The sequence below is a fragment of the Drosophila pseudoobscura genome, chromosome X (assembly GCF_009870125.1).
Source record: "Drosophila pseudoobscura strain MV-25-SWS-2005 chromosome X, UCI_Dpse_MV25, whole genome shotgun sequence".
Classification (NCBI taxonomy): Eukaryota; Metazoa; Arthropoda; class Insecta; order Diptera; family Drosophilidae; genus Drosophila; species Drosophila pseudoobscura.
The window spans coordinates 64,237,268-64,367,927 of NC_046683.1; the positions used below are offsets into that span (position 1 = coordinate 64,237,268).

The following is a 130,660-nucleotide window of genomic DNA, read 5'->3' on the forward strand; positions in this document are numbered from 1 at the left end:
ATGCGGATTGTACTTTACTATCCGAGCTCCCACACATCGCCTCAGTCAACAGATATGGAATCAAGGGGTCCTCTGACTTGCAAACATATCCATACACCTACTGAAATAATTTTATTCCCAGCTTTAAAAAAAAATTGAGTGGTCTACGATTTTCAACTCCTGTTGAAGACTTGTTTTAAAATTACTTCCTTTCGAGTGACAAAATATGCTAAATAGGCCAGAAACTTAACTACCAGCCTACGTACATATATAGAGGACTATGTTCTCATAAGATATAATTATTTACATCATTTACAACTGCATTATTTGAGCGGAATCGAAAGGTTTATCACCGATTAATACAAAAAACAACACATTTAAAAATCGAATTTAATTAAAATTCTTTTAAAAAAACTGAAAGTTGCCAGATATATCGCTGTGATTCATATCCTATCCTATCGCTCCGGATATCAATTATAGTCGTATATATCACTGCCGAGAGTCAGCTTCTAATTTGATAATTCAATTCTGCATGGCAATTCCCCTGACAACCAATCAAGAAATCAAATCAAAATGGATTGATTTTGGTCACATTGGGCCAAGCCCCGAATCGGAGCAAAGAGTAGAGCCCAGAGCCCGAGCCAGAGGCCGAAAAAAATGCTTTAATTGCTGCCAAGGCAATAAACTTCAACGGCAATTGACGCTTGACACTTTGAACGCTTGAGAACGCTCGAGAGAGATCAGTGGCTCAATGCTCCGGAGTCCGGAGTCCGGACAGACAGCAGGCCGGTGGATCGGTGGATCGGTGGTTCGGTATGGAAAGGCATACGTATACGTATACGTATACGAGTATGGATTGCATTGGATTGCGCTCTCAAAAGAGTGGACTGGCAGCGAAAGTATGACGACGATGCTTGGATATTCCCAGCGCGCGTCATGAAGCTGCGGCGTCTGCGCCTTTTTTGGACGTTTGGCAATGCTGCCACAGATGCGATGAGATGAGAAGAGGATCGTATTGGATGGGATGAGATGGTTGGGCTGATCGCATAGTGCACCGATGCGCTGCGATGCGATGCGTGTGCTGGCGCTCAGATTCAGCATCGTGGGGCAAAAGTATCCATGGTGCTCGTACTCGTACTCGTACGCCTACCAAGAGTTATGACAGGCCACAGAGCTGCTGCGATCCTTAAATGGCAAAACGAAGCATCCGATCCGTTTATGGACTGACGACAAAGACAACGAAGACGAAGACGACGGCGTGTTGACAATGATGTGGATGATTGGTGTTTTGTGCCCGTTTCGTAAGAAAGAAAGCCAAGGGTTCCCGTTTTCCCGTGAATCGCAACCAGAGACCAGAGAAGAACCCGCTCTACCCTCAGTCCATATGGCATCGCATTGCGTGGCGTTGCGTTGCGTCGAATCCAGTGGAGTCTCCACTCGAGTGGAGTCTCTCATTGCGTCGCCGTTGCCTTATACGATGCGTCTAGACAGGCTGGAAAAAATCACAGCAGAATCATTCAGGCAATTCCAAGTTTGGCGAGGAGGCCTTCCTTCAATGATTGCCCCCATGAATGAATGAATCCAGAGAGCCCCAAGTCGAAGGCAAAGTCGAAGTCGAAGTCGAAGTCGAAGTCAAGAGCAATTAGTATGCGCAGATTGTGATCACTCGGAAGTAATGCTAATTTTGTTGTCTACCCGGTTACCCAAATGGAGAGCAAGGGTACGGCAGGGGGCAGCTTGTAGATGCTGTAGATGCTGTCCACCTGTGCTTAGGGTATATGTGTTTTTTGGATTGTGTTTGGGGATCGTTTTGTTCTACAGGGATCTGGAAGGCTCTCTAAAGACTCCGGCACCAAGAAGATCGTTTCACAGACATTTCAGGAGTTTCCCACTGCAGCTGCCCACTATTTGAGCTCAAGATAGGGTAGCTATAGGTCTATTGTCGAGTGTTCCTTCTACTGAAGCTTCCTCCTGGTATCCTTTCACTTCAGCTAGCCGTTGAGCTAGTTTTTCTAAGGTCCCCACCAGGCCTTACCCAAAATGGTCTGATGCATTGGCCCAGGAGATGTCATTAACATTAGACAGGGAGGAAGACCCCAGAGCTCCAGAGCAGGTGAATGAATGCAGCTGACAGATGGAGACAGTTCCACGTGGAGATGCGGATGCGGATGGGGATGCGGGTGGGGATGGGTATGGGTATGGGGATGGCGATGGCGATGGAGGAGAACTCCATTATGCAGGCAGCTTGCTTGTCTGTGCCATTAAGAGCGTTAACAGGAGGACATTAGTATCCTGTAGGCAACACCTGACGCAGTCGTCAGAGACGACACCGTCGACGAGGTCAACTTCAGACAAAGGCATGCAAATAGGATTTACCAGAGAGCCAGAGGAGGAACAGGGTGGAACAGGGAGGACTCAGGGAGGACCAACTTGGGTCGCCTTGGAAAATAAGAAAACAACTTTTTGCGCTAAGCAGATGAAAAGGCATTTGCATATACTACGCCCAGTCCGGGACAGGGAAGCGAAATCAAAAGCTTTTTAAAGGATATTTTATATAATTTCACGCTTAAAAGGCGCACAGTCCGAAAGCAGGACTGGGACCAGGATTCAGGATTCAGGATCCAGGACATGGTCCCTCACTCTGTTTGCTTAGCGGCCTGAGGAAATTGAAAAAAGACGGTGCTCGTACTCCCCTCTGGTTCCTGGTTCCTGGTGGAAACAGCCGTTGGTTTACCCACGTGCCAAGCGGCTTAAAAAACGAACCAGGAAGGAATCGGGCAAAGGAAAGACAGGCCACGCCACGCCAGGCCTCGTCCTGCGGTGGAGGTGGAGACATTTGCATGCGACTTTTAAATCAATTATTGTTAAATATTTATTTCTTGACAGTCCATTTCGGCGAAGGGGAGTTTGGGGTGTCTGGTTGTGTCTGTCGGCTGTGCCTTTGCTGTTGCTTTTGGTTGGCCATATTATCCTAACATAAATTACATGATTGATTTCATTCGAAGGGGCAACAATACGAGTGCTCGGAGAACAGATCGGCACAGAATGGAACACACTTTGGCGCTGGGAAAACAATGGAGAGAATGGAGAGAAGAAAGCAAACAAAATGCAAATTCGCTCGGGTTTTTTTTTGGCTTGATTAAAAAGCTTAGAAATTAGCATATCATTTGTGCAGCTATTTGTTGGATACTCGTACATTATAAATATATTGATTGCCTGCAAGGGGGATAGCAGGAGGCTAGGAGGAGCTGCTAGAAAGGAGGCTCTTCATCTGCGGAGCCTTTAACCAACTATGCGCTACCTTGGGATGTGGATGTGGATGTGGATGTGGATATGGACAACATCTTTGCTTTCATATATTTTTCATTTTTTCGGTTGGCATTTTTATTTGTATTTTTTACGCTCCAGAGCCAGGAGCCTCAGCCGCAGCTTCAGCTTCAGCTTCGGCCTCTGCATCGTCGTGTGTTTTGCTCAGTGGCGCGTTGACATCGCCATCAAAATGCTTTGACGTGGTTTTTGATTGACAGGAAACTCATAAATAATTCATGTCATTAAATCATGTTACATTTTTTTCTCTTCTCCTCTCATCTGGGGCTCCTCCTCTTCCTTCCTTCTTTCTTTCTTTCTTTCATGCAGCAGTGGCAGTGGCAGTGGCAACATCTTCAGGTCCAGCTTCATTGAAACAAGTTTCTCCAAGTGGAGTGACGGACATTTGGGCAGCACAGCAGCTCTCCTCCATGGTCCTCCATGGTCCTCCGTGGTCCCCCGCTTCGCCTGTGCTCCTGTGCACTTCTCTAGCAATTAAATGTCAAAAACTGTTTCTCTTCTCGCCTTCTCCTTTCAATGTAACTCAATTCCACTCTCAGATTTCTGAGATTTCTTTTCCCTCTGATTCCTCCTTGGCCATATTCTTTTTTTTAATATTTTTCCGCTGTGGAAAACTTGAAGAAAATAAGTTTTCAATGAATATAATTATGCAAAACAGCCGCCCAGTCGCACTCCACTTGGCTGGACCTTAAGAGGCTCTGGAAAAGGGACATTAAAATTATATGAAAGCTGCTTGGCGCAATTTAAATATTTCCACGCCTGCTTTTCGTTCATTTCCACGCTGTCATAATATTTTATTATTGCTTGTTTTAATTCCTTGTTTCATGATTTCACAATCTCTGCAGCTTTGGCTTTCCCTTTGGTTTTCCTTTATTTTCTTTCCTTTCTTTCGTTCTGTCATCTTTTTTCTGTCAATTGTCCTTCAGCGAAAAGTTTTTAATTTTCATCAAAAGATTTCTCTGGCTGCTGTTTTTAATGAAATTTTGTCCGCTTTCCCGTAAAGGATTGCTTCTGGTCGCGGGCCGTGGCAATGGGCGGGGCTCCGCCACAATTTGCATAATTTTTTATCAGCCATTTTTAATTTGCGATTTCGCGCAGTCGAGTGCGTGTCCTTAAGGAACTTTTCTCCGAAACTTCGCTCCTGCATGGGAGCCTCTTTTTAATTCAAGTAATTTATGATCTTTTTGGGCTTTAAATGATATACGACCATTTGCTGGGGGTCTCAGAGGGGCAGAATCAAAACTCTTCAATTCACATTGGGCCATACAGCCGATATTTTGGCATAAATTCGAAGGAGAGACTTGAATTTGAGTACAGTTGGTGGTAATGTGCATAAGGACTGGGAAAAATTTCTTCCTTATCCGACCACGCCCACTGCTACTGCCCATATTAGGTTCAGCTTTAACTAGTTGGTGAGTTTTGTTGAATAATCCATTAGTATTGACGAGATTCTTTGATTCTTGTAGAAAATAACCATTAAAAATGCATCTCCTTAAGTTGTTCGCTGCCGCATAAGATGATTATTATATACTTATTTCATTGTTTTGCTCCGTGCTTGAGCTAAAAATATATACATATCTCTTCAGTTGCTTAAATATCAAGCTCGAAACAGTGAGAGCATTTCTATAATTATCAATCCAATATTGAGCAGCGCTTGTAGAAAAATTCATAGATGCATTTCTTGTGATTTAATGCCTGCAGAAAAGCAGTTTAATAGCCTGAGAGTCAGACATTCATTATATGACCGGTCATCGCTTCCATTAGATATAATTAAATGTACCATAGATTAGTCGCTCTCAGCCCTCCGTCACACCGGTATTATCGCTATTCGGCCAGCTCATAGGAGGATATTCTATCTTCTATCTGTCTGGGAATCTGGCAAATCATTTTAATTGCTTTGCCACTCTCGAGCCCTGACTCCTGCCTCCTGCAACACCCAATCCCTGGCCAACACCCGGGCCTTAGTCTTTGTTGTTGTCGATTGTGTGCGGCGATAATAATTACACGTCACGCTGCCACGCAATCAAAACATTATTTGTGCAAAATCACGGAACTGAACTGAAGCGGAAGTGATGAAGGACTTATTGGCTGCACGCGTCCGTTGGCGTTGGGTTTGGCGACGGCGACGGCGACGGCGTACTCGTCGTTGTCCTTCGCAAAAAAAAAAGTTAAAAAAATATTTTGTAGCACCGTCCTCGGTCCCGCACCCCATTTGCATTGCACCCAAGACTCATCCTGTACTCGTAGTCGTTTGGTCCTTTGGTCCTTCCGTCCCGTGTTAAATTCAACGCAACGCGTGCGGTCACGTGGCTGGGGGACACGCCCACTTTCATGATAGTCACAATCGGCAGCCGAGATTTAAACAAAACGTTGCCACCGCATCAAACGTCATTCATGGCTGATGGACTCCTTTTGCCAGCGCCAATCACTCAGCGGCAGCGGGAAGGAGAAACATCAGGCAGCAGGAAGGAGCAACGGAAAATCGTTGAAAATTATGTAAATTGTTTTTCGGGCGAAAAGGAAAGGAGTGCGAAAATTTGCCTAAATGCTTTATAGGCCTCCCCCAGCAGCGACAATGGGAAATGGGAACAGGTTCATCGGATGCTGCCCCAAATCGTTGCAGCAGGCGAAAAAAAGCCAAACAATGTGACAGAAACATATGTTGCCATCATCAACAGTTAAACGAGGGGACAATCCTTTGACAGGAGTCTCATAATTCGCAATGGATCACAGATTGTGGGAGCATTTGAGGTGGGTCTGGGAGGTGGCTTATGCTGTATACTTCGCATATATTTTGGAATAGGTACGTATATTCTCAAGCTACTAGTATGTATATTTCAGCTTCAGAATGGCTTCCCATCCCCCAGCATCCGTTTAGAGACTCTTGCCACCCCATTTTTTGCCACAGTCCAACAGATCAATGGAAAGATATCATTTCGCATTTGTTGTATATTGCTTCCTGTACACTATTGCCATATACATTTCATATTTTTCCCACCATTTCGTGTGACATCCATCCCCATACCCATCCCCATCCCCTGTCCACATGCCCTGTGCCAGCCCCTTTGGACGACACACGTCCGTGGCAATAAAAGCGCAAACGTTTCAATTCCGTTGCGGCTGACAAATGCACGGAAAAAATGCCATCGTTTCTGCCCCAAATATATAGTATATATTATAATGATAAAAAGACAAACGGCAGAATACTGGGAACGGACAAAAGTTTATCTAGATGCTGTCGAGTGTTTTGATTTGTAACGTTTCTCACTTCATTATTATGCAATAAATAATGGCATCTACATGTCTCTCGTATAATATAATTCAGAGGGGCGAGAATGCAGAGGGTTGTTCTTGATGAAGGGTCGTGGTCGTGGTCCTGGTCCTGGTCCTGGTCCTCTAGACAGCGGAAGTAGAGCGGAGCTGAATGGTCAGCATTCAGCATCCGCGTCTGTGGAAATTAATGAGCCCTAACATGACAAAGTGAGTTTTTTTTTCTATCTCTCTGAACAGCGGAGGAAGTGACCAATCTAGCAGGGACCCCATTTTTGAAATGCGGAATTTCTTACATTTTTTGGCGGTATCCATTTAGAACTCCGCCAGGAGTTATCCTGTTAGATGTTTAGTTCGAAAAGCTTCAGCTTGCGCACCAGCTGTAAAGTTCATTGCAATTTTCCAGAGCTTAGCAGAGTTGTGTGGAGTGTAGCACCCCAGTGACATAACCTTTGACCTTTCCGAGAGCTTTGGAATAAGCTTTTGCGAAAGCGTTGCCAACCATTGCAGAAAAGATTAAATAAAAGCACCAAGCTCTCATCCAAGTTAATTTCCAAGGGCTGCTTTAGCTTTAGCAAGCTTTATTCATTCATGCATTCATTCATTTACTCATTCAATCATTCATTCATTTGCACCCCCTAAAAGCGTGCTGCAAGCTTACGCATAATGAACCCTTGTGCAAAAGCTTCGCCCAAAAACCCACCCCTGCATTACAGAGCACAGCAGAGCAGAGCAGAGAGCACAAGAGCACAAGCGTCTATGCTTCTGTGCTTCTGTGCTTCTGTGTGCGTTGGTATGCCGTCAAGCTGCTCTCTCTCGCTCTCTTGTGTGCTGTGTGTGACACAAAGAGGAGTGTCAAGCAGCATAAATTTCAGCATACAAAATTCCACACACAAGCAACGCGTCGAGTAAATTTTCGGCAACTTTTCCGGAGAAAAATCGAGTGTAAATACGCTGAAACAAAATCAAGCTGAAGCTGAAGAAAAATTCAAAGTTCCTAGCTCATAGATCTAAGCAGAAATCGGTGTGAATTAATTCGTTAGCGGTAAATGTTGCAAGTCTCAAACGGTGTGCTGTGTGTTTGTTTTTTTTGTTTTTTTTTTTCGGAGTCCAAATGGGCCCAAGTGGCCGATGGGATAAATCAAACAAGTTTCAACGTATAAAAACGCGGCCCCCAGTGAGGCCCGCAGTGCGAATGGAAATCTTTAAGACATCGTGCAATCATAAATAAAACATAAATTATGTTTTGCTGGCAGCAGAAATAAAACCATCAAAAAGGAATGAAAATGCCGAGCAACAAAAGCGTACGAACCCGAGCGGATATATTTTGATTTTTTTTTATAAATAGAAAAATCAATTTCGCACGCAGCAGCGGCAGCGGCTGTAGCCAGCAAAAAGAGAGAGCACTCTTATGCTCGCTCTCCCAACAACACACACACGCGCGTGCTCCCTCTTTTTTTGTTTGGCGCAAGTGTGGTGCCTGTGTGTGTGTGTGTGCAAGGTATATTTGCTGGAGGGTGTCATGCTTTATCATCTATTTGATATCTATTGTGTGTGGTCTGGCCGAGGGCCTTACTTGCGACAGATCTCACCGCAATCTCATGTATTGTCACAACACAAATAAGAGTGGATACACCTCACCCTGCACAAAATACGCCTTGGGCTTGTCTGTGTGTCTATTATAAGTCCAGTGCGAGAGAACCAGTGGCTGCCACTGGCACTGCCTCTGCCCTGTGCCGTTGTGCCATCGAGAGAATAATTGAATCTACTCGTAGTTCAAGTGTTTTTGTTGCACCATTTGTTGTGCTTAATATTGTTATTATTTGTTTAAATTATCGCCAAAAGAAGCCACAAACTACGCAGGAGGCAAAAACGCGCGCGGACCAGCCTCCTCTTTTATCTTAACAAAAAATACTCTAAAGCAGATTCGCATACCCTGCATTAGCTGGTGCCTGGTCCTTGGCCCTTGGTCCTTGGTCCCTGGTGCCTGGTGCAAAAGTTGATGCCAAACCCTTTCTGATATCCTGTTTACAACAAATTACGAGTTTTGCTGCAAATTGAATTTGTGCCGCACGCAGCAGAAGAAACAAGGAACAAGTGGTTGACAGACAGAGTGCTATCTATAGAGGGGGACGCAGGGCCCAAGTTAATTTCCGTTGCTGTATCACCCACCCACACCCCCACCCCCACCACCATCACCATCAACAAAAAGAATGAAAAAATAAGGAAAATCATTTCTATTTGGTTTGAACTGGATAGAGGTGGTGGAGCAGAGAGGGAGAGGTGCTTGCTGGGGTGGGTGGTTGCCTAAATGGGTGGCTGCTAGGTGTCAGAGTTCCACTAAGAATTCTGGCTGTTGCTGTTGCTGTTGATGTTGCTGTTGATGTTGCTGTTCCTGCTGTTCTTATGGAATCTTTCGAAATTGACAACAGCAGCGGCAACAATCTCAACAACAAATCAAATAAATTAAATTTACACACATAGTTAAATTAGTGAAAATTGAATAAAACAGAAGAATAGACGAGACAGAGACAGAGACGAGACGAGACAAGAAGAGAAGAGGCACTGAAACGTTTTGATAGAAAACGTAAATAAAAGAGTCTCTGCCTGAGAGAGACAGTGCGGTGCGTGAAAGAGAGCAGCACACCGCCAGAAAACGTGCGAGCAAGTGAGGAGACAGACACAGAACGTGCGGATACGGATACCCCAAGAGGAGGCAACGCTAGAGAGAAGACAGCTCCAGAGAACGTGTGGGAGGAAGTTAGCAGACAGTCCCTCATTGGAAGAGGAAGACCAAAGTGAGAATAAATCGCAAGGAGAGAAGACAGCCCCGTGAGGAGGAGAAACCGCCAGAGAGAGAGCACTGCGGATTGGAGAGACAACCGCCCGCTGGCTCTGCGCCACACAAGACCCCACGAGACACGGCACGGCACGGCACGGCGAGGAGAACGTGTCGAGCAACAAATTAATAATAAAATAAAGAAACACACAAATTGAAGAAAACAACAAAAGTCGCAGTAGCAGAGACACACTCACAGGCAGCAGCAGCATCCGAAGCAGCGATAGAAGCAGAAGCAGAAGCAGCCGCGGGAGCAGCAACAACGTTGCCAGAGGCACAGACGGAAGATGGGCTGCGGGCAGAGCAAGATACATTTGTATCCCAGGAAATCGAAGAGTAAAGCTAATGGCAAGAAAGGAGGACATGGTGAGTGTTGGGTGAAAGCGGGTGAAAGAAGGAGGGAGCAACGGTTGGGAGGATATAGAGGTGTCGAGGTCGATCGGGAGGCTACAGAGTTACCTTCCCTTCCCCTCCCTTTAGTTCCAATAACAAAAGCTTACACGCATGACGACATCAATTTGCCTTCAATCTTGCCATACATGTATGTGTGTGTGTGCGTGTGTGTGGCTGTCTCTCTGCGAGTGTGTGCTTGCTTGTATCTGTGTGAGCCACCTGTTTCCACACAATGAGGACATCATTGATTAATATGTCACTAGCAGCAGAACAGAGAAAGAGAAGACCTCTGCTGTTCCCCGAGAGGGGACCCATGCATTCAGCCAAGTAATAAAGGCCTACATTTTTAAAACCCCCATTTAAAAATCCCCATTGTCTATATATATACTATATACACACACCACGTGCATAAGTATGTGTGTGTGTGCGTGTGTGTGCCTGCTCTTAAGTTTATAAAAATGTACAAATCTAACCTACATGGGCCAAACTTTTGACTATGCCCCACTTCCACTGCACGTTCAACGGTGTTCACCTTCCTTCCCTATCACCACTTCGTCTGCTTCCTCCACTCTATTCTCTTTCTCCTTTGTGCTTTCTCTCTCTCTCTCTCTCTCTTTGTGTGAGTGCGTGTGTGTATGTTTGTGTATAATTAACTGCTAAAAAAGCAACTTGTTGTTGCAATGGGCGCTACGATAAGGTGGGTGTGGTCTGCCCCCAAGGGTCCTGCTCTCTCTCTCTCTCTTCCTCTTTTTTCATGTGTGTCTGTGGCTGTGTGTGTGCAAAAGGGTTCAAGCCAAAATGTATAGCATACACAAAGGCGCCATTGTGCCATAAACGACCCAAATTTCTCGTTTCTCGTAGGCGCAAGCTACGCTTACGCTTACGCTTCGTTTCGTACGGGATCCTAGATTAATTATTCATAATAACCTTCGTTTCGTGGCTTTGGATTTCCCTCTTCTCCTTGTTGGATTCGCATTAAAATGCATAACTCCCTTTAATTAAATTTATGGCCATCTTTTAAGAAGAGGCCCAAAGAAATATTAGGTACATAGAAGCAGGTCTTGACCGAAAGTTATGAAAGATGAATGTAACTTTCTCGAATCGGTAGGCCACACCATGTCCTGGGAGAGCGCCAAGTGCTGCTATCAATGTGTGTCACCGGGTCTCGGGTTCTCGAACGAACAGCAGTTGCAAGTTCACTTTATTGCTAAAGTTTTGCCACTTTGTGGCACTCTCGGAATTGCCAACTCATCTTCTATAATGTTCTCTGGTCCTTGGTCTTTTCGCAGCCGATTCAGATGCCGAAACGGATGAGGACGAAGGCCACATCGAGGACGCCGAGAAGGCACAGCAACGCGACCGCGAGAAGCACGAGGAGAGCGAGGAGCAAAGCAATAAGGATATCCAGGACTCTGACGAGGATGTGGCCGTGTCACTGCTGCGTGCCAAGAATCTATCGTTGCTGCAAAGCCAGTAAGCAATTCCTATACGAAAGGATCTCCTCTGAACGCCCCACTAACAATGTTCTCCCCATTTCCAGGGAAATATCCTCAAGCCAACAGAACTTTTTCCGCATGCTGGACAGAAAGATCGATGAGGTGAGTACTGAAGATTATTCCGGCAAAACACTCTAGTAACCTATGACCCCTGCAGGGTCCCGACTACGACTCGGCCAGCGAGACGGAAGTCGCCTTGGAGGAGGCACGTCTGAATGCCCTGCGCCAGCATTGGGAGTCCGCGAGCCTCACCGCCTCCATTTGCTCCTCCGCCAGCCGCTCGCTACAGACTACGCCCATCCGGCAGGTGCAGGTGCCGTTGAAGCAGCCACCGCGAAGCGCAGGGCTCCTACTCCAGCCCTCAGCGGCCTGTGGTACGATGGCCGCGACGGAGTATCTACCTCAGCATGTTTTGGCGGGGCGACAACAGCAGCACCAGCAGCAGGCCGCAGTTCTCTACCAGCAACAACAGCAGCAGCAGCAGCAACAGCAGCTTATCCTCCTGCCCCAGATGGATGCCAACATTGTCCATACGTCCACTGCTGCAGCCGCAGCGCAGCTTGCCCAGCTCCAACAGCAGCAGCAGCTCCAACAGCAGCAACAGATCCATCAGCAGCAGCTCCAACAGCAACAGCAGCAACTGTACCAACAACAGCAGCAGTATATGCTGTCCCTTCCCGCCGGAGTCATGCAGCAGAGCGTCAGTCCCAAGCGACTGATGTATGGAGCGGCGCCCTCGCCGCCGATCAGCTCCTGCCCTGTATCCGCAGCCCCTCCTTCCGTTCAGTATATCACAGCCGGCTCCCAACTCATGCAGCAGCCGGGTGCAGCGGGTTTCCTTAATGGCGCCGGCGCCAGCGGGGTGGGAGTGGGAGTGGGAGTAGGACGAGCGCCTTTGCAGCTGGCCTACTACGGCGCACCGGGCACTCCCCCCCAGGGAGCTGCGACATCGGCTTCCCTGAATGCCCCCGAAACGTACGAAATACAAACCGCTCCACACAGCCAAAGTCAGCAACAGCAAAAGCAGCCGCCACCGCCACCGCCTCCGGGTGGCTACTACGGCGAGATCATGCACGGAGTGCAGGTAGGATCAAAACGAACTTAACTTACAATAGATCCTAATAGATTTGTATGTTCTGTATGTCTTTCCAGCAGGCCGCACCCGCTGCGGAATACAAGTTTCCGGCGGCCATTAGCGTTCAGCGATTGGCGCCGCAAGTGCAGCGGCAGCTGCGCGAGACGCAGGAACTCATAAAAGACTCGTGCCCGCAGCTGTATGCCGCGGGCTATGGCAGCCCAGGACCACCGATACGCAATCCCAGCAGAAATCCAACTAGAACTAGACCCACCCTGGAGACCCAGTTCTCGCAGGAACTATCGTGATATCTATATATGTAACAAACAGCAAGCAAACGCAAACGCAACCGTAGCAAAGGATAAAACCACATTCTGAACAGAATCAGTGTTAGATAAACCGCAGCCAAAGAACAGGAAGAACTAATTAACCAAAACTATAAAAAACTACAAGAAAAAAAATCGCGAAAAGCCAAAAAAAAATCGAAGAAAATCAATTAAGAAATTGTAAAACTGCACTCGATGTTTCAGACCCCTCCCGAACCGGGTAGATTGTGCCCCCCCATATACGACAAAACTATACGCGTATTAATTACTAAAACCACGGTTGCCACTATTAGTCCCAAAACACCAAAACTGGTCCTCTTTTTGATCGCTGGCCCACTTTTCCACCAAATGGTCCCTTTTTTTGCTTCTATTCATAGTTTTAATTCGATATTATTACATAAAGATTTTGTACAATGACAAAAGCTATTATAAAAACGTCGTTTTATAGGTATAATGTCGGTCAATCGATACCAATATTTCCACCGATCACAAGAACGCTCAATACAGCCATAACGACATACAAATGTGAGGTCGACTTTTGCCAAATTTAATGATGATCGTTTGCGAAATTGATGTCCTATTTTCTGATGCCAAAAAGAAGTCAATCGACCCCAAATTCGAGGCTGGTCCCATGGCATTTCTTTGAAATCCTTAACAAGCACATTTTCCAAAGGCAACCAAAAAAATGAGGCATACTTTTGGGGTTCCTCTTTCACTGTTAAGCATAAGTCCTTCAAGAACTTGAGGTCTCATCCGAACCCAAGCAATCAAGTATACTTTTCCGATCACAAGAAGTCGTGGCACGCCCAGAATGGCCTTCTAATAGCTCTAGTAAAGTATGATTGCTACTGATTACAGAAATCATGGCATTCTTTTGGGCGGATCTGTAGTTAAAAAGTAGATGTCCTCCCGGTCACGAAATGACATGCCACGCCCCGATCGGATGCCGTTTGGCAGAGATATAGCGTGAAGAAGAAACCAGTATTTGGTGTGAAAATCAGAATCTTTCGAAGGCTATATCTTAGTCAAATAGGGCCAGATCGGTGAAGGACCAACTTTCCCAGGATAGCGAGGATCCAGCCCGTCGAACGGCATCGAAATCTCGACTAGGAAGACGGGGTCGATTTTTGGCAAATTTAATGATGGTTACATCATGATTTTTTGCGAAAATCGTGAGGACTCGGATGTCCTTTTTTCTGGTGCCAATCGCTTGGCAGGACTCTCCCGGTCTCGAAATGACATGCCACGCCCAGATCGGCCCATAAATAGTCCAAATATAGCGTGCAGAAGAAACCAGTATTTTAATGGTGTGAAAATCAGAATCTTTCGAAGGCTATATCTTAGTCAAATAGGGCCAGATCGGTGAAGGACCAACTTTCCCAGGATAGCAAGGATCCAGCCCGTCGAACGGCATCGAAATCTCGACTAGGAAGACGGGGTCGATTTTTGGCAAATTTAATGATGGTTACATCATGATTTTTTGCGAAAATCGTGAGGACTCGGATGTCCTTTTTTCTGGTGCCAATCGCTTGGCAGGACTCTCCCGGTCACGAAATGACATGCCACGCCCCGATCGGCCCATAAATAGTCCAAATATAGCGTGCAGAAGAAACCAGTATTTTAATGGTGTGAAAATCAGAATCTTTCGAAGGCTATATCTTAGTCAAATAGGGCCAGATCGGTGAAGGACCAACTTTCCCAGGATCGCGAGGATCCAGCCCGTCGAACGGCATCGAAATCTCGACTAGTAAGACGGGGTCGATTTTTGGCAAATTTAATGATGGTTACATCATGATTTTTTGCGAAAATCGTGAGGACTCGGATGTCCTTTTTTCTGGTGCCAATCGCTTGGCAGGACTCTCCCGGTCACGAAATGACATGCCACGCCCCGATCGGCCCATAAATAGTCCAAATATAGCGTGCAGAAGAAACCAGTATTTTAATGGTGTGAAAATCAGAATCTTTCGAAGGCTATATCTTAGTCAAATAGGGCCAGATCGGTGAAGGACCAACTTTCCCAGGATCGCGAGGATCCAGCCCGTCGAACGGCATCGAAATCTCGACTAGGAAGACGGGGTCGATTTTTGGCAAATTTAATGATGGTTACATCATGATTTTTTGCGAAAATCGTGAGGACTCGGATGTCCTTTTTTCTGGTGCCAATCGCTTGGCAGGACTCTCCCGGTCTCGAAATGACATGCCACGCCCAGATCGGCCCATAAATAGTCCAAATATAGCGTGCAGAAGAAACCAGTATTTTAATGGTGTGAAAATCAGAATCTTTCGAAGGCTATATCTTAGTCAAATAGGGCCAGATCGGTGAAGGACCAACTTTCCCAGGATAGCGAGGATCCAGCCCGTCGAACGGCATCGAAATCTCGACTAGGAAGACGGGGTCGATTTTTGGCAAATTTAATGATGGTTACATCATGATTTTTTGCGAAAATCGTGAGGACTCGGATGTCCTTTTTTCTGGTGCCAATCGCTTGGCAGGACTCTCCCGGTCACGAAATGACATGCCACGCCCCGATCGGCCCATAAATAGTCCAAATATAGCGTGCAGAAGAAACCAGTATTTGGTGTGAAAATCAGAATCTTTCGAAGGCTATATCTTAGTCAAATAGGGCCAGATCGGTGAAGGACCAACTTTCCCAGGATAGCAAGGATCCAGCCCGTCGAACGGCATCGAAATCTCGACTAGGAAGACGGGGTCGATTTTTGGCAAATTTAATGATGGTTACATCATGATTTTTTGCGAAAATCGTGAGGACTCGGATGTCCTTTTTTCTGGTGCCAATCGCTTGGCAGGACTCTTCCGGTCACGAAATGACATGCCACGGCCCGATCGGCTCATAAATAGTCGAGATATAGCCAAAGAAAAAATTAAATCTGACGTCAAATGGGCGATACCAGGCGAAAATATGATGATCCTTGATGGAGTCCTTACTAAGGATACTTGACCCAGTACTACAATTATATTTTCTTTTTTCGCTATTTGTGGCCCGATCCAGCCGTTCTATGGTTTCCTGTCACGTGGAGAACATCCTTTCTTTTATAGAGTCCTTGTAAAGGATACATTTTCTTCCCAAGTCAAAGATGTGAACTCTTCTCTGCTATTTGTGTGCCGACTTCGGCTGATTTGGCTTCCTGTAATCGTAAGAATGTCTTTGAAGGATTACTTATCAAGGATCAATAATACTTCCCCTCATACATATTAAGTTTTCTCTACCATTTCCTGGTTTGGAGATCTGGGCGGTCCATGGCTTCCTGAAATCCCAAAAATATCCTTTTCAATGGGGATTGATACTTTCCCAGGATCGTGAAGTCCAGACTAATGTTCGGCAACCGAAATCTTGACGAAGAGAAAGGTATCGTGGCTTTAAAGCGGCTCAAGAAAGGTCAGTTTTTGGTCTCCAAAACCTATTTCAAGTGGCAACTGTGAAAACAACTACTAAACTTATGCGAAGCAACAAATACAACAAGCATTAAAACTAGACAAAAAATAATATTCACGAGGCAGCCAAAGGATTATTAAAGGAGAGGAGAGGGTAGGAGAAAGCGCAAGGGGTTAATAGATATAGGAATCGAGTATAGCGTCATAAAGCGATATACAATATATGCAAATGCCACAAATGAAGGGAGAGGAAGCCCCCGAGAACAAAGCAAACACAAATCATACAAAGTACGAGTAAATAATTATATATTGAAATGAAACAGTCTCATGCAAAAATTTTGTTATTCATAATTGTCATGGTGTAATTTTTTAACGATCAAATATTTTTCTGTCCAATTCTCGAAATGGTGTCAGCGATGGAACGTTCGTTGGAGATGATTAACCATTAGCGTATGAAGCTGTCTTGTCTTGTAATATTTGTATAATTTAGTTCTATTGATTATTATGATAATTTTGGATGTATAATAGTTTTTCTTATATGAATATATATATTGTATGTATATGTATATTTAAATGAAAAATAAAAGAAAATCAATTAAGTTTAAACCTTAAAGAGAATGGAAAGCAGACATACCTTTAATTTTTATGAAGTTTGTAGCCAGTGGGATCGATCGGAGAAAGGAGAAACGCATTCGAATGTCTAATTAATTCCTTTATTCATATCTGTTGTATCAATCAATTCTTGCTCAAAGGCTCACATAAAATGGAATTTCATTCTGTATTATTGGGTGTTAGACTTCATTTTGTGGCTGTTTGTTGTTAGTTGTTTTATTTGATTTTGTTATTTTCTTTGAAGTACGCCGATAGGCAATTAATTAGACTAGTCACATAATATGGTTTAAGATGATATAATACGCGTTTGATTCTAAGAAATTGACATTTTTGTTTGTGTGTCCGTGAGTGTGAAAATTGTTCATGTCTTCGGTTTATACCCAGTTCCTTGTGGGTATAAACCTTTCCGAATTTGTATGTTGATTGTTTTTGGTTGTTTGGAGAGCATTGCAAACATTTGCTTGCATTGAGTGGTGTGTGTGGTGTCGAATGAATGTTACATACAATATTCGAGAATTGTATATTGAAATCAAATACGCCCAGGGCCGTGGAAATATAAATGCCATCAATATTGCTGATCGGCACTCGAATGCCCTACAAATTTGACTAAACCAAAATCTTATCAACTAATTGGGTTAAGGAAAACGATGAGATTTATCAAATTAAAAGCGTGTTTGATTCCAGTTTAAACCATATTATATAGCTAAGACGTGGGCGGAGATCTACACAGAAGAACGTATCAATGTCGTCGCTCTAGACCAGAATCTCTGGATCGCGGATCTCTGGTCAGTGTGCGTCCTCCAAATAGGTGTGGTTTTCTGTGTGTGGGGTATGTGTGGGGTTTTGGTGTTTTTTGTTTGTTTGTAATGTGTGTGTTTGTAAGCTAAATTAAATACAGCAGAGCCGGGTCTACGTTTTGATAGCTTCTTTAGAAATGGCTTTGTCTGTGTGATTTAGTTTTGTACGGGCAACGGGGGCGGAGGGTAGGCGTAGATGTCGCCGCTGTTGGCCATCATGTAGGGTGCCGCCTGTGTGGGCACAGCATACTGGGGGCGGTAGGAGTTGGGCATGCTTGTCGGTCCGCCGTTGAGGGAAACTGTCGCCATGCTGGAGGACATTGAGGAATACTGTCCATACGCCTGAGGAGGCATACCTCCTGCGGCTCCGGCAGCCACCGCTGCCTGTTGTTGCTGATGTGGTTGCTGAGCCTGCTGCTGCGGATGCTGCTGCTGGTTCACTGGTGGCGGCGGCATATTGGAGAAGTTCATGTTGTACGGCGAGAAACGGGAGCGCTTCTGGTCAATGCCGTAGTTGGCAGCCGCTGCCATGGCTGCATGGGCAACTGCGTCGGGCAGCAGCGGCTGTTGCTGCTGTGCATTGAGCTGCTGCTGTTGTGGATTTGCTTGCTGCGGTGCACCTGGGCCGCTCTGCACCTTCGGTTCGAAACAAGCGGCATTGGGGTTGAAGCGCGAGAAGGCAGCTCCGTTCTGCTGCTGTTGCTGATGTTGTTGCTGCTGTCCCTGATATCCCTGGTGGCCCTGGGGACGATAGCCGCCATTGCTGCCCGGATTGGGTGGCGATGTGCGCGGCTTCTGATCGAAGCGTGGGGCGCCACCGCCGCCGTTGAAACCATTGCGATTCATGTTGCCGCCACTGGCGTTGTTGTTGCGGTAGTTATTGCCGCCGTTGTAGCCTCCGCCCATCTGCTGATTGCGACCTTGATAGCCATTGCCGCCGCGGTAACCGCCGCCCATTCCACCTCCGCGCTTGTAGCCTCCGCTCATGGACATGCTCAGCAGCTTTGGATTAATCTCCTGCACAGAGATTGAACGAAAAGTGTGTAAGAAATGGGCAAATGCAACGAGAATGCAACTCCAATGCAGAAGACTCACCTGATTGGCCTCGCGGAGGACTTGGATCAGATCATTGGCCTTGTTGGCATTCGAGTGCGTGAACAAGGTGTATGCTGTGCCCGTGTTATTCGATCTTCCGGTGCGCCCGATGCGGTGCACATAGTCCTCAGAGTTCGAAGGATAATCGTAGTTTATAACGAACTTGACATCGTCAACGTCTGTTTTCATTTCATTTCATTTATATTTTTCATTTCGAATTTGAAAATTGAAGAAGTATGAAAGAAAATGTTAAAAATATCGAATCTTTCCAATATGCGGGGGCGAAAATAGGATTCTTTCTCAATATTTACTCAAAAAACTATTTAACAAAAACGGAAACTTATTCATGTGTGTGTGTGTTATAGTCTATTTCTGTGTGTGTGTGTTTGTTGTGTCCGTTCGAGTGTACATAGTGTGTGTATGTGTGTGTAAGTGTGTTGGTTAATTGAACTTAAAATACATACTTTATCGAATCGGTCAATGGATTTTGTCGTTCTGTATTTCTGTTTTATCTTTCTTTCTTTTTTGTTTGTTTTTTTTTTTAGTTGGTTTTGTACTTTGAACAAAAATTTCGCCATCAATACTATTAGCGTATATTAATAACTATACATCTTTGGCAATTAGATATATGTTTTTTCTATACTGCAGAAATGTGGACCTCGACCTTTGTCTTCTCATCATTCTTAAATATGTTTTTTCTTATGTTCTTTCTTTTCAATACACAAATCGTAATATAAATGTTTTTCTTAAAGCTTAATGCATACAAGAGAGACGGCTTGATTAAAAATTATGATTATAGTTAATATAAGGAACACACATACGGCATACGGCTTGGGTACGGTATGGTTATAAGCTTATGATAGATAGAGGGTGCTCTCTGGATTTGATTAGTTTCACTGGGAATGATTATTCAAGGGGTGCGGGGTGGGGGCTGAATTGGGGTTTTATGGATTCTTGGGGGAGGGGGTGAAGTTTGAAGTTTGAAGGCTGAAGGGTGAAGGGTGACGGTTGAAGGGTGAAGGAAGGGGATCGTATAGCTATGGTTAGGAAGCACTAAATTAGCCTAGTACTTACCCTGACAGCGACCTAGGGTTTAGATTGGGTTAGAGAGATAGATAGGCTTACGCTCAAGTGAGTGTCCCTGTTGATCCTGTCCCTCTGCCTGTGACTCTGCCTGTGCCTGTGCCTGTGCCTGTGGCTATCTCTGTGGCTATCCGTGTCCTGGCTATCTGGACTGGGTCGCCGATCTCCGATCTGCTAGAAACTTAATAACTCAACCCTCAACTTGTATATATGTATAGCTTTTTTCTCATTAACTTTATCTTCTTTGTGTATATGTTTCAACTTTTTCAACTTTAAACTTTTCATTTCTTTCGTTTTGTTTTTAGTTTTTAGTTTTGTTTCTTTTCGTTTTTGTTCATTTTCTTTTTGCCATTTTTAAAAATCGAAGTCCATTTCGTAAAGTGCTGATGATATTTTTGTTCACACACAAATTTCGGTTTTATACATAGAGTAAGGAGCGACGTAATATAAATATAGAATACTTTATGGTACATAAATAAGCTAAGGAAAATTAGCATCAGTCAAAAAACTCGTGGGCCGCAGCAAAATGTTGCAATTACTCAACGTTATTGATTATTTAAATAACTTAAACAACAATAAAAAAAAGTTCAACAAAATAATATGGTATATAGATATTTTTTTTTAAGTTGAGTTTAAAGATTGTTTCCTTGCATTAAGGGATTATTTTGTTCTTTGATTTAAGATTTGAAGGTGCACTGGAATTAGTCACTACAGTTTCGAGTTTCGAGTTTTGTTTGGTTTTAGAGTATTTTGCTGGCCGCTGACTCCTTGACTGACAGTAAATTGCATTACGAGTACATGTTAGGGTTACTCAAAACGTGATTCGACGAGACACAACTAAAGACTATGAGCAAGAGAGAGAGAGAGCAACAAACTAACGAACTAAAAGTAGTAATCAAACATCATATAACCAGCAATGCATGGAGAACAAACACATTCCCCTCATTATTTGAGCCCACACCAGTTCTTCACACACCCTTTGACATTCGCAAAGGGTCTTCTAGGTCTTCTAGGGGATTGAAATCGGATGAGGAATCGGATTTTGAGGTGTATCGCGAATCAGGATGCTAAGCGGCGGCTCGCCTCGGAAGGAACCGTGAAATCGTGAAACCGTGGAACCGTACAACCGTTTAACAAAAAACAAAAATCATCGCAATAACAAATGATCTGATTATCTCGGATCGGTTATTAGATTTTGGTTCCGTCTCAGCCGGAGCTGAAGCTGGAGCCGGAGTACAATATAAACCTGGTCTGGACCAGCTCGCATCCCTGCTAAATAATAATAATCTGGGATTATTGGACTTTGGATGCTTCGGATGCCAACAGAAGCTGGAAGAGAGTCGAATAACTTAACATGCAACATATAAACGTAAAATAACTTAACCTATAAATGCAAAAAGGTCAAGCTCCCTCACTTCGGGACAAGTGAGAGACAAGAGATGGAGTAATAGATTCAGATTCAGATTCAGATTGAGAGCGTGAAGGAAGAGCAAGAGGCTGGGTCGGTGTTGGCCGATTCATCGCTGACGGATGCTCTGGGACGAACCAGGAGACGTCGACGACGAATCACAAAATAATGAAAGAAACCCCACGGGATGCTTGATCGATCCACAGGCAACAATTGCTTGGTTATGGAGAGAGAAACAAGAGGTGGCTCAGTGCCGACCAAAATATGTCTACTCACCCAGTCCGCGAGCAGCCACATCTGTGGCGACCAAGATCGAGTGACGTCCATTACGGAAGCTGGACAAGACAAAGTCGCGCTCCTGCTGCGACTTGTCGCCGTGAATGGCACATGCACGCCATCCCTGACGCGAGATATTGCGAGTGATCTCGTCCACTCGCTTCTTGGTCTCCACGAAGATGATGGTCTTGGTCTCGTTTTCGGCCGAGATGTCCGACAGAAGCTTGATCAGCTTCCCCAGCTTTTCGCTCTCGTCGCAGACATCAACGATTTGCAGTATGTTGTGGTTGGCGCTCAGCGTGAGCGACCCGATGTTGACCTGTATGTAGTTTGTGAGGAACTCCTCGGCTAGCTGGCGCACTTCCTTGGGCCAGGTGGCTGACCACATCAGCACCTGACGATCCGGACGAATCTGCTGCATGATCTTCCTAATCTGAGGCTCGAATCCCATGTCCAGCATGCGATCGGCCTCATCCAGCACCAGGTAGGTGCATCGCTTCAGCGTAGTGGTTCCACGCTCGAGGAAGTCGATCAGCCGTCCCGGTGTGGCAATCACGATCTCCACGCCACGCTCTAGGTCCCTGGCCTGCTGTCCCTTGGGGGCTCCACCGAAGATGCATGTATTGCGCACATGGGTGTTGCTGCCGAACTCAATGGCCACCTGCTGTATCTGTTGGGCCAGCTCGCGAGTGGGAGCCAGAACCAAGGCAATGGGTCCATCACCACGCTCCAGGCGCGGCTGGTTGTTGATGTGCACTACAGCGGGCAGCACGTAGGCCAGGGTCTTGCCTGACCCAGTCTGGGCCACACCCACCAGGTCGCGTCCACTCAAGGCGATTGGCCAACCTTGGGCCTGGATGGCAGTTGGCTTGGCGAAGCCCTGCTTACGGATCTCGTTCATCACGTAGTCTGGGAAGCCGCCCTCCTCGAAGTCAATACTGGGTGTAGGCACCTGGTCCCCCTTGATGGTGATCTCGTTGTTTGTGAGGAAACTCTCGGTTTCCCCCTGTGTCCTGGCTAGAACCGTATCGCACGGCTTGTAGAAGTTCTTGCGGAACGGAGTCAGATTTACCTCGGACCAGATTATCTTCGGCAGATGTGCGCCGTGTGTGGAGGTGCGGTTATTCTGGTTGCCGCCGAAGCCGTGATCCATGCGTGGACCTTGTCCAGTGCCGTTCATGCGACGTGGCCCGCCATTGCTAGGTCCGGCAAAGCCGGGATAAGGGGCAGAGCGGTTGCGCTGGAACATGCCAACGCCAGCAGCTCCGCCGCCGGGGCCGCCCATGCGATTGGGGGGCATGCCGCCTATTGCACCTGCCCCTCCGCCGTAGGCATTAACCTGTCCGTTATACCTGGAACGATCGTGGTTTATCATGAATACAAATTTAGATCCTTACAATTCAAAGATAAATTTTGAAAAGAAATGTAAAGGTTCTTTTTTTATGTAATTTTTTTCATGATTTACTGCCATTTTGAATTTATTGATTTTCGACTGCTTAGCCGAGTGCCGCCGCTTGTCCGAAAAAACGCGTAAAAAAACAAAACTAGCTTAGGAAATACTTGTGCACTTACATGTTCATGGTTTTGTGATGTTTAATGTACAATTCTTCGCGAAATTATAAATTTTTATTGTAATTTTTTTTTCTGCGTTTTCACTTCACGAAATTTTCCAGCCCCGTAAATGAAGTGTGCCCGCAGATTTGTGAATAAAATATACCACCGGACATTCAGATATATATCGAAATATTCCGTGTCATTTTGAGAATATACCTAAAAATACCGATGGGGAAAACGAACATAGCCCACTTAGCCCCCCTCTTTTTAAACAGGTGAACATCTTCAGTAAAAAAAAACGGAAAATGATATGGTATGTAAATTCTCCTTGTATATCCACCCCCTCTCTTTTCTTAAAGCCTAGTACTCAGATCGACGAAATATGCGGTCGACTAAACGTGTGAAAAATTTCATTAGGGGCAGAGTGTGACCAGGTGCACATGCTCTAGGGTTACACTGTTAAAATCGGTTAGAAATTCAAATTTGTATGATATCAAGCAGGAATATATTATGTGCGGGCGCTGTGGAACTGGAGGACTACAATACACATCATGTTCTTATCTCATTATCAATTAATAAAATTAAAATATAATTGGCTTTCATTCGATTCATTCGATTTTTAGCCGGCTGGCACTTGATCGATTGCTTCCTTCCTGCTGTTCGTCGACGAAAGATCGAATATTTTTATATTTGCTCGTTCCACTAACCATACAGTATACAGTATCAGTAAACATTCGGTATACTGTATGGTTAGTGGTGACAGTATCCAGCTCGTTCCCAGAAAATACCATCGGTTGCTTTTCCAGTATTAGTCGTTCGGATATCATACGAATATTATTCCTGATTGGTTCGACAAAGCTTAATAGATTGTTCTTGCTCCGATCAGTCGACTGCTGTCTCAGACGTTGATGAATCATGGACTTTGCAAAGGAATTGCAAAATATTTTGGATGAGTTGCGTATTTCCGACAGTGATCGCACCAACTACACTAAGGATGCTATAGAAATCCAAAATCATGTGATTGAGAAATTAAAGTTGGCAGACGATAATTTCCACAAAGCATTTGATGGACTTAGTCTTGGAGGTAGGTTATGGGGCTAGCGGAAACCTTAGTTTTTCGTCAGCCAAATGAGTAATCATTGCTTTTTTTTCTAGGAAGCTACTTGGATAGGGTGAAATTGAAAACCCCTGATGAATTTGATTTGCATATGAAGCTGAAGTTTCCATTCCCAATAACCCCGGAGAATGACGAGAAGGGATTCGTGCTCTTGTGTGCAAATTACCACAATCATCCTATCGTAGCCGGCAATTACATAAATCGAAAGAATCTTCAAGATTGGTTACGCGACGTATTCGATAGGGCGTTCAAATCAAAAGTAAGTCTTCGATGCAAGACTGGAGAGGAATATGACGTAATCTACACGGCCAAGGGCTACGGATGTGCCCACACCATTGAAGCTGAGGGGGAGACTCGTTCCATATCGTTCGATATCGTGCCAGCATTCGAGTTCGCTTCGGCCCAGTGGCCGTGCGGCAATCCAGGCATTTATAACAGCCGTAAGAAAAATATGCGTAAATTCCCATGGTTCGCTGTACCGCAACACAAGCCGGGCTCAAGGGACGATCAGCGAACCTTTATGGTATGTGCCCCCCATTGGGAACGCCAGGTAACGCAGGATATGGATAACTTCAAAAATGTGTTGCGCCTGATGAAGGGATTGCGCGACGCTCACGCGACCGATTTTCCTCATCTATCAAGCTACATGATGAAAACTGTCTTGCTCCATCAACTGGGAAAAGTTAGCTGGACAATGAATTTGTCGACTCTCTTTATAAAGATGTGGAAGTGTTTGGTAGATTATCTACTAAGTGGCTATATGAATTTTTTTTTGGTAAATGGCCATAACATTTTTGATCGGATGAGTCGTGGAGAAGTCCACACGTGCTACACTACAGCTTCACGCTTACTTGCGGAGCTTCAGTATGTTGAAATTAATAAAAACTACGACGAAATCGGCAAACTTTTTAAAGTTTTTGATTAAAACAACATTTGTATACATTAAACATTTTGTATTTGTGTTCTATTCTTCCAAATAAATTCATATCTTCGCCGGAAATGCTTGCCTTGCAAAATCTCAGCTTATTTTTCCAGCATCGTTTTTTTCTTTTATCAACACGAAAGAATTCTTCACATTGGGGGTCGAAGCGTTTAATACCCTTCCAGATGGATGTTTCATATGGTGGTCCGATCTGACCGATTCAAGAATGATCTGTCTATTAACTAAATAATAATAAGGAACATTTTATGGAAATAGCTTCAATACTGATAAGACTAGGTAGAGAAGACTAGAACGTAGGTTGTACAGTCGTACGTCTACGTTTCTATGCTCATGCGCTTTCGATCTCCCTATGACGAATTTTTGTTCAATTTAAGTATATTCTGGGATGTCCCGAACTATAAATGCGACGTTAGCAATCGATAAACAGGTACTGCGCACCTTTGTCGAGATAATAAGAAGATAATGAAGAAATAATAAGCCTAAAACGTTACGTTAGCGAAGATTAGGTACAATTTCTGGCAATTTTTTCAGTTAATTCAATATGTAAGAGACACATTATGAAAAATCTTTTCTCAATAATCATCTTTCTTGTAGTATAAATTAATCGAGAAAAATACAAAAAATAAAATACCGAAAAGTGAACTTTTGCTTCTTTGAATGACATGGCATAATCCGATGTCATATTCATGCTGATCACAGAAAACATACCATAAATAATTTCTGCTCTGAAACATTAACAAATTCCCTACAGATTCTGCTTGTTGTTCCCACAATACTGCTGACTTAAGCAATCTTCGCTCGGATAAAGCCCAATGGGAGGGAGGAGTGGCAGCATCGATGAGGAGCTGACTCGACTAAAACGATGATTGAGGGTACGGGTCCATTGGCAAGGCTAAACTTTCAAAGAGCTTTGCCGATTCCGATGAATGCCGATGATTGAGGGTACGGGTCCATTGGCAAGGCTAAACTTTCAAAGAGCTTTGCCGATTTCCCCCTTCTTCGAAGGCAGACGGCATCCATGGAACCAATGGAGTGTCGTGAGCATGAAATCCAACATGCCACACAGTACGAGTACCACATTGCATTTGACATTCTAGGTAGGGGGTTTGATTTTATTACTCTTACATATAATTTACATGTTGAGAGGTAATTTAGTTGAAAGAATAATGAGAGCATTTGTTTTTAAATGTGTGTTTTATAGGGTTTACTTAGGAATACTATACTCCTTTAAAATAATCATATTAAAGCTGTCTCTGCTATATGCACACTATACAATTAACGTATAATGACTACAAGTCATACTCGTATGATCTAAGGTTCTAAATTCCTACTTAAGCAAGATCACAGTTGGTACAGGGAGCACCACCCCCTTTCTGAGAGAGAGAGCGAGAGAGAGAGAGCGGTAGAGAGAGTTCCGCTCTAGAATAGACCCGATCCGGCCATGTTCTCGGAGAGGATCATCTTCTGGACATCGCTGAATACCTCGCGGATGCAGCGTGTGTCAGTGGCCACGGTGAAGTGGTAGTAGCACTCCCGCTCGGAGGTGATCAGATCGCTGTTGTTGCGCGAATGACGCTTGAAGGGCTCCTGGGTGATATCCACGAGCTTCTGCTTAATGAACATCTTCGTCCAGTCGCACTCATCAAAGCAATTATCCTGCTGCGGCCGCTTGCAGAACTCCTCGTACTCTGGGAAATAGTCGACGATGTGCTTTCCAGCCCTGATCTTCCGCTCCATGATGTCGTACTTATTGATAAACACAATCAGGCCGGCGGAGGCGAGGAAACGGTTCTGCCAGACGCGCCGGAACAGCTTGAGGGCCTCCTCCAGGCGGTTCTGGTTAGGATCCTCGCGTAGATTCTGATCGAATTCGCTGCACGAGACAAGAAACAGCACTGCCTGTATGCCCTCGAACACCTGGATCCATTTGTTGCGCTGATCTCTCTGTCCCCCCACATCGTACATGCGGAACTCCTGCTCGCCGCCTCCCAAGCTCTTGGGCACGGGCACCCGGAAGGTGATTTGCGAGATGCCAGTGGTGATCTTCCGACTGTGTAAGATGTCCTCAGTGCTGGGTATATACTCGCAATCGCTGATCCTCACAAAGTTGTCGAGAAAGCTGTAGAATGGAGAGAAAATAAGCATTTAGTAAGGCATAATCCTTTAAGATTTGTGGCCCTGAAGATAACTTACTATTTGGCACTGTCCAGCAGGGGGAATTCATTCGAGCGATCGTAGCAGGCACGGATACCGACATCGTTCCACAGAGTCATGACGTGGTCACAGTACTCCTAAAATGCAAATAAACAATTTGCTTTAGTATACATATTTGGTATTAGTCATTGAGTAAAGCATAAAACCATGAATGACTGGCATGTGGCCTCCAACAAACGCCCCACCCACCCACTACCCACTACCCTCAAAAAAGTCTTGTCTTAATCTTATCGTATCGTATCGTATAAGCCATATAATGACCAGAGAATAAAAGATAGATAGACGCTGGCTCTCGCTCTCTTTACAGTGGACTACGACGATGATTCAGCCGGCGGGCGACGATCAAAGGCCATTCATCCGGACAATTGCAGCTGTGCGCCACTATTCACGTAAAATCAAAAGTCGTTTCGAGGAAGTCCGATTTTTCGATCGGACAAACACCAGAAACACTTGCTTGGAAAGTTTTTAGACATTCCAGAACGCAACTTAATGGATCGTAATGGTAATGGTAATCAATCACACCGCCAGATACATGGAGAGAGATAACAGAAAAATCGATTCAGCGAGCTGGAGGAGATTTGACGCAAGTCTAATGCTTGTGGCAACGTCAAAGTCGTTTGCTTGATACCAACTGCGACAAAACATTCTGAAGTGCAGCGAGCAGGGATAAGATACAGCACTAGCACTTTGACAGTCCCCATGTCAAAGCCCCCCACTTGAGGCCACCTAAGACAGACGCCGCCTGCTCACCTCATTCATGTACTCCGGAGCACCTCCGGGCAGCGACAGGATATAGTCGGCACTGCGTTCGCTGGTGCAGCTGCCAAAGTCCAGGCCCAGGAGGCTCATCTGCAGCACTAGCTGGTGGATCGAGTCGTGGATGTTCTGATAGATTTCAGGGATACGATCGCGCCGCTCACTACAGAGAGAGGGAGGAGATCCTTGAGCATTAGGTAGAAGTGAGAATCAAGGGAGAAACTTACTCATCCGTAAAGCCATTGATATGCAGTATTCTCATCTGTTTGAAGATGGTGGTCTTGCCGGACTCGGCAGTACCCAGCAGCAGTATCTTCACGGGGGAGTCGCTGAATCGCTTCTGCATGTCCTTGATCATGTGATTGTGCACCACTTGGAGCTCCTCCTTCTGAGCGGTTGATTGTTTAGCCGACGGCTGGCGCAACCATCGGAGAGGTCTGCAAAAAAAATAAAAAAAACAGAAGGCAAATTTACTTAGCGACTTGTTTTGCGACTTCTAAGGAAAACACGCGACACGGTCAACACGATCAGTGCTAGCTAGCGGGAAAAGAACAGATCTATATATAGGAATGGTAAATGTTTGCATACACCCCGAAAGAGGCACACAGAGACCCAAACGATACGATACCATACCATACCATACCATTCCCCCAACTACGGGCTCTAACGATGCGCTTGGCCCTGATGTATGTTTAATTAAAAGCACACAGAGCCGATACAGAGTAGACACAGATACTGCTGGGTGGTGCGGAGCGGTGCGGTGCGGTGCTACAACCGACGGAGAATACGCAATAGATAAAACCGCAATGGACCCGAATCGTGGTCGTGGGTGCTGCTGCTTAGTGACGGTCTGAAAGCGAATCTGACGCATTGGCGGCGGCTTTTTTTGCCAATACGAGTATTCCCTTCCCCAGAACCGAGAACCAGAACTACAAACTTTAATTAGAAAGAGGGTGCAGATCAGAAGATATAGATACTGAAGCTCGAGTGTTCACGAGCAGCGTTCAGGCATTATTACATATATCGAAAAGGATATTGAACAAAGTCTCTTCTAGAAATCACATGGAATCGATGATGAAATAATAAAAGAATCAAGTTAATTCAGCATCTAGCATACCTCGTGATCAATTGGGACGATTGGGGCTTGAACATGAATGAAGATACTCGTATCAATAGTGCGGTGTTCGCATTCCAGACAGCCAGATTGCCCCGAAAAAAACATGGCCCATATCCACTTTTAATTTGGGGCACTAATTGCAGTAATTGGCAGTGGAGTGGAAACGTTCTGCAAGCCCCAAAAACCAGACGCACTTTGGCACCAGAGCATTATTATACGAGTATCTGGTTTATATAGCGCCATTTGAGTCAGGCTGAAATCGTTCATGCCACAATCGAATCGATTCGATTCATTGGGGGAGGGATGTGGCTGGGGAATGGCTGGGCAGGGCGTTTGCAAACTTTATGAGGGGCAATTCTAATTGGGCGATTGCCAAAACTTACTCAAGACCAATGGCTTTGGCTCTGGCGCTGGATGGATTTCGAGCTTATCAAGGCGCCCGCCACTCCAGAGATACGGGACCCAAAGCGTTATCAAGCCATTCGGCATCGAATGCACCATCCCATCCGACCCACCAGCTCCGCGATGCATGATGAAACCTTCCTTCATTTGTACGTTTTAATTTTTAGGGCATTAACCATAACCTATCCACCAAAAAGGTCGATCTTTCTGATGAATCATAAATATCGGCCCCCACCCACTTTCATTGGAAAGAGGGAAAAATTGGGAATTTCTAGGTGGGCGTTGGTGTGGCTATCTTTACGGTACTCACTGTAATTTCATACTTGATTTTAACGGGGGCCTTCATAAATGTAGCCAATAGCGAATTTATGGCTGTTTACAGAAAAAAGAAAAGACAAACCAGAAAAAGGAAACCCAATCGGTGGTCCGTTGACCTCATACCCATGCGCTTGCCTGGCAACAGAACACTATATCCATCGCCGTGAAGGGAAACAAATAAACACTGGCCGTCGTGACAGGTGTCAAATGGAAACTTGGAAATGTGGAAACGTGGAAGCGTGGAAACGGGGAACCGTGGGCTGCTAATCAAGGCAAATAACCATAAAATGGTATAATTTATTCAGAGATTACACGCCAGCTGTAAGTAATTAAGTTGGGGGAGGCGAGCAATTATGGAATTATGAACACAACAAAGAAGGAATTGCATCAGCAAAAAGACATGAGACGGCCAGAGAAAGGATCGTGGATGGAAGAGCCTTCGCTAGCGAAAGGACTGGCCCCCAGTGTAGTCTCAATAAGCCCTGACCTTTGGCGGGCCATCAAGTCATAAAGATAATATGCCTTTAATAGAATTAAATTCATATGGACATATATTGGACACCAAATTGATTTTGAAAAGGTCAAACGGTGTTGATGGATGGTCGTCTTCCCTCGCCACTTCCCCCTCCATCCAAAAAGATAATTTCCGCTATCTAACTGGCAGAAAGTCAGACTGGCAGACTGGCAGACTGATTGGGGACTTCCTAAAAGCAGAGTGTGATTAATCCAAATATAGAAATTGGGGGGAAATGGGGAATATCCAATATTAACATCGACACGATATCATTAATCACGTACTCCTTTCGCTGATAGCAGTACGAACAGTCAGAAAGCTTTTTTTTTTTTAATGGAAAGAGCTCATTTAGTGGGTTGACTGGGTTCGGTTCTGTCTGGCTAATCATACTGATTGGTGGCCCCACCACTGGGCTTTGGGGCCTGGGGAAACGTCGATTTGCGGCAACTGGCATGGAAAGTCTCCACTGATAGGACAGGATGGGGGAAGAATCGGATTCCCAGAACAGAACAGAACAGAACTTAACTAATACTAACCTTAATTTCATGTTTCTGAGTGTTGTATCAATTGTGCGATTGATTATGTTTCCGCTGACAGTGTCTGCGGTAACGACGACGGTAGTACGATATCTGTGCGATTTCTGTGCGATTTGTTGATTCTCTGCAGCACACACGCACGATACGATTAGCGGTACTATTGGTTTTGTTGTTGTTGTGTTTGTTAAATACTTTGAATTCCTTTGGTTCTTGATTGCAGCTCTTCGGATCTGCAATACTGTTTATCGAGCACTTGAGTTCTTGTCACTGCAAAAATAATATCCATTTGTCACTCTGGGGGGATCTGGGATGCGGTTCCCTTTCTGTTTTCTTTTTTAAAGGTGTTCCGAACACGTCTAACACCGTTTTATGGTTCACACAGCACTGAAAGTCGAATCGAATGGAGCGATTTCTTAAATATCAGTTCGTTGCCGAGAGCGGTACGAGCGATAATACTGACAGAGGGAGAGATAAAGAGAGAGAGAGAGGGCGGTGGGAGATGGGAGGTGGGAGCCGATGGCAGTCCGAATCGTTTGTTAATTGCTTGTACGGGTGTTCAAAGTAAGAATGTACAATATCATTGATAAGATAGCGCCATGAGAACCCTGACACGCACACTCCCTGTCGCACACAAAAAAAAACACACGCGACAAAGAGAGCCAGCTAAGAGAAAACTGGAAGCTCTTACTCGTAAAAGCGAAAGAGTAGAATGCACTGTACATCATATGACCATCAAGTGCATAATTCTCACACACCTCCGTGTCACTGTCAAATGGAATTTAACCCTTTGTTGAGGGCCTCTCACCAGGACAGCCCTTGACAACCCAAACACCACTCCATTTGACAAACAAGTCAAGGATCGGCAGAGCTAAGCAGTGCAACGTAGTAAACGGTTTGCATACTGCTGTGGCAACTGTTTTGCAACCAAGCGACCACGCAACCAGTGGGTACCCCACCCCCCACCGTCCAGCACTTCAAACAAAACACTCGAGAGAACATGTAATTAAAATACAATGCCCCATTCCCAAGCTCCAGCAACTCATCCAAAAACAGCGCCACTACTTAAGCCCATTCGAACTCTTATCAACCTTCGATGATGTTGATGGCTCATAACCACTGGGGATTTGACCCACTCCCCGTGGCTGGGGCTCGTAAATTGTGTTCCAGCTTAAGGGTTTTGTCGATAGATCAGGGCAGCAGGGCACCCGGTGACCAGAGATCTCCAGAGGTTTGTTGCTACGGGAACCCAAAGGCTGCAGCTGTGGCTGCGGCCGGTGCTTGGGATGGGGCCGGTTCAAGGGAGTTCGTGGCCATCTTTGTTCTTGAAACATTGAACCCTACGGTCACTGGGGGGGTGGGTTTCATAAGTCGCCCCCCCCCCCCTTCTGCCAGCCCCAAGGTCGTTAACTGTTCGAGCCACCCACTTATCGGACAGTCGCACGAGTATGATTTCTCTGATTTCTCTGATTTCGCTGATTTCTGTGATTATGATTCTGATTTCTACTTCTCCTTCTCTATAGAGACCCACTTTATAGATTTATTTGTTTGTTTGCACAACCGTCTGGCAGGGAGACACCGCAGGAGTCACCGACTGTGATATTTGGGCATGGCCCTGTCTCATGTCAGCGAAATTGCCAGCGAAAATTTTCCTACAAATTGAGAGTCGTAAAGCGGTTTTATGGATCGAGCCCCCCCACACACACACACACACACACACACACACGATAAACGGATACTCGGATACTCGGGCACTCGGATACACGAACTATACGTAAGCGCCACAGTGAAAGAAGGCATGATACTTTGTACCACAAACATTTCCCAATAACTCGATTAGTTTGCAACAATATGTACTTTCAAGCGATACTGAAGAATTACTTAGGTTGACATTTTTCGGAATGGAATGTTAACCATTTTGTTTACGAGAAATAACCACATGAGAAAGAAAGAGAGAGAGAGAGAGAGAGATGAATGAATTCAAAGAATTCATGCCAATCGAGACTTGATGTACAGATATACAAACCCGAAAAACAAGTGTGCATTCATTTCCCAGTATCAGTCGCGATTTGATATTGATATTGATATTGGATTCTAGATCAGACGGATGTCGTCGGTGGTGTGTTCTGCTGATTTCCGTCTGGAATTTCGACTTCCCCTCACGGCTCCAACGGAAGACTTCGAGGCAAAAACAACACACAAATCTATCGTATCGTTCGAGGCGACAACGACAACTGACTGCCGAATAGAGTCCTCCCCCAACACATGGCAATTTCTTGGGCTTATATAAATCTGATTTCGGGGGGGATCATAAATTGTGATTCGATTGGAACGCATGTGGATCGCGCGGAGCGATCGGTGGCGCTAATCATGTGGAACATTTCATTGCTTTCCAAGTAATCTGCTGTTGATAATACAATACTTGGCGCATACTTCAGAACCCGATATCGGGTATAAATTAGTAGGAGAAGGCGACTGTACCAACTGTACTTTTGGATTCTTAATAATAGGCATGACAGGCCCTCCCCATTTTGGGTTTCAGTTCCAGGATGAAGTAATTCCAACAACCACGTCATCACCCGAATCCCCGGCGTCTTGACTGAAACGTGATCTGGGCAATCCATCACGTACGGCTCTGGCCATGATATCACCATAACACATACAGTACGTACGTATATGTATATGAACAGTGTACACCTGATAGATATAGCTCTATAGCTCCTGCTCTTCACATAGCTGTTGTTTGTCTAATTCAACAACAAAATACGAGCAGATAAACCTGAACGAACTCCCAAGTGGGTGCGAGCTTAATATTGGGGTTGGCTGTTATACTCTCAAAGAGTGCGGGTATTATCGGATTAGTAAAAATGTTTGAACACTCTCTTCCTTCTAGAGATAATCCACACAGAACGAAGGAGTTTTAGGTTTCGTACATCAGATTATAGTTATATTCGATTTTTCATAATCGTTGCTTGATCTCCTCTCAACGATCGCTGCACAAGGGTATCAAAAGTTTCGGCTCGGTCCTCTGAAGGTACCCTGGTTCATTCCTGGTTTTATTTTTTGCACTGCTAAAATGTTGACAAGCATTTGATTAAAGAGTGGCTGCCGATTGGGAGGGTGGTACATGCATGCGGGGTGGGCGCACCAGAGTATAGTTGGAGCACGTCTGTGGTTCATGGGTGGTATGGCGGTATGTACAAGATACTAATGATAGATGAGCAGCGGGTTGAAGTTGAATGATTGCCATGCTCTGGCTGGCTGGCTGGATGGCTGGATGGCAAAACAACAACAGAATCATAGATATCAAAAATATTTTGAGGAGTTGCGAAATTGAGTCCGAAACGAATGATGATGTAATGGCGGATCGTCGTCCTCCTCTTCCGTTGGTGTACGTCCGCAACCTAACAAATTTCTCGATAACTTCGATTTCTGAGACGCAAAAGCAAACGTTTCAAAGGTGACTACTGCTAATCCCTGCTACTGAACCTAAGCCAGCAGTTTCTATAAGTAATGGCATTGCACTCATGATCTCGAGTTGGACAAAAAACAAAATTGTTGAAAAAGTTTTCGAAAAAAAAATGTCTTGTATTAAAATGCGGCATTATAAAGATTTCGAGATAATCAATACTTAATCGCTTTATAATCGCCTCACACACACACAAACACGCCATACACATCGTATAGATGGTGGAGAGCTCTGTATACCGCTCAGGATTACTTATTGTTATATGGCGGCATCGTCTGGTCACGTGTTTATGACGTACTTCTGGGCTTTGTTTGCAAGATTTACTTTACGAGTGCCGTAAATGCGACTGCCAATGATAGATGGCATTACAACATCCCACACAACACAATTTGCAATTTGCATTCAGAGATACTAGTGCTGATAATGATGGCTGGGATCACGGGATCATGCGATACCTTCAGATAAAGCCAAGAAAGAATGCGCCTACTCAAGCGCCCAATGATAAGCATGTAATCAGAGGATATTAGCCTCTTGTCGATCCCAGCCAGAACAGATGCAGATAATCTTTAAGTTATGTTAAACAAATGATGAGTATCAAGAGGGGTTCCCCTTACATGAGAGCATGATTAAAGCCAACGCCTTGTACTACAAGTGATTTATAGCTTTGATAATTCATTGGTTAGTTCTACTTTTAATGGTCTACTATGATACAGCGATTTTTAAGCTAATAACTACGCAGCCCGCAGTCCGCAGCCAGGAGTACTACAACATTTCGATTAGATGAATCCCATTAAAAACATGCACAAGAATCTGTAGTTAAATATATAAATCTGTATTATAGTATCTTTACATCTAGGCGAAAAAAATTTTGGGGGGGGGAACGTATCGAATGTATTGCGACAGACACGATGCGGAAGTGCCGCCTTCGTCTCCGCCTCCCGCGCGCCCCTTTACTTCAGAATGGACCATTTGAGTTGTTCGCGCGCCGATTGCAGTACCTGAAAGATATCACATACACATATAGAATGGCAGATACACAGAGATACAGAGAATGGTCGATCAATTAGCTAATGAAATCAAAAATTCACTTCACAGAGCCAATGAGCAAGAGTTCAAGACATTAAAAACAATATTTATTTGATCATAAGTACAAACGCAAGGGTGGCAAATATCTAGGGACTTTAAGGAATTGCAACAAACGTTGAAACATAAAGAAACTAAAAATATAGTCGAATTCTACCCATACTACTTATAAAAAACGAGCAAATTAGAGTTCTTGGTTGATCGATTACTGCTTGAAGAGCCTACAGACTAATTAATAGAGATACTAAGAGATAGAGGGGGTCTGGGGGCTACCAAAAAAGACCATTTAGTGTGCTAGTTACCTGAGCAACGGTCTGTTCGGCAATGGGAATATCATCGTTGCGCAGATCGACGCGTTTTACAACCGACGAGGGATCCGCATCCAGGATGATTCTAAAATATAGACACATTAGCCATATTTCGCTTAAGAAGAAGCTACTTTTATATGCATTATACTCACCCCCCATCACAGATCTCGTCAAAGGCCAGCATTATGATCTCCAGGTTCTCCAGCACCAGGCGCTTCTCGACATTCTTCTTCAGTATAAGGCTGATGGAGTCGTACAAGCAATTCAGCACCGACAGAAGAATGAGCTCATTCTCGTAGGCGTTGCCCATCACATAAAAGAACAGATCCACGTTGCTCTTGTAGACACAGGTGAGGCCGTCCAGCATAATGATCTCTGTGTTGGAGCGGTGAGTCTTGTTGAACAGATTCTTCTCAAAGGCCTTCTGCTCCTTCAACGTGGACAAAATGTTTTTGTCGTAGTATTTGGCCAGAATGCGGTTGCCATCGTTGTCCATGATGCACATGCCCTTAATAATGTCCTGCAGCACACCGGCATTGTAAGGAATAGTCAATTATTTGCTTTATTTCAACATTTACCATCATAAATCCGTCCATTTTTGCTTGTTTTCGTGTTTTACACGTCACAATTAGAGATGTATAGTTATGTTTATCGATAAAATATACCCTCAGAAATATACCCAAATATACTAAAATATACGGTCTCATTAAAAAATATACCGTAAATATACTGACGAATTCAAGTCATATTTTACATATTCGTTTTTGATATTCCGTCTTAAACCCCCTTTATTAGTTAAACCACTAACCATACAGTATACAGTATACTGTATGGTTAGTGGTTAAACCCCCTAATTAGTTTAATACCTTATATTCTTCCTGTAGATCAGTAGTATTGTTCATCTTAAAAAAAAACAACAAAAATAAAAAGTACAATCCGTATTTGGAGGCTCATTGTCCACAATTCTACAAAAGCTGTTTTTATATCGATTTTCAAATTGTGTGGGTTCCAACCTTCACCTTTTTATTAAACACTAGGTGATCATGGAACATCTTATTAACGGACGTCATACTAATATCCAAGGATGACTCAATCTTGTCATCTTTGAAGTTTTTTTTGGAAGTTCCATTGAAAATCGAGGTTTCACATCTCTGCTTTGGCTTGTGCTGGAAGCTGTAATCTGCTCAGTGAACTGGTTCCGTGCGAACCATTGGGAACTGGCGGCGAGCGTTGTTTGAATTTGAATTTAAATGTGAAATTTGGTTTGCCATGAAAGTTCCGTAAACTTCATTTTAAGGAGAACGTACTTTGTGAACATAGGAAACGACTTGTCGTCGCGTCGCCAACAAAATTGAGAATATTCGTAACACGCCCGAGACACAGAGACATATTTAAGTTTATATATTTTATATAAGTTTTGCGCAATGGACACGCTGCCAGATACGGTGGCCCAGGAGCCACCCGGCAAGCTGCGTCGCCCGCGTGGCCCAACGGACTGCGCCGTGGTGGTCGCCACAACGCCCGTGAAGGCCAAAGTGCCCAAAACGGAAGGATCAAAGAAATTGAAGAAAAAACTAGAACTGTTCGAGAGCGAGAATCAGTCGCTGAACAAGGCTATCAGTGACAAAAACAAGGAGATTACGGCACTGAAGAGATCCGTGGACTCGCTCAACGATGTCCTCAATTCGGTGCCCATTGACGAGCTACGGTGCAACTCCTCGATAGCCGGCACCAAGATACTGGAACTGAGCAAGAAGAATCGACAGATGCGCGCCGAGTTGGAGCAGATGAAGAATCGGGTGGAGAAGAAGGACCAAATGATCGGAAAGTTGGAGCGGGAGCTCAAGGCCAGCGAGGAGAAGATCCATCACCACCAGGAGTTGCTCAAGAAGTGCAGCTCGGCGGAAGAACTGCAGGCGAAGATGAATGGCATTCAGCAGAAGCTTTTCGAGTCGCGCAACAAGAACACAGAGCTGCAGAACCAACTGAAACTCGCCCAGAAGTGTCTTCAGCACGAGATCGGCGAGAGCTGTAACATCAACATTCTGGCCAATAATCTCAATCAGGCCAATTGGCGCGGACGGGCCCAGCAGATTCTCAATCTGCAGCAGAAGGTGCAGGAGTTGCGGGCTCGCGTGGAGTACTACGAGGAACGGGTGTCCGATCGCTCCGAATATGCGCCCATTCCAGTGGGTTTGGAGCTGGATAGTTCCTCTGGCTTTTCGCGGACCCCACGCACGGTCAATGGCAGCGCTAGCGCCAGCAGTTTCAATGTTGATGCCCTCTGCGGTAGTGCTACCTTTGACCGCTTCACGCCTGGGGTACGCAAGAACGAGATCCGGCACCAGGCCAAGGTGGAGGCATTGGAGAAGAACATCATAGAGTTGCAGTCGCAGCTGGAGGAGCAGCGCAGCCGCACCCTGGCCCTCAAGGTGCGCAACAAGACGCTGAACGAGGAGGTGGTCAAGTACAAGATGCGCTCCTCGGAGCTGGAGGAGCAGACCGACTACAATGGCATCAATATCAGCACCATGGGCGAGAAACTCGACCGCCAGCGTTTCCAGTACGAGACGCGTCTAGACGACATGCGCTCAGATCTGACACGCATGACGGAGGAGAGGGACAATGCCCGTCGACAGCTGGAGGAACTGAGTGGCATGCATCTGGAGCTGGAGACGACACTCAAGCAGAAGGACGTGGCTCTGACGAGTCTTCAGGATATGGTAAAGAAGCTGGAGATGGATTTGCGTGCATTATCCGGGGGATTCCTGTTTTCATGTCGCGAGTTTCGCAAGGTAATCCCAGCTCTCACGCTCTGTTACTCTCTCTCTGCTAATTCAATCTAAAATCTGTTTCTTTGATGGTAGGAAGAATTTGTGGGCATTCTGGATGCCCTGGAGGTGGAGAAGAATCAGCTCATGCTCCTCACCAAGAGCCTTAACGAGCGTATCGCAGTGGAGCGTACCAAGAACGAGGGCATCCAGGAGCAGAATGCAAAGCTCAAGGCCCGCATCAGCCGCATGGAGGCGAAGATCCGGGAAATGGAGAAGGAGCTGGACGTCCAGTCCGATAAGAAGAAGCGCACCCAGCGAATGGCCGAGTATGCCAGTTCGCTGAGTCGCTCTTCTCTTAACGGATCCATCGGGTCGTTCTCTTTCGACAACCAATCCCTCTATCAATCGGCTAGCACCTTGAACAGCCTGAACATCTCCGCGGAACCCAAGACCGAGGATCTGAAGAATCAGTATGTGTATCAGTGCATCATCTATCCTCTATATTTCCAATCCTTGCTTCATTTTCGTGCAGATTGGAGCTCGCCCAAGAGAAGATCGCCATGTTGACGGAGAAACTTGATTATATCACCGAGGAAAAGATATCAGATGCCAAATTATTTGAGGAAACCATGCAGAACTCCAAGACCATCATTCTGGAGACCATTATGAGTGCCCATGAGGGTACCATCTCTGGTGGAGACGTTGGAGCACACCAAAATCTGATGGCTGGCTTGTCTGAGTCCTCCACCAGCGATAGCCTCTAAACGAGGAGACCTCCACATGATTTCTTTAGTTTGATTGTTAAAAACTTTAGTTCTGTTTATGGGAAAATGAAAGAAAATGTTGGGAACCAAAAAAAAAAAAAACACAGAGTGTTGCAATTTTCATTCTTTCTTGTTCGGTTATACAGCAGAACCCCTCGGTTGGTTATCGTTAAATGAAGAAGCTGCCGCCTTTTGTCCTGTGGGGCATTTGAAAGGGTATGTATCTACCCAGAAGGCATAGTTTTAAATTATTAATGGCACAAAATATTTAATTATTTGTATAGATTTTTATTTGATTTGTAACACATTCACAAACAATAAAAAGGAAGCCTTTGGCGCTGCTTCTGCTTCTGCTTTCCGCTTTCCATTTCCATTTTGCGATTAGATTAATTCATTTAATTGTTAGGCGATACTTCGACTCTCCCTCTCTCTGTCTCTCTCTCGAAGCATATACGAGTAGTATGTATGAAATTGTTATTAGTTTTAATGGTTGCGTTGCTGTCTATAGCTACTATTCATGTGTGTTGTGGTGTGTTGTTTGTGAGTTTCGTTAATAATACAAATATCTGTATATCAGCATCGTATAAATATGTAGCGTGACTCCAATTGCTGCTCTTCTCAAATCACATGGATAAAGTTGTTGTATTTCGTATACAGAATTCTTGTTTCGCTTCGTTATTGAAAATTCGTATTATCGATGCTATGTAGCATATACATATGTATGTAGATTTATGGTCTGTATAAGCTATGGTATAGTATATATATATATATTTAATTGATTTATTAGTAAATTGGTTTGTATCTAAAAAAAACATCTTTTAGCAAATTAAAGGCACTTCTTCAAATATTCTTCTTCTCATGTGAAACGCAACACTTTTCTAATACTAGAATACAACATATACTCGTAGATCGGAATATACATATAAATATATATATATATATATATAATGTGTAGTATATAGAAACATAAACAATATTTATATACTTAACAAAACATACATTTATCCCATTACTAAAAAAAAAAAAAACACGAAGAAAAACAAGAACAGGTTTATCCGTTGCTTTCCTTTTTCTTTCGGATAAATTGACAAAAATTGTAGGGATAACGATATGCGCAATCTGAACGATCAGGCTATAGCATATAGCAAAAGACGAAGCTTTTAAAAAGCCCCAGGAAAAAACATTTTTATTTGATTATTTTCATTTTTGTTTTTTTGTAAGAGAATTTCTAATTAAATTAGAATTATTAGAAATTTATAGTTCTTATTTTCTTTCTTTACCGAAGCATTATTTTAGCTATCTATATAGTAGATATATCTGGCGATATCTGTTGCATTTGCTGATTGGGCTGGCCATATACCATATCTAATTATCTGATTAATCAGCTGTATATATATCGATCAATAAATATCTGTTGTATCTAATAGATTTCTGATTCCGTTGAAGGGATTCATTTGCTGTAGATAAATGCAAACTGTTGGCTCGTGGCTTGGTCGCTCGCTAGATTTTAGAAATTACAAAAAAAAAAAGCTCCGCATCGTATTGGAATCGGATCAAATGTGTGGAATAGATTTATATCCAGCCTCGCCCGATTCATAGCTGAAACAAAGCTGTGGCTCGCTTTTATTGTTGCATGTCTCTGTCTCTTGTTTTCTCGTGGTTCTGGTCTGATCCGTTTTCCATTTCACTTTTTACACAATCTGCTTTTGGCTATATATATAATCTATATATATTCATATTTTATCGGAATAATTTAATGTGGTACAAATTTTGGATAGGATCAGCGTCCCTCCTATTTCTGTGTCGCATCCTCCTCCTCATCGACGTCGCCGCTTGAATACGTGATTGAAATACGAGTAAATGTCCTGCTCGGGCTGCTGCTGGTTTGGATTGGGCGGTGTCTTCCGTAGCAGCTCCTGCTGCTGCTGCTGCTGTTTGGGATCCATTTGCGGATGATAGTTGTTGTAGTGTGGATAGCCATGCATGTCGTAGGGATTGTGATGTCCTCCCACAGGCGGACCCGCACCCGCACCCACTCCTCCTCCTCCTCCATGCCCTCCGTGTCCATGGTGTCCCGCATTCTTCATCATGAGATGGGTGTGCATATTCCGGTCGGCGAGAAACACATTCACAAAGAACACGAGTACAAGGAGGATGTAGAGCAGGCAGACGAGGATCACCACAAACTGCTGGCGGCAGCAGCAGTAGTAGAACATTCCCTATTATATAACCGCATGCTCCACATAGTTGGCAGGCAGCATGCCGGTCTTTCCCGTCCGCTCCACGCGACCCGTCATCCAACCGGAGTCGATGGACTCCACCTCGTAGATGATGTCGCCCTCGCGGAAGCTCACCTCATCGACGTCCTGCGCCTCATAGTCATAGATGGCCTTATACAGACGCTGCAAAGGAATACAGTTAAGATACATTTCTTTTCGCTTCCTCTAGAAGAGATTCTACTTACAGAATTTGAAGCCGCGCTCTGGCGCGATTGATTCGCCTGCACCGAGTTATCGTACGAGGGCTGCTGGCGCATCTGCTGCTGCTGTATTTGTTGCTGCTGCAGCTGCAACTGCTGCTCCTGTTGCTGCATCTTCTGCACCTGAGCGTAGTACTGCTGATGCTTCTGGGCATGGGCCTGCTCGGCGCCACTCAGGGAACCATAGATCCCGTTTGCAGGATCAATGTCCGTCACAGAGCCAATCCTCTTCGGATACACACTGTTGCCTACAGATAAAGATACACAAATGTTGTGATTTGAAGGGTGTTCTTTGAGAGGAGTCTGTCTGGGACAAGGACACAAATGACTGAGATGATGGGTTCACACATCAAGCGGACTATTGCACTACCAGCTAGCCTTCCGCCGCCTCCGTCGCCGTTTACTTACCGCCTCGCTGCTGCTGCTGCTGCTGTTGCTGCTGCTGCGTATCGGAGCTGTAGACCAGAGTGGTACTGGATCGCCCGGATCCCTGCACCACCCGTGGGCCATCGGTCAGGGGATCATAGTCGGCGATCTTTCCAATGTTGCCGCTGCCTCCAGGGATCATCTTTTGCTGATGATTGGACACATGTCCATTGACCACATTTAGGGCGTTCTCCGAGGGCGTCACCGATTGATAATTGGGCGAGGCATACAGCTGCTGTATGGCTGATCCCGCTCCCCCTGCCGATCCAGTTGCCGGTCCGCTGTGCTTGCTCCTCATCTGCTGCTGTTGCTGTGGCAGCTGCTGTTGGCCTATGTCGTTGTTGGTATTGGTATTGGCGCTGCCATCGTAGACACTAGTGTTGGCCCCCGGTCGACGCATCTGCGGTGGCAGCATCTGCTGGGATCCGTTGTTGTTGCTATTGAAACTATGATAGGTGGTGACACTGCCATTGCTGGGATTATTATTCAGGTGGCTATGATGTGGCACCACAGCAGCCACTGCTGCCACTGGAGTGGGATTGTGCTGCTGCTGCTGCTGCGGCTGGTGCTGCTGCTGGTGCTGCTGCTGGTGCTGCTGCTGCACCTGAGGATGCATTTGTGCCGCCTGATCCGCAGCATTGCCACTGGGATGATGCGAATTCTGGAGTATGGCCGAGCGCATCTCATTGTAGGGATTCACCTGCTGTGGCTGTTGCTGTTGGGGCTGCTGCTGCTGCGATTGTGCTGTGGGATACAGATGTGACGACTGTTTAATGGCTTGCTGTTGCTGTTGCAACTGTTGCTGGTGTTGCTGTTGGCGCAGTGCCTGTGGTTGCTGGTAGTGTGCATAGGGATCGTGTTGTTGTTGTTGTTGCGCCTGTCCGTGGCCCTGTGCTTGTGCCTGTGCCTGTTGTTGCTGCCTCTGATTGTTGCCCTGTTGTTGTTGGTGTTGTTGCAGTTGTTGTTGGTGTTGTTGGTGTTGCTGTTGTTGTTGTAACTGTTGGTATGTGGGCGTTATGGCCGCTGTATTGTATTGCTGATGTTGTATGGGTGGCGGTGGCAGTGTCTGTTGCTGCTGCTGTTGTAGAAAGTGTTGTTGTTGCTGCTGTTGGTGTTGCAGCTGCTGCTGCTGCTGTTGTTGTTGTTGGTGTTGCAGCTGCTGTTGTTGCTGGTAGTGATGTTGCTGCTGCTGTTGCAACTGTTGCTGGTGGTGTTGCACTGTTGCTGCTACTGCTGGCGGTATGGGTGATGTGGCTGTGGGTGCATATTGCGAGAATTGTTCAGCTGCCAATTGCTCAGAGAAATATTCCGATTCATCTATGATTTCGATGGGTTTTTTTGTTTTTGTTTTCGTTTTTTTTTTAGTTGTTTTAGTTTGGTTTTTATGTACGTTCCACACAGAGTTCCACAGTTTGTTGTTTGTTAGTGTTGTATAATGCAGTGTAGTGTTGTGTAGCGTGTGCGTGTGCGTGTGTTGTCGTTGGGTTAACGGTAGTTCAGAAAAGCACACAAATTATGCGACAGTTGTCGGTGGTTGTTCGATGATTGTTGTTGTTGTTGTTGTTGTTGTTGTAGATATGGATGGATGGATAGGAGGTGGGGGGCACAACAAATGATATGCAATAAAGTCCACAACAAAACAAAAAAAAATATATAAAAAATAAAACATAATTATAATTAATATTTATTACAATGTGTGACAGTTGTGATGGAAATGATAGATACATTGCAATGTTGCAAAATGCACATACACATACACATACAGTAGGGATATGCGTGTATGAACAGTGTTGAACAGTGGTGCAATGATGAGGGAACCACAAATTAGAAAGTGAACAAATGAGAAACGCCAGTACAGTGTTGTGGATGGTAACCCAGTGGATGTGCAAAAGTAGTGTTGGAAAGTTGGAAAACGAGTAGGTTTAAGGCATAATTTTAGGCATAATAATCAATTCATTTTTATCGAACACCAGGAATAAGTTTCAATAATTTGGATCATTTTTTAACACTGCAAATAACACTAGTGTTGGAAAACTCATGCACCACGGATCTGTATTATTTCAATACACTTTTCCATCGATTCTCACCGGAACACTGTTCCTTTCTTTTAACACTTTTGAACCACAGTAACGCTCTATTATATTGCTATTTAACCATTAGTTATGTCTCAGTGCAAACTGGCGATTGCTTGTGCATGCAGATGACGTCAATTGACAATTATAAACACATTAAATCAATTGAATTCCAAACATAAATTAATTCCAAGAGAAAAACTTAAGCTAACAAACAATTATTATTGCACACGAGTGAGCGAGCGAGCAGGCACAAAGAATAAAGCATTTAGTAGATAGATACAGATACAGGAACACTGGGAGTGTGTGAATGAGATATACATATGTATGTATGTATATATAGAGATAGATAGATGATGGATGGAAGGAAGGAAAGGAAGGAAGAGAGAGAAGAACGAAACGGTACTTACTGCTGCTATCGGAGACCTCAGCCGAGCCGCGTTGCCGTTCCATCGCAGCCTTCTTCTCCAGATCCCCGTGATATGCCACATTCGATATGTGCTTCGTGTTCTGTTTGATTCTCAGCGTTTCCGGGTCATCGGCCACCTGTCAGAGGTTCATGGGAATGGGAGATGGGAGATTGGGGGAGACAGGGCAACAATTAGTACAGTTAAAACCTCTCATACTCTGGATGTGGGGGCGAGGTACCTGTGTAAATTTGCCTTTGGCCTTCTCAAAGTCCGCATGGTATTTCACATTCGATTGGATCTTCGTATTCTCCGCAATGCGCTTCAGTTCGGGCGTATCAGCGATTGCCGTTGCCTTGGCCTTGGGTATATGCCTGTCGTCCGAAATGGAGAGGGAGAAAGAAGGAGGAGAATGATAAAGTAGGCTGGGATGTGGGCTGGTACTGTGTACTGTTGTGGCATGCCACACAGATAAAATGTGTTCGGAATACTGCCCCCGGGGGAAATCATCCCAATGCGCTGAACAATTTTCTATGCAGCTGGAGATTCACTCGGATTTCAGAGCCATGGCAGTGGGGACCTGCAGTCCGCTGCTCCGGGGCTTGAGACCATCCATCTGGTCTCCGTTCGCTAGTCTCTGATTTCTGTTTTATTCGTGTGAAAACCTCTGACCTCTCGCTGCGCAGAGTCGCTGCTCCCCCCCTGCAGCAGCAGCAGCAGCTGCCACAGCGGAGAAGTTCATTTTTTTTTTTTATCAATTAAAACAGCAACAGCCACAATTTTTGTGTGGCTTGATGCTGAACTTCTTTCACCCGCCGGCGAATAACGGTCCCCATGCCAGAGATTCCCCTGTGGCTAATTGGAATTTATCAAAAAATTCAACAACCAAAACCGCAGAATAGTTTTGAGGTTTTGCTGTAAGCTAAGATCTGCAGAGATATTATGCCTCAGAAGAAGCTTATTCGAAAAGAGGGAGAGGCGGGAGGAGAGCCAGTAAAAAGGGACAAAAAGAGCAGCTGCAAGAGAGCAAGCGAGAGCAAGCAGAAGAGAGGAAAGCGCTACCTGTGAGCTTTTGCTTTTTGATCAGCATAGAGCGAAGAAAAGCTTAAAAGCTAATATTATGCCTCAGAAGAAGCTTGTTCGAATAGAGGGAGAGGCAGGAGGAGTGCCCAATCGAAGAGAGCCAGTAAAAAGGGACACAAAGAGAGAGAGAGAAGATAAGCTTAAAGTAAAAGCATTTGTGGCTCTCTTTTGATCAGCATAGAGCGAGAGATGCGATGGAAGCCGGTGCCTGGCAGAAGAGAAGCTTAAAAGCTAATATTATGCCTCAGAAGAAGCTTATTCGAATAGAGGGAGAGCCAGGAGGAGTCCCCATCAAAGAGAGCCTGTAAAAAGGGACACAAAGAGGGAGAGAAAATAAGCATTTGTGGCTCTCTTTTGATCAGCATAGAACGAGAGAGAGAGAGGCGATGGAAGCGGTGCCTGGCCGAAGAGCCGTCAGGTTTAAAAGCTAAAAAGCCAAGAGAATGAACTCAAGGGCGGCCCAGGGGATAGGGGGAATCGAAAACGCATTAACTTGCACTTTAATTACAACTAAATTATGGACATTCTAGTGTTCCCAAAAGTATGCTACAAAACACAAACAGAGATAGCACCATAATTCATAAACTTTTAGCGCACACTGTGTGTTTACTGTTTACTTACTTTACTGTTATCTTAATCGAAATTGATGAGAGAGAAAAAAAAACGTACAAGCACAAAAGCTGTGATATTTTATGCGTGCCACACACAAACACACACACACGCAGAATACAACAGCATTGGCCCCACAGACTAATACATCAATTTAATTATTGTTATTGTCAGCGGCAGAGTGGCAGAGCGGCAGCAAAGGGCACGGGGGCAGCATTTCGCATGTGTTATACAAAAGTAATCATAATGGACAAACAAACACACACACACATGCACACACGCACGCACCACGCAAGCAGCGACATGCACGAACATGCAGGCAGTGGCCATTCATCCACTCATACGAGACCCGAGCCGAGCCGACCCTTTTTCTTTTTGTTTTTCTTTTTGTTTTGTTCTTTTCGAGGGCCCCACTGTGCGCGCGAATGCAGAGAGTACTTTAACCCATCAGTGGTCTAATCGATCGATGGATCGATCGATTGCTGCAGAGACAAAAAAAGAAAAGTACACAATCAACGGAGCTGATAACTGAACAGAACGATAGCCACACACACACACACACACACAGCCCCAGCCGAGAGGTTGATAAACCTTTATAGAGTGTTTGTTTCTGTGTGAACGCACACCCCCATGCCCCATGCCCCATACCCCATGCCCCCCCGCTAGGCCGCACTGTAAACGTAATTGCATGCAAGTCAATTGGCTTTATATAATATTTATGGCTATTTTACCAAAGTTCTCCGTCTCTCTCTCTCTTCTAATCGCCGCCACAGCTGGCGCCGCTCTAAGCGCCGTCAAGTGCTGCTGATAAGTAGGAGGGGGGGTAGGGGGGTGGAGAAGGCAGGGGCAAGACAATAAGCTGAAATTGCATTGGAATGTAGGCATTACATTGAGACACACACACACACACACACACACATGGCACGCATATGGCACCACAAAAGGTGACCAGTGATAGATAGTGGATTGTAGTACAAGGCCGTTTAATGTGACCAAAGCGTGTGAGCAGAAGCAGCAGCAGCAGGGGGGGGCCACAGAGAGACCAGCCATATAAGACTCGAATAGTCGAAGCTTTGATACCCTGGCACGTACCCACATGGCACAGATACCCCCTGCTCTACCCTCTAATAGTGCCAAGAAGAGCCACAAGGAGAGAAGGAGGGAGAAAAAGAGGTGGTAGGGGATTGGTAAGTGGAGTGGAGTGAGGGGAGTGGTGGGGTGGGGGCTTAAACAAGTACAAAAGCCAAACGCAGTAGCCACCGCAGAGTGCAGCGTCCGCCGCATTGCCGTTGCACATTTGGTCCGGTCACACACCGTTGTTGTTGTTGTTGTTGTTGCTGCTGCTTGTGGCACACATTTCTGCTTCTGTTGGTGGCAACTCTGGTAATGATGACATAACAATGCTTAAGCGCCCGCCGGCGACATTGGCGGACAGCAGCAGCAACAGCAGCAGAGCAGCGGATGTCTCAGCACGTTCCCAATAGATCAACCAGCTGGTTCTGCTGCTGCTGCAACAACGCGGGCACATCGTGGTGCAACATGCATGCATGCCACAGACACAGCAGAGGCGTGTCCATGTGTGTGTTGCAATTGTTTTTGCTGCTCCCTTTTTTTTTTTCTTTTATTATCAAAAGAAGTTTAATTTATTTGTAAACAATACACAAACAATGGACACAGCAACAAAAAGCACAAGGGAAGCGAAAGAGAAGCAACAACAACATGTGCAACAGCAACAACAACAGTGTTTGTATATTCTCCATCATCTCCTGCCAGCGGACACGCATTTAAGGACATAAATACGGTGCTCTGTTCTGGGAAGAAAATCCCTGTCTACAATGTCTTTCCATCTCTCAGTCCCCCAAGAATAACCTCTCCTGGAAGAAGGACATTATATACTAGGGGGCCCTTTGGGGGGCACACTAAGCCCTCCTCCTCTCGAGGGTATTCCGTAGTCCAATCTATTCGCAATCTGTAGAATTTCCATTTGCATCTACCGCCCGGCCTGTTAATGATTTCCCAACGCAAATTGCTGTTGATGTTTGAAGGAGAGACCAGACCTGGATTCCTGCCTCCCCATCAAGCAATCGCTGGACAGACTACATCATGTGGTGCGGTTGCAGACCACACCATGAACAACATCCATCCATCCATCCATCCATCCATCCGTCCAAACGGAAACCCAGACCCAACGCCCCGCCCCGATTACGCCTCTTGTGGGGAATGAAAACTGTTTGGACATTCATTGGATGTCAACATATTTTTTCTGGTTTTCTAGTTTTCAGTTTTCAGTTTTAGTTTATTTTTTATTTGTTGTTGTTTGTTTGTTGCATGTGGAACACAATCCCGATTGGTGTCCAGTTACCACACCAGTTATCATTCAACTCCCCCGTCCCCGACTCCCCCATCCATCCATCCATGACAGTCTTTTGTTGTCATTGTTCTTGTGCAAGGGATCAACATCGAAAACTGCAGCAGGGAGGGAGGGAGGAGCGGAGGAGGGAGGGGACCATCGAATGATAAGAGATTTCCCACCAAAGAGGGGAACGAAGGGTCTCCTGGATTACTCTATGTTGCTGGCCAAGAAAAGTTGAGGGAATGCCGTTATAATTCATTTCAATGACCGAGGGGAGCTGCTGCATGACGCGCGAGTGAACAAAACTCCTGTGCAATGAGTGGAGAATGTTTTTCCAACACCCCCGCCCCACCCTTGTATCCCCCCCTTGCCTTAATTCCCTTAATTCCCATTCACGAATCTCATTGCATAACTAAAAGAGAAATCATTTCACACATAATTTACGCGAAAAGCGTTCAAAATTGAAAATTAAATGCATGTCCATTCCCCAATGCGATTATCCAGTGCTCCACGAGGCCCCCCCTCCCCCCCTCCCGCTCTCCACCCGCCCTCGTTTTGTGTTTTTGGCATTGGCCCATCAACAAGGCATCCATAAAACCTCATCATCGTCGGGTTCATTCATTCAGTATTCATAATCCGTTGCAGGAGACTCAATCAAAGTGAATACAAAAGTTGGAGTGTACGGGGGGGAGTGGGGAGAGGGGGGGGGGGGCATGTTTAAAGAGGAGGCACGACCCGTCGGACCGGACCACTCCCACACTCTCACATTTCAATATTTCGGAAGCGACGACGACACTCTACAAATTTCATTTTATTTTTGCATAAAAAAAACCAACAAAAAACACAAAAAATTTAACAAAAGACAAAGCCCTGTTTCTGTTTCGGTTTCGGTTTTTTGGGTAATTGAAAAGGGAGAGATGGAAGAGGGAGGGGGCGAGGGAGAGCGCGAGGGATAGGGAGAGGCTTAAGTAATCAAGCGAATATATAGGTAATACCCTATATAATACACATATCCCCACATACATATACATATATATATAGACCCCGTAACACCATTGTTTGGTGGCTCTTTTAAGCCGCATTTCAAAACGAAAGTAACAAAAAAAAAATGAAATGAAATGAATGAACAGAAGAGAAGACAAGGAATGTGGCACAGGGGGAAGGGATGATAGGGGGCGGGGTGGGGGGTGTGGCCTGACCATGGTTCACTGGGTTTTTATGTTAATAAATAAATGCCAATGATATATGTAGGATTCCACCCATCATTCGAAAAAAACGAGTTCATGTTCTTATTCCTGCATTTTTTTTGCCCCCAATGAAAGGCCCGGAAAAAGAGGACATTGTAAACATCTGTGTCTCTTCCGCTCTCATCCTCCCCTCCCTTCCTCCGTCACTCGTTATTTTCTAGTTCAATTCCACAACTAAAACGTGGAGGTGGCCTCTCAGCCGTGGCCTGCCTCCCACCCCCCTACGCCCCTTTCGAAGGTAATGTAATGTAATATATTGTACCGAATGAATGCCACATCTGCGAGTGTGTGTGTGTGCCTCTGTGTGCAGTTCCTGGCATGTCCGGGCATGTCCTTTCCTGCCCCGTCCGTGCCCCCTCTTCAAGTGGCAACACAAACAAAACACTGACAAAAGGCTTAGGCTTGGGAGAGACGAGACTCCGAGACTCCCAGACTCCCGAGCCCCCGAGACTCTGCTACTCTGCTACTCTCGGACTGTGGCTTCAAGATGCAATTGGGGCATAGAGAAAGTTTAGTTTGTTGGAAAACGACAACGAATTTTCGGTTCCATCACATGTTTAATGTTCAAAGTTCAAAGTTGCTTTGCAATTGCCAGAAAATGGGCAAAGCCTTTCTTTGGATTATGTGAGTTCTTGAAGGATTTTGTATGCCAAGAAAATGATGGTGTTTTTGGCATTTTCTTGAGCTTTGATATACTTATGGTTTAGGAATAGGAATTAGGAGGGAAGAGGAAGGCTCCAGAGGAAGGCTCCAGAGGAAGGCTCCAGAGGAAGGCTCCAGAGGAAGGCTCCAGAGGCTTCATTCAGTTAGAATTTTCCAAGGAAAGTTAATGGCAAAAAGTCGCCACTCATAGGATCTAATCTTTTTCTTCCACGCTCGAAATGTATCAAACAAAAAATATTCACATATTTTCGAGCACTATTCCCGCCTCTATCCATCCAAGAGGAGGATTTCCTGTTCCCTCGCTGCAGCTACTGGCTTTCCTTTGCATTCTATTATTCCTCGGGCACCTCCCATTCCATCTTCCTGCTGTCCACTGTCCACAGTCCTCTGTCTTCTGTCTTCTGTCTTCCATCCATCTTCAATCCAATTACCAATCACAGTAGCCTCTGCTGGCACTTCTGTTGGGGTAAGGGGCAGGGGGCAAGGGGCAAGGTACGAGTGTGTGTGTGTGTGTGGCCCAAAGTTTAATTGCATGTTTCCCTCATTTACTCGTATCCTGCGAATAGAGTTCATAATTTATGGCCATCGTGTTATCCCCAAAGGGAACGGACCGGCCCGGCCCGGTGCCCCTCCCCCCCGCCCCCCTGTGAACCCCTTTGACCCCATGAGACGTATGGAAAAGTATGAAAACTTTGCTTGAAAATTGGAATCTCTTAAGAAGCGGGAAGAACCAAAGAAGAAGAAACTTCTCCAGCAATTATAAAATGCAAACCGAAATGCAACTCCAAGTTGGGCTGCAGGTTCGGTTCGGTTTCAGGGAAAATCTAGACCAAAGATACGAGGGACAGAAGAGGGAAAGAAGAGGGACAGAAGAGGGATAGAGGAGGGAAAGAAGAGGGACAGACGGGGGCCAAAAGAGGGACAGACGGGGGCCAGAAGAGCGGTTAAAAAGAGGCAAGTCTAAGACAGAAAGACAGGAAGAAAGACGGACAGACGGCGGAGTGGTGTGTGTACGTGGCGTCACGTAATCGGGGAGCAGCGAAGAAGCGGCTCTGTGGGGCAGAGGGAGAGGGAGGGGGGAGAGGGGGCCTCTGTGGGGCATGCACCAGAGACAACACTCGGTTGATAGAAGGTGCAAAGCGGTTCGAGGAAATGCAGTGAAAGTGCCAAACGGAAAATGGGGCGTTACCGCCAAAGCGGCCACAAGCTTTTCCTGCCTGCCAGCCAGCCTGCCTGCCACATTGCAGAATTTATGCAGCAGGCGATGACATCACTGAAATGTTGCACAAACACAGAGTGGGGCGGTGGGGTGGTGGGGCGGGGGCACACACTGCGGCGCAATGGAGCTAACGGACGCATAACTCAATCCGCGTGGAATTTTTATTCCCGCAGCGGTGGCATCCACAATAAATCTGCATTAGAGCAGCAGCAGCACGAGGAGGACTGGCAGCGATCGGTGGCAGGACCTCTCTCCCAGGAGGATACAACCAATTTCTGGTCGTCATTCCCCCCCTAGCCCCCTTAGCCCCCCTCGGGCCTTTGGCTCAAGGCCAACAAATGCAGCAGCAACTGCCACGCACTGCAGCAAAAAAAAAGCAGAGAGGAAACGGAGTCCAGAGTCAAAGTTTTGTCCGAATACAAAGCAAAACACTTGCCCCCTTCGCTGTGTCCAGGACAGCACGTGAGTCGAGTGTGTGTGTTCGTGGCAACAATAAACATGACCGAGGAGCAGGGGGCAAGCCAGAACACTCCCCATGTGGCACACATTCCCAGCGGGGCAGGAATCGCGATTTGAAAAGTGCAGCAGCAGCAGGAGGAGCACCAGGAGGGGCACCAGGAGGAGCACCAGGAGGAGGAAGCAAGGGAAACACTCCTTCAGGAAAATCCGCCTTCTGTGTGTCACGGGAAAGCCCCTGCTGTTCGCGTGTGAAAACTCAGTGACGGGGAAGGCGGGGAAGCCCACTCAACAACTAGTTCTCTAGATTTTATGAAAGAGCGGAACTAGTTCTTTATACGCTATAAGAGAGGAACAGCACAGATCTTTAGGATGGATGGTAGACCCCAAGACCGTCCCTAAGCGGTTCCTGCAAGGGCGGGGAAGCCCACTCAACAACTAGTTCTCTGCATTTTATGAAAGAGCGGAACTAGTTCTTTATGCTCTATAAGAGAGTAATAGCACAGATCTTTAGGATGGATGGTAGACCCCAAGACCGTCCCTAAGCGGTTCCTGCAAGTGGAAGGATCCGATGATTCGATTACATTCCGAAACACATTCCAAAGTACATTCGAATGGAATCGGCAAGGTTTTTGTCGAGGCACACGTTCCAGAATCCAGGCAAGCGGTCTCCCTCTCTAGATTCTAATCTCAACAGCTACATTTCCGCATTCCAATCACCGTCACTCCCACACACAGTTCTCCCTCTCCGACTGTGGGTGAAGGAGGCGCCTGCCCCCCGCCTGCCAAGTGCGGCGAGGAAGGAAAGAGAGTTGGGCTTCGCAATTTTCCAGCGAATTCAGTCGGTACCTTATCTGTAGCCACCTCTATAGCAACCCCAACAGCCCTTGCACCTCCTCCTCCTCTCTCTCACTCTTTAGCGATTAGATAAACGACACTAATGAAGATTGGGGGGTAGAAAGGCATGAAGGAGGTACAGTAAATCAAGGCCACTCCCCCCAACCGCCCACCCCCCTACCCCCCCATGCCTTGTGACACATTCCCGGGCGATAAGCAGACCCTCGGGGGCTCGAGGACGTGATTGCCCCAACGGTGTGTTGGTGGGGCGTGGTGTTGATTTGGGGGCTGTGCTGCCAGGGGGGGGGGGCTGTTTTCACGGGATTTGGGGGTCGTTCCTGTGCTGTACTTACGCCTCGCAGTAGGGCATCTTGTTGTAGCCCTTGTAGGTTTTCATATTGAGCGTCATGCCGCATTCTGTGCATCTGAAACACGTTTTGTGCCATGTCTGAAAGGAAAAGAAGAGAAAGAAACGGTCAAATGAAATGAAATGGAATGAAATGAAAGAGAGAAGAAAAGCACAACAGAAGAAGAGAAACTGTTGAGAATGCAATGCAATATTATTATTAGTCTTTCGCTTTGGCTTTGGGCCCTCCTCCCATCTCCCCTGCCGTCTCCCCTGCCTTCTCTGCCGTCTTTGCTGCTTGTTAGCCCAAATTGGCGCAAACTTAAAGCCAACTCTGAAGCACAAGAAGCGCCACAAGCTCGAGAAGAACAAAACTCCACTCGAATTGTATATTTTTCCAAAATTTAATTGGCAAAAAACGAAACGAAATGAGAGGAGAAAAGAAGGGAGTGGAATAGAAAAACGAGAGAAAGAGTGAGTGAAACCTCCAGACTTTCATCTGGGGAAATGGTTTTTCCCAGAGATCAAAAATGATCAGGGCCAGCAAACGCCCTCTGCCCAAGGAGACACCCTTGAAGGAGCATCTTCGAGCAGAGTTTGGCCAAAATCAAGTTCAGCCACGATCAGGGCTTCTAGATAAAAGACAGATAAGCCCGTAGTTATGGCTGTAACCTTCAGTAGAGTGGAGATAGACGGAAGCCTTAGACCAACAGATGTTTGGATGGTGAACAGACCCGGGATAAGGCATAGATCAAGGTGTGAAACAGCCAGTAAAAGGCTAACCAGCAGCAGACATCCGAGACGGTAGTACCCCCCACCCATCCACCCATCTACCCATCCACCCAAGTCTCAGACAGTAGTACCGTTCCATTGAGATAACTGTTCAGATAAGCGCAGTCGTATGTTGCATGATTTGTGGTGACTTCTTGGCAGATGAATCTCCAAGGAACTTGCCACAGAGCCCCACAACTGGCACACACACACAAAGAGAGAGAGAGAGCGGGAGAGAGAGATAATTCTGATGGAGTTCTTGGCCTGAATGTAGTGTGTGGCATGTGGCATGCGGCAACTGCTGCCTGTGCAACGCGTTATGCAAATTTCTGCCAAAGAAAACACTCTCGAAAACCGCATTGGCTCCTAGATGGGAGGGGGGGGAATGGGAGGTCAACAAACGATTAACTTGTCTGCGGATTAGAGAGAGGGAGAGAGAGAGAGAGAGAGAGAGGCAGTGGCAGTGGCAGCCACAGAGAGAAAGATATATTTCCTAATTGGCTTTCAACGCGCGGCTCTCTGTCTGGAAGCTGTCGCAAAAAAAAAAACGGCAGCAAACCAGTTTAAGCCACAATTAAAAGTGTGGACCACAAACAAAAAAAAATACAAGAAAAAAAACCCCATGTGATAGTTAATTGTTATTTTGATAGTAAGCAAAAGCTGGCCGCCACATACCACATTCCACATTCCACACCCAGGGGCAAGAGACTCCCCCCCCCTCCAGCCCCCTGCCGACAGACAGAAAGCTGAAAGCGAAACAATCTTTTGACCTCCACTCTGCCAAATAAATCATCAGATTTTTCTTTTCTTTTCCAGATTTGGGCTCCAGCTCAGGGGCTCAGCGACTCAGCAGCTCAGGGGCTCGGCGCATGCGTAACAGGGGTTAAATATGAGGCAACTACCGTTGGGAATTCCACAGAGAGAATGAGCGAGGGAGAGAAAGGCCTGCCCTGCCGCAGAGAGAGTGCCCTACAGTTGATATCTCGAGCATTTCGATTAGTAAGACTCGTTTCTATTTTTGCAGATGGAACCACCCAAGAAATAATCTTCAAATGCAAAGAATTCGAATAAGAAGCATCCCCAAAGCATCTCCGAAACGAAAGGAAAAGGACTGAAGAATCAAACGCCTAAGGAATCAACGAGGACACAATTTCGAAAGAAGGAAATAAAAGGAATCCCCTTAGGAGGGGCATTTTTGAAGGTGAAAAGTCCACCCCCGTGCCAGCACTATTTTGCAACAGAAATCTGAACAATTTCCCTGCATTTTAGATATAAATCGGATAAGCAATCTCCTCAAGGGAATATATATCTGCAAGGAACAATCCACGTAGAAGGAATCTCTCAAAGAATTCAACGCTGAAGAAAGAAGGAAGGGAATCTTTGAAACAAATCACCTCCAAGTGGTGGAATCTTCGAAGAATATTCACTATCATAGCGATAGATCGAATTATGATCCATATACCCGCAAATCATTCATACAGATCGCTAACAGAAACCAGGTAAACCTACCTATATATCCCATAGAAACGATCACTTTCCAAAGGGTATACCCCATGGCATTGTCGCCCCTTTCTCTCTCGTTTCTCGTGCTGCTGCTGCTGGGTGCTTGACCACATGAAAATTTCAATTTCATTTTCACTTTCACAACGCAACAAAATGCAGTCACAGGCCCCCTCCCCCTCCCTGCCCCCCTTCCGCAGATACAGATACAGATGGATGACATTATCGTTTCCATTTGTAGGGGTGTGTGCATGTGTGTGTGTGTGTGTGTGTGTGCATGGGTGCAGTGAGGTAATCGCTTTGGCTGTTGGTCACTCACTCCACCCCCTCCCCCCACTCGGCACACCCTCTTATCGTTACAGGGTATTATCTCCATCTCTATCCCTCTCCCTCTCTCTCTCTGTCGCCCCGTCTCCCTCTGATGCATTCAATGCTCGCTTTAACCCACTTTTTGTGCCCCAACATTTTTGTGCTTCTCGTCTTGATTTTCAATTTGCGGCTCAATTTTCACACAAGTTAAATGTTTTGTTTTTTTTTTTTACTCTTGGAATACCCTGTTTTCGTTGAACTGGCAGCAGGGTATGATGATTTTGATGCAACGAGGAAGGGAGGAGGAATGGAGGAGGAATGGAGGAGGAATAGAGGAGGAATAGAGGAGGAATGGTGGAGGAATAGAGGAGGAATGGAGGAGGAATGGAAGCACCTACTGAAATATAAGATATCCTACGATAAGTCCTCCTCCTAGATAAGTCTTCCGATGGCATCTACGGGGTTTGGCTGGCACGCAATAAGGAAGAAAGAATTCCTCAAAAGTGGAATGATGGATGATTCTTAATGGAAGAATCGTCGAAAGAGCAGCAACTCCCTTAGAAGCAAGATAGGAAGGAGTCTTCAAAAGGAGAATATCTTCAAGGAAGAATCTCCCAAGAGGGGGGGGAAAAAAACCACTTCTGACGGAATATTTTCAGCTAGAAGTTTCTCCTAACGGAATAGTTTCCATCAAGAAGTATATTCTAAAGGAAAATCTCAGAAAAATCAAGAGATTGAGGAGAAGGAAGAATCTCCCAAGAAATGAAGAATCTCCACCCGAAGGAAGAATCTCCACAGGAAGGATGATTCTCTCAAGGAAGGAAGAATCTCCCAAGAAAGAATCTCCCAAGGAAGGAAGAATCTCCACAGGAAGGAAGAATCTTCCAAGAAGGGAAGAATCTCCACCGGAAAAATGAATCTCCCCAGAAAGAAAGAATCTCCCAAGGAAGGTAGAACCTCCCAAGAAAGTAATCTGCGAAAGAAACTGTCTGTCCTCCTGCCTTCCTTCCTCTCTTTCCTGTTCTACCAAAACGGGGTAACAAATGCTTCGCTACTCGTCCCCTTTTGGGTGTTGTATTTCTGTTGTTGGATTGCTGTTGCAATTGTTATTGTTGCCTCTTTTGGGGCTATTGTTGTTGTTGTGTTTTTCGTTGTATTTTTTGTGTGTGTGTTTTTTTTTTTGTCAGCCACGACGACGAGGAGGTGTTAAATTTGCATTCGAATTTGCACGCTTTCAACGGCGGACGGCGGACGGCGGACGGCGGACGGCGGACGGCGGACGACAATGATAAAAACAATTGGCATGAGCCACGACGGAATGGTCAAAGACAATGGCCCGAAAGGTGGGGGGGGGGGGGGTCCCGGATTGACGACGCTCGGATTACTACCTTTTGGGAGGGAGGGAGGGTTGCGGTTGGTGGGGGGAGGTGGGGGGAGGTGGGAGGGGGGCAAAAGCAAACCGAATGACAAATGAGGGCAATGAGCAGCAACAACAACAACGACAACAACAAGAGGCACACGAACAAAAGGAACCACAGAAAAAACCACAAAAATTGGTAACAAAGAAAAAAAACCTATTTATAAAAGTCCAAATAAAATAAAAAAAAACGAAGACTCTTCAAGTGTCAAAGTGATTTCTTTAATTTGCATAGGAAACAGGGAACTGGAGCAAAACCGAAAGAAAAAAAACAAAAAAAAAACACCTCCAAATGGGAGCAAAGATTTCATTTGTTGTTGTTGGAAGCCGATGAACTTTTGGTGATAAATGGAAACTACTCTTTGGCATAGAAAAAGGCACTACTACCTTTCGGAAGAGCTTTCCCTGCAGAAGGTGGGGGGGGGGGGGGGGGGGGGAGGCAGGAAGTATCTGCACCTTTAAGTGGAGATGGAGATTTTCCACTCCAAGGAGAGGGATTTTCCTAAAGGGTTTTCTTGTTTTGTTGTTTTACGATTTCCAAGAACCTTTTCAACACCATTTATAGGCAATAAATCCTTGTGCCTTTTGCCTTTAAACGTTTTGTGGCATTTGAAGTGCAATTGAAGGCTACTCTATTTTTTGTCTTGTCTCCTGAATGGTTTTCCCAATCGATTGTTCCAGGGAGCAGGCACTAGAGAAGAATGACAGCTGAAAAATACCCTATAGCTAAAAAAAAAAAGCAAAGCCCTTTCCAAAAATACAAAATCCACAAAATATCATATTTCCAATGATTGTCCTCCTCCACTGATCAGGCTCTGGCTCCTCTCAAATCGAGTATACCCGCGAGTAAAAGGGGTATTCCTAAAGCGAATTGTCCAAACTTTTTAGACAATAAACATTTCAAATGGAAAAATGGCAAACACGACACGAGACACGAGAGCAAACTGCAAGTCCAGGATTCGCATTGTTGGGTACTCTCCCGGCGTACCAGTTGTTGTTCTTTTATTGTTTGGTCAAGAGAGGGAGACAAAAGAAAAGACAAGAATTCTATGGCCATTCAGCGGGACACTAAAGAGGGAGAGGGGGAGAGAGGAATGGGTCCATTGTCCGAATTCCCACTTTTCTTTAAGCACAAATTAAACTTTGACGTTCGATGGCGCTGAGGAGGAGGGGGGAGAACAACATTTAAAATGCTGTTATGTATAGCTGGTACCGTTATGAACCACATCAACCGAATGAAGTGGAAGCAGTAGCCGGCGAAAGGGGTTAGGCAAGCAGTGGAATCTCCTCTCTACAACTTTACATGCGAGATTAATCATGATTTAAAGTCGTTCTCCCTGTTGTTTTCCACCTCTTTCTCTTTTTATGCGTAGCCATGGCATCAATATAGCGACTAATGAAAACAGCCAGAAGACACAGTTAAAGAGAGAAGAGTAGAGAACGAAGTAGCAGCCATGGTAATGGTCAAAGGGGAGAGGGAGAGCAGTGCCAGTCAGTCAAAACAGTGGGCAGCAGCGAAGCTGTATATGGTAAAGCAGTAGGAAGAACAAGCAGTGCACAAAGAGTGGCAATCAAATCAGTAGGAGGAAAAAAAGAGGGAGCGAGAGCAGCAACAGCTACCACGCAAAGAAAGCAGTAGAAAGAGCAGCAGGAAGAGAGCAGTAGAAGCACAGAGCAAACAAAGTTGTCGCCATTTCCATTGACTAAAAACAACAATTCCCACTCCCTCCTTCCACTTTGCACACACACGCACACCAGCAGCATTGCTGTAAAGTGAATCATCCGCTCTGCATCTCGCTCTCTAATCAAGCAGTAGCCACAAAAAAAGCGAATCTTAAGCAAATCGAGACGCTGCTCCACCCCCCACCTCTACCCATCTCTGGGCAACAAACAATACACGAAATTAATAAACAAACAAATTATTTGGTTATTTTCTCAGATATGATTCGAGTGCGCGTCAGTACGTGCAAATATGTGGGGGGAGGGGGGAGAGAACAATAATAACCATCAAAAAAGCCATGCGATTCTAATCAATTTTTGCTTTTGTTTGGATCTCATTTACCGCTAGAGTGGTGTGACAGAGCAAGGGGTGGACTGTGGAGTGTGGAGTGTATGTGGACTGTGGAATGAGGTTGAAGGCGAACATGATACATATGTTTTCATTTCATGGAGATTTTTCTACTTGGGAACCACCACAGCACACAATACGAAGAGACCTTTATCTCGAGGAATGACTTCAGATGCTAGGAATGTTTTTTTCTTTTTTTTTTTTTTGCGCCATACCCAACCCATCCTAGCCTTCATCATAAATGATATAATAAATAATTTCGCATTCTCGAATGGCCTTATCTTTTATCTCGCTACTAAATAAACTTTAGAAATTCTTCAGAGAAATAAATAGTGAGATTTACTTGAGAACTCTTAGTGGGAACTCTGGGGGAACTCTGGGGGAACTCTGAGGAACTCTTTACAAGATCTGAGGAATGTCTGGCAAAAACGATGGATTTCCAATCCATGAGATTGCAACGCCTTGGGGGGACCCACCTTATAAGCAATCCCCCCACTGATTTCTGTTCATTATTTCGAGTGTTTCCCGTGTCTCCAATTGCAGTTAATCTCTCCGCTGCCTGTATGGGATTGCGTCACTTTTTATTCCCCCCCTTTTTTTTTTTGATTCAGGCCCAGGCCTTGTATGCATATGACGAGCGACTGTCTGTAGTCTTTCTATGGAGATGTAGATGAATGTTGGGTGTTGTCTGTCTGTGTGTGTGTGTGTGAGTGTTGTTATGTGCATAATAATTGCACAAATCCACATGCAAAAGTTCCAGTTTTCATTCCACAAACTCAAACTCAAACTCGAAAGACAAAGGCGGGCCCCAAGTCGAGCCAAAAACTTTGTCTGGCTATAAAATTCAATTTATGACACCCTCCCAAAGAGGCACCCCTACCCCCTCCCGAAGAAAAACCGCCGAAAAACAACTCAATTGAATGAAATGGACGGATCGGATCGGATCGGATCGAATCGGATCCCCGATCAATGGAAAGATCTACTGCACCTCTCCTCCCTTCCGTTTCCCGCATTTACCAGCCAGCGTGTGAAAATGGGAAAACATGAAGAGCCGCAAGAGCGAGGGAATTGCATAAGCAAACACTCGACTCGCACTCACACACTTATTCGAACAAAATGTTAGATAAACATTCAATTAGAGACTTTGACCAAATTTGGTCTTTAAACGGCAAAACGGGGTCTGGGTCTGCTCATGGAAAACCAACAATTAAAACCATTTTCAGGCATTTGCTCAACGCTCGTCAAAAGTACAGTTGTTATTGCTATTGTTGTTGATAATGACAATTATGTCATGTGTGTGTGGAGGCCACCATATAAGGCGGTGCAAATGGGACAGAGCGACAGATCAATCAGCTGTGAAAGCGAGACAGAGATAGAGACAGAGACCGATGGAGAGCCAGTCGTCTGGCATTGCAAATGTGCGACAGACAAGAATAAGCGACAAAGAGAGAGAGAGAGATCAACTGCATGAGTCACCAAGTGAACTGCTTACTGAACTCTGCTTTACCGTTTACTGCACATTCATTCCACAGTCCAGTGAAATGACAATTGGCATTTTAAAACATTCCCATTTCCATTTATATTTATATTTATTTTATGTGCATATGTGTGCGTGCGTGTCCCACCTTGACCTTATAGACAGTCAGTAGAGATTTGTGTTAAATACAGCAGAGATTCGTGTGGCAAGCAGAGCGTGGAAAGGCGCAGATCCAAAGCCACATTCAGAGCGTGTTAAATTGACCAAAAACTTGAACTTTATGCCAAAAAAAAACAAAACAAAAGACGAGAAAGAGAGAGAAGAGCAGCAGTGGCGATGGCGGTGTGTGAGAGCTTTGGCATGAAAGCTTAAGCTTAAGAGCGAGAAGAAGCAGTTTAATTCTGCTTGGTCGCTTTCACTTCCGCCTCATCAGCTGTGCTCCCCTATCAAGCGTATGTGTGTGCATGTGTGTGTGTGTGCCCCGCCTACCCTCATCATTTACAACTTCCAAATATCGCAGTCAGCGTCATTAGTAGGCAAAAGTGGGAGTGGGAGTGAAAGAAGAAGCCATTTCAGAGGCAGAAGCAATGGATATGTGGGCAGGGGGTGCACGGGGAAGAAGCAGCCGTAGAAGCAGTTTCATGGGAAGAAGCAGTTTCATGGGACGAAGCAGTGCTGTGTGCAGAGGAAGAAGCGACAGCAGCAGCTGCCAAATGCAAGTGGGTTTTGATTTCACGTGGGGGGAGTGAGACAGACATAGAGAGGAAATCACTCCTCGGCCTCCCCACTCTTAATGCACTCTCACAGACTCGATGGCAGCCCCTTCCTACTGCAATTGCAATCAAATGATGTCTGTTTGCTCTTCTCGCTAGCGCTACTCAAATAGGGAATTACCAACTTGTTTCATCCGCAGCAGAGGCATATTGATATATGGATGGATGGATGCATACTCCATCTGTGAAGGCGGATCAAAAGTCTAACGAATGCCATATGCTGTTCCTCTCACAGTTCCATAGAAGAAGTCGCTCAAAGGTTCTTAGATGAGGGGGGAAAAAGGCGAATTGGAGAGTGATTTGTGTTTCAAAACTATTGTTGGGGGATCGCTCAAGAGAGCGGGAGTGCAGGAGAGCACGGCCACAAGATACAGAAACCTGGTTTGCCCCTCTCGCCCTTCACACACACCATCGCACATTTGCTCTTCGCTTCACTCAATTAGCAAAGTCAATACCAAACCAAATGCCGCTGGTGGCTGGTCCGCTGGTCGCTGGCTCTGCTTTTCTGTGCTCCTCTTCTCTCTGTATCTCTGTATATTCTGCTGACGTTTCAACATTCTGTTTTGTTTAATTTATAAACGTCAAAACTTCACACATTTGCATTGCCTCTCGTGGCCTCTATCTCTGTTCAAACTTCGAATTGGATTGTCACATGTTGTCCCTGGAAGCACACACACAGAGAGAGATTGTCCCTTGCCCTCTTTTGCGCCTCCTTTCGAAGGAACCTATTTGAATTTTGCCCAAAAGATTAGCAAAGTGGTTAAAAGTTGTCCAATCCAATCAGACAACTTAATATTGGAATAAAGCTTGCCATTTAATTATTAATTAGGACAGAGAAGGAGCGCAGTGAGAGGGGAGGGCGAAGCGGAGGGTGAGCACACAATGAGAACAAGCGAAACTTTTGGATGTGGAGCACAGAGAGCAACCGAATGCGGCTTGAGGTTAAATGTAGAGCAAAACTGAATAATAGAAGAGATTTCGCTGCAAGAGGAAGCGCTATTTAAGTGACAACTAGAGCAAAAGAGAAGAGGGGAGGAAGTACAAAAAAAAAAAGGAGAGAGGTATCGAGAGGGGGGGGGGGGACCTCAAGTGCAAGGCAGCAGCACAAGAGTCAAGCAACCACTTGAACTTCTCCGACTCCCTTCCCCCCCTCACGATCCATAGAAAAAGACAGATGCAATAAAAGAGCTAAACATAGCCACACGCATATCCCCACCCATCCATCCCCCCTCCCGCCCTGCCCGGCCCCACTGCAACCCCATGCAGGGATCAATTGGCTGATGACGAAAAGTCATGCCATGCAAATGGTTCCAATAAAAATAACATTGCTGCTGCACCGAAGCCATAAACACCCTGCCATCTCCGACTTCCTTCCCTGGCGGCCGGCTGCCACGCCAAATCACACGACTCTCTGCGAGAAGAGAACGAAAAATAGAAGAGAGCGCGAGCGCAAGCGTGAGCGAGTTCAAGTTGTTTCCCCTCTGCGGACATTACACGAGTCGTTGAGTGATCCTCCTCCCCCACTCCCCCCGCGCTCTGAAGAGTTAATAAAGATCAATTGAATTTAAACAAAGCAATTTTTTGAGGAGGCACCGGCACCGGCTCCCCTCTCTTTTGGAGTGCTCTCTGATCTGGAAAGAGGTCAAGAGAGAGTCAAGTAAGTGCGTCGCTGGATCGTCCGTTCTTCCCACTCTTGTGATCACAAGTGACAAAGGAAGAGGTGGAGACAAAAGACGGGGTGGAAGGAGAGCACAACAAATTACAAGAAAATACGCATTTACATAAATGGAATTGTAATTCCCGACGGCAAAACACACAATTAAAGATGCGACAGGAAGCCATCAGAGAGGGACAGAGAGAGGGAGAGCAAAGGAAGACGTACAAGAAGAAGAGAGAAACAACATCAGCTAACCCCAAAAAGAGAGCTCGCTCTTCAATCATTGTGTTCCGTCTCCCTCTTTCGGTCATTAGTCAAAATTTAAGCATCAAAATTAATTATACAATACACAAAAAGAAGAAAAAAACCAACAATAGGAAACGTTTAATTGGAGGGAAAGCACAGCCACAGCCACAGGCAGAGCCACAGCCACAGCCAGAAGCTCTTTTTAAAGTTTCCCAACAACAACTTACAATCCACTTTCAGAATTGAACAAAAGTTGAGTCTGATTTTATTTTTGGTACAAAAAAAAAAAGCGAAATCTTGAAGCAGACGAAAATTCTGTCTCTCTCTTTCTTTGGCTTTGGCTTCGGCTCTGGCTCTGCCTTTGATTTGCTGTCATCTTCCCAATTGGCAAGCCAAGAAGCTCATGAAAGCCAAACGTCTAATTGGAACATTATGTCAATGAGTGGAAATGGGAGCAAAAAAAGAGAGAGAAAACTAACGGCAGATTAGACTGCAACGAAAGTGAGTGGAGCGGGGAGCGGGCGGAGGGCGGAGGGCAGAGGGAGATTAAAGTAAAATGAAAGTGAGTCAAGGGAGAGGGAAGGAGCGACGGTCGTCCCAGACAATTGCATAATCGTCGAGGCCCGCAGGCCACAAAAGTTCTCACACAAAAAAAGACAATGAAGTGGGCACTCTCTCAGAGTGAGAGAGGAGTACGGAGTACCCTCTCTACCCAGCAAAGCAAAGGAAATGACGATAAGGAGATGCAAAGACAGCGATAAGTCAAAACATGATTCTCTCCCCTTCCCATCTGTCACTCGTTCCACTGTCGCTGCCGCCGCCGCTGCTGCTGCTGCTGCTGCTGTTGCTTCTTGACCACTTTTATTTTCATGCCTCACTTGATGCACCCTCTCTCCTTCCACTCGCATATTCCTCACGTCAGTTCTCCCCCCGTTACCCCGTTCCGACTGCACAAAGCCCATGCCCCCGACAGCAGCAGAGTGAAAAATTGATTGTCATGCAAAAGTGAACTTTAGTTTTGAAGTTGTCTCTTCAACAGAGTGAGTGGGGTGAAGAGGCTCAGGCTGAGGCTCTCTCCCTCTCCCGCTCCTTGTCCCTCCATTTCTTGCTTGCGCTCAGTCAAGAGTGAAGAGAAAATATACGAGTATGCAAATAAATAAATACATATAAAGTTATTGTCGTTCTTCCATTTCTTCTGCCCTATACTTGTTCTCCTTCCTCCCAGAAGATGGTCCACAGAAAGGTATATTAAGAAGAAAAGGTGGGCCAGACTTGAAGCAAGCAGGGCGGCACTGCTTCACCTGGTACCGCAATATACCTCTAGAGAGGTTTCCCTGCCTCACAGTAGCGCCCTCTCTCACTCTCTCTGTCTCTCTCTCTTTAAAGTTTGTTGCTGTAGTCATTTGTCACTCGAAAGGATGCAAAAATTAATACCACTAAGAGGGCAATAGCAATAGAGGGCAATGCCTGCCCGCTCTAGCATTAGTGCTGCCCATTTTGGTGGCAAAATGTGTGCCATGACAGGACGGACGGATGGACGGACGGACGGAAGGGGGCCGCGACCCCCCCTTCTCGTTAAGTGGAAAACCAAGTCAAATGGCGGACGGCTTTTATGTTTGATGCTTCGCTGCCTCTCATTGTGTCGCTCTCTGCCGCTGCCTGCTGTCTGTCGCCAACGATGACTACGACGACTCGTGCTCAACGAAATTGGCCAGAAAAAGCTGGCCAAAAAACTGGCACGTTCCTATGTGTCTCTCTCTCTTTCTCTCTCTTAACCGATCCCCCTGCCCACCCCACGGCGGATGCCCATGACAACGTGACAACAGCAGCAACAAAAGCAACAAAGAGGTCATTTACTTTCCTTACTGCCCCCTGGCCCCCTGCCCTACGCCACTCATCCTCCATCGAAGTGTGGCTGGAAACCCAAACAAAGCCAGCCAGCCAGCCAGCCCAAAGCAAAAGTCAAACTGAACTCCACAAATTTCGTGCAAAATAAAACTCAAATGCAACAACAAAGACGAGTGCTATGATTGGTCGAGTATCTATATAGGGATACCCTTTAATTTAGGCAGATCTCGCTTATGAACGAGCCTATAATCTATGTCAAAGGGGACAGTCCTGAACCACAGGCTCTCCCCCCTTACGATTATAGGGTATAGGCCGCAACATCAGCAACAAGAACAACAGACGACAAGGAACAGGAAAAGGAACAGGAACAGGAAGGAACACACAAATAAAACTCAGAGATAAATGAAATTGGCAACAGAAGCGACAGGCCACAGCGACAGCTACAAACGGAACAAGTTGACTTCTCTCTTACTGCTTTTGCTTTTGCTTCTTTTTCTACTTTTCATTTTATTTATTTTTTTTTTTTTAATTTTTCGGTATCAAAAATCGATTAACAAAGCGCCGGCAGCGATGCGGCGGCACAGAGCCGCAAAACTTTAACGGGACATTTCAAAAAGCCATTTCTTTCAAATGCATTCGCGTGCCACATCGTCTGTGTGTACGTCTATGTGTGTGTGTGTGTAGAAAGAAGACAGAGATACCAGAGATACGATAATTGGTATAAAATGCCCGTTTATTGCTGTCAGGCGTATCGATTTCTATATCAGGATGTGTCACGTGCAGATAGCAGTGGAAACAGGAACCAAAGCAAATCCTAATGGAAACAGCACCGCTCTCCCTTCCCCTTTCTATTCTCTAGCATTAGGGGGATTCCACCGTATAACGATAATATAATTTTTTGTTCAGCGTGTTTCTTTTGAAAATGGTTCGAAATAATAGCCTTTATTACTAATATTATTGAATAAAAACCAGCCTTAGATGACTAATATTCAAAGCTAAAAAAATACCCCACAGCAAGCAAGTCACATGATAATTAAGCTTTGATTGCCCTTCCCCCGCTAAACAATCGTTTTGTTATTCTTTTCTATTGCTCAACGTTTTCTTTACGTATTATTATGAAATACGAGTAGAGCTCGTGCACATACATTAATATTTTGCAATCGGGGTGCACATGACACACCCTAACAAGACACGCAACGTCTTGCAAAAGAAGAAGAAAACTAATGCAATTTCATGTAAAGGTAAACACGTCTAGCTATCCCCCTCCCACTCCCACTCCCCCTCCCAAACCCAATCCCACTATCTCTTACACTTACTTCCAATCTTTTTCCCACTATCTCCTCCGTCGGCCTGTCTGCTGTTTTGTGTATTTACAGGTTTCAACATTTCCATTAGCCAAAACACACACACACACACACACACACACACCCGTAAGTACATACGCACCAGACGGAGGCAGAATAGCATAAATATTTTATAACTGACTTCATTTCGTCTTCTCTATTACTCCATTGTCTATAATTAGAAGCTGCTGCGTGTGGGAAGGGGAGGAAGACAAGAATCTGCTGGAGAGGTACCTCTCATACATACATACATATGTATATACATATGTAGGTAGGAGAGAGCGAGCAAGCAGCAGCTGTAAAGATCCAGCCTCTAGCCAGAGAGTAGCGCAAAGACTCAAGGTATGTAAGTAAAAGGTAAGGCAGTAGCAAACCTGTAGATCGAGACATCCATACCCTCTACAAGATGTGTCTTTCCCACAATTAGGATGTTAGAGCGGGAGGGGGCTAGTTTCAAGATTGACACGTTCCAGCGGCTGATTGCAACAAGAACTAGGCGGCGGAATGCCAATTGGAATCTGATGATGGATTCGAAAAAAGGGGGAAGACGGCGCTGCGGTTGTGCTCTGTAAATGTTTGTGTCTGGTTGCGGCGTTATCAGCGGCAGAGTCGAAATTTAAACAAAACATGGAACAGCGACAGCCGACAAGCCAAGGGCGAGAAATGATGAAGAAGAGTCGGGGCGGTGGGGTGATGGGGTGATGGTGGTTCAAGAGGAATACAAACAACAGTTCAATAAAAATAAACTGGAATTAAGCATAAACCAATAAGCGGTACGACGGGAAAGAAAGCAAGCCCCCTCATGTTCGAGTGTGAGTGAGAACGCAGTAGAAGAAAAAACAAAACTGGTCCCAAGACTCGCTCAAAAATATGCGCTCAAGGTCGGTCAACGGATTTGCTTTTGTTGCTCTTTTTCGACCAAGCAGCCGCAGCAGCAGAAAAGCAACAGAAAGATCACAAAACAGGGCGCCAGAGAGAGGGAGAGCATAATTCTGCTAGCGGAAGCAGCAAATTTCAATTTCCTGAGTTGGCGAATAAATTTGTTGCTTCACCCACACACACACAGACAGCAGCACACACGCACACGAATGCTGTGCCGTTATTTCCAAGAAGCGAAAGGCAAACCAACAGCTTTTTTTTTTACGAATTCATAGGATAATAAACCGAAAACAGAGCAAAAGGCACGCATGATCAATGGGGGGTAGAGAGCGAGAGAGAGAGAGAGCACAGAGAGATCAGATCCAGCTCGCCATGTGCTAGATAGCCGTCTCGCTCTAACGCTCGCCGCACCTTAACAAGTGCGAAGAAGCAGCGGCATAAAACAAAAGGAGCAACAGCATCGGAATAGTGGAAAAAACATAGAATGGAAACATATGCATTTTTCCTTTAAAATACTGAAAATAACTGAACAAAACACAAAACTCACCTTATCCAGACACTTGAGCTCCTCGATGGGGTACACCACCTTCTGGCAACGGGCACAGGTTTTATTCATCTTCAATCCTCGCTCTGCTTCTTCTTCTCCTACTGCCTCTCTTCTCTTTCTTTCGACGATCCAGCAACCGATTTGCGGGGCTGTGTGTATGTATAAGCACTTTTATTTACACCGAACTATGGGGCCACAGGACCGCTGGAAAACTCTGAAATTTTGCACAGCTCTCTTTCACGTTTCTTCCACTCAACTTCCCCTCAATTTTGCATTACGATCTAGGCGGTAGGTGCTCGTAGCAACGACGGCAACGCCGATGACAGGGGATATGAAACAAAAAAAATTACAAAAAATATTCGTGTTGTGGCTTAAGGCTCAAATCTGATTAATCGAAACTGAAATTTTCGTAGCTCTGACACTAGTCACAAATCTCTAATGTCTCCCACAACTGGTTTCCTTTGTAACTAACTTTTTGACACCTAAATCACACGGCTTCTGCGTTTATCAACTTTTTGCTGTTTGTTTCCACGGCTGTTGAGACTGCGCTGCAGGTAAGCGACGCGCGCAGAGACGCACTTGTGTCTTCTGTTTTCTGCTTGTGTTCACCGGAAAATTCACGCCTGTCCGCGAGGTCGACCGTTCGGAAAAAAAATTGGGCGGCAATTGGGCGGCAATGGGTGGCAATTGGAGCAGTGTGCGATAGAGGTGTAAAACCATCGATGGCACTATCGATAGTATCGGTGGTTTGGTGCCAGTCGCTACTATCGATGGTTTTGCTACTATTCATGATACTATCGAGCTTGTAGCTGTCGTTTGCCCATCTCTACTTTGATTTTGTATATTGTATATATATATAACATCGTTAACAATGGACAAGTTCCCGCAACATCGACTGAATCATGTTTTCCAAAGCTGGGCAGATCATTTCGGAACGCAGGTCCCCTCTCAAGCCAAAAGTCGTTGACAAACTTTTGTTTTTAAATAACAACTGGTGGATTACCAATGAACCTGATTTTAGCATATAAGCGGTTTATAATAAGCGAATTATTCCTATAGACTAAGATTAATGTTTGAAACATTTGTTGCTTACGTTTTAATTTGAACTTACAAATATGAACTTATCTTGGAAAATAAACGTCATGAATTTATATTTTCAGACTGATTTTTGAAATATTTCTTAGTTTTTGAGTTTTGAAAAGGAATAAAATGAATAAAACGTTTATTTTTGAACAATTTTTATTTAATTTCGCTTGAAAAATAGCCGTTAAAAGTCTTTTTCAATATTAATATATGAGCCCGATACTATCGACAGTATTCGATTTTTTAATTCATTTCATTCAAAACTATCGAGTGGCGCCACTATCGATGGTTTGACAGCTGTATTGCTCACGTGCGGCCGCGGCAGTGTAACCGCGGAGTTATCGTTAAATATACCGATCCCCCGACCATCACAAATATACTAAAATATACTATTCAATTCTAAAAATACTAAAACTCAAGTTCTATTTTACATATTCCTCGTTTTTGATATTCCGTCGACTATAACCAGCTAAATAGAACATTTAGCCATGCCATCATAATTTTATACAATTAATGAATCTATTTTCTATTTACCTGGTGTATTTTTAATAATTGCTTTTATTGCATTTTGCGAAAAAAGAGGTTTTAGCGAAATAAGTCAAACAAAAAACAAGTAGCGAAATAGGTCAATCAAAACAAACGGCAAAGGAAATTCGTTCATATTGCTCAATTTTGATATTCCATTGAATAATGCTGACTAACTAAATCTCTCAGCAATGCCCACATAGTTTTATCCCATTGATGAATAAATTTTCTACAAGATTGGATAGTTTTTAATCCTTGCTTTTATTGTATTTATTCTAAAAAAGGGTTAAACGAAAAAGTTCAACAAAAAAACGATCGCCATATTGCGTGTAAGCCGTAGTATGCCCTTGTTTACCCTATTTTGTTAATTTTATATGAAGGTGAAACGTGATTTATAAAGACCTTTTCTCAAATTGATATTCTTTAGACATATTCAAGTACATTATTAGTATCTTGTATATATTTATCTCGATCCTGATACCTACTGAGCCTTGGAAGACAAACATTTTCTCAACTCTATAATATCCCTTCCCTAGGGTATGCAGAATGTTGCTCAATCCGCCATGTTGAGGGACATTGCTGCTCGATTCTGGGCTCATGTGGCCACCCGATTATTTAATGATAGTTTTATCGATCATTTATACATTTCAGATTTTGTCAAGTGATGAACCGATAACTTACTTGTGGCGGCGAGCCTTTGTCAGATGTCGAATCGATACTGATATCGATATCGGGTTAGAAAGCACCCTAAAACAACCACCCTCCGCCCACCCACCTTTACCCTACGGTGGTATCCTTACAGTCGAATTTTGTTTTTGGTGTGTGTTGTGTGTTCCTTTGCTCCTGCTTCCAGGGCGTAGGAGTGAATAAATTTTCTTTTAAGCGAATTCTTTAAAGCAAATGATTAGTTAGTAAGCCGGGCGTGTGTGCTTAAGGTTCCTAGTGGAAATATCTCAAAAAGTGTGGTTTTCACCAGCAAAAACGATAGTGTTTCAGTGTGTCTTTGTTCTCTGGCGAATTTTTGTGGTTAGACAGGGACATTTTCCAATTAGTGGGGAGAACTCAAATTTAAAAATCATGCTGCCATTATGTATGCTTTACAGGACTTTAGCGACGCCTTAAAGTAGGCAAAGTGAAAATGAAAACACCCACACAATTGAAAAATCAATAATCACATTCGGTGTTTGTGTGGGTGGCTAGGTGGGAGGGAGGCTTGTACGTGTTCGTGTGTGTGTACTACGATTAAATGCCGGCGCGTAGTATCGGCCGAGTGGCACAATAACAACAAAACGTGCGAGAGCAAAGGATACGATTAATACAAGTGTAAACAAAGAGAGCGAGAGCTTTACAGTTGCGTTCGATAGGAAAGTAACGAACGGAAGAAGAAGATTCAAATTCCTCACCCCTCCTATTAGCAAGGAGCAGGCACAATCATCAGCATTAGACGTCTTCCGAATGCCAATCTGCTTTTTGTGAGCACCATGCAGACGCTGCGCAAGAAAACGAGTCCTTGTAAATGTGAGTAGTCCCGAGTGTATAACCTTTAAAAACTCAACGTGAGAATGGTGCTTGTGATCATGAATGATCGATCGGCTTGAACGTGCCTAGTCCCCCTGGCAGCTGCTGCGCCGTCAATGTTCTCGGTGGGTGCAAGGTGTGTTCTACCTAGGGTGCGTCATTGCCAGAGTGGGCTCTCAAAATAGCCGGCCATTGGAGTGCCAAGCCAAATTAGGCACCCCAGGAGAGCGTGACTGAGCCTCACCTTTTTTGACTGCACCTTGGCAGGTGGTAGCCGATGCTCAAGACAACAACAAAGAGAGCGTCCGAGTGACACTGAGAGACTGTCGTGTTTTTTTATCATTCTGAATGAGAATCACAAAATAATAGAGTGAAATTTGTGTTTGTTTATTTGTTAAACAAATTGCGGCAAAAGTCCAAAAGCAACAACAGCGGCTGGGCAGCGCTCTCTCAATCGCTCTCATTCATTCCATGATCACGGATCGTTTTCGGTAGCGGCGGGTGCTTCTCGTTTGCCTCTGTGTGTGTGTGTCTTCGTTATTTGTTGTCTCTTGTTTTTTTTTTATATTGTTGTTTTTTTGAATTTAATTAATTGTATGGCAACAACATACATAAAGTCGCGAAAAATCATTGTGTGCACCCGTCCGTCCCGTCCAATTCCATTCTTCCCGCTCTTGATTTCGTGTGTGTGTGTGGGCCATGGAATATCACACGAACGTGCAGATTCTGGCTAAGACTGTGAGGCTGTGTTAGTGTGCGCTCAGCGATTCCTTCAGGATTCGATCCGAGAAGATGGTCAAATCTCTGGTTTCCAAGCTGTCGACAGCCTCCTCGAATCTCTCTCTGGCCAGTACCTTCGGCGTCGGCAGCAGCCACAGCAGCAGCGCGGCAGAGGAAACAAATTACGCAAAACGTTAGCGCAAAAAAAAAGCAAACAAAAATCTGAATCGCATACAAACACACACACACACACGTGACTTATATATGTATACGCTTGTGCGCATTCTATTTTCCAGATCGCAATGATCCGGGACGATTTTTCGGCGATGGCGTTCAATTCAAGGCCAAACTCATTGGAATATTGGAGGTGGGCGAGGCCCGGGGCGATCGCATGTGCCAGGAGGCGTTGCAGGACCTCAAGATGGCCATCCGTGCGGCGGGGGAGCACAAGCAACGGATAACCATCCATGTGACGATCGACGGGCTGAGGCTGCGGGACGAGAAAACAGGCGACTCGCTGTATCACCATCCGGTGCACAAGATATCCTTCATCGCCCAAGACATGACCGATTCGCGGGCCTTCGGCTACATCTTTGGCTCGCCGGACAGCGGGCATCGGTTCTTTGGCATCAAGACGGACAAGGCGGCCAGCCAGGTGGTGCTGGCCATGCGCGACCTCTTTCAGGTTGTCTTCGAGCTGAAGAAGAAGGAGATCGAGATGGCCCGCCAGCAGATCCAGGGCAAGTCCCTGCATGAGCACGCCAGCCAGCTGGCCTCCTTATCCGCACTGAGAGCTGGAGCAGCGGGTCATGCAGACCTCGCCAGTGGCGGCCACTCCCTCACCCTGAGCTCCCTCTGCGGTCAGGATGCCTACTCGAACGGAACCGCGCGACTGGGCGTCAATCTGGACGTGGCCAAGACCTCGGGAGCAGCAGCCAAAGAAGTAACCACTCCATATGTCCATGATCTCTACTAATCTGCCTCGCTATTGTAGATCTCTCCCGAATCTGTGGCGGATCTGGTGGATCTGGAGCAGGAGTTGACCTCCCTGCAGCGCGGCATCACCCAAATGGAGAGGATTACGCCCAGCGAGCCGGGCATGCACCATCCCTCCAGCGGCGGAGGTGGCGTCGGCGGCGGCGGGCATCCCGGCAGCCTGGCCAAATCCGCCAGCGAGGACGATCCCTTCGGGGACTCCTTCATCTGTGTGCCATCGTACAGCATCTTGCCGCCGCCGCCCGAATCGGGCCGCAACCGACACAAGCCCCAGAAGACACCCGAGTCTGCTGCCGCCCTGGATGCCATCCTCTCGCCTCCTCCTGCCGGGGTGCGTTCCTCCCCAGCCCCGGGCGTTGCCAGTCAGGCCTCCGGCGTGGACAATGACGACGACAGCTGGCTGCACGAGTTGGACCAGCAGAACGATGTCTTTGACACCACCAATGTGGTGGCCGCTGTCCTGTCGATGGCTCCTCTGGCGGCCAGCGAATCCACGGCCACGCCCACGCAACAGTTGACGGAAATGTCCGCTACGGCAGCTGCATCTCTGGCGGATCTCGACATGGGCGGACTTGCGGGCCTTACGGGCACAGCAACAGCAACAGCAGAGGAGCCAGCAATCATGTCGCTGGGTGAGTCCCAAAAGAGAGAAGAGAGAGAGAGAGAGAGCGAGAGGAGAGGAGAGTGTCTCTCCTCTGCTTTGTTGTAGGATTTGTATGTCGTCATCCCCATTGAAAGTGATGAAAGAGCTGTCTGTGAGGCACGATGGGAGTGGCTGTAATGGGCAGAAGCTGTACTCGCAAGCGATGGCATGCCGCCACAAAAGGGAACGCCACAATCGGAAAGAATTCAAGGGTCAAATCAATTGAACTGAAACTTAATCTATGGGCTGCCGTGCGTCTGGCAGCTTTTCTCTTCCCCATAGATCGGATTTAACTTTAGGTTTTTCGTAGAGTAGGTTAAAGGTTAGATCTGTCACCTTTTCTCTGTCTCTCTGTCAAAGATGCATTTCGTAGATCAAAGATGTACGATTCTCGAACCACAAAGAATTGATCGAAATCTTTAGTTTAGGTTCTTGCCAGGCCTTTGTTTCGTTCACAGATGTATTCAAAAATGATTGAAATCCTTGGTTTAAGTTCTTCTTTCCTCCTTTTAGCCTGTACACATACATATATGATCCCTTTTATCTCCACTATCGTCGCACAGGCAGCTCTTTCCGTGGCTCCATACGAGTATCCTTGTATCCCGCCAAAACTAACCTTAAACCGTGCAGCAGAAGAGGCAGGATAGAGTTACCTTCTCTGTGATTTCTTTTCATAGATCTTTTGTGTTCCCAAACCACTTTTTTGATTTTGTTTTCCGACACCGTAGATCTTCCCCTCTCAAAGATTATGATTTGTCTGCCTTCTTCCATTCGGGGAGGAGGAGGAGGAGGCGTCTCGTGCCTCCCAGTGCATTCGAGATGCACTCTCTCTGCCTCTGTCTGTATTCCATCCGTTTTCTCTGTGTTATTCCATTATGCTACTGCTGCAGATGCATTCACGGATCTGGATCCGCTGGGCACCGGTCGCACCCGGCCGTATGTCGATAAGAAATACTTCTTCCAAGAGCTTAAGAATCCACCCAAGAAGCTGCTCAAGGAGCTCAGTGGTGCGGGTGCCGTCGGTTTGGGTTTGGACACCGGCAGTCTCTTTTCCACGGAAGAGGAGACGGGTCCGGGTGCGGGTGCGGGTGGTGCCAGCAGCACCACTGCCATCGCTACCATGACCACCACCACAGCAGCTACTAACATCACAGCAGGTACTAACCAACACCACCACCATCAAACACTAGCATCCAACACTACCATCACCACCACCACCACCACCACCACCGATCCACCGCACCAGCAACAGTCACAGGCACAGTCACAGCCACAGTCACAGTCACAGCCACAGTCACAGCCACAGAATAACTCTAATCAATGCACTTGCACCGCCGCAGGGAATTCCGATCCGCTACTAACCACCGCTGCAGCCACCAGCGGCCGCTTGGGCGGCAGCCACCAGCAGCACCACCATCACCACCTGCTACTAACCAGCTCCAGCGCCGCTTCCGCTCCCGTTCCCGCACCCACAGCCAAACCCGCAACCCATCCCACCTCCATTCCTGCTCCCATTCCCACGTCCGTTCTATCTTTTCCCATTTTATCCGCCAGCGCCGAAGACTTTTCGTCCGCAAAGCTGAAACTTTTGCTTAGAAGATCGCCCCTCACTAATCCACCACCACCGCCAATACCCACTTATCCCCCCACCTGTGGGTCCACCTATTATACCACAGAACCGCTGCCGTCCTCCATCAATGCGACGACGACGCTGGAGGATCGTCAGGAGACGGCGAATCCGGTGCTGCTGCCCCGCGACACCGATCCGTTCTCGCCGACGCGCAAGAAGAGCGACCCGGATCCCTTCCAGGAGGGTGATCTCTTCGCCAAGCTGGATGCCTTCGAGTTCGATGCACCTGCCCCCGTGGCAGTGGCAGTGGCCGCCGCACTCCCAGTTGCACCCGATGGGGCCAGGAGCAACGCTTTCAATGGACCGCTTCAAGTGCAGCTTCCCCCGGAGAAAGGGGAGCAGCAGATGAGCACCGTGAGGAATCGGCCCACTGTCTCCGCCTCCTCGCTGCCCAATCCTCTGGGCGGAGGCGGAGGAGGGGGCCCCCTGGATGTCATCTCCAGCATCAGCAACAAGAAGATGCCGCATCTGTTTGGCCAGGCGAGGGGCTTCTCCAAGCGCGGCGACTCCTCCTCCTCGGAGATCGGCTCCAGCGTCAATATGCGGCGCCTGCAGGAGAGCGATTCCCTCAGCGAAACGGAGGCTGCCCCGGAGCCCCCGCCTCGTCCGGACTCGGCCCCCTGTTCTGGGCCACCGCCTCTGCCGCCCAAGAAACAGTTCAGCGACCTGGTAATCCGGCCGAGTCCCGCTCCGCCGACTGCCGGTCGGTATGAGTATCTGAACAGCAGTTCCTCTTCGACGCGACGCACCCTCGCGCACTCCCTGCCGGATGCGCCGCCGATTCCATTGCCCTCGCGTCGCGTGGGACGCACGGATGCCTGCTTTCCAGGTCCCGGCCGCCCAAGGAAGCCCCATCAGACGGACGATGACTATATGATGCCGCTGGGACCGCCGCCACCACTGCTGCCGCCTCCGAATCAGGCATCATCGGCAGCAGCATCGTCCACGGCAAGGGCGCGTCCCCAGCGGCAGCAATCGCTGGGAAGGCCGCAGGACATTTACGAGAACAAGGCGGAGATCCTGGCGCAGGCAGTAGCCCACGAGGGCCCGGCGGGCCCCGCTCTGGCTCCTGACATCACGCTGACGCAGCTGCTCACTTTGGGCATGGATGATCTGGCCGTGAAGCTGAATGTTCCCGCCACAAAGCTGAGCACAATGACCCTTGTGCAGCTGACGTCCTACCTATCGGAGTACTTGTCGTCCAGCGAGAAGACCAGCCAATCCCTGGCCGCCCCCGCGGCTCCGGCTCCTGTTGCCCCACCACCAGCCACAGTCGCCGCCAGCGCCACAGCCCCATCCTCTGCGGCGGTCTTCAAGGTGAGCTTCGATCAGCAAACATCCTTTGTGGCCTCCTTTGACGACACCTTTGGCGAGGACGAAGCAACGGCGCGAGTGGCCTCGCCGCCCAAGGAGGCGCCCATTTTTGAGGCGAACTTTGCGAATTTCAACGAGGCTCCGATACCGGCGGCGGCTGCAGCGGTGGGTGTGCCCTCGGCGGATCGCTATGCGGTCTTTCGCGAGATCATCGACCAGGAGCTGCAACAGCAGCAGCAGGAAACGGATCTCATGGGGGATCTCACGCCGCCGCCCGTCGACGAGCAGGAGGCGGCGCCAGAGGCGTCCTCCCTGGGCCTGGGCTTGGAGGAGCACACGGAGATTCCGCTGATCGATTCCATTGGCACGAGAACCGCACCACCGTCTGCCCCGCCGCCGCCGCTGCCAAAGATCGACACAAAAATCACCGAAGTGGTGGCCCAGGCCAAGGATCGCTACGCGGCCCTCAGGGACATCATTCTGGTGGAGAATCTCTTCGACAAGCCGCAGCCGCCGGCGCAGGCGCAGGCCCCCAAGGCGCCGCCGGAGAAGGATCTGCTACAGGACTTTCCCGAATTCAGTGACGAATTCAACGAGGATCAGGACCTGCGGCAGATCATGGACCTGCCACTCGCCGAGCAGCAGCATCCGCAGGATCGGCACGGCCTTGTGGACAGTCGCGGCTTCCCCGCAGAGCCCTCGTCCTCTGCCCTGACCGTGGACGACGATGACGAGGACGAGGATGCAGATGCGGGGGGAGAGAGCAGCATGGACAGCAACGAAAAGGACGGGGAAGAGCCGGTGAGCGGACAGGATCAGTACGAGAAGCTGTCCACCTCCACACAGCAGCTGGATGCAGTGGTTCCCGCTTCTCTTTTGGAGGAGGAATCCTCCTCCGTGCCGCTGCCTCTCCGCTGTCCCAAGCAGGACCACAAGTTCCTGTCTGTGCTGACGGCCCCCCCGGGAGGCGGCAGTGGCAGTGGCAGTGCGAAAGATGACATCGAAATCGATGAGCTGATGCATCGAGCCATCTCCAATCTGTCGCTGGACTCGCGGGAGCGCCTCTCTCCGGCCACCTCCTCGGCGGCACCCTCCAGAGGAGCGCAGAGTCTGGGCGTGCACACGCCCTCGCAGCAGCAGTTCAACGATGTCAGCACTTCGCCCATTCCGCTACAGAAATCACAATCGCCAGCTGCACTGCAGCCCTCGCCCGTGCCATCGCATCTGTCGGCCGTCTCTCAGCTGATAGACACCGCCACCAAGCAGATGATGAGCGAACGAGAACGTGAGCGCGATCGCGATCGCGAAAGAGAGAAACAATCGTGGGCCACCTTTGACTCCCCCAAGGCCACGGGCAAGGGCAAGGCACGCCTCACGCTGCCACCGCCGCCGCCGCCTGCCTCCAATACCTCGCAGCAGGACACCGCAGAGTCGCCGTGCAGCTCGGATCCCCGCGATGACGGCTGGTCGAAGCAGCAGCGCCGTTGGGCCAAGAAGGAGCGCCACCAGACTTCGTCCTCGTCGAGGGATCTGAGTCCTTGGGACGACGAGACGCCAGAGTATCTGAAGAGACGGCAGCAAATGCCACATCCGCCGGTACAGCCGCAAACGGATCGTCATGGTTACTATATGAGGCATGCCAGAAGAATGAACTCTTGCGATGAGGACTACGAGTGAGTGCGGGGCAATCGATGCCTTTTCCTTGCGGATTACTGATGGCATCTCCTATTCCTTTTCCTTTTCTTTGGCACAGCTACGATGCAGAGCTGATGGCCCGCAGGGAAAGAGAGCAGCTGCAGCAAAGGAAGTTCAAGCATGGCCTCTCCCGCAGCAGGGATAACTTTGATCTGGGTGAGTCTCCGTCTGTGAGGGTTCTTCCTGTATCCTCCTTAACCTTTTCCGCTCCTCTCCCCTCCCCTTATAGATTCTCCCAGTTGGTATCACCATCCCACACATCACACCTGGTCGCCGCAGGAAATCGAACAAGGAGTGCGGTCGAGTGGCCGATCGTTTGAGCGCAGCGCCTACGAGCGCTCCAGCTATGGGCCGCCCATGTACGCGGACAAGCGGGGCGGACAGCAGCAGCAGCAGCAGCTGCGGAGCAAGTATCGGGGGGAGCGAGAGCGGGACCGCGATCGAGAGCGTGAAAGGGAGCGCGAGTACAGGGACTATGCGCGTCCCAGCTACGACTTTGACTACGAGAACGTGTACGAGGAGCAGCGCGGTGGACGCTCGCCCATGGCCTACAAATCGAGTGGCCGCGGCGGAGGAGGAGGCGACTATCTGTACGAGAGGGAGAGGGAGCGGGACAGGGACAGGGATCGCAAGTCCTTCGATCGCGAGAGCCTGGAGTCCTTTGAGAGCGCCACGCGGCGCAGACGTAGCTTTGGCAGCGGCAACGATGTCTACGGAAGCCTCGACAGCCGCGACGAGTATCGTGGCGGCGTGGACCGAGAGCGCGACAGGGGCGAACGGGATCGCGAGCAAATGAAGACGCGTTCCCTGAGGAAGCCCACCACCACCTCGGGGAAGCTGCGCATCAGCGGGGACATTGACTACGAACAGGACTCGGAGCAGGACTTCCAGCAGCGCGAGCGGGCATCGGTGAGGAGTCTGCAGCGTCCAAGTCAGCTGGGAGCCGACGTGGTGCTGCCCATCGGCGGAGGAGGAGGCGGCGGCGTTGGCGGTTCCCAGCGACTGCGCAAGAGCAGTGGCTCCAGTCCCTGGGATGGCGAGGGTACGTCCCTTCCCCAAGGCTTTCGTTCATCGCGGCTCATAGAATCGTTTAATTTCCATTTTGCAGAACCTGCTTTGCCTGGCCAAAAGTCCTGGAAGCGTCCGGCAAGTGCTGCCGAGACAGAGCGACGTCTGGCGGAGAGTCGTCGGGCCGTGGCCTTGGGACAGACGCCCTCCGATGGGGAAAAAGAGAGAAGGTAACAAGACAGAGACAGAGACAGAGACAGAGAGAGAGAGAGAGAGAGAGAGAGAGAAGGCCTAAAAACATATGATTCTATCTCCCTTTAGATTCCGCAAGAAAACTCGTGCACGCAGTGCCAAAGACTTGGCCTCTGTTGGCGGCCCTGGCCCTGGCTCTGGCTCCTCCTCGATTGTGAATCCTCCACCCCCTCGATATGTGGGCGGCAGTGGGCGTGGCATTCGGGATAACTACGATTATATGAGCAGCCATCAGCAGCAGCTGCAGAAGCAGATGCAGCAGCGCAAAGATGTGGATGTGGACGATGACGATGTGGCCGACGACGACGATGACGATGATGAGGATTATGCGGATGATGAGCCGCCCACGGATGAGGATAAGTTCGAGCGATTGAATCGCAGGCGCCACGAGATGCATCAGCGAATGCTGGAGAGCGAGCGCCGTCAAATGGAGCGACATCCAACGCTGTCGAAGCTGCAGTCAACGCAGAATCGTTCTCGCGGCGGCGGAGGTGCCGTAGCCCCCCCGGGGGTCAACAGTGACTATGGCTTTGTGGATAGCTACGAGCAGACGCCCACACCGACGCCCCGATCGAATGCCAGCAGCACGCCCGCCGGATTGATGAGCAGCGGCATGCTGGGCAGCGGCGGGGAGTCCTCTGCAGGCGTTGGCGGTGGCGGTGGCAAGTTTAACTTTGACGATGGCTTCGAATCGGACTTCAACCAGAGCTCCCCACCGCCAGCGCCCGCTGGCACGGCCTCCAGCTGTAATTCAACGCCCGCGGGCCCCATCTCGGGTGGAAGCGTGGCCAGTGGCGGCTCCAAGTCTCTGTTTCGCTTCTCCAATGACTTTTCGGAGAAGGGCGGCGAGAAGAGGGAGCACTTCGAGATGGATCCTCCGGCGACCTCAACGCCACCCATAACCCAAAAGCTGCGATTCGATGATAACGTCAAGATCTCGCAGTTCGATGATGCTGCCTTCGAGGACGATTTTGCCAAGGCCTCGTTTGACTTTGAAAAGGAGCAGACGAGTGCAGGAGGAGGTGGCGCCACAACAGCCGCTGGAGGATCTGTTGCTTTGACCAGAAAACAAAATATGCGCACCACAAAGCTGCAACAGCGGCAGGAGCTCATCAAGAAATCGGAATCTGTTAATATATTTGCCAAAAAGCAAGAGGATCCCTTCGAGGATGATGAGTTCTTCAAGTCACCCGACCAGGACCAGCAGAAGGACAATGATGGAGAGGCCGCAGCCACTGCGAACAATAAATTCCAATGGAACGAGAATGAGAACTTTGCGAAATTCGATGAAAATATGTGATTTGATCAACTCTTTGCCCAGGCCACGGCCCCGAAGATGGGACCAGGCTTGGGTCTGGGACTTGGCGTGGAGCAGGAGCAGGAGCGGGAGCAGGAACGGGAGCGAGAGCCAGAGCGGGACAGCATCGATGGTCACAATTATGCAGAGATCGATGTGGTCAATGACTCGGACTTTTGCTACCTAACGAATCTCAACAATTACTACCAGGAGCAGCGCCTCAATGCCCTACGCCGAGGTATGCCTTCCCTGCCGGAGATGAAGACGACAGCCACTTCGACGAGTCCCTGGCATGAGCATGAGCCCAAGGAGGATCCGCCCAAAAGCAAGCCCACGCCATTGCAAGTGCTGAGGAATCCCAAAAAGTGGAGGGTAACCCGTGCCGTGGATGATATTGTAAAGGTGATGATTATTGCCTCCTCGGAGCATGTCCTCGACTACGATGTGCTGTGGTAGGAGGAGGAGGAGGAGTAGAGGGAGGAGTAGGAGCATCGCCAGTAACGATATATCTATCCGCGCACACACTCACACACACACACACATGCTATATATCTAGTCAAAAAACTCCCAATTGCCATACAGAAATATTGTAATCTCGCTAGAGTCTTTCCCTTCCCTCTAGGGATTATGCTTTGAGGCTCACTCCCCATGCCCCGGGCCCCCATGCCCCGCCAGAGATTGTATATAAAAAACGAAAACGTTTGTTAATGTTACTCCTCCCAGAAACAACCGCCCCTACGCCCCTCCCCCTCCAACAAACAAAAAAAAGCGAACAAATTGCAGAATACTCAGAGGAAGCACTTTAATCATCAATAAATCGATGGATTTACTAACGAAAAGCAACTAAACAAATGCCTATGCTAAATGTCTAGCCGTTAAACCTTTAATCCCCCTTAGCCCCCTCCCCTTCGTATAAAGTTTATCCAAAGTGCATATAGGATATAGAAATAATACGATCCTATACATCATACTCGTACATATATGTATAAATCGTATGATTCGATTGAGTGTCTAGTTAAATAACTAACAAACGACTAAAATTAGTTTGATGTCCACTCGATTTGGCACATCAGAAGGGTTTTTTTTAATATATGATATCCTACATACATATATACACACACACACATATTTATACGTAACTGAACGAACAAACTGACAACAAACTGAACGATCAAGCAAGTCCTTCCCCCCAGGAACCCCTAAGCAGCTATATCGTACATATTATACTAAACCATAATTAATATTAATATTAATATTAATACATACTTATATGTAATGCAATTATACGAATATAATAGTTATTATTATTATCAACCTCTCTACTGCGTCTAAATGTAACTGTTGAATTGGTGAGAAGCCAACGCTTGCTACATGCGTATCCCGACCGAGGGGCACTGTGGCATGTCACGCGACAATGATTCGGATAAGCGCTATCAGGATTGAAGAATCGTTAAACAGTTACAATGATAGATGATTTCTATTTCTATTAAACGTATGGAAGATCATACGAGTAGAAGCCATTTACGATAATTCTCTTAGAAGGAACGAAAGAGTATCAAATATTCTCGTAGTATCTTTCTAATAGTTCCTGGTACTCTTCAAGTTCCTTTGCATTTTTTGTTGCTGTGGAAATAGCTAGAAGATCTCAAGCTACAAATCATTGAATTCCCTCAGGGATCCACATAGTTCCAGCGATGCTCAAAGCATCGTATCTCATACAGAAGAATCTCCTGTCCTGGTGTTTGTGGTTGAACGAATAAAGCAAGAAACATGAGAAATGGTAGAGTAGAAAGAACATGCGAACGAATACAACAAGATATCAAAAATGTGCGTGTGAGCATGTCGCACTTGGGTGAATCTCAATCACAAAAAGCACGAGGTAAACTCGCTTCTTTTCTTCGTCTGGCATTCGAGTACGAACCAGATATTGAATATTCCGCTCATTCAAAATTAATGATTAGTGCTGTGGACCAGGAATGTTAACATTGTCATGCGCTTAAATTCAAACTGAGTCACAACGTGGTATAAAGTACATCGGGAAAAAGTACAACGAGCTATAATTGAAACACCTCCGGAACCGTTGAATGGCTTGCTCATTGGCACAGATCCAGATTCAAACCTGTTCCTGAAATCTTGCGCTCATTGAATTCATGAATCCGAATAGTTCACGGCAATAGTGCTGTGGCAAATGCTTTTCCCGGTCAGCTTGTTATTTTGGATTTACATAATATTCTGATTGATTCAGGAATGAATGAAAATTCTCTTGCACATCTTTCTGATAATTCTCCCACTTTTCACACCATATCTTTGTTCACCCACAAACCCCAATATCTGTAAAAATCCACATCCGAATGTCGTAACACAACGCGTATAGCCATATCAGATCGTATGCAAATTTTGTTACCTCTTTGCCAGGGCATGTATGTAATTTTGGGCCCATTTTCGTAGCCAAATGTGTGACAATTTGGAGCGGCAATTAGCCAGCTCTCTGGTCTCCTCCGCGGTCTGAAGCTCTGGCCAACTATAAAACCGAGCCATCGATTGAGTCCCAGACATAATTCAGTTCGTGCTCACAGACGCAGAAGAAGTAAATCAAAATGCAGCAAATGGTGAGTTGGATTTTGTCATCGGAATCCACCGGCTAGAACTTAAAGGCTTCCTTCTCTGCCTCCACAGTTGGTGATACTGTCGCTGGGTTTGATGGTGGCCTGTGCCGGAGCAATGCCAGCCGTGGGTCCTGCAGTGTTTCCCGCAGCGTCTGGCTCTCCGTTTGGCGTGTTTCCTGGATCTGCTGCTGCTCCCTTTGCTGCCTACACAAATGGACCGTTTGGTGGCGCCGCTTCTTTTGTTGGTGTCCCCTTTGGAGCCGCTGCTTTTCCTGGGGCTCCATTTGGTGCTGCTGCTCCTTTGGTTAATGCTCCTCTGGGTGCTGCTCCTTTGGCTGTCTCTAGCAGTCAGCGTTTGGATTACTTCAATCAGTTCAATGCCGCCTTCGGTCCGCCTGCTGCCGGACGTCTCCTGGCCGCTGGTCCTGCGGGAGTTGCTGCTCTGAATGCTCCACCATTTCCAGCTTCTCGATTCTCGATCCAGCCCGCACGATTGATTGCTCCAGGCCCATTCTTCTTTTAACCTGGTAAAACTCATTTCCATTTCATAGATTTCCCCCGTAAGAAATAAAAGTACAAAATGGTTAACCACATTCCACAATGGTGTCAAGAGCAGGCCCACGTTTGCCTTTGGTTTGGTCGCGGCTTTCTGGCCCTTGGCCAACAGTACAGTCATCACTCGTATGGGGTGTAATAGATGGGTTATACTCGTATATTTGTATTATAATACGTTGATTTGGTGTTGAATATTATCACAATATTATCAATGAATGCTTCCTCGATGATCACCAGACACTCTTGTAGCCATGGCCATAATTATAGTTGGGGCCATAATAGCCATAGCCATAGGGATATGCCGGAGGATAGACCGAGGGATAGGCCGACGGATAGACAGACGGATATGCTGGATACGCTGGATAGCCACCACTGTACTTGTAGTACGTTGTGGCTGGTGGGTGATAGGTGGCCACACCAGTGGTTGTTGGCACATAGAAACGATTCCAATTGCGTGCCACAAACTGATAGCTGGTGGGAGGTGGCACCAGTGCGGGAGCCACTGCAGCGGGAACCCCCAGAGTAGTGGCAGGAACAAAGCTGGCCCCGGAGAGGGCAGCACATCCCACCAGGAGATACCCCAAAATGGATACCAATTGCTGAAAGAGAATAGATAAGGAGGTAGATCAGGGCTAGATCTTTTCGATATATCCTTTCAACTTACGATCTTCATGGTGTGTTTTGTGAGATGGAGGAACTGCCTGGGCCACTCGATCGCTGGTCACTGTCCACTCGTGCCTCAACCAAGCGGCTTTTATACCACCCACTGCACAGTGCATCGCTCGATGGATTTGAATTTCAAATGCAGCTGCCCTTTTAGGGGGATCGGCTGCCATGTTTGGGCCACTACCCACCGATCGGCCGCCCAAGGGCAGATTTGTAATGCAAAAACCTTTCGATTATAGATGGGCTCTGAAAGGGATGACGATGACGCAAGCGGAATCCACACGAAGACAAAAGCTTCGGGGTCTGCATTTTGTTGAAACCACTGAAGGCAGCTGCCAAGCAATTGAAAGCAGCAGCTGAATCAACAAAAGGGAATCGAATCTGTTGGGGGGCGTACTACTACGAGTATAAATACGGCAACGATTCCCGTTTCCATCAATCAATGAAGAAGCAACCATGAAGCTCCCACTCCTTCTTCTGCTCTCCTTCGCTGGCTGTGCCTTTGCTCAGATTGTCCCCCGGCAAGCCTGGTGCCGGCAGCCATTGTCCCCTCGCATGCCACGTCTTGCGGTGCCCGTGCGCCTGATCATCATCCATCATACGGCCAGTGCGCCCTGCTACACGCCCCAGCAATGCCAGGCGGCCCTCCAGCAGATCCGAACGGGGCATCTCCTGAGAAAGTTCCGGGATATCGGCTACAATTTCCTGATTGGCGGCGATGGACGCATCTACGAGGGCCTGGGCTTTGGTATTCGCGGAGAGCATTCACCGCACTACAACAGCCAGTCGATAGGCGTGGCATTCATTGGCAATTTCCAGCGTACGTGGGGATCGGTTCTTCCCATTGAGACTCTCGCTAATCTCTGATACTCCTTCTTCTCCTTCCTGTAGGCACCCTGCCCTCACCACAGATGTTACAGGCAGCCCGGACACTCATCACAATTGCAGTCCAGCGGCGTCAGGTCCTGCCCAATTATTCCCTCGTCGGCCACTGCCAGACGAAGGCCACTGCCTGCCCAGGGCGCCAGCTCCTCGACGAACTGCGCAAGTGGCCGCGTTGGCAGCCAAAGCCATAGAATAAAGAGATCCGAGTGCTTCTCTTTGTACATAATGTATTCTAGCAGAAAACTTAAAACTAATAAAGAACTAATGGAAGTCCCCCCTTAAATGCTCCTCCAGTTGGGCCATGTCTTGATCTCATTGAAGAGCGCCGTGCCCGGGCAGGCGGTGGCTTTGGTCTGGCGATGTCCCAGCAGCGTGTAGGTGTTCTTTAGGTATCCCCCCTGCTTGGCCTTGTCAATCAGATCCTTGGCATTCTGCAGCATCTGCGAGGATGGCTTGGTGCTCTCAAAGTTTCCAATAAACACAATGCCAATGCTGTTGCGATTATAGTTGGGGGCATGGGAGCCCTGCAGGCCAAAGCCTCGTCCCTCGTACACCTTCCCATCGCCGGCGACAATGAAGTTGTAGCCAATGTCGCTGAAGCTTCGCCTGCCCTTGTGGTCCGTCTGTATGGCCTTGATCATTCGCTGGCACTGATCCGAAGTGCTGCAGCCATTGGGATTGTCCGAATGATGTATGATCACATAATCAACGGCGCCACTTATCCTGGCAGGCGAACGGGCAGCCACTGCACCCCAACTGCTGCGCGGCTCAATGTTCAGGGCCTCAGCGGAGAGAGCTGCAAAGGAGGGAGAGATTACGATTAGGTTATCTCCAAGCACACTTATGGCAGAGATTGATTGATGATTACCTATGGCACAGAGTGCCATTAGAGCTGCCAGAAACTTGTTTGTCGTCATCGTATGTTGCTGCTCTTTCGATCTTTCGCTAAGCTGTGAGATCTTCTGGCACTCGGAAGCTGCTTAAATAGTAGATTCGTGGACTGATGGCTAGTCGAAGCTGGAGATACACTTACTGCAGGAGAAGGTATAAAGGATTTGTCTATAAATAAAGCATCTTTAAGAGGTCTACAAGGTCGGGACCTTGGATTAGTGTGGTTTTATAGGGATATCTCGATGGAAAACATTTCAATCTATGGCCTTAATCCTTCAACTCTCACTTTTAGTAATGGAAGTCTGGTATCCTCTAAATTCCCATCTAAATTACAATTCAAAGCCTTTCGCAATTCGTTTGTGCCCTCAAGTGAGAGTAAACCAACAAACAACGCGGTGAAGAACCCTCGGGGGAATCACTAGCGCCCCAAAGAGATAAGACACTGCTCCCGCCTAAAGCACACAACAAACAAATTGAAAAAACCCACATACAGAAGCACATACTGGTACATATATAACGTATAATATAGAGACCTATATACACAATCATTTCTAAGCTTAAGTTCACTCCTCGATGGCCTTTCGCTGCTTGGCCAAACGTTGCTTCTTGGTCTCCTTGGGCTTTGATTTTCCTTTTCCCTTTTTCGCTGTAGGTTTGGATTTATTCTCCTTCTGGTGGGGTTCATCCGCAACATGTCGTGCTCCTCCTGCCTTCAGCTGTAGCTTTTGCATCAAAGTCAGAGGGCGACTGGGATTGACGGCAGCTTCCTCTTGCTTTTTGTGGAGCACTGTTTGCTGGGCCACGCGGCGCTTCTGGACAATCTTTATGGTCTTTTCCTTCTCCTGTCGCTTGCGCAGATCCTCCATTGCCTGCTTGTAGATATCCGCATGACGGACCTCAGTGTCTGCGGAAACGCTGATCTCCTCGCCCAGCGCCTTGCCCACTTCGTTGAGCATCTTCTTGAACTGCGCCTGCTCCTGTTCCGTGAGCAATGTGACGGCTGTGCCTTTTCTTCCGGCACGAGCCGTACGACCCACACGATGGATGTAGGTCTTGATGTGACGCGGCGTCTCGTAGGAGAGCACCACATCCACATCGGCCACATCGATACCACGAGCCAAAGCATCGGAGCAGATCAGGCCGTTGATGCGGCCTCTGGCAAAGTCCGTCAGGGTCTTGGCTCGCACTAGGGCAGACAGTTTGCCGGATAGCTCGGCCACTTTGGTGGGGCCCGTGGAGAAGAGTTTGCCCATCACAAAAGCCAATCGATTGGCCGTCTCCGTGCTGTTGGTGAAGCAGAGGAATCGCTTCCACTGGTACTTCTCCACGAGAGCAAACAGTGTCAGCGGCTTGATGCGCAGCTCCGTCACACAGAATTGCTCTGTCAGCTCCGCCGGAGTGGTGTATTTGCCCGCAAAGTGTCCAGTGTTTGGAGTGGTCTCTTCGTCTCCATCCGCCTGCTCGTCACTCTTGGGAACGGGCAGGGCAAACACCGTGGTAAACAGCTTGGGCTGAAAGAGTCTCAGATTCTGCAGCTTCTCGGGATCCTGCGACATCGTTGCAGAGAATAATAGCTTATGGGGCACCTTCCCATAAGTGGCATATAGCTCTTTAAGGCAAAGTGGAGGCTGTGTGCCAGCCAGCAGCTGATTTGCGGTCTCCCGCACATGGTTGTCCAAATGGTAGAGCCAGTTCTGGAAGAAGGCATCCATGATGCGATCCGCCTCGTCAATGACCAGAAACTTCAAGCTCTTCAGGCAGAAACCCTTGGTGGCATGCAGATGGTCCACCAGACGACCTGCAAAGCGAGAGATGAACAATAAAAGATGCTCTAAAGATTGACTCCGAATCCCCCACCTGGTGTTGTGACCACAATGTCAGCCTTGCTGTAGATCTGTCCTTTGTAGACCTCCACCAGCTTCTCCTGCTCGTCCTCCAGGCGGTGCTGCTTAGAAAGGAGGCAGACCTCTAGCTCCGTTTTGCTGCACAACGCACGAATCACCTTGAAGACCTGCAGCGCCAGCTCGGCCACTGGCAGCACCACCAGAGCGCGCACCTTGCAACGTACTCGGTTGTTCAGCAGCTGGACAATGGGTATGGCAAAGGCCAGGGTCTTGCCGCTGCCCGTGGGAGCCGACACACAAATATCCCGTGGGCGCAGGGGCGCCGGCTGGCCCTGTGCCTCCAGGATCCATGGTATGACGGTCCGCTGCACGGGGAACAGGCGCTTGATCTTCATCTGCTTGAGGGCCTGTCGTGTGTGATCCTTCAGGTAGCTTAGATTCTCGATGGAAGCTTCGTCTTTGCCAGCCTCCAAGTCGTCGTCTGGCAGGAGGCTGCCCCCTTCGATGATCGTGGGATATGCCAGCCAGGGGGGCAGCACCTCTGTCACTTTCTTGCGCATGGCAGAGTCATTGTCGCCAAGTATTTTGAAGTCTTGTGAATTAGTTGGATCCTCCACTGCTGTGGCTTCTTCTTTTCGAGTCTCTTTTGCCGCCGGCTCTTCTTCGTCTACTTTTGTGTCCTCCACTTGTGGTTTCTCCTCTGGAGGCGCTTCCTCCTGCTTTCTGGTCTCAGCTTTCTCATGTTTCCTCTTGCGTTTGGCTGCCTTTTGGAGCAGTTTTTGCAGAATTTCATCTTCATTTGATGTCTTTTGTTCCTTGTCTTTGCGAGTCCTTAGATCCTCTGTATATCTGCGGTTTTTTGGGTTAGTATCACAGTTTGTTGTGTGTGCCATATAACTCACCGATTAACTGTGAATAATTCCATTGCTTTAGCTGTTTTTTATTCAATAAATCGTCGAAAAAGGAGGCGCACGTGTTGCCCCCAACACCCGAATATTTGTTGATGTTCTTCTTCTTCTTGAATCACATATGATTGCGATTTTCCTATTCGGCTTAGAATTTCCAGCTACCTAGAGCCCTCACCACTGATCGTATAATTTTATTCGTTAAATGTATAAATTTTCTATAAAATTTACAAATTTAAAGCACTCATTTTCTTCGGTTAATTATAAATTAAAGGTTTAATCAAAAACAAATAAAATTACACGAACTACCGACCCTCAGAAATATACCGAAATATACTGCCTCCTTTTAGAAATATACTGACGAATTCGTGTTCCATCGTACATATTCCTTTACTTTGATATTCCGTCGAATATTACTAGCTATATAAAACATTAAGCCATGCCATCACAATTTTATACGATTGATGAATCAATTTTCTATTTAACTGGTGTATTCTTAATACTTGCTTTTATTGCAATTTGCGTAAGTTAACAAAAACGAATATGTAAAAAATTCGTTCTGCGTAAAATGTAAAATATACATAGTACTTTCATACATTTCAGCTTTTGTCAGAAATTTGTAAAGTGCATTTGGAAAATTTACCAAGTGCAGCGTAGCGCCACTGTGTCATTAATTTTGCAACGTGGCAACTACATTGAGACGTAAAACTAAATTTAAATATTAAAAAAAGTTACAAGCTTAACCGTTTTTTTTCTAGAAACAAAAGATCAGGAAAACATAAAAATACCTAAACAGTATTTGCTATATCTGAACCAAATACAAAAAGGGCGCCAATTTCAAATGAATACCAGAAAAGGTGCAATTCTCCCTATGGCAGCCTATGGAATAATTACAAATATTCCACCGACCGCAAAAGCAAATAAATCAAGAACGGAAATAGTCATAATGTTTTAAAGACCAGTTTCCTTGCGGGGGTTTTTCTTTTCCCTGGGTTTTTGGTCGGGTTTCGGTGTCCAGACCGATGCGATGCGTTGATGCGTATTCAAAGTGCCCCCACAACATCTTGGGGATTTTTACACTTGAAGCCTTCCAGTGATTCACACAATTGACCCACTCCAGTCCACGTGAGCAAGAAATGCAAAAATCAAACCACACAAAAATAATTAATGATTATGAGCCAAAACCGGTTCAATGCGTTTCATCGTGCTGCTAGAAAACACCGAAACTTGGTTCTGCTCGAAAAATGAATCATGTAAATGAAGTAAAAGATAATATGAGAACGAGAGTCTGTCTATGTGTCTGTCTTGGAGAGTTTTAATTATTTTCCAAAGCATTTCCGTCTGTAAATTTGTATTTTTAATCGTAAAATGTGTAAATTGCTGTGGTAATTTTATGTATTGCTTTCAGTGCGGTCCAGTTCTGATCGTCTTAGGAGCAGCAGTACCACCTGAACACCTGGTATGGTGACACTCCCTCGTAACGCTGGATCGTATTGCGTATATAGTATATACGACTTTCAGTTCCATTCGCATCGGATCATTTCAGTCCGCGTTCTTTCGTTTAGCACATATTTGGCTTAAAATATCATAAACGTTGAACTGGATCCGGGGCTTCGGTTCGTATGAAACGATTGCGGATATGAAAAATGGTTATTGTAAGGCAAAACAGTCATTGTTCTATTTTTTTTGAGGGCATTCCCCAAGATCCGAACGAGTTTTTGCTTTTGGTGGCTTTCGATTCCGATGGCAGATCCAATCAAAGTTTTTTCGTGTAACTGACGTTTATAACTGGAAAGTTTGCTATCTGTTATTTTCGATCTAATTATACTATATGATTTCTATCGCTTCTTTGCTTCCTTCCCCCTTGTAGGAACTCTCTCCTTATCATTGTTCTGGGAAAGACAGTCGCCTAGCGTATCTTGTTGTTTGTACTTCCACTTGTATTTAAACAGACATCGATTGTAGAAATTTAATTGAAAAGACTCTTGAAAGAAAGTATGTGCTCGTAACAGTGGAATACTACCGCCCTATACTTATAAATAAAAGCGATTTTCGACTTGTTTACGGCCTAATCGTGCCCTTTGTGGCCATATTTTAGGGTTCATTAGGTACAATTGGTATTGGGATTGGAATTTATAATTATCCAGCGGTTGATTGCTACAAATTTGAATAATTTTTGCCAAGGCATGATTCCCAATGCGTGATATACTCGTATGTACTCGTATATAGGTGCGCGTCATAAGAAGGGGAATTCTTCTCGCGGCAAAAAGTTCCATCTGTCATAAGTTCATACTTAACCGGTAAAAGCCAAAAAAACAAAACAGAGATCTTAACAACACCAAGGTGAATAACAGATAAGGTAAGGCTTCGACAACGAGTGCTCTAAACGATAAAATATCAGCTGCATCCTCACGCATATCGGTCTCATAATTGGTTATCAATGAAGATTGATCAGATAACAATAAAGAAGTAGGTGGGATATTTATTATTACTTAGTACTCGAAAATCATTGCAGATTTAAGGTAGAAGTTCTATGGGTACTACTCGTATTTATGACGATCCCAAGGAATATGAAGGTCTGATTTTGTGTGCATTTGCACTCCTCACCCCACCCGAATTGCACCCTGATGCCAACACCTGCTAAGCCTCTCCAAGAGATAGGAATAGAAAGAGGGAAAGATGGAGAGTGGGAGAGTAAGAACACGTCTATGACTGGTACGCACGCTGACGTTAACGCCGCGACTCGGACAGCCAGACGCTGCCGCCGCCGCTGCTGCTGCTGCTGAGGCCTCGAAACCGCTCCGCAGCCGTACGCTTTATAACGCTAGGACTTAAAGCGACCAGCGTTCATTTGCCAACGTTAACGTTTTGTGATCGGGCTCAAAACGCTCGCGAAAAAACTCGCACAAGACGCGCGAAAAGTTTGAGCGGAACGAAAAAGTTTAAGGCCGCCTAAAACGCCCAAAGTTTTCGTTCAATAAAAAAAAAAAAACCTAGTTTCGTGTCAAAGGATATAAGAAAAATGTTTAAAATTTTGTTGCCTGCAGTTGTGTTAATTGCCTCGTAAGTGTGCAATAAAATGGTGGAAAACTATGAAAAAAATCAAAGAAAAACGAAAAGAAAACAAGCGATAAAAGTCGCAAAGGAAACACTTGAAAAATTAGGCAAAGACTAGCGACAAAAGCAACTCAAGAAACGCGCAACATTTTAAGAAACAATAAAAACAGTAGTTAAATTTTAAAGACTTCATAACCAAAATCGTTCTAAAAATACTTTGACATTAATTTAAATAAATACGAAACAACCCAACGACACAAAGCGCACGTAAAACCAGAGAAAACTAACGACAAAAACAGCTATAGAAACGCGTGAAATAACAGACATGAAATAAGAAACAAGCGACAAAAACAGCTACCAGACAAAAGCAGCATTTGGAGTGCCTTGAGCTGCCAAAACTCCCCAAAAACTTGGCCCAAAGAAAGCCCCGAAATTGGATTAATTTGGGGAAGACCTTGGCCAGATCGATCGATCAGTAATTGTTGTAGATATCACTAGATCATACGTATAAATTCAAACAAACTCCAAAAAGTTCACAAAAATTGTCGTAATATTTGCCAACGTTTTGAATGTCATTTGATTAGCGGGAGATTCGCGAGGGGCAGAAGATAATCAAACAATATAATATTGATTAACACTTTGGCATATGGTTTTTTTTTCTGCAGATGTCTGGGGAGTCCAGTGAGCAACAATCGACGCTTCCCCAATGACTTTCTCTGGGGCGTTGGCTCCTCCTCGTATCAGATCGAAGGAGGATGGAATGCGGACGACAAGGGTGAATCCATCTGGGACTTTCTCACCCACACACATCCCGAGAAGATAGTCGATGGTTCGAATGCCGATATCACTGCGGATAGCTATCATCAGGTAAGCAGACAGCAGACCCAATCCCCAATCGAGTGGAATCACCATTTGAGTGGAAGTTATGCAAAGAGTTCAAGATCTTTTGAGTAAACAAGCAGCCAGGCAGACAGACGGTGCAAACCGCTGAGGTAATCGCGTGGAAAATATATGACCACATTGCAGTCGATGCACTTTGATGTCGGTTCCGATGTTAGGTTTTATGGATAATTACTTGCGAGTTTCTCAATCTCCCCGGGAATCTATGAACAGAAAGATTTAGAAGAGAGTCTTCTCTTATTTAAGGGTACGGCATAGTCCTAACCTTGAAGTGTATTAGGTCAAAGGATCTCTTTAGAGACAAGTCCTAAAATGACTTCATTAAAAGATCAGTAATCAGAGATCTATGATAGCTTTATTTCAAACAGAAATATGATCACTAACAGATCCAGAAGCTTAAAACTTGATTACTTCTTTGGATTGGATTACGAACACATCAATCTATTAGATATTTATCTCTTCCATAGATCCTTCTCTGACTGAAGTTTAAGAACGCTACCAGAGGTCTTCTTCGATCTCTAGCCTCTGCCCCCAATAACTTTTAAAGCCAAGATCATTTGGCAATTATGTTTAATGGCATGACTTGAAGCAATTACAGTATAAATATTAAGCATATTAAGTAGCCATACAATATATTGATACGCGAATGCGAATACGATTAAGAGTACGAGCAGGGGTACTGGGGTAATGCGTACAAGTGTGGACATGCGATGCCACCACTGGCACGGCACTCATAGAAGCCTCCAATTACAAACTAATTTGCATAGTTCAGGCCACAAATCTTCAAGCAGAGACTTCTATAAATCATGAATGATCATGGTTGGTGCCAGCAGCACCACCTGTTTGATAACCACTTCTACGGGTAGTAGATGCCATGCCTCCACAGGTGACATGATCAACTTGTCTACCATCTGTCGCTTTCAGCGCCTAGGCTTTAACGCCATGATTAATCGCTCTTCATTTATTTATAATTTATTAATTAATTAATGATCTGACACTGCCAAAGGGCAGACTTTAAGGGCGTGCCGGTGACTAAATGCTAAACGGAACTCGGGTACTGCCGTAGATTCCATTCAGATTCAGATTAGTGGAATATCTTTTTATTTGTATTAGTATTTATTGTGGATACTTTGCATATAAATCTGGAATAACCTGCTGTGAGTAGATCTGTTCTTCGGTAGTATGACCTTTGAGAGCTGTTTGTTATCTATGCAAAAAAGGCTTCAATGGCTGCACAGCTGACCCATTTTCAAGATAAAGATTTTTATAATGTCGATTAAGATACGTCTCAAGATAAGGTTTTGTGTCTATAGAGTCAGATCTTTCTTTCTCCTATTTGTTGATATTTAAGATGTTAAAAAGTCCGTAGCCCCCTTTAAGCTTGAAGGAACGTTAAATGCTTATAAAATAGATCTTCTAGGTGCTTTCCTTTTATGGAAAACATTGTTCTCAATCGATGTTTAAGTTATCTTTTTCGAAGTTTAAGCTGGCAAATGTTTAGTTTATCTTCTAGTAGAAGAAGTGCTTATATATCGATATCTCATAGTTAAATTAATCTAAATCTACATCTAATTAAGTTGCTATCCTTCTGTAGTTGCTTCTCTTTTCTCTCCCTCCCCCAAGAACTTATTTAAAAGGAATTTGCATTGAAATATTTGCCATAATTTAGATATAATTTATCGATTAGCATGTGTTGGAGTATTTGTACGTATACTCGTACATTAATTGTGTCATAATTCGCCACCTAATGCCAATCAATAGAGAGACTCGGAGACAGCCTCAACTACGAACTACAGGTGTTAGGCAGCCCCTGAATGTGGCAGCATGTGGCAGTGTCAGTGGCAGGTGGTTGTCCATCTAGTTATTCATACGAATACGAGTACGAGTACAAGTATTGTTGTCAGACGGCTTGATAAATGAATCAAATGTTGGAACAACCATACAACGCCAAACGCCCCTTCCTTGCCAACGATCGCATTACAGTCTAGAATTAGAAGTATCTGCCCCCGAATCGTTCTCAATGTCCAAAGTCATACGACAATTAGCCCGAAGCCATGTCCAAAGTCATAGCCCCCCGAGAACCGGAGGCCGCCTCAACGATGGAATGTCTCACTGCCTTCCAACTGGTTTCCAAATTTTTAACCATTTTTCGTTGCTCTCTTGTTTTGCAGTGGCGCCGCGATGTCCAAATGGCCAAAGAACTCCATGTGGGGACGTACCGTTTCTCGTTGTCATGGCCACGAATAATGCCTGGCGGATATATGAATCACGTGAGCACCGCCGGCATCAAGTACTACTCCAATTTGATAGATGAGCTCCTGCGGTACAACATCACTCCCATGGTGACGATCTATCACTGGGAGCTGCCGCAGCGGCTGCAGGAGCTGGGTGGATGGACCAATCCGGAGATCATTCCCCTGTTCAAGGACTACGCCCGACTGGTGATGGAGATGTATGGGGATCGAGTGAAGATGTGGACCACCATCAATGAGCCCTGGCACGTATGTGAGCACGGCTATGGTGCGGATTACATGGCACCATCGTTCAATTATCCGGGGATTCCCGCCTACCTGTGTGGTCACAATCTGCTCAAGGCCCACGCGGAGGTAGTGCACATGTACCGGGATCTCTTCCAGCAGCGGCAGAAGGGACGCATTGGCATCACCCTGGACACTTCGTGGCCAGAGCCAAAGAATGCCGATTCCGCCGAGGATCGCGAGGCCTCCGAGCGTGCCATGCAGTTCTATGTGGGTTGGTTCGGTCACCCCATCTTCTCGAAGCATGGAAACTATCCGAAAGTGATGATCGAACGCATCCGCAATCTCAGCAAAGAGCAGGGCTTCGGTGTCCGCTCCCGCCTGCCAGAGTTCACGCAAGAGGAAATCCGCCGCATCCGCGGTACAGCCGACTTCTTCGGCATTAACTCCTACACGAGTAATCTCGTCACGAGTAATGGTCACAATAACACAGGAAAGTTCCCAGTGCCTTCGTTCAATCATGACATGGGCGTGGTGGAGAGTCAGGAGGGTGTCGATTGGCCCGGTTCGGGTTCTGTTTGGCTAAAGGTAAGTTTTAGTTCATTACTAAAGGCATTCCTTACCTAATCTATGTACATATGTAGATATATATGTTCATGTGTTCGTTTAGGCCTCTAATCAGATAGAAGGATTTCTACCTAAATTGGAACTTTCATTCGAATTGAAGACTTTTAAAACCCAGAATAATTGCCCGTATCTTTCACATTTTCAAAGATAAAGCTCTTCACATTTCATAGATCAATTTATTTATAGTAATTCATTCCAAATTACAATTTGTACAATATTATAAATTAAATTCTAACTTTACTTACGACTGGATACTTATGAAGATACACTACAATTAGAAGATTAATTTATCATACTTATTTCCACCTAAACTCCAAGTTTCATTAGGATAATATACTTCTTAGAACCGTAAAACCCAAGCCTTAGTAAGTATCTATCAGTCGTTAAACTTCTCTAAACTTAGAAAAGTAATTTTTTGTGGATTAGTTGAGCAAATTGATTGTTCTCTCTGGAGATGAGAACCCCCTTGTGGCAGCTGGGTCTGGGGATGAGGTAATTAACTGGGGGAGAAGTGAGGTTTGCGGCTTGAGGCTAGAGGGTGACTTATCCCATTTGCAGTTTGAATTATGGTCTAAGGAATCAAATGGGGGGTTGGCTCTGACACAGGTGGTTCAACGAACTCTACTAACATGTGGCTTCCATTTCTATTTATCTTTCTAGGCGTATCCCAAGGGCATGTACAACCTGCTCAAGTGGATTCACCGCGAGTACAATGCACCCGAAATAATTGTCACTGAGAATGGCGTGAGCGATCGTGGGGGCTTGGATGATTATGCCCGTGTAGACTACTACAATTCGTATCTAGATGCCATTCTAAATGCCATCGAGGATGGTGTTAATATTAGTGGCTACATTGCCTGGAGCCTGATGGACAGCTACGAGTGGAAGGCTGGCTTCACGGAGAAGTTCGGGCTCTATCATGTAGATTTTACATCACCGAAGCGCACGCGTACGCCCAAGATTTCAGCGCGAGTATTTGCCCAGATCTGCAAGACGAATGAGATCGACTGGAGCTTCCGGCCGACGCTCGATGATCAGCAATTGGTGGCCTTGGCGCAGTTACCCGCTGAAGAAATAGATACTCGATCGAGTGGAGCCTCTAATATTGTAGGCTGGAGTCTGCTTTCCATCGTTCTGTTGACTTTTCTCAGATGAGAGAAGTAGAGAGAGAAAAAGAGGGTGTAGAGTGTAGTGGAGGCTTGCCATGTATTTTTTTTGCTACTCGTAGCCCCTAAGTCTTTTCTAAACGTTTTTTTTTTTGTTGCTACTCGTAGTCCCTAAGTTTTGTCTAAAAGTCTAATATAATCTACTTATATGTATAAAAACTCTAATTTGTACTTAAACTTAAAGACTCAAAACCTGAATAAAACCTTTTGTGATATTAAAAAAGAGAACCTTGTTGAGGGTTTTTGTATTGATGGAAGAACTAAACTTCCATTCACTTCCAAAGTCATTCAAATGTTAAGCAGATCAACAGATCTCTATAGATCGTTGTGACATTTACATCTAGTAGGAACCCAAACCGAGCCAAGCCAAACCGAACCAATTCCTTGAGCTGTCTGTGATGTTGATATTTCCGCAAGTAAATCCACACAATGGAACCAATGATCCGAGATTCAATGATCTTTTTAGAGCACAATGAGCCCCGATGCCTGAGAGATCTCCCTCTGTTTATTATATCACCATTATCATGGGATGTGGTAGAGGTTCATTTAGAGGCAGCAGTAGCAGCTGGTGGATAATTGTAGGGGTCTAGTCTAGTGGTTCCAGCATGAATCTGAATATTAAAATCCCTAGTAATCACCCTGATTATCTCATTTGCTTATGCATATAACATGATCACAGAATAGCAATAGTAATAGTATCTTTCTCACAATATCCGCTTCTCGAACCTCTAAACAGAAACGGAATTGAAAGTTGGCTTAACTTATGTCTAGAATATACAAGTATATATATCGTGTTCAGAACCAGTTACCTTTCATTTTGGGTAATGCTTTTTTCCTTAATTATACTTATTTTTTATGCATTTACTTGGATTTATTGTTTCGGTTCAGCAGTGCCTTCCAGTCGTCACACGAAATGTCTTGAATAAATTAAACATTTGTGTAGTGCTTTTGTAGGAAACATTTCACGACCATGTCGGTTCAGGGGAGGAGGCTCATACACACTCCACTCCAGTCTAGTCTCCAGTCTATAGAGTTGCCTCTACACCTGTTTGAGTCACGAGCCCCAGTGCCAGGGCATTCATAATTTATCAGCCATCGTCTGGGGAGAGCTGAACACTGAAGCTTAGGGCTCGTATCTCTAGAAATTTAAAGTTCTTTAAACTTTCGAGAGACTCTCCAAAGTCATAAACCATTCTAACACCAAATAGCGTCATAAATTTGATTAACTATGATTGATGATTGCCTAATGAGTGAACAAAAGTCAATCAAATCTATGAGAATATAAAATAATAATAATAATAAACAGATCCGTTTCAGCATTGGAAACCCCTCTGACACTGCCACTGTCCACTGTTTTTAGTGCAATTCCCTTAAAAAAAACTCTACAAATAATGTTATAACTTTGCGAAAACAACAAACAAACAAACACAAGGGGGTGTTGACTTCTGGAGTTGAAAGTTCCGATGTTTTTTTCCTGAGGTTTCGGTTTATTTGCTGATGTAATTTCTACAGGGCATTGCATCAGCCAAAGTTTTGAGTTGAGTTTCCCCCAGCACGAACTTTGCGAAATTGCAATGCGGGAAATGATGAATGTGTTGTGTTTGTTCTTGGAAAAAGGTCAGAGCGTGATTCGAACAGAGAAATCCAGAATAAACATATAGACATCCATAGGTAGATTACAGATATCTTTCGCTCAGTTTTCATTTGGCTTCGATCTCCAAAAAAAGCTTGGAAATCCACCAAAGGGATTCGGCAATTGTGGCAAAGATGGAAAAGAGGGTAATGAAACTTCTGGCAATGAAACCTCTGGTAATGAAACCTCTGGTAATGAATCCTGTGGCAATTCAACTTTGGTTAAGTTTACCTTTGGCAATAGCGGCAATGGAAGCGGAAGAGGAAATGGTAGAGGCAGAGGCAGCGCAAATGGTGGAACAGGAAGCGCTGGGAGAGGAGGAAGTTCTGGCAGAGGAGGAAGCGCTGGCAGCGGAAGGAGCGGCCAGCCAGGATCATTCGAATCATGATAATGAACGTGATGGTGCTTATGGATGTCATGTTGGCCCATAGGAGTAGTAGAAGTTGATGGTCTCGTGGTTGGTCGTAACGTTGTCGAATCTGTGGGGCGCCCAGATGTTGTCGTCGGCGTTGTTTTTTCGGTTGTTGTTTTCGGAGTTGTCTCTATTGTTGTAGTCTGCACTGTAGTTGTTTTCGGAGTTGTCGGCTTGGGAGTTGTCTTTACTGTTGTAGTCTTCACTGTAGTTGTTTTCGGAGTTGTCGGCTTAAGAGTTGTCTTTACTGTTGTGGTCTTCACTGTAGTTGTTTTCGTAGTTGTCGGCTTGGGAGTTGTCTTTACTGTTGTGGTCTTCACTGTAGTTGTCTTCGGAGTTGTCGGCTTAGGAGTTGTCTTTACTGTTGTAGTCTTCACTGTAGTTGTTTTCGGAGTTGTCGGCTTGGGAGTTGTCTTTACTGTTGTAGTCTTCACTGTAGTTGTTTTCGGAGTTGTCGGCTTGGGAGTTGTCTTTACTGTTGTAGTCTTCACTGTAGTTGTTTTCGGAGTTGTCGGCTTAAGAGTTGTCTTTACTGTTGTGGTCTTCACTGTAGTTGTTTTCGTAGTTGTCGGCTTGGGAGTTGTCTTTACTGTTGTGGTCTTCACTGTAGTTGTTTTCGTAGTTGTCGGCTTGGGAGTTGTCTTTACTGTTGTGGTCTTCACTGTAGTTGTTTTCGTAGTTGTCGGCTTGGGAGTTGTCTTTACTGTTGTAGTCTTCACTGTAGTTGTTTTCGGAGTTGTCGGCTTGGGAGTTGTCTTTACTGTTGTAGTCTTCACTGTAGTTGATTTCGGAGTTGTTGGCTTAGGAGTTGTCTTTACTGTTGTGGTCTTCACTGTAGTTGTTTTCGTAGTTGTCGGCTTGGGAGTTGCCTTTACTGTTGTAGTCTTCACTGTAGTTGTTTTCGGAGTTGTCGGCTTGGGAGTTGTCTTTACTGTTGTGGTCTTCACTGTAGTTGTTTTTGGAGTTGTCGGCTTGGGAGTTGTCGGCTTAGGAGTTGTCTTTACTGTTGTAGTCTTCACTGTAGTTGATTTCGGAGTTGTTGGCTTAGGAGTTGTCTTTACTGTTGTGGTCTTCACTGTAGTTGTTTTTGGAGTTGTCGGCTTGGGAGTTGTCGGCTTAGGAGTTGTCTTTACTGTTGTAGTCTTCACTGTAGTTGTTTTCGGAGTTGTCGGCTTGGGAGTTGTCTTTACTGTTGTAGTCTTCACTGTAGTTGATTTCGGAGTTGTTGGCTTGGGAGTTGTCTTTACTGTTGTAGTCTTCACTGTAGTTGTTTTCGGAGTTGTCGGCTTGGGAGTTGTCTTTACTGTTGTGGTCTTCACTGTAGTTGTTTTCGGAGTTGTCGGCTTGGGAGTTGTCTTTACTGTTGTAGTCTTCACTGTAGTTGTTTTCGTAGTTGTCGGCTTGGGAGTTGTCTTCACTGTTGTGGTCTTCACTGTAGTTGTTTTTGGAGTTGTCGGCTTGGGAGTTGTCTTTACTGTTGTAGTCTTCACTGTAGTTGATTTCGGAGTTGTCGGCTTGGGAGTTGTCTTCACTGTTGTGGTCTTCACTGTAGTTGTTTTCGGAGTTGTTGGCTTGGGAGTTGTCTTTACTGTTGTAGTCTTCACTGTAGTTGTTTTCGTAGTTGTCGGCTTGGGAGTTGTCTTTACTGTTGTAGTCTTCACTGTAGTTGTTTTCGTAGTTGTCGGCTTGGGAGTTGTCTTTACTGTTGTAGTCTTCACTGTAGTTGTTTTCGGAGTTGTCGGCTTAAGAGTTGTCTTTACTGTTGTGGTCTTCACTGTAGTTGTTTTCGTAGTTGTCGGCTTGGGAGTTGTCTTCACTGTTGTGGTCTTCACTGTAGTTGTTTTCGGAGTTGTTGGCTTGGGAGTTGTCTTTACTGTTGTAGTCTTCACTGTAGTTGTTTTCGGAGTTGTCGGCTTGGGAGTTGTCTTTACTGTTGTAGTCTTCACTGTAGTTGTTTTCGGAGTTGTCGGCTTGGGAGTTGTCTTTACTGTTGTAGTCTTCACTGTAGTTGATTTCGGAGTTGTTGGCTTAGGAGTTGTTGGCTTAGGAGTTGTCTTTACTGTTGTAGTCTTCACAGTAGTTGTTTTCGGAGTTGTCGGCTTAGGAGTTGTCTTTAATGTTGTAGTCTTAACGGTGGTTGTTTTCGGAGTTGTCGGCTCTGGAGTCGTCTTTACTGTTGTAGTCTTAACGGTTGTTGTTTTCGGAGTTGTCGGCTCTGGAGTCGTCTTTACTGTTGTAGTCTTAACGGTTGTTGTTTTCGGAGTTGTCGGCTCTGGAGTCGTCTTTACTGTTGTAGTCTTAACGGTTGTGGTTTTCGGAGTTGTCGGTTCAGGAGTCGTCTTTACTGTCGTAGTCTTCACCGTAGTTGTTTTCGGAGTTGTAGGCTCTGGAGTCGTCTTTACTGTTGTAGTCTTAACGGTGGTTGTTTTCGGAGTTGTCGGCTCTGGAGTCGTCTTTACTGTTGTAGTCTTAACGGTTGTTGTTTTCGGAGTTGTCGGCTCTGGAGTCGTCTTTACTGTTGTAGTCTTAACGGTTGTTGTTTTCGGAGTTGTCGGTTCAGGAGTAGTCTTTACTGTCGTAGTCTTCACTGTAGTTGTTTTCGGAGTTGTAGGCTCAGGAGTCGTCTTTACTGTCGTAGTCTTCGCCGTAGTTGTTTTCGGAGTTGTCGGCTCTGGAGTCGTCTTTACTGTTGTAGTCTTAACGGTGGTTGTTTTCGGAGTTGTCGGCTCTGGAGTCGTCTTTACTGTTGTAGTCTTAACGGTTGTTGTTATCGGAGTTGTAGGCTCTGGAGTCGTCTTTACTGTTGTAGTCTTAACGGTTGTTGTTTTCGGAGTTGTCGGCTCTGGAGTCGTCTTTACTGTTGTAGTCTTAACGGTTGTTGTTTTCGGAGTTGTCGGTTCAGGAGTCGTCTTTACTGTCGTAGTCTTCACCGTAGTTGTTTTCGGAGTTGTAGGCTCTGGAGTCGTCTTTACTGTTGTAGTCTTAACGGTGGTTGTTTTCGGAGTTGTCGGCTCTGGAGTCGTCTTTACTGTTGTAGTCTTAACGGTTGTTGTTTTCGGAGTTGTAGGCTCAGGAGTCGTCTTTACTGTCGTAGTCTTCGCCGTAGTTGTTTTCGGCGTTGTAGGCTCTGGAGTCGTCTTTACTGTTGTAGTCTTAACGGTTGTTGTTTTCGGAGTTGTCGGTTCAGGAGTCGTCTTTACTGTCGTAGTCTTCACTGTAGTTGTTTTCGGAGTTGTAGGCACAGGAGTCGTCTTTACTGTCGTAGTCTTCGCCGTAGTTGTTTTCGGAGTCGTAGGCTCTGGAGTCGTCTTTACTGTTGTAGTCTTAACGGTGGTTGTTTTCGGAGTTGTCGGCTCTGCAGTCGTCTTTACTGTCGTAGTCTTCACCGTAGTTGTTTTCGGAGTTGTAGGCTCTGGAGTCGTCTTTACTGTTGTAGTCTTAACGGTTGTTGTTTTCGGAGTTGTCGGTTCAGGAGTCGTCTTTACTGTCGTAGTCTTAACGGTTGTTGTTTTCGGAGTTGTCGGTTCAGGAGTCGTCTTTACTGTCGTAGTCTTCACCGTAGTTGTTTTCGGAGTTGTAGGCTCTGGAGTCGTCTTTACTGTTGTAGTCTTAACGGTTGTCGTTTTCGGAGTTGTCGGTTCAGGAGTCGTCTTTACTGTCGTAGTCTTCACCGTAGTTGTTTTCGGAGTTGTAGGCTCTGGAGTCGTCTTTACTGTTGAAGTCTTAACGGTTGTTGTTTTCGGAGTTGTCGGTTCAGGAGTCGTCTTTACTGTCGTAGTCTTCACTGTAGTTGTTTTCGGAGTTGTAGGCTCTGGAGTCGTATTCACTGTTGAAGTCTCCACGGTCGTTGTTTTCGGAGTTGTCTGCTCTGGAGTCGTCTTCACTGTTGTAGTCTCCACGGTTGTTGTTTTCGGAGTTGTCGGCTCTGCAGTCGTCTTCACTGTGGTAGTCTTTGCTGTAGTTGTTGTCGGCGTTGTAGGCTCAGGAGTCGTCTTTACTGTCGTAGTCTCCACGGTCGTTGTTTTCGGAGTTGTAGGCTCAGGAGTCGTCTTTACTGTTGTAGTCTTAACGGTTGTCGTTTTCGGAGTTGTCGGTTCAGGAGTCGTCTTTACCGTTGTACTCTCCACGGTTGTTGTTTTCGGAGCTGTCGGTTCAGGAGTCGTCTGTACTGTCGTAGTCTTCACTGTAGTTGTTTTCGGAGTTGTCGGTTCAGATGTCGTCTTTACCGTTGTAGTCTTCACGGTTGTTGTTTTCGGAGTTGTCGGCTCTGGAGTCGTCTTCACTGTGGTAGTCTTTACTGTAGTTGTTTTCGGAGTTGTCGGCTCAGGAGTCGTCTTCACTGTGGTAGTCTTTGCTGTAGTTGTTTTCGGAGTTGTCGGCTCAGGAGTCGTCTTTACTGTTGTAGTCTCCACGGTTGTTGTTTTCGGCGTTGTCGGCTCTGGAGTCGTCTTGACCGTTGTAGTCTCCACGGTTGTTGTTTTCGGAGTTGTCGGCTCTGGAGTCGTCTTTACTGTCGTAGTCTTCACTGTAGTTGTTTTCGGAGTTGTAGGCTCAGGAGTCGTCTTTACTGTTGTAGTCTCTACGGTTGTTGTTTTCGGAGTTGTCGGCTCTGGAGTCATCTTCACTGTTGTAGTCTCCACGGTCGTTGTTTTCGGAGTTGTCGGCTCTGCAGTCGTCTTCACTGTGGTAGTCTTTACTGTAGTTGTTTTCGGAGTTGTCGGCTCAGGAGTCGTCTTCACTGTGGTAGTCTTTGCTGTAGTTGTTTTCGGAGTTGTAGGCTCAGGAGTCGTCTTTACTGTCGTAGTCTCCACGGTCGTTGTTTTCGGAGTTGTAGGCTCTGGAGTCGTCTTTACCGTTGTACTCTCCACGGTTGTTGTTTTCGGCGTTGTCGGTTCAGGAGTCGTCTTTACCGTTGTACTCTCCACGGTTGTTGTTTTCGGAGTTGTCGGTTCAGGAGTCGTCTGTACTGTTGTAGTCTTCACTGTAGTTGTTGTCGGAGTTGTCGGCTCTGGAGTCGTCTTTACTGTCGTAGTCTCCACGGTCGTTGTTTTCGGAGTTGTCGGCTCTGGAGTCGTCTTTACTGTTGTAGTCTTAACGGTGGTTGTTTTCGGAGTTGTCGGCTCTGGAGTCGTCTTCACTGTTGTAGTCTCCACGGTTGTTGTTTTCGGCGTTGTCGGTTCAGGAGTCGTCTTTACCGTTGTACTCTCCACGGTTGTTGTTTTCGGCGTTGTCGGTTCAGGAGTCGTCTTTACCGTTGTACTCTCCACGGTTGTTGTTTTCGGAGTTGTCGGTTCAGGAGTCGTCTGTACTGTTGTAGTCTTCACTGTAGTTGTTGTCGGAGTTGTCGGCTCTGGAGTCGTCTTCACTGTGGTAGTCTTCACTGTAGTTGTTGTCGGAGTTGTCGGCTCTGGAGTCGTCTTCACTGTGGTAGTCTTTACTGTAGTTGTTTTCGGAGTTGTCGGCTCAGGAGTCGTATTCACTGTTGAAGTCTCCACGGTCGTTGTTTTCGGAGTTGTCGGCTCTGGAGTCGTCTTCACTGTTGTAGTCTCCACGGTTGTTGTTTTCGGAGTTGTCGGCTCTGCAGTCGTCTTCACTGTGGTAGTCTTTGCTGTAGTTGTTGTCGGCGTTGTAGGCTCAGGAGTCGTCTTTACTGTCGTAGTCTCCACGGTCGTTGTTTTCGGAGTTGTCGGCTCTGGAGTCGTCTTCACTGTTGTAGTCTCCACGGTTGTTGTTTTCGGAGTTGTCGGCTCTGGAGTCGTCTTCACTGTTGTAGTCTCCACGGTCGTTGTTTTCGGAGTTGTAGGCTCTGGAGTCGTCTTTACTGTTGAAGTCTTAACGGTTGTTGTTTTCGGAGTTGTCGGCTCAGGACTCGTCTTTACTGTCGTAGTCTTCACTGTAGTTGTTTTCGGAGTTGTAGGCTCTGGAGTCGTATTCACTGTTGAAGTCTCCACGGTCGTTGTTTTCGGAGTTGTCGGCTCAGGAGTCGTATTCACTGTTGAAGTCTCCACGGTGGTTGTTTTCGGAGTTGTCGGCTCTGGAGTCGTCTTCACTGTTGTAGTCTCCACGGTTGTTGTTTTCGGCGTTGTCGGTTCAGGAGTCGTCTTTACCGTTGTACTCTCCACGGTTGTTGTTTTCGGCGTTGTCGGTTCAGGAGTCGTCTTTACCGTTGTACTCTCCACGGTTGTTGTTTTCGGCGTTGTCGGTTCAGGAGTCGTCTTTACCGTTGTACTCTCCACGGTTGTTGTTTTCGGAGTTGTCGGTTCAGGAGTCGTCTGTACTGTTGTAGTCTTCACTGTAGTTGTTGTCGGAGTTGTCGGCTCTGGAGTCGTCTTCACTGTGGTAGTCTTTACTGTAGTTGTTTTCGGAGTTGTCGGCTCAGGAGTCGTATTCACTGTTGAAGTCTCCACGGTCGTTGTTTTCGGAGTTGTCGGCTCTGGAGTCGTCTTCACTGTTGTAGTCTCCACGGTTGTTGTTTTCGGAGTTGTCGGCTCTGCAGTCGTCTTCACTGTCGTAGTCTTCACTGTAGTTGTTTTCGGAGTTGTCGGTTCAGATGTCGTCTTTACCGTTGTAGTCTCCACGGTTGTTGTTTTCGGAGTTGTCGGCTCTGGAGTCGTCTTCACTGTGGTAGTCTTTACTGTTGTTGTTTTCGGAGTTGTCGGCTCTGGAGTCGTCTTTACTGTTGTAGTCTTAACGGTTGTCGTTTTCGGAGTTGTCGGTTCAGGAGTCGTCTTTACTGTCGTAGTCTTCACTGTAGTTGTTTTCGGAGTTGTCGGCTCTGGAGTCGTCTTCACTGTGGTAGTCTTTACTGTAGTTGTTTTCGGTGTTGTCGGTTCAGGAGTTGTCTTTGCTGTTGTAGGAGCCAGTGGGCATCCCGGCAGGAAAGGATCGAAGGCACAATAGAATGGATATGTTATGCCAGCCGTGTCCGTCTCGTCAACGATTTGCCTAGCGCCACTTCCTTCCCGATCTGCATGGGCAGCATAGTGCAGGGCAAGAAAAAGCAAACTTCTCAGGATATTCTATATTTTCGAAAGGAAAGGAGGGGATGTATAGTGTCGTTGTGCGAGCGGATCCTGACTTACCATTGGGACGGTTTCAGAGAAACGATTGATTTCTTGAGCTCAAGCCGAGTGCTTATATAGGAAGTACCATGAGAGTTGGTATGTCATTTCTCTGATAAGCTCTGTCTATGGTTCAAGTTTAAGGTTCAACAAAGGTTGAATGGAGCCATACATGCCCTTAAGATTAGTTTTTAAGACGTCTGTGCAATTAAAATTCCATAAAGGAAAGGTATTTTCGTAAGTGAAGAAAGCTCAGCTTTCCCAGGGCATTGTTTTCTTATCAATAAGGCACGAAAACGTTTTTTCCAGCTATCGATTTTACGAGTATGTACTTTGGAAGCGCACTGATTTCCTGTAATACTCACTCATTCGCTCAGAATAAAGAAATTAATTAAAGAAGAGAATAATTAATCATTCAAAATCAAACAATCTTTCGGTCATCACAGGACTGCTAATGGCCACACTTTCTAAGTAAAACACAAGAAACAGTAGAAATTGAATTATCGAGGAGTTGCCTGGAGGACGAAGAGACACCGTACTACTGAGAGATCATTTGGGAGCACATTCTGAATGTTGTTGAAATTGTAATTTGAAGATCAGGAGAGATCAGAGATTATTCATTCATTCAGTAATTATATAATGATCAACTCCGCGGTGGCGGTCTTGGCTAAGGCTGACTTTCAATAACAAAATAATGTTGCCTACTTTTACTACGGAAAATAAATGGCGCCACTTATGGCGGCAATAAATAGAACCTGAAATATTCGATATCAGTCTTTTATTCAAGTATGTAATGGTATCGATCCCAGGTCATCTCTGAGGCGCGGAGTTCAAATGTCAACTCTTTTAGCTTTCTGTACTGATTTTACTGCCTGTGATTGGAAGAAAATCCCTAATTTCATAGTGTGTTTATCAAGGATCAAGGATTAAGGATATTTTTTCCATTATATGAGACTTGTTTGCTCTGCTATTTGTGGGCCGAGTTGGGTGTGCTGTGATCTCATTATCAGATACTCTCCCAGGATCGTGAGGCATCCAGACTAATGATCGGCAGCCAAAATCTCAATTACGGTAAAGGTACGAGTATATTCCATTAATAGTTAATAGATATACCATTACACTTTTCCCTCAAACTCGTAGATTAACAAATTTGTGGTTCAATATGCCTTGTCACGTTGTAGTTTCGTGGCAAACACGTGCTTGATGAGATCTTCAGCCTTTTTTCTCCCGATTCCACACTCCCATACGCATCAATGAGCTCAGGATTAACCCGCTGTGCCATTTATCAAACAATTCATAGAGCTCATTGCACTTATTGAAAATTAATACGGCTTTAAATCCCACAACAGTGCAGAAATCAGCACACATGCTCCCGGCTTCCCACTCCCATATGTCCACCCCTCTCTCTCACTCTATCTCTGTTCCTTCTCTAACGATAATCCCGCGAACAAGGCATTTAGAGCAGACAGAGGGGGATATAAACTCAGTAGACATCTGTCTGTGGATGAAAAAAAGGATTAAATAACAATATGCGATTGCTAAATTTGATCAGAAATCAGCCAAAGATTTATGGCTGTGCAATGTAGGTACCTTTCACCTAAAGCTCCACTCCCCCCTTAGAATCAATATATTTCTGGTATTTCCCATCATCAGATTTCATATATTTTCCTTTTAATTGAGAAAAATTACATTTCAATAGCAACAAATCAAGCAAATGGAAATCAAATGAATAATGTGTACACAGATTTCTGTGGCCCTGTGGTTAATTCGATTAAGATTTCTACAACAACACTAAAACACAATTTCAGGGAATGCGGGTGAACGAATCGGAATACTTTTCGAATGCTGGAGAGGCCATTTAGATGATATATGTATATCCTGAATACTCGGAGAGGTCCTCAAAGGGAGGCTCCTTCGACTGTTTTCTTGATTGGATTAATTATAGCCCCTCCTTCCCGTATTTCACACTGCAATTACAAGCAGCCAACAAATGATTTAACCCTTTCTGAAATCAATATTAAATTACATCATATTCCAATAGAAATTTCATAAAAATGCTGCGCACTGATTGAAACATCGTTGCCCTCATCGTTGGGTTCTGTGCAACATCAGCCATTCCTCCCTTCCGTTCCCCATGCCACTTGCCACATGTCATGAGAGTCCATTCCCCCATTGCCTCAAGAGTAGATTAAGTTTGGCGATAAAGTATCATTGAATCCATTGAATATTTTGTGCTTTTTGTGGGGTCGATAGTTCTATAGAATGAACCATCATTCCCCCTCTTACGAACTTCCCCTGGTGACGTTTAGTAATTGGCTACGAGTACAAAAGCTTAAGGAGGCACCCTCATCGCATTAGAAATGCAACTGTTCGGCATGGAAATGGTTTATAGAGCCCCCCATTGAATGAGATAAAGTTTTCACATAAATCTTTCATTTAAATCATGGGAATATGTGTATCGGAAATTATCCTTTAGATCTGCGTACCCCTTATAATTACAGAGCTGCCAGAAATCAGAAAGGAACTCTAGAAAGGAACCTTCTATCGTCAGCTGTGGTCCAAGCCATAAATTAGCCAGAAAATATTGTTTGGGAATGAAAGGTGTGAAAGGTAAAAGAAAGGGATGGTTTCCCTTCAGGTTCTCCCTCCCCGCTGCGTAGTACGTGTCAAGATCGGCAGCTGAAAAATCATTTCTTCGAATCAAAATCTTACTCCTTAAAGTTAGGGTTCAATGTCCTCTCTCGTTCCATGGCTTTCTCTGTCTCTCCGTCTCCGTCCCCGTCTCTGTTTAAGCTATAATGACAAACCAATTACCAGTAAAAGACCTGGAACTTGGACATGGACTTGCATGGTCTTTTTGGGGCACGTAGTCCAGGCAGTGGCAGGCGTTGTGCGGCCTGCCATCATGATTGCGCAACAAATTGGACAAACGACGCATGTCACCCCTTTTAAGGATGGAAAACACAGTTAGAGCCATCACACAGGCCATATTTGAGACAGTGACAAATGTTTGAAACTGAAATGCAATGAGGACGAGATATTGTGCGTGAGGCTCTAATGTTTATGCGTTTGGAGATTACCAGAACTCTGCATTTCAGGGAAACTATGAAGAGAAGTTCAAGCTTACTCTGGTGATTATTTGAGGGTTTTCCTCTCAAGTTCAGCCTTGAGTACTAGCTATATTGTAATTATCTTGAACTTTATGCATTGTGGATTTTCGGAAGGTATCTTCTTGCTCAATTCCCAATCATTATCTCCGCATAAACTCTCCATTTGATGGCGTGCGCTACTGTACTCGGGGTTCGGTTGTTTTCAATCCACCACCAAATGCAGGAGGCTGCTGCTGCCACAGCTACTCCCGAATGGGATGGCAACCCTGGACTCTGGTCTGATCCAAGCGACAACTGTGGCGCCTGCGCAGCTGCTGCTGCTCTCGCACTCCTACCTCTCCAAATCTAGGGAGCACGACGCACTCCATCTGTCTGTCTCCTTCTCTACGGGTATTATGTGTCGCCTCTTTGTCTGTAATTTCACGCAATGGAGAGCGAGCGGGATGTCTAGTGTGTGTGTGTGAGTGTGTATGTAACTGCTTATTGATCGATCGACTCGATATCGAATTTTTATTGTTGTTTGTCATTCCAGAATGCGCCACCATCAAGCAGAAGCAGCAGCGGCAGCAGAAACGGCAACAAAAGGGGCGAAGGAGGGCGGCGAAGGATGGGTATGGGATGGGATGGGTCATTGTTCCAAGGGTTTTTCTGCTTCTACTTCATTCCGGGGGTTGCTTCTCCTTTAGTGCAATTGCAGTTTTAATGTTACTCATTGCGGAGGGTAGCTTTTTGGATCAACCCTTAGCTACTACCATTTCGATTATCATCGCCTGGGAAATAGGCAGCAATTTACTCTAGAGTCCGGGATTCGGGTTTCGTTTTTGTGGACTGCACATCTTCTCACCATTAGAAAAATGTTCCCTTATTTGTATTACTTTTTGTAAATTTTGATTCCAAAGGGAAATGCACATCAAGTTCATTGATTTTTTGCATGTTTTTCCACACTTAACTGTTATTGTAGCTTATCCAGAGATTTGTTTTGAAGATTTATTGGACTTAAGAGCGAGAGTTGTGGCAGGAAGGGCTCACAGATGAGAAATGTGAGCGAAAATCGAACCGAAAGAAGCTTTAGATGGGATCTGAATGGGACCTCTGAAATTTCCCTCCCATTTACACCAAAATTTGTGTAGTTTTCACTCTCCTCTCGTCTGCATTAAACGCATTTCATGATCATGTAACCCATTTAGATAAACGATCGCCTCATTTGTAACCCAATGCCCATGCGGTGATTATCACCCACTGACGATCTCACGCACCCTCTGACCACCGGAGAGAACCAGAGAGGGCTGGTGGGAGAGTCCGTCCTACATGCAATGGTTAATTGTTTTCTCCTTTCGCTGGCACTGCTGCATTTATGAGGCACAAGAACCGCCCACTGGGACATCTAGTGTTAATTTATGGCACACCTAAAGGTACACACACCTCGTGGCTTATACGAATACATATATATCACAATGATGTATCGTTAGAACAGGCAACATATCACACGAGGCAGCTGCCAGAGCGCAGCCCAAGTCAAGCTTTTGTTCAGACCTGGGCTTACATAAAATACAGAAAGACGAACGACTGGTTGAAGCGGGTCTATTGTACTGACATTATTAGATTCGCATCGCTGGCCATATTAATTGTTGTTGCCCATGTTCGTAGTGCAACACAGACAGAAACACACAGAATGAATGAATGGTTCATTGAGCACCAGGCACCCAGGGGCCCACAGGGGCCCACAGAGGCCCACAGAATGCAACTGTCATTAACAGGAGCGGATGCAGTACCTATGTATCTCCATTTCTCTCGCTCAGATCCGTCCCTGTCTCACCGTTTGCGTTTGACATTCAAATTTGGTCAAAATGTCATGGGGTTCTGGGCTAACGCTTGCTCCGAGGTCTGGGCCCCAGAGTTTACAGCCGGAAATTCTAATTGTTGTTGAGGTTACACATTACAAAAACATACCTACAAAAGATAGAAAAAACAGTGGTTTCAGAGCGTGGGCAGCGGAGCACTATATTCTCAGGACTTACCTGTACTCCAATTGCAAACTGCAACTGAGAGCAGACTCTCAGTCATTCGCTCTCTCTCGCTCTCTGGGGACTGGAAATGCAAACAAACATTACATTACTCCATTCCAGGATCGACAACCTGCAGGCGGGCAGACAGGCAGGCCTGGCCTGGCCTGGCCTGGGTGGCAGGGTGGATATCGATTTTTAGTGGCAATTGCAGTTGCCACGGGCAGCCGCATGCCCCATACCTCCATGCCACGTCCCTGCCGTTGGGGTAGTCTCTAGTCTCAAGTTCGTCTGCCAATTATTTGCCGCTTATTAGGAGGAGTCCCCGGGAAGAGGCCGAGCAGCAGCAGCAGCAGCAGCAGCTGGTGCTGGTTGGTGGTGGTGGTGTTGGCAGCACGTGACTACTGCGTTGCGTTGTCCATTGTTTGCATTTTGCATATAGTACCGTGCCGTACCCCATAGTACTCCCAGCTCAGCCCAGCTCAGGGTGGTTACCCCTACTGGACTGCGTGTGGCATGACTTTGACGGGCAGCAAGATACACACACAGCAAACTCAAGTGTTGCTTTAATGTTTGGGCCATTTACATGAAGTGGAACGAAGCCACCCCCGAGAGTAAATCAGAGCCAAAGCCACACACAGCAGGCAGGCAGGCAGGCAGGCAGCAGGCAGCAGGCGTTGACCAGAGACCAGGGCCCGCGCTTAAGCTCTTTTGTGGGCCCCGTTGGGTGGTGGCGGTGGTGGTGTTGCTGCAAACCCGTTCTTAATCCTTTCAAACGTAAAATGCAAAGCCAACTGCGGTCGTCGGCGAATTTTCCAGCGAAAAACAAGGGGTGGCCGACCGGTCAGGGCCAGATTTGTTCTTCCACCAAGCCGTATCATTGCAAATTTTCAAATAAACTATTGAAAATCTCACACTTTTTGTCAGCGCGCTGCAGCGATGAAAAATGCGCAAAAAACAGCAGTTCTATCATGCCATCCCGCTTTGGCATGTGCAAAGACATGTGTATGCACGTTTTTTTTTATTGGTTATGTTTTTGTCTTCTCTTTGGTTTCCATCTTTCCGCCTGTCGAGTCCCTGTAATTAAATTGTTTTAACTATTCATTATCACAATCCAGCACAGTACTAATAGGGCGGTCAAGTATTAGGTCAAGGACCGGCGCACTTACATTTCGTTTAACACATTTAATCTTTTCGCGGGACAATGTGTGCCGACAAGAGAAAAGGCGCGCGCGGCTTAGAGTTTAATTACATAATGTATTTGCTAAAGCACACTAATTGATTATTCTAGATGCGTTGAGTACGTTTTATAAACCACTTTTAAAATAAACTACATCAAATTACGCGCACCACAAAGTTCTGCAGATCAAAAAGGCGACTAAAAGAAGGAATGTGCCAAGTGCACTGGTGCCATCCCGCTCTTGCATCAACTTTTCGTTTCTTTTTCTTCCCACCTTCTTCTTTTTCTGCGCGGCGCGGACGACTTTCACGTGTTTCGAGCTAATATTGATTAAACTACAATTAAAAGCACAAATTAAATGAAATATTATGAAACCCCAATAATTTCAACCCTTTACCGTTCGATTAAGAAAGTTAATCACTGAGTTCTGAACGTTTATAACAATTTTGTGCCAAAACGAAAAAACGCCGGCCACTTGGAAAACGGGTGAAGTGAAACTCGCACTTTGGTTAATGTTCATCGCAACGTGTTTAGATTTAGATTTGTTTGTCCTCCAGTGGCGGCAAACAATAGTTTCAACGAAAATCTTTTGTTTCATACAAAAATAACAACAGTAAGAAAAGAGGTAAATTTAAGCAAATCACATGAGTGCATTGGGCGTGGGTGTGTGTGTGTGTGTGTGTGTGTGTGTAAGCTGAGGCAGTAGAAAACGCGTGTGCAATGTGCTTTGATCATGTCATTTTTGCAATTTGTATATTTTTGTTTGGCTGTTGTGTTGTTTATCATCATTAATAACCCATATCGATTCGTGTATGAGTTTTGTTTATGCCATCGGCTTCGGTGCAAGTGCATAGGAAACCACAAGTTCTAAATGGGCAATTTGCCTCATGTGTAAATTGGTATATTGATATCAATATTTTGTAATGATTTACATATGTAATTATCCAGTGCAGGAGACACAAAGAGGCAAATTGTTGGCTATTTCTACTCCCTACCGTGCCCCCTTTACCCACAGAAGAGCATCATCAGTAACAAGCTATAGTAAACATAAGGTGGAGGCAGCCCTGCTCTCAAAGCTCCCAGTCCCTTGCGGCTCTACCTTATATTTAATACACCTTGATCATCAGTAGCTGTTCATTGAGTGAAGTGTGTGTGTGTGTGTGTGTGTGTGTGTGTGGGGGGGTGAAAAGGAGACGCAACCCCAGAGCAGAGGGCTTCTCCGTCTTTCTTCACGCTTGCATGGACACGAAAAGCGAATGCTACCGACTGCGACGTCAACTGTCAGAAATCAATGCAGTTATCCTCTGCAGCAGCAGCAGCAGCGGAGAAAACAACAAAAGCCACCATTTGGCGCTTTGTTTGTTTCCGTTTGTTTTGTTTGTCATTGTAGCAGTTGGAAGTGTATGTGTGTTATTGTTTGTCTGTGCTGTTGTCCCTCTCCCACCCATGGACATGGATAGGGTGTAGGCAATTTTCGGGCGCGCTTGCAAGCTCCCACGGGGATGCAATGTCAACGACAAGAACAGCAAAGCGAAACGAGGATGTAATAAAAACAAAGAAGAGACACAGGAAAAATGGCACTGAAATCGAATTTACAGCCTTGTCAATGCATTCGCATTGCCTCCACCCTCCCGGGGGACACGCCCATAACAGAATGTTATTGCAATCTAAATGGTTTTAACCATATTTCCGTTATTTGTTTGCAGGATTTTCGCAGTCAGGTTGCCTGGCAACCCTGGTCAAACACTGTGCAACCGGCAATCAGTTTTAATTAAGTTACAAGTACCACCGCCCGAAGGAGAAGGAGACCAGCAAACAAACATTCCATTCCATTCGTTTTCGTACGACTACGAGTACGAGTACGAGTATTCCTGGTAAGCTACAAATGAACTCTTCCGAGAATCAAATTTCATGCCCCTCCACTGTCTGTGCAACAATAAAAAAGTGCACTCTCTCCCCAGACGGGTCTTGGGATGAGGAGATCGGGTTAGGCAGTGGAGTGGCGTGGCGTGGCGTGTAGTGGAGTGGGGGGCGATGACGAGTGTAAAACACTCTAAAAACCAGACCTGAATCCATTGTACGTACAGTTCTATCTCTGCTTTTTTGTTGCTTTTTATTTGTTGCTTGTATTTTTATTGTTTTCCCTGTTGTTGCTTCTAGTTTTTTATGCTGCCGCTGCTGCTGCTGCTGGCTCTGGGGCTCTGGGGCTCTCTATCATTGCATTTCATTTAAGCTGTTGGATGATACCCTGCTCGAAAGGGGTATAATTCTTAGCATCAATCGTTGGCGGGAAGAGGGGATTTTACTTTCATTTTGGACTGGAATAATTGGCCTCATCTTTTCATAAGTTTCTGGCTATAAGGAAGAAAATCTCTTTGTACATACATCTAGGGTATGCGTGTGTTCTCTGCTAAGCGGGTTCTTTCTGGACTGTTTCTACTTTCATTCCAGCAGCAGAACAATGATAATAATAAAAGCCGTCGGTCGTCCCTGGTCTTGCAACGGATGCACTCAAGCGGCGCAAACTGTTGCTCTCCGTCCAGGTTGGGGGCCAAACCATCGTCATCGTAAGAATAGTAGTCATTGCTCTCTCTCTCTCCCTCTCTCACTCTCTTGTTTCTTTCTTCCTCAGTTAATTGTAAAAACTGCACTCGTACTGTTCTCCTTCGTTATTTGTGGCTGCAACAGCACCAGCAACAAGAGGCAACATGCAACAGGCAACATCTCCCAGCGGCCATCGGTGGCAGATAGGAAACTAGAATACGAGCTTAATGAAGTTTTATGCGTTTCTAATGTTCAGCCAATTTGTTTCGATCTTCTTTAGTTCTTTGGTTCCTCGGTTCTTTGGGTCTCTTTCTCCTCTTTCGTTTCGATGATATTTCAATTGTAGATAGATTTATTTATTCTTTTCTGAAGCTTGTTTTCTGGGGGGAACGGCCGATTGAAGTCTAGAGATAATGAAAAGATACCAGGGGAAATGTTGTCCGTAGTAATTGATACAAGAGATCCATTAAGCATGGTACACCGTATACATCGTTGATTGTATTTTTTGGTTGATCATTTGAGCACTTGAAAAGCTAAAGATTAACTTTATAAGGTATTAATTAAGAGTTCAAGAAGTTGAAGACCCTAATAATAATACAAGATATTATGTGGGGCCATTTAGGAATGATTTAAGAACTTAAGGCTTAGGGACCTTTACTGAATGCTTAAGAATGGTGCACGAAATTGTTGGGTTCCCAGAACTTTGTTCCTTGTCTGTTTCGATGTCACTTAACTACAGATCTCTATGATCTCTTTGGGTTCAAGGGCCGTGCCCGTCGTGTGAACATCCTTCATTCGTCTGATTATGGACTCACGCTGTCTATGGGCATTCCCCTAGCGCTAATCAAATTATGTCTCCGATCCAATTGCTGGATCGCCAGATGATGTCAAGTGCATGTTGCACTCAATTGTTGTGGCAACCCCCCTCGCACTCGCCCCCCACCCCCCGGTAAATGTCATTTTGCATTTCGAAACTATTTTTATACACCGCTCGCGTGTCGCTTGTTGGCCCCTCTGTCCCCCCCCCCCCCCCCCCCTACCTCTTTAATGGAGCCAAAGATTCCCCACTCCTTCATCGGGCCCCAGAGAGGGAGGCAGGAGGCACTGCCAGAGGCTCGCGTGTCATCCAGCGTTTGGTTTGTCAACTCAATCGCCGCTTTGGCTGCGCTTTCAGTCCCGTCTCTTCCTCTACTTCTTCCACAAACTCTTCTTCACACTCCCCTTCTTCCACTTGTAAGCGGTAGTGTAGACTTCTCTCTCTCGCTCTATCTCTCTCTGTCTGTCTTTCTTTTTCTGGAACATAACTTTATTTAATTACTCGCACAGCAACAACAAAATGCGGCGACAACAAGAAATTCTCGGTGTCATAAAAAATTATTTTATACGTTCACTGCGACAGGGGATGGGAGGGGGGGGTGGGGCAATAGGAGTAGAACAAGGCAGTGGGGTAGACAGGGGGAGGGGGGAGTGGAAATAGTAGAGGGGTCACTGGGTAGAAGAGAACCTGTGTGTTCGCGGGAGAGGCAGCTCTTGTGGGGAGGTGGCAGGAAGGGGCGGGCACTACTCGTTCAACGTTCTTTTTTTTTTTTTTTTGCGCTGGCAACACAAAAATTTCTTCAACATTATAATTTTGTTCGCTTTGAATTACACACATTGCACAACAACAACAGCCACAAAAGTTCATTGACTTTCGTGCAACAATCAGGCAAGAATACGAGGCAACAGAACCACACAACGTTCTTGCAGATTGATTGTATGTCAGGGTACTACAGAGCTACACATGAGAGATATATGATATAGGAGTACCCTCGTAGTAAAATGATTTTGAGACACATTTTGAGAACGATTCGGAAATGGAACAACTCGGCAAAGGGCAAGAACAGTTTGTTTCAAATTTTATTGTAATTTCTTTGATTATGTATCACACAACAAACAAACAAAAAAAAACATGAAAAAACCATGTAATGAGCTCTCAAATTGTTGCAATGTTCCACATCTTTGTGGCTAGATTCCAAGGGGCTTTCCAGCTTGTTGATTCTTTTTGCCTTATTGCTGGCACTCTTGCAACAAGTTTGCATAATGCGAATGGAGAGGCGATGATTCTTTTAGCACTTATTAAATTTTAGCACAAAGGCAGAAGAACAGCCGATGTTGATGCCGAAGCAACAAATACAATCATCATTATGCATTCTAATCATCATAATCATCTGCATCTCTATCTGATGATCGGTGCTGCAGCAGCAGCAGCAGCTGCAGCTGCATTTGCCTCTTCTCCGCCTGCTACTGATTTCTGCCACATGCAACATTGGGTTCAGTCCACTCGATCAACTCAATTGCCAATGCACTTGGGGGCAAGCAGAGAAAGAGAAAGAGGCAAAGACTGACTTGCAGTTGCAGTTGGAGCAGGCGGTGGGCCAAGAGATCCCCCGAACAGCAAATAGAGATGCGCCTTAGATCTTCACAGAACTCTAGAATTGGGCAATCTACTTGGTTTTGGGACTACTATTCAAAGATAGTTCTTTTAGATTTTTAGTGACTTTTTCATTGATATTCGGCGCTCAGTGATGGGCGCTCAGTCATGGATTGCATACCATACGGTTGATTACCAATTTTAGTGGATGGATTTATGGTCTCTGGGTCAGTGTCGTCGTCAGTGTCCACAAAATACTTGTTTTGTCACAAAAAATACCAAAAATTGTGTATTTGTAATGGTATTTAACGGTAAAATGCTATTTGGGAGAGTACCAATAGCTACCATTGGCTCTAAAATAGAGGAAAAACTTCTGAAGAAATACCATAGTAAGATAATTTTTGTTTTTTTTTTTTTCAATTTAAGGTATATACTCAATATTTTTGCAGTAGTTTTTCCGTCAACTTTTCTTCCATTTTGTTGTAGTAATCTTAGGTATTTTTCAAGTATTTATATAAAGCATTTCCATTATTTCTTGTCTATAATTTTTCAAGAGTTTTTGCAGTAGTTTGTGGAATATTTAATTATTTTTAAGAAGTATTTTCTGGTTTTTCTCCCAGTATATTTATATTTTCTTTATTTTTATGGTATTTTTTATTGCATGTCAGTATTGATATAGCTCTTTCTGTTTAGCTCCAGTGAGTATTTCCCCATAATTTTTAAATTCTGTTAAAAAATTTCTTTGTTAAAAGCTTCAATGAAATCTCAACGTGATTCATTTAGTTGTTCCACATATTCTTCGATAAAGGTTCTTTCCCTTTTTCATTCTTCAGTAATGATTTCCCATAGACAGTGACTGAGAATTACTCATCACTGGCCTTCGGGACGGTCGATCTTTCTATCCACAATATGCAGAGCAGAAGTGCCGTCTCGTCTCGTCTCGTTTCGTTTCTTCCGCTGGTACGCTCGGACAATGCCCGGCAGCTATTTTACACGCCATTGAGTTACCCCAAGAGGTGGTTGGGGCACAAACGGGATGGCAGGAGGGGAGCTCACCAGAGTAGGAGGTGCTGGAGGAGCAGCAGAGGAGGTGCAGTAGAATGAGAGTCTCCTTGAAATGGGGGACTGCTTCTGAAGTTGCATCTGCTGATGTTGCTGTTGCATCTGCGGTAGCTGCTGCTGCTGCTGCTGCTGTTGCTGTTGCTGGATGATGATCTGCAGCGATCCCCCACAATGTTGCTGCTGTTGTTTCTATTCCATCGATCTGTATATCTCCTGCTGCTGCCTGGAGGAAGCCTCTCCACTCTTTGGATTGTGGGATTAAGACAGTTCTTCCTGTAGCCGATGCGGCTGCTGCTCCTCTTACCAATTCCAATCTCCCATTTGTAGCATGCCCCTCCCATCGAATCCCATCACACATCCTATACCTATACCTCTATACCATATCATATCCCCTCGTGTGGTTCCATGTTCCATTGTGCAACGTTTCCTGCTTTCGTTCTTTGGCTTTTGTGTTCTGTTCGGTTCTCTTGGCCTCCTTTGGTGTCTGTGTCTCTGCATCTCTCTCTCTCTCTCTCTCTGTTTCCCTGTGCTGTCTCTGGCCTCGTTTCCTTCCTTTCACACGAGAGGAGGAGACCTGGAGTCCCTGGTTCCCTGGTTTCCTGGCGTTGCGTTGGCAACATCATCATTACCTGGGACGCAGAAAAGAGAACAAAACTGAACCATTTTTCAGCTTTTCGCGGGAGTTCATTGAACTGTTGTGGCACCCGCCGCCTGCCTCCCGCCGCCTGCCGCCTGCTGTGATTTCCTCTGCTGCTGCTGCTGCTGCTGCTCTTCCTCCTTATCCTACTCCATCGTAGCCCCCCTCAAGCCATCACTCCTTTCGCTTCTGCTCTCTTGCCCAGAGATCCCTGCGCTTCATTCGGGGGGAAAACTTTTATGTTGACAAAAACAAAAAGCAACAACAACACCAGAGAACTGCAAAAAGAAAACCAAGTTAAGGCCCCACCTCCCTGGGACCCCCCGCTACCCCCAGTTGATGGACGCAACTGTTGCAACTGTTTTTTTCCCGAGTATAATCCTCCATTAAAAAGTTGCACAAGAGAAAAGAAGAGCTATCGCGGGTGATGCCTCCAGATGTATGGACTTGGACGATACCCAGTGGATGGAACTTTGAAAATTTCCATAGATTTCTATTGAAATCCGAAGGGATAGGGATTGCTAGATAATCGATATGGACTATAGCGATACCCTGGGTAACATCCCAGCAATTCTTTGCCTTCTGCCTCAGAGTGTCGCAGCCCATCCCATTTTCCAGGGTATGCCAAATCTGTGTGTGTTTTGGCTCGCGGCTTGGCTTGGATTTTTGCCTGTGGCTCCTCGGGGTGAAAATCGTGAGTGGAGCGGAGCTTTCGAAAATTGTGCCACGTTGCACTTGTTACTCGCGTTCTCTCTCTCTCCCTCTCTCTCGCTCTCTTTCTGTGGAGGAGCAGGCAGTCATCGCGTTTACCGTTTGGCTGCTTTTTCTGGTCTCAAGATAATTTTTCTTACTTTAGAAAACTGTGAAAAAACTGGGAATGGGGCATAAGGAGAGTCAAAGAAGGAGCAAGAGTTAGGAGTTGGGCAGCTGCACCATCATCATCATCATCATCTTCCACGAGTACTTCTGCTGCTGCTTTGGATGCTTATGGTTTATGTAGGAAACGTGCCACAGAGTGGCAGCGTGGCAGCGTGGCAGACTGGCCAGAGTGGCAAGCGTGGAAATCTATGAAGATTGTTCATTGTTCTCGCAGTTCTCTCTGGTTTCCTCTGTGTGGAAAATGTGCAATTTAATTGCATTCTGCCGAAGTACGTGATATAAATATTATCAGCACCTTCTTTATGGGTCTATCCCTCCCAATCCCCCCCCCCGAATCGAAGCTCAGAGGGAGGGAATCCATCCACCGAACACACACAGGTCTTGCAATTGAAATGCTAGATGCCAGCTGCCGGAGATCGAACGGCCATGACTATGGCCATGACCGCAGGACCTTGTATCGCGCATTCTCCGACTGGGGGGATGGGAGGGAGCAGTAGGAGGCGGCTGCCTTGGCGTCTCCCTTGTGATATTTTCCACGTTGCCCCTTCGTTTCTCTCTGTGTCTCTGCGCAGGCATCTGAAATGCTTTAATTTCTGCAGAAAACAAATATTTATCAAGTACTTCAAAAGAGAGAAGGAGGAGGAGGTTCATTCTTCTACTATTTGTGGGACATTTCCTATTCGAAATTCGATTACCCTTTCAATGGGAGTATTCCAGCCAGAGATCGGCATTCAAAAGCCAACTTTCAGGCCATTTAGCCTAGATTCGAGATACAATTTCCCAAAGTTCAGATTGTGGGTCAAACAATTTCCGACTTTTCATCGGAGCTCCGCCTCTGTCTCTCTCTGCTGCACTGCTCTAACATACTCTTTTCGCTGTCTCTATGGCTCTTCCTCCTCCCCCTCCTCCTCCTGCTCTCTCTCTCTGTCTCTAGAAAGATCCTCCTCCTCCGCCGATCAGCAATTATCCCGCAAAAACAGTTTTCACGACTTTTCTTGATCTTCTTCTAAGTCTGCCTGCCACTCCCCTTTCCCCCCCTCATCCCCCTGCCACTCTCTTTCTCTTTTGGGATGAAATTTATTTAAGCTAAAAAAAAATAGCCATTAACAATGTTTTTTTTTTCTCTGCGCAACTAATCTTTGCATCTACGAGTATTGGCCTGGCCAATAACTTCTGCCACCCCCTTCCCCACCCCACTATTTGAGACCCAAATCTGATCGAAAATAAGAGAGAGAGAGGGAGCAAAGAAGAGTAGTTTTCCATTAGGAAGAAATTGCTTTTGGGGGAAAATTGTAGGCAATGTATAAAAAATGTCAAAGATCGGCATCGTTTCGGTCGCGGATTAATGATCGTTGTGGGGCCTAAGAGGAAAGAGAGGGAGAGGGAGGGAGTGGGAAGAGGAAGGGGGATAGCTACAGTTTTTGCTGGCAGTAAAGCTCTTCCCACCTAATGACGTCATTACGTGGTAACACGAGCAACATAGCACGTGCTCTGGCTCTGTCTCTGACTCTGGCTCTGGCTCTGACTCTCTTTGGTTTCCAGTTACGTCTTCCCATTCCTCTTCCTTTGTCGCTCTCTCTCTTCCCACTGCTCTTTTTTTTGCTCCTCTTTCTTTGCACTTCATTCTTCTCTTTTTTATTCCTTCTTCCCTTCCTTTCTGCTTGCAAAAAAACAACGTATAAAAATTCAAATTTGAATTCAAATTTTCCAAACGAGGGAATACCTAGAAGGGGGGGGGGGGCCATGGGCTCTACAGGGGGGGCGGGTGGGGTGTGTGGACCCCATATCAAGTTCCATGAATATGCAAATTGGAAAGAGATGGCAGTAGAGTGGTGGGAGCGAGAGGGAGGTAGCCCCGGGCAGCGTGTGGTGCTGTCGTGCGTGAATTGTAAATAAATTTATTGCCTACGAAAATTACTTCTCTTCTACCACCTCCCACTGCCCACCGCCCACCGCCCACTGCCCACCGCCCACCGCCCAAGTTATCTCCATAGATAGAGAGTCACTCCACACTTCTCCATATCCCCCCCGGATATATCTATCTATCTGCAATATTCTGATGTTAATACTTTTTTTGGTCTATAAATTGTTGGTTCTAATGGTTTTTTGTGTCTATAATGGCAAACGGGGAAGTTCCATTGTTTCTATGGTGAAGAAAACCCTCAAGAGCCATGGCCATATTTAGGGGTCGAATGTTTGTCGTTTGCCAAATGCAAAAAACCCTGCACCATTATGATAAATGGTCTTTGAATGCCATAGAAATGTCTGTAAATACATCTTTTGAAGGGGAGGAGACTGTTCTTTAAAGTTCTCAACTACAAAATGGGAATTTATGAAAAATATATACAATTTGGGATAAGCTCTTCCCGAAACCTATGAAATTTCAATAGATTTCACTTCTAATTTTTTAGACTTCTCATTACTTTATTACTCTATTATTCTTTTTGATACTTATAAGCTTTTAAAGATCCTTTCTTATAGGAAATTACGGCTTTTACTGTTTACAGAATATCTCAAATTTTGAGGTCAAACTTCTCTCAGAGGAGAATGTCTCAAATAATTGTTGTTGGTCCAGTGCTCGGTAGCAAAGCTCTGCTCTGGAAGGAGGTGGAGGTTGGGGCTACCATCGAGAAGGAGGTGAAGGGAACTGGAGCTCCAATCGAAGCTGGTGGAGGAGGCGCTGGAGTTGGAGCTGAGAGGTGGAGTGGATGCTGCTGCTGCGGATGGAGCACGGGAATCCCACGTTTCTCGGGTGCTAATGATGACGTTGATTGTGGATTGGACGGAGGACGGCTTTCAAGTGGAGTCTTGGGGCACCACCATTCCATACCATTCCTTCGAGCATTAAGACAGCATTTCATTTGAAAATTTGTCATAATGGGCCACCATTCTCATTGTTTCACTGCTCGCGGGGCAACCTCTTTATTTTTTGTCCTCTTTCTCTTTCTCTTTCTCTTTGCCTTTTCTTCAGTCGTTTTGTTTTTGTTTTGTGTGGCATCAAGTGGAGGAGTGGGGAGGTGCCTTAAGTGTCATTCCATTTCTTTTGGGATCTCCAGATTTCACCCCCTCTCTCCCCCCCCCCCCCTGCCACTATTTGCGGCTCTGATTGCAGCAGTTTGTGCCTCAGTTTTGTGGCTCTGATTGCTGCTGCAGTTTGTGCCTCAATTTCTTGTTCATTTTTCATTTTTTTTGATTTCCTTTCATCCTCTCGATTCTCGTTTCTCGTTACTCGATTCTCGCTTCTTTTTTGCGTTGCCCATTTGTCCCCATTTTCTGTTGACATTACAGTGGATCCCTCGAATTCCCTGGGGACCGCAAAGGGGAAGGGAAGAAGGGAATCTTTGGGGGGAAAAGAAACGTTTTGATGTGTTATTTTAAGACGGCGCAAAATTCCGACCGACATTTGTTTTTGTGATATGAAGAAAGAATCTCCTTTCAGCCACACTCCTGCCCACTGCTCCCCCCTGCTCCTGCTCCTGCCACACTGCTCCCTCTTCTCCTCCTGCCACACTCCTCCTCTCTGCTCCTGCTCCTCCTCCTCCTCCTCCTGCCACACTCCTCCCCCCTGCTTCTGCTCCTCCTCCTCCACTTGTAATATATTTTTATTCTGTTTTGGCATTGACTTTGGTTCGGATCAGGGACCATAGTTTTGTGGCTGTGACTGTGGCCTGTGGCTTGAGGGAATGAAATCTGATCCGCAGTTGTGCGCCAGAGATCCAAGGCATTTGTTATTTGTTTATTTTGGAGTTTTTTCATGTAGATTTGATAGTATCTTTTGAAAGATTTATATAAAAAGAGATCTATATTTCTATATATTATTTATCCATCTATCTATGCATCTTTCTCAGCGTATATCTAGCAATCTATGCAACAGGTATTTGTATCTTTCTATCCAGATATCTGTGTATCTCTGTATATCTTATTCTATCTGTATCTGTGTGATTCTAGCTATGTATCTGTTTGTATATCCATGTATCTATCCATCCAACTATCTATATTGAAGTACCCTTAAGAGTAGTATTAACAAAAGGTAAGTAAAAACTTCAATCTTTATCTCCATTCCCGTCTAAAAGTTTTCGCTATGAGAAAAGGTGCGCTCTCGCTCTTTCTAACCTCTCGTGACTGTCATAAATATGCCTCTCTGATGTCCCTCTACGACGGACTCTTGACGATATCTCTTGACTATTTCTTTGATTGATTGATTGCCGGCAAATGTCAGACGTCAGACAGCGTCAGAGGAGGCCTGACCCTGCGCCGACTCCCTGCAGTAAACAGAAGCTGCCACGCTGCCACGCTGCAAGCATGCAACTGCAACTCCGTTCAGAGATCAATCGCAGAAACAATTTCAATAATTCACAAAAGGAAATCCACACAGACGCAAAAACGAAGGGAATCGAGGGCCTGGCCTCTGGACGAAAAGAGTTATGGCTCTGGCTGTGGCTCTGGCTCTGTCTCTGTTGAATGTTGCATGTTGCACGTTGAATGTTGCCCCAAAAGTTGCCCCATGTTGCAGTTGCCCAAAAATGGCAAACAGAACAGCACAACAGGAGGAGGAATGACCCCTCTACGCCTCGACCACCACCCCCCCTTAGTCCATCACCGCCCCCACCCCCGCAACCTTAATCAACGCATCGTTGCACAGCCGACAAATGCGACAACAACAACAACAACAATAAGAAATGTTGCAAAAATTTCAACAACAATTGCCCCCCTCCCTCACCCCCTCTCGTTCACTCCTCTGCCTCTCTTTGTGTGTGCCCCTCGTTTGTCAGTTATGTTGCAAGTTGTGCGCCGCCGTCGCTGCCTGCTCTGCTCTGATCCCATTTAAGGCGCAATGACGCTTCGCTCATGCGCATCACGCACACGACAAGCGACGCCCCGCCTACCCCGCCCACCACGCCTACCCCGCCCCTCTGCGCATGCGCATGCGCCACGTCTTCCTCCGCCACCGGCAAGATCCACCTCCAGGGCTCCACTCCTCCTATATCTTCCACCTACTCCTCAGCCGGGCAGATACTCTGCTGCTCCTCTGCTGATTGGAGTCGCTTTCATTCCCTGCTTCGCTCTGGCTCCTCCACGCCCCTGCCCCTCCGATCGTCCACTAATTGTCACCCGTTCGAGGCGTTTTGGTGGGCGCTCACTCGAGGAAAAGCTTCGCGAACCGAAAGCCAGAGCCAAAGCGTCTACAAATGAATCACCTTTCACAAAAAAGAGTACTCATGAGGGATATCTAGGAGTATATAGGAGCCATATGCAAGGAGATTTTGGATCTTGTAAAAAACTATCTCAGTTTTCGAAAGACAAATGCTATGGGTTACCCAATTATAAAGATATGGTGTAGATTGTTTTTAGATTCAAAGATTTACAAGCAATTATTATTCATTATTCTACAGGAAAGGAAGGAAATATTATGATCGGAATGTGGAGAAAAAGACATCAGTAATTGTAATACCGCTTTGCCTGTAATTCTCTTCAAATAAATATCTGTAGAAATACCCGAAAGTATCTCGTAAATACTGCTAAGGCTATCTTCCATCAATCTACCCAAAAGTCATACCCAGAATGTGGAAAACAGGTGCCCAATAAATGAAGGAAATAGTGCCCTGTAAATACCGCAAAAATTACTCCATTGTTCAATGAAAAGTATCACAAATTAAGCATCTTTTTGGCTACCAAAAATCCTTAGATGGCTTATTCCAGGGTATTTCAAGGGTTCAGTTCTGCAGCGGCTACGACGATTATGTGCCCTTTCCCTTTTCGATTTTCGATTTTGTCAAGAGCCAACACTCTGGCTGGCTTTTGTGCCTGGCCTCATTGGCACATTTGATGCCACAGTTGCTGGCTGTCAGTGCCGCCAGTCCATTGCTGCCTCGTTGCCCCGTCGTTTCTCCGCTCTGGTGACACGTTTGGCTATTTTTAAACGTTGCATCTGCAGCGATGCCATGGCCCCCTTTTTCCATTTTTCCATTTTTCCTTTGCTTTGCGCTTGAATTGCCAATTTTTGCAATGAACTTGAAAGCGTTTCGCGCTGCAGCTGCCACCGAGCGACCGAGGCAGAGACAGAGGCACACGTGTGGCAGTGTGTGGGTGGACGTGCAGCTAGAAGAGGTTTGCCCTGCCACTCACCCCCACCACTCTGTCATTCTTTTACTTCTTTGCTTTTTTGTTGTTTTTTTGTTTTTTATTGCTTCTTTGGGCCTTTTGCCTCAGGTGTTGGCCCCCACCGTCCGGTGTCCACTCTGCAGTCGGCAAATGTAACTGTTTCGCTGTCGTTTCCGGTCATCAAGTTGGCCACTTACGGATCCACCATCCATTTCAACCTCTCCCTCGTTCGTGCAACACTTTTTGTTGCTGTTGCTGTTGCTGTTGTTGGCTTTGCTTTGCTTTCCCATCGAGAGACGACTCCCCCAACGAGAGACCGACCGACCGACCCCGAGGCGACAGAGCGCTAATGACATTCAACACTTGAGTCGAACGAAGCTTTGTATCTTTTTTGGATTTGTCGGAAGAGGGCAGAGGGGGGCAGGGCGGAGTGTTGCACGTGTTTGAAGGCACAAAATTAACATTTAAATGCCCGGCGCAACGGTTTTCCCTTCCGCCCAGAGATCATTTAATGAAAAGAAGAACAAAATACGAATAAATGGAAGCTGAATGGAAATGAAAACCCAACTGAAGTCCAGAAAGTGGAGGAGAATCTGCCTGACAGCCACCCACGCAGCGCCGTTTGGCACAGAATAAAATACAAAACACAAAAAGGAGAACTTTAATTAAAGAATCAGAGGATCATTGGATCTGTGGATCTGTGGAGACCACCAACCAAGAGACAATCCACCAAGAGGGAGACACAGAGAGACAGCGAGAGAGAGAGAGAAAAGGAGACAGCGAGCAGGCTTAATCCCTTTGAAATCTATCTCGGAAATATGGATGTGGCCCCAATTTCCATCTGTGGCACGACTTGGCCGTGGATTGACTGTGAATTTTCATGGGATGGGGGGGGGGGGGGGGGGATTGCATCCATAAGATACTTTCAAAGTTTTTGCTGCCGCATGCAGGCAGATCAATTTCCTGCCCAGCGACAGCTGCTGTCGGCTCGTCGGGTGTCGCATTCAAAGAATTGATTTTCTCTTATGACAAAACGTATCTGCAAGATGCAAAAAGTATCTGTCAAATTGGAAATTGGTTTTTCGACTGGAGATTAAAGGTGGTTTTTGATTTTGATGCGGCAAGCAGTGGGATGCAAAAGTAACTAGCAAAGCGAAAAGTATCTTTTGCTTGCAAAAAGTATCTTTTGAGTGCCAAGAGTTACCAAAATGATTATTTCTAGAATGTGATCGAATATCAAACCAAAATAAAAGCATACTTGAGATACAAAAGTATCTTTTTGATGTAAAACAAAAGGTATCTGCAATGCTTCCTTTTAGATCTCATCAAAATGAGTTGCCAATGTATCTGTGGGATGCAAACGTATTTCGTGGACAATGAAAGCGTCAGTCCGTCCACTCGAGTACTCGAATTTCATTGGCAAAAGTTCAATTATTCATGCGGCATTTCACAAGTATCTTTTTGATACCCAAGACACAATGAAGTATCTCTTTTCAGTTATATTTTTTTGGACCACAAAGTTCAATGGCACGCGCTGCACTGTTATTTGGTCTCCCATCGCCTTTTCTGCTGCTTCCTCTGGCTCTTCTCTCTTCTCTTTATTGGTTTCTCCTTTTTCTTGGCCACAGCAACTGTCCGACTCGTATCCGTCAGATACTTTATGTATCTCCGTTGGTCATTTGTCCATCTGTTGGGCTTTTGTCTTGATTTCGTCTCAGGGTTCGTGCAGCCAACAAAATGCGCCGCATCATCTTCATTAGAGGCTGCAACTGCAGAAGGCACTGGAGAAGGCACACTCTATCTCTATTTGTATCTGTATCTCCATCTGTGTCTGTGGGATAAGACAATTGCGGCTGAATAGCTGTCGGAACGTTGATGGGCGTTTAATTGAAAATTTATTTTCGATTGCCTGTCGACAGCGCTTAATTATATCGATAGAAACTTTTATTGCACATCTTAAAGATGCTTTAACAGCACTCGGGTATCTTGAAGATACTTTTTACTGCACCACTGAATCGAAAAGATGATGTATCTGCACAACTACTTCATTTCAATTTACTACTCTTTCACTAATACATTTTTAAGATGCTCCTTCTGCTCTACTGAATTTTTAAGATACTTTTTACTGGACACCCAATAGGAAAGATACGTTTGAAGCATTACAGTGTCACTAATAGACGTTTTGTGCACTTCTGTAACTTGAAGATACTTGAAAAGAACTACTACATCTGATGGATATTTTTTTGCTGCACTACTGCATCTTAAAGATACTTTGCCCAGTGTTGCTTTGGCCCGCTTTGAGCGGCTTTTAAGCGGATAATTGTGGAAAAATAAAGCAAAAAGAACATTGAAGGGCTTCCTTGAAAAAAACGCCCACACACACACCCACGCGAGACCCAAAAGATACACACAGATGGAGATACAGATACAGATACATTTACTACTGCAAGCTGCAATCGTAGACTGAAAATCAATAATTTGGCGGTAAGTCAAAGCTTCTCTCTATTGTATCTACGAGTGGAAGAAGTGGGTGTCTGTATCTTGAGATACATTCTTTCTTGGTTAATCAAATCATGCCACAAAACCACATCCATCCCCCCCCCCGGCCCCTCCGTCCCCCCTGCCCTGTCCTGTATTGTGCCTCAATTATGACGCATTAAAGTCGTCCGTCTTTTCCTTTGAGATGCAATTTATGCAGCATTCACCCAATTGTAGGAAGTCGGATATTAATAGAGGAGGAAAGGGAGCTCTCTGGCTGTGCCCCCACCAAAACCATGGCAAACAGGGGGCCCACACGACGAGGCATGAACTGTGGGCACCGCTTTTTATTGAGGGGCAGCTGCTGTTGCTGTTGCTGGAGCTGCTGGCTGCTGACTGGTGTGGCAGCCTCTATCTCTGTGCACTGAAGCCCATTTCAATGTCAGAATCGCAGCACAGTGGATCATCGCTTGGGGGGATATTATTTGCATTACAATTTGAATGCCAATTTTGTGACTCTGTGACTCGGTGGCGCTGGGGCCTCGGTCTCCACCAATCATTGAATCATTGGAGGGAGAGTGCAACACTTTTGAGAAAAGTGCAACGACTTGAACTTTAGCTCCTGCTCGCCGCCTTTCTCCAACAATCTTTTGCTGCAATTGAGTTCGCACTTTGAATGCCACAAAATGCAGCAAGAAGTAGCTGTGGCTGTAACTGTGCATGTGGATGTGGACGTGGACACATCTCCTTCCCCTGTTTCGTTCTATTGTCTGGGATGATTATTTCCACTCACTTGACTCACAGATGCAGCAGGCAGCAGCCATCAGGCAGCACCCTCTGCATCTTTTTGTGCATCTTTTCAGATTCATTTTCATTCTTCAATGATCTTTTGTGCACTTTTGTGGGTCCCCCCCTTGTATATTGCATCTTGTATCTGTGAGATTGTCACAGCAACTTCTGGGACTTCAATGAGATGTGTTTTGATGGGCAGCGACAACATTTGACCCTTGGAGAGTTTTGTAATCGTCGGCTTAGGCGAAAGAATGAGACATCTCTCTGAAGAAATCAATCCCACGACTTTCTTCAGAGTCTCCGCTGAAGTTTTGTATCTTCTTTCGCGTAAGAGAGAAATCCCCAAACCCAAACTCCTCCACTCCTTCTCAGCCACTCATCAGAACACGAGACAGACAGACGGACAGACAGACGGACGTACGGACGGACGGATGGATGGATGGATGGTAGTCTCCTTTAAGGTGTTTAACCTCCAGATCCCACAGAACACTTAAAAGCGTTTCATGTCAGGCGAGTGGGTGTTCGTTCCATTAAGGGGCGCCACAAAACCACCTACAGCACTTGCTGTTTGTTCTGTTGTTTGCAACATGTACGGTACCGCATCCTCCTGCGCACCAGACCACAGACCACGGACCCCAGGCCTCAGACCTTGGCTCGCCCTTTCTTCCTACCTACTTCTCCTTCTTCTGGCCGTTTGAGTAAATAAAACAGTAACTTTTGTGGTTGCAACCACAGAAAGTGGTGTTGCACGAACTGTGGGTAGTTTTTCGCCAAAAATAAAAGAAAAAAAAAAAGGTCTGGTCTTTATGTCCGAAACAAAATTCGCAAT

At 46.0% G+C, this 130,660-nt stretch overlaps 17 protein-coding genes across 32 annotated transcripts; 8 read left to right on the forward strand and 9 right to left on the reverse strand.

Moving 5' to 3' along the window:
- Nucleotides 1-7,263: 7,263 nt before the first annotated feature.
- On the forward strand, nt 7,264-13,803 carry tow (target of wingless). 9 transcript variants are annotated; one of them, XM_033383384.1, is made up of 6 exons: nt 7,264-7,521; nt 9,061-9,781; nt 11,098-11,281; nt 11,349-11,406; nt 11,462-12,388; nt 12,457-13,803. In XM_033383384.1, the coding sequence occupies exons 2-6, from the start codon at nt 9,703-9,705 to the stop codon at nt 12,685-12,687; spliced, it is 1,479 nt and encodes a 492-aa protein (XP_033239275.1). In that variant the 5' UTR covers nt 7,264-7,521; nt 9,061-9,702; the 3' UTR covers nt 12,688-13,803. The 9 variants fall into 9 exon arrangements, with proteins under 9 accessions (XP_033239275.1, XP_033239276.1, XP_033239277.1 ...); XM_033383385.1 differs by having other exon boundaries at nt 9,070-9,781; XM_033383386.1 differs by having other exon boundaries at nt 9,089-9,781.
- Nucleotides 13,804-16,796: 2,993 nt separating this feature from the next.
- LOC6900167 (ATP-dependent RNA helicase DBP2) lies at nt 16,797-23,090 on the reverse strand. The gene is made up of 4 exons (XM_002135470.3): nt 22,943-23,090; nt 21,371-22,722; nt 18,604-18,782; nt 16,797-18,525 (listed from the first exon to the last, which is right to left on the reverse strand). The coding sequence occupies exons 1-4, from the start codon at nt 22,948-22,950 to the stop codon at nt 17,665-17,667; spliced, it is 2,400 nt and encodes a 799-aa protein (XP_002135506.1). The 5' UTR covers nt 22,951-23,090; the 3' UTR covers nt 16,797-17,664.
- Nucleotides 23,091-23,713: 623 nt separating this feature from the next.
- On the forward strand, nt 23,714-25,041 carry LOC4812402 (uncharacterized). The gene is made up of 2 exons (XM_001352800.4): nt 23,714-24,008; nt 24,080-25,041. Exons 1-2 carry the CDS (start codon nt 23,840-23,842, stop codon nt 24,964-24,966), a joined length of 1,056 nt encoding a protein of 351 aa, XP_001352836.2. The 5' UTR covers nt 23,714-23,839; the 3' UTR covers nt 24,967-25,041.
- A 1,027-nt stretch (nt 25,042-26,068) lies between these two features.
- Galphaf (G protein alpha subunit f) lies at nt 26,069-32,902 on the reverse strand. 2 transcript variants are annotated; one of them, XM_015188409.2, is made up of 5 exons: nt 32,865-32,902; nt 28,182-28,391; nt 27,949-28,117; nt 27,178-27,275; nt 26,069-27,103 (listed from the first exon to the last, which is right to left on the reverse strand). In XM_015188409.2, exons 1-5 carry the CDS (start codon nt 32,885-32,887, stop codon nt 26,404-26,406), a joined length of 1,200 nt encoding a protein of 399 aa, XP_015043895.2. In that variant the 5' UTR covers nt 32,888-32,902; the 3' UTR covers nt 26,069-26,403. The 2 variants fall into 2 exon arrangements, with proteins under 2 accessions (XP_015043895.2, XP_002135505.2); XM_002135469.3 differs by lacking the exon at nt 32,865-32,902 and adding an exon at nt 30,842-31,237 and having other exon boundaries at nt 26,076-27,103.
- A 2,214-nt stretch (nt 32,903-35,116) lies between these two features.
- Nucleotides 35,117-36,410, reverse strand: zetaCOP (COPI coat complex subunit zeta). The gene is made up of 4 exons (XM_002135468.3): nt 36,277-36,410; nt 35,851-36,218; nt 35,693-35,783; nt 35,117-35,305 (listed from the first exon to the last, which is right to left on the reverse strand). The coding sequence occupies exons 1-4, from the start codon at nt 36,403-36,405 to the stop codon at nt 35,258-35,260; spliced, it is 636 nt and encodes a 211-aa protein (XP_002135504.2). The 5' UTR covers nt 36,406-36,410; the 3' UTR covers nt 35,117-35,257.
- A 573-nt stretch (nt 36,411-36,983) lies between these two features.
- Nucleotides 36,984-39,338, forward strand: LOC4812136 (coiled-coil domain-containing protein 13). Its single transcript, XM_001352797.4, has 3 exons — nt 36,984-38,493; nt 38,566-38,942; nt 39,005-39,338. Exons 1-3 carry the CDS (start codon nt 37,123-37,125, stop codon nt 39,234-39,236), a joined length of 1,980 nt encoding a protein of 659 aa, XP_001352833.3. The 5' UTR covers nt 36,984-37,122; the 3' UTR covers nt 39,237-39,338.
- Nucleotides 39,339-40,794: 1,456 nt separating this feature from the next.
- Nucleotides 40,795-41,486, reverse strand: LOC6900164 (POU domain, class 3, transcription factor 2). Its single transcript, XM_002135467.3, has one exon. The coding sequence runs from the start codon at nt 41,450-41,452 to the stop codon at nt 41,054-41,056; it is 399 nt and encodes a 132-aa protein (XP_002135503.2). The 5' UTR covers nt 41,453-41,486; the 3' UTR covers nt 40,795-41,053.
- Lasp (LIM and SH3 domain protein Lasp) lies at nt 41,429-68,989 on the reverse strand. Of its 4 annotated transcripts, none has more exons than XM_033382534.1 (7): nt 68,269-68,989; nt 53,441-53,535; nt 44,862-44,994; nt 44,624-44,759; nt 42,124-43,395; nt 41,701-41,963; nt 41,429-41,638 (listed from the first exon to the last, which is right to left on the reverse strand). In XM_033382534.1, the coding sequence occupies exons 1-7, from the start codon at nt 68,335-68,337 to the stop codon at nt 41,459-41,461; spliced, it is 2,148 nt and encodes a 715-aa protein (XP_033238425.1). In that variant the 5' UTR covers nt 68,338-68,989; the 3' UTR covers nt 41,429-41,458. The 4 variants fall into 4 exon arrangements, with proteins under 4 accessions (XP_033238425.1, XP_033238424.1, XP_015043894.2 ...); XM_033382533.1 differs by having other exon boundaries at nt 42,124-43,458; XM_015188408.2 differs by having other exon boundaries at nt 42,124-42,885; nt 68,269-68,985.
- Nucleotides 68,990-70,619: 1,630 nt separating this feature from the next.
- Dab (DAB adaptor protein) lies at nt 70,620-80,978 on the forward strand. Of its 4 annotated transcripts, none has more exons than XM_033382186.1 (9): nt 71,640-72,307; nt 72,411-73,057; nt 73,109-73,742; nt 74,644-74,910; nt 75,094-78,370; nt 78,451-78,548; nt 78,622-79,434; nt 79,501-79,630; nt 79,722-80,978. In XM_033382186.1, exons 1-9 carry the CDS (start codon nt 72,187-72,189, stop codon nt 80,950-80,952), a joined length of 7,218 nt encoding a protein of 2,405 aa, XP_033238077.1. In that variant the 5' UTR covers nt 71,640-72,186; the 3' UTR covers nt 80,953-80,978. The 4 variants fall into 4 exon arrangements, with proteins under 4 accessions (XP_033238080.1, XP_033238077.1, XP_033238078.1 ...); XM_033382187.1 differs by having other exon boundaries at nt 75,430-78,370; XM_033382189.1 differs by lacking the exons at nt 71,640-72,307; nt 74,644-74,910 and adding an exon at nt 70,620-71,394 and having other exon boundaries at nt 75,430-78,370.
- LOC117184467 (uncharacterized) lies at nt 80,959-82,108 on the forward strand. The gene has a single exon (XM_033382190.1). The coding sequence runs from the start codon at nt 80,989-80,991 to the stop codon at nt 81,403-81,405; it is 417 nt and encodes a 138-aa protein (XP_033238081.1). The 5' UTR covers nt 80,959-80,988; the 3' UTR covers nt 81,406-82,108.
- Nucleotides 82,109-83,380: 1,272 nt separating this feature from the next.
- LOC6900162 (cuticlin-2) lies at nt 83,381-84,148 on the forward strand. Its single transcript, XM_002135465.3, has 2 exons — nt 83,381-83,558; nt 83,626-84,148. Exons 1-2 carry the CDS (start codon nt 83,547-83,549, stop codon nt 84,076-84,078), a joined length of 465 nt encoding a protein of 154 aa, XP_002135501.2. The 5' UTR covers nt 83,381-83,546; the 3' UTR covers nt 84,079-84,148.
- An 89-nt stretch (nt 84,149-84,237) lies between these two features.
- Nucleotides 84,238-84,885, reverse strand: LOC6900161 (uncharacterized). Its single transcript, XM_002135464.3, has 2 exons — nt 84,775-84,885; nt 84,238-84,709 (listed from the first exon to the last, which is right to left on the reverse strand). The coding sequence occupies exons 1-2, from the start codon at nt 84,781-84,783 to the stop codon at nt 84,341-84,343; spliced, it is 378 nt and encodes a 125-aa protein (XP_002135500.2). The 5' UTR covers nt 84,784-84,885; the 3' UTR covers nt 84,238-84,340.
- A 322-nt stretch (nt 84,886-85,207) lies between these two features.
- PGRP-SB2 (Peptidoglycan recognition protein SB2) lies at nt 85,208-85,954 on the forward strand. Its single transcript, XM_001352794.4, has 2 exons — nt 85,208-85,596; nt 85,668-85,954. Exons 1-2 carry the CDS (start codon nt 85,233-85,235, stop codon nt 85,850-85,852), a joined length of 549 nt encoding a protein of 182 aa, XP_001352830.2. The 5' UTR covers nt 85,208-85,232; the 3' UTR covers nt 85,853-85,954.
- Nucleotides 85,872-86,685, reverse strand: PGRP-SB1 (Peptidoglycan recognition protein SB1). Its single transcript, XM_001352793.4, has 2 exons — nt 86,530-86,685; nt 85,872-86,457 (listed from the first exon to the last, which is right to left on the reverse strand). Exons 1-2 carry the CDS (start codon nt 86,576-86,578, stop codon nt 85,940-85,942), a joined length of 567 nt encoding a protein of 188 aa, XP_001352829.2. The 5' UTR covers nt 86,579-86,685; the 3' UTR covers nt 85,872-85,939.
- Nucleotides 86,686-87,048: 363 nt separating this feature from the next.
- Dbp73D (putative ATP-dependent RNA helicase Dbp73D) lies at nt 87,049-89,554 on the reverse strand. Its single transcript, XM_001352792.4, has 3 exons — nt 89,299-89,554; nt 88,410-89,245; nt 87,049-88,350 (listed from the first exon to the last, which is right to left on the reverse strand). The coding sequence occupies exons 1-3, from the start codon at nt 89,319-89,321 to the stop codon at nt 87,116-87,118; spliced, it is 2,094 nt and encodes a 697-aa protein (XP_001352828.3). The 5' UTR covers nt 89,322-89,554; the 3' UTR covers nt 87,049-87,115.
- A 2,588-nt stretch (nt 89,555-92,142) lies between these two features.
- LOC4812375 (myrosinase 1) lies at nt 92,143-97,535 on the forward strand. Its single transcript, XM_001352791.4, has 4 exons — nt 92,143-92,364; nt 93,024-93,225; nt 95,430-96,323; nt 97,023-97,535. Exons 1-4 carry the CDS (start codon nt 92,324-92,326, stop codon nt 97,515-97,517), a joined length of 1,632 nt encoding a protein of 543 aa, XP_001352827.2. The 5' UTR covers nt 92,143-92,323; the 3' UTR covers nt 97,518-97,535.
- Muc30E (Mucin 30E) lies at nt 97,505-106,731 on the reverse strand. The gene is made up of 2 exons (XM_033381529.1): nt 106,656-106,731; nt 97,505-106,592 (listed from the first exon to the last, which is right to left on the reverse strand). The coding sequence occupies exons 1-2, from the start codon at nt 106,656-106,658 to the stop codon at nt 99,222-99,224; spliced, it is 7,374 nt and encodes a 2,457-aa protein (XP_033237420.1). The 5' UTR covers nt 106,659-106,731; the 3' UTR covers nt 97,505-99,221.
- Nucleotides 106,732-130,660: the final 23,929 nt, after the last annotated feature.

What these genes read in the sequence shown, in the direction of transcription:
- LOC4812402 (XM_001352800.4), top strand. Translation starts at nt 23,840, where the DNA reads ATGGACTTTGCAAAGGAATTGCAAAATATTTTGGATGAGTTGCGTATT. An exon ending in TGATGGACTTAGTCTTGGAG is followed by an intron (nt 24,009 to 24,079) that starts GTAGGTTATGGG and finishes TTTTTTTTCTAG; the next exon opens with GAAGCTACTTGGATAGGGTG.
- LOC4812136 (XM_001352797.4), top strand. Translation starts at nt 37,123, where the DNA reads ATGGACACGCTGCCAGATACGGTGGCCCAGGAGCCACCCGGCAAGCTG. An exon ending in CATGTCGCGAGTTTCGCAAG is followed by an intron (nt 38,494 to 38,565) that starts GTAATCCCAGCT and finishes CTTTGATGGTAG; the next exon opens with GAAGAATTTGTGGGCATTCT. An exon ending in ACCGAGGATCTGAAGAATCA is followed by an intron (nt 38,943 to 39,004) that starts GTATGTGTATCA and finishes ATTTTCGTGCAG; the next exon opens with ATTGGAGCTCGCCCAAGAGA.
- Dbp73D (XM_001352792.4), bottom strand. Translation starts at nt 89,321, where the DNA reads ATGGAATTATTCACAGTTAATCG. An exon ending in GAATTATTCACAGTTAATCG is followed by an intron (nt 89,246 to 89,298) that starts GTGAGTTATATG and finishes AAAAAACCGCAG; the next exon opens with ATATACAGAGGATCTAAGGA. An exon ending in CATTGTGGTCACAACACCAG is followed by an intron (nt 88,351 to 88,409) that starts GTGGGGGATTCG and finishes CTCGCTTTGCAG; the next exon opens with GTCGTCTGGTGGACCATCTG.
- LOC6900164 (XM_002135467.3), bottom strand. Translation starts at nt 41,452, where the DNA reads ATGTTCTACTACTGCTGCTGCCGCCAGCAGTTTGTGGTGATCCTCGTC.
- Lasp (XM_033382533.1), bottom strand. Translation starts at nt 68,337, where the DNA reads ATGAATAAAACCTGTGCCCGTTGCCAGAAGGTGGTGTACCCCATCGAG. An exon ending in CCAAAGGCAAATTTACACAG is followed by an intron (nt 44,760 to 44,861) that starts GTACCTCGCCCC and finishes AACCTCTGACAG; the next exon opens with GTGGCCGATGACCCGGAAAC. An exon ending in TGAGGTCTCCGATAGCAGCA is followed by an intron (nt 43,459 to 44,623) that starts GTAAGTACCGTT and finishes TCGAAATCATAG; the next exon opens with ATGAATCGGAATATTTCTCT.
- PGRP-SB2 (XM_001352794.4), top strand. Translation starts at nt 85,233, where the DNA reads ATGAAGCTCCCACTCCTTCTTCTGCTCTCCTTCGCTGGCTGTGCCTTT. An exon ending in ATTCATTGGCAATTTCCAGC is followed by an intron (nt 85,597 to 85,667) that starts GTACGTGGGGAT and finishes TCCTTCCTGTAG; the next exon opens with GCACCCTGCCCTCACCACAG.
- Galphaf (XM_015188409.2), bottom strand. Translation starts at nt 32,887, where the DNA reads ATGAATGCACACTTGTTTTTCGG. An exon ending in AATGCACACTTGTTTTTCGG is followed by an intron (nt 28,392 to 32,864) that starts GTTTGTATATCT and finishes TTTTTTTTGCAG; the next exon opens with ACCTCTCCGATGGTTGCGCC. An exon ending in ATCAATGGCTTTACGGATGA is followed by an intron (nt 28,118 to 28,181) that starts GTAAGTTTCTCC and finishes CTCTCTCTGTAG; the next exon opens with TGAGCGGCGCGATCGTATCC.
- LOC117184467 (XM_033382190.1), top strand. Translation starts at nt 80,989, where the DNA reads ATGGGACCAGGCTTGGGTCTGGGACTTGGCGTGGAGCAGGAGCAGGAG.
- PGRP-SB1 (XM_001352793.4), bottom strand. Translation starts at nt 86,578, where the DNA reads ATGACGACAAACAAGTTTCTGGCAGCTCTAATGGCACTCTGTGCCATA. An exon ending in AATGGCACTCTGTGCCATAG is followed by an intron (nt 86,458 to 86,529) that starts GTAATCATCAAT and finishes CCTCCTTTGCAG; the next exon opens with CTCTCTCCGCTGAGGCCCTG.
- LOC6900167 (XM_002135470.3), bottom strand. An exon ending in TGTGGCTGCTCGCGGACTGG is followed by an intron (nt 18,783 to 21,370) that starts GTGAGTAGACAT and finishes AAATGAAAACAG; the next exon opens with ACGTTGACGATGTCAAGTTC. An exon ending in TCCTCCGCGAGGCCAATCAG is followed by an intron (nt 18,526 to 18,603) that starts GTGAGTCTTCTG and finishes ATCTCTGTGCAG; the next exon opens with GAGATTAATCCAAAGCTGCT.
- zetaCOP (XM_002135468.3), bottom strand. Translation starts at nt 36,405, where the DNA reads ATGAGACCGTATATTTTAGTATATTTGGGTATATTTCTGAGGGTATAT. An exon ending in GACGAGATCTGTGATGGGGG is followed by an intron (nt 35,784 to 35,850) that starts GTGAGTATAATG and finishes TCTATATTTTAG; the next exon opens with AATCATCCTGGATGCGGATC. An exon ending in CCGAACAGACCGTTGCTCAG is followed by an intron (nt 35,306 to 35,692) that starts GTAACTAGCACA and finishes GATATCTTTCAG; the next exon opens with GTACTGCAATCGGCGCGCGA.
- Dab (XM_033382186.1), top strand. Translation starts at nt 72,187, where the DNA reads ATGGTCAAATCTCTGGTTTCCAAGCTGTCGACAGCCTCCTCGAATCTC. An exon ending in GGAAACAAATTACGCAAAAC is followed by an intron (nt 72,308 to 72,410) that starts GTTAGCGCAAAA and finishes TCTATTTTCCAG; the next exon opens with ATCGCAATGATCCGGGACGA. An exon ending in TCTTGCGATGAGGACTACGA is followed by an intron (nt 78,371 to 78,450) that starts GTGAGTGCGGGG and finishes TCTTTGGCACAG; the next exon opens with CTACGATGCAGAGCTGATGG.
- tow (XM_033383384.1), top strand. Translation starts at nt 9,703, where the DNA reads ATGGGCTGCGGGCAGAGCAAGATACATTTGTATCCCAGGAAATCGAAG. An exon ending in CTATCGTTGCTGCAAAGCCA is followed by an intron (nt 11,282 to 11,348) that starts GTAAGCAATTCC and finishes CCCCATTTCCAG; the next exon opens with GGAAATATCCTCAAGCCAAC. An exon ending in AGATCATGCACGGAGTGCAG is followed by an intron (nt 12,389 to 12,456) that starts GTAGGATCAAAA and finishes ATGTCTTTCCAG; the next exon opens with CAGGCCGCACCCGCTGCGGA.
- LOC4812375 (XM_001352791.4), top strand. Translation starts at nt 92,324, where the DNA reads ATGTTTAAAATTTTGTTGCCTGCAGTTGTGTTAATTGCCTC. An exon ending in GCAGTTGTGTTAATTGCCTC is followed by an intron (nt 92,365 to 93,023) that starts GTAAGTGTGCAA and finishes TTTTTTCTGCAG; the next exon opens with ATGTCTGGGGAGTCCAGTGA. An exon ending in CGGGTTCTGTTTGGCTAAAG is followed by an intron (nt 96,324 to 97,022) that starts GTAAGTTTTAGT and finishes TTATCTTTCTAG; the next exon opens with GCGTATCCCAAGGGCATGTA.